This window comes from Neltuma alba, unplaced genomic scaffold (assembly GCF_004799145.2).
Source record: "Neltuma alba isolate B1F8T4 unplaced genomic scaffold, ASM479914v2 tig00011485_pilon, whole genome shotgun sequence".
Taxonomy (NCBI): domain Eukaryota; kingdom Viridiplantae; phylum Streptophyta; class Magnoliopsida; order Fabales; family Fabaceae; genus Neltuma; species Neltuma alba.
The window spans coordinates 78,690-220,377 of NW_021636154.1; the positions used below are offsets into that span (position 1 = coordinate 78,690).

General features: G+C 34.5%; 17 protein-coding genes and 7 pseudogenes across 22 annotated transcripts in view; 6 read left to right on the forward strand and 18 right to left on the reverse strand.

Moving 5' to 3' along the window:
• Window positions 1–1,467: 1,467 nt before the first annotated feature.
• LOC114714076 (probable mannitol dehydrogenase) lies at window positions 1,468–3,168 on the reverse strand. Its single transcript, XM_028898768.1, has 5 exons — window positions 3,065–3,168; window positions 2,827–2,943; window positions 2,198–2,711; window positions 1,957–2,110; window positions 1,468–1,858 (listed from the first exon to the last, which is right to left on the reverse strand). Exons 1-5 carry the CDS (start codon window positions 3,166–3,168, stop codon window positions 1,644–1,646), a joined length of 1,104 nt encoding a protein of 367 aa, XP_028754601.1. The 3' UTR covers window positions 1,468–1,643.
• Window positions 3,169–4,186: 1,018 nt separating this feature from the next.
• LOC114714052 (probable mannitol dehydrogenase) lies at window positions 4,187–5,700 on the forward strand. Its single transcript, XM_028898744.1, has 5 exons — window positions 4,187–4,290; window positions 4,394–4,507; window positions 4,627–5,140; window positions 5,241–5,394; window positions 5,483–5,700. The coding sequence occupies exons 1-5, from the start codon at window positions 4,187–4,189 to the stop codon at window positions 5,698–5,700; spliced, it is 1,104 nt and encodes a 367-aa protein (XP_028754577.1).
• Window positions 5,701–6,740: 1,040 nt separating this feature from the next.
• On the reverse strand, window positions 6,741–9,454 carry LOC114714045 (probable mannitol dehydrogenase). The gene is made up of 5 exons (XM_028898740.1): window positions 9,283–9,454; window positions 8,892–9,005; window positions 7,581–8,094; window positions 7,328–7,481; window positions 6,741–7,186 (listed from the first exon to the last, which is right to left on the reverse strand). Exons 1-5 carry the CDS (start codon window positions 9,378–9,380, stop codon window positions 6,981–6,983), a joined length of 1,086 nt encoding a protein of 361 aa, XP_028754573.1. The 5' UTR covers window positions 9,381–9,454; the 3' UTR covers window positions 6,741–6,980.
• A 4,271-nt stretch (window positions 9,455–13,725) lies between these two features.
• On the forward strand, window positions 13,726–15,417 carry LOC114714053 (uncharacterized). Its single transcript, XM_028898745.1, has 2 exons — window positions 13,726–13,920; window positions 14,017–15,417. The coding sequence occupies exons 1-2, from the start codon at window positions 13,726–13,728 to the stop codon at window positions 15,415–15,417; spliced, it is 1,596 nt and encodes a 531-aa protein (XP_028754578.1).
• Window positions 15,418–15,927: 510 nt separating this feature from the next.
• LOC114714054 (uncharacterized) lies at window positions 15,928–16,233 on the forward strand. The gene has a single exon (XM_028898746.1). It carries the CDS (start codon window positions 15,928–15,930, stop codon window positions 16,231–16,233), a length of 306 nt encoding a protein of 101 aa, XP_028754579.1.
• A 2,091-nt stretch (window positions 16,234–18,324) lies between these two features.
• Window positions 18,325–19,530, forward strand: LOC114714055 (uncharacterized). The gene is made up of 2 exons (XM_028898747.1): window positions 18,325–18,369; window positions 18,802–19,530. Exons 1-2 carry the CDS (start codon window positions 18,325–18,327, stop codon window positions 19,528–19,530), a joined length of 774 nt encoding a protein of 257 aa, XP_028754580.1.
• A 6,603-nt stretch (window positions 19,531–26,133) lies between these two features.
• On the reverse strand, window positions 26,134–27,802 carry LOC114714056 (probable mannitol dehydrogenase; annotated as a pseudogene).
• Window positions 27,803–29,494: 1,692 nt separating this feature from the next.
• LOC114714047 (probable mannitol dehydrogenase) lies at window positions 29,495–31,274 on the forward strand (annotated as a pseudogene).
• A 5-nt stretch (window positions 31,275–31,279) lies between these two features.
• LOC114714046 (probable mannitol dehydrogenase) lies at window positions 31,280–34,046 on the reverse strand. The gene is made up of 5 exons (XM_028898741.1): window positions 33,862–34,046; window positions 33,476–33,589; window positions 32,159–32,672; window positions 31,906–32,059; window positions 31,280–31,763 (listed from the first exon to the last, which is right to left on the reverse strand). The coding sequence occupies exons 1-5, from the start codon at window positions 33,957–33,959 to the stop codon at window positions 31,558–31,560; spliced, it is 1,086 nt and encodes a 361-aa protein (XP_028754574.1). The 5' UTR covers window positions 33,960–34,046; the 3' UTR covers window positions 31,280–31,557.
• Window positions 34,047–39,735: 5,689 nt separating this feature from the next.
• On the reverse strand, window positions 39,736–41,902 carry LOC114714044 (probable mannitol dehydrogenase). Of its 2 annotated transcripts, XM_028898739.1 has the most exons (5): window positions 41,771–41,902; window positions 41,525–41,638; window positions 40,379–40,892; window positions 40,136–40,289; window positions 39,736–40,002 (listed from the first exon to the last, which is right to left on the reverse strand). In XM_028898739.1, the coding sequence occupies exons 1-5, from the start codon at window positions 41,866–41,868 to the stop codon at window positions 39,797–39,799; spliced, it is 1,086 nt and encodes a 361-aa protein (XP_028754572.1). In that variant the 5' UTR covers window positions 41,869–41,902; the 3' UTR covers window positions 39,736–39,796. The 2 variants fall into 2 exon arrangements, with proteins under 2 accessions (XP_028754572.1, XP_028754571.1); XM_028898738.1 differs by having other exon boundaries at window positions 41,525–41,902.
• A 3,013-nt stretch (window positions 41,903–44,915) lies between these two features.
• Window positions 44,916–55,395, reverse strand: LOC114714070 (rhamnogalacturonate lyase-like). 2 transcript variants are annotated; one of them, XM_028898756.1, is made up of 16 exons: window positions 55,384–55,395; window positions 50,884–51,037; window positions 50,615–50,675; window positions 50,385–50,506; window positions 49,160–49,210; window positions 48,826–48,945; window positions 48,054–48,173; window positions 47,765–47,900; window positions 47,282–47,464; window positions 46,935–47,093; window positions 46,746–46,849; window positions 46,561–46,654; window positions 46,322–46,463; window positions 45,928–46,204; window positions 45,557–45,680; window positions 44,916–45,395 (listed from the first exon to the last, which is right to left on the reverse strand). In XM_028898756.1, exons 2-16 carry the CDS (start codon window positions 51,018–51,020, stop codon window positions 45,138–45,140), a joined length of 2,088 nt encoding a protein of 695 aa, XP_028754589.1. In that variant the 5' UTR covers window positions 51,021–51,037; window positions 55,384–55,395; the 3' UTR covers window positions 44,916–45,137. The 2 variants fall into 2 exon arrangements, with proteins under 2 accessions (XP_028754589.1, XP_028754590.1); XM_028898757.1 differs by lacking the exons at window positions 49,160–49,210; window positions 50,385–50,506; window positions 50,615–50,675; window positions 50,884–51,037; window positions 55,384–55,395 and adding an exon at window positions 53,315–53,324.
• Window positions 52,614–56,068, reverse strand: LOC114714057 (probable rhamnogalacturonate lyase B). Its single transcript, XM_028898748.1, has 13 exons — window positions 55,872–56,068; window positions 55,715–55,768; window positions 55,484–55,603; window positions 55,264–55,383; window positions 55,037–55,172; window positions 54,745–54,921; window positions 54,495–54,650; window positions 54,207–54,407; window positions 53,986–54,127; window positions 53,728–53,887; window positions 53,529–53,645; window positions 53,301–53,430; window positions 52,614–52,859 (listed from the first exon to the last, which is right to left on the reverse strand). Exons 1-13 carry the CDS (start codon window positions 56,066–56,068, stop codon window positions 52,614–52,616), a joined length of 1,956 nt encoding a protein of 651 aa, XP_028754581.1.
• A 2,403-nt stretch (window positions 56,069–58,471) lies between these two features.
• Window positions 58,472–63,489, reverse strand: LOC114714071 (probable rhamnogalacturonate lyase B). 4 transcript variants are annotated; one of them, XM_028898759.1, is made up of 14 exons: window positions 63,352–63,489; window positions 63,044–63,200; window positions 61,878–62,081; window positions 61,730–61,780; window positions 61,505–61,624; window positions 61,289–61,408; window positions 61,075–61,210; window positions 60,816–60,992; window positions 60,062–60,217; window positions 59,770–59,970; window positions 59,542–59,683; window positions 59,177–59,453; window positions 58,829–58,955; window positions 58,472–58,734 (listed from the first exon to the last, which is right to left on the reverse strand). In XM_028898759.1, the coding sequence occupies exons 2-14, from the start codon at window positions 63,163–63,165 to the stop codon at window positions 58,489–58,491; spliced, it is 2,079 nt and encodes a 692-aa protein (XP_028754592.1). In that variant the 5' UTR covers window positions 63,166–63,200; window positions 63,352–63,489; the 3' UTR covers window positions 58,472–58,488. The 4 variants fall into 4 exon arrangements, with proteins under 4 accessions (XP_028754592.1, XP_028754591.1, XP_028754593.1 ...); XM_028898758.1 differs by having other exon boundaries at window positions 61,878–62,084; XM_028898760.1 differs by lacking the exons at window positions 63,044–63,200; window positions 63,352–63,489 and adding an exon at window positions 62,164–62,192 and having other exon boundaries at window positions 61,878–62,084.
• A 4,410-nt stretch (window positions 63,490–67,899) lies between these two features.
• LOC114714072 (L-type lectin-domain containing receptor kinase IX.1-like) lies at window positions 67,900–69,843 on the reverse strand. The gene has a single exon (XM_028898762.1). The coding sequence runs from the start codon at window positions 69,820–69,822 to the stop codon at window positions 67,912–67,914; it is 1,911 nt and encodes a 636-aa protein (XP_028754595.1). The 5' UTR covers window positions 69,823–69,843; the 3' UTR covers window positions 67,900–67,911.
• Window positions 69,844–73,150: 3,307 nt separating this feature from the next.
• Window positions 73,151–73,919, reverse strand: LOC114714058 (agglutinin-2-like; annotated as a pseudogene).
• Window positions 73,920–76,564: 2,645 nt separating this feature from the next.
• Window positions 76,565–78,316, reverse strand: LOC114714091 (UDP-glycosyltransferase 91A1-like; annotated as a pseudogene).
• A 4,828-nt stretch (window positions 78,317–83,144) lies between these two features.
• Window positions 83,145–84,937, reverse strand: LOC114714089 (UDP-glycosyltransferase 91A1-like; annotated as a pseudogene).
• Window positions 84,938–85,176: 239 nt separating this feature from the next.
• Window positions 85,177–86,377, reverse strand: LOC114714059 (seed lectin-like; annotated as a pseudogene).
• A 3,479-nt stretch (window positions 86,378–89,856) lies between these two features.
• LOC114714060 (uncharacterized) lies at window positions 89,857–91,474 on the reverse strand. The gene is made up of 3 exons (XM_028898749.1): window positions 91,450–91,474; window positions 90,630–90,805; window positions 89,857–90,540 (listed from the first exon to the last, which is right to left on the reverse strand). Exons 1-3 carry the CDS (start codon window positions 91,472–91,474, stop codon window positions 89,857–89,859), a joined length of 885 nt encoding a protein of 294 aa, XP_028754582.1.
• A 1,173-nt stretch (window positions 91,475–92,647) lies between these two features.
• On the reverse strand, window positions 92,648–94,821 carry LOC114714061 (L-type lectin-domain containing receptor kinase IX.1-like; annotated as a pseudogene).
• Window positions 94,822–97,702: 2,881 nt separating this feature from the next.
• LOC114714087 (L-type lectin-domain containing receptor kinase IX.1-like) lies at window positions 97,703–99,848 on the reverse strand. The gene has a single exon (XM_028898779.1). The coding sequence runs from the start codon at window positions 99,846–99,848 to the stop codon at window positions 97,896–97,898; it is 1,953 nt and encodes a 650-aa protein (XP_028754612.1). The 3' UTR covers window positions 97,703–97,895.
• A 6,999-nt stretch (window positions 99,849–106,847) lies between these two features.
• On the reverse strand, window positions 106,848–108,959 carry LOC114714086 (L-type lectin-domain containing receptor kinase IX.1-like). The gene has a single exon (XM_028898778.1). It carries the CDS (start codon window positions 108,957–108,959, stop codon window positions 107,007–107,009), a length of 1,953 nt encoding a protein of 650 aa, XP_028754611.1. The 3' UTR covers window positions 106,848–107,006.
• An 18,105-nt stretch (window positions 108,960–127,064) lies between these two features.
• LOC114714062 (L-type lectin-domain containing receptor kinase IX.1-like) lies at window positions 127,065–129,071 on the reverse strand. Its single transcript, XM_028898750.1, has one exon. It carries the CDS (start codon window positions 129,069–129,071, stop codon window positions 127,065–127,067), a length of 2,007 nt encoding a protein of 668 aa, XP_028754583.1.
• Window positions 129,072–140,883: 11,812 nt separating this feature from the next.
• LOC114714063 (MADS-box transcription factor 23-like) overlaps window positions 140,884–141,688 on the forward strand; it is a 6,695-nt gene continuing 5,890 nt past the window's right edge. Inside the window, exon 1 of the mRNA XM_028898751.1 lies at window positions 140,884–141,065. Within this exon, the coding sequence (XP_028754584.1) occupies window positions 140,884–141,065 (182 nt within the window). The remainder of the gene's footprint in view (window positions 141,066–141,688) is intronic.

Consider the following 141,688-nt stretch of genomic DNA (forward strand, 5'->3'; position numbering starts at 1 on the left):
CTTGGATGTAATTTATAAAAGTCCCAAACAATCCAAATTAAAAATAAAATAGAAGAGGTCTTCACACACGCACACACATCCAACCAATAATGAGGAAACGGAAGCGTACGTGCATGAAGTTTTCTGTTTCGATATGCATATTTTTCTTGCAGTTCGTATAATCTTCAATATCAACATATACTCCTCCGGTTCTTAATGCAAGATATAATTATTAAGTTGATTTTAATTCTAAATGTAAGATCTATTTCTCATGTTTTTTATTTTTTTCTAAATTACCCCTATTGATACTCATTCAACCATAATAAAGTAAGTGAGGGAGAGAGGATATTAAGAAAGATGATTATGGTATTTTTAAAAATATATATTATATTTCTTATAATTAACTAATTTACTTAACTTTCTTAATCTAATCAAATTAGTTAAATACTCTTCCGGTCCTTAATATAAGACCCATTTAACTAATTTGATTAGATTAAAGGAGTTGGGTAAGTTAGTTAATTATAAGAAATGTGACACGTTTTTCCTAAAATACCATAATAATTTATCTTAATACCCCTATTCCTTTTCTACTTGATTATGGTTGAAGGAATATCCATAGAGGTAATTTAGAGAAAATCGATAAATATGAGAAATGAGTCTTATATTTAGGATTAAAATCAACTCAATAATTAGGTCATATATTAAGGATCAGAGGAGTACATCTTACATTATAGAGTGGAGGAGTACTAGTAGAAGTGGTATTCCTTGTTGCATATCATAAAAAAAGGGATACCGTTCATAAATTATAAGTAAAAGCAAAGGTAAAATATCGCCCAGTGCACTGCGGACGCCATAAATTATAATTATGTATAAATTCGAGACAGAGAGGACAAAACCCTTTGCACGTCCCTTTGCCTCCTAAGCCCCAAAACATTGAAGGCCCAAAGTGCTTCAATGGGATGGATTTAACGCCAACCACTTCAGCCTTCCGGAGTTAAGATGGGCCAGAAATGGCGGATGATGGGCCCCACGTATTTTTCCCCCTTTAATGTTCACGGTTGTAACTGGACCGCGCCACAGACTCCAAAAAAAAAAAATTTATGTATGTCATAAAAAAAGATTATTTAACTTTCAGCTTAATTTATTAGTATTTAAGAATATTCTGTCAGTACTTAGAAGAATGAAAAAGAACTTTATAAAATTAAAAAATTAAAATAAAATATCATATAAGCTTAAAGGATCAAGATTGCAAGCCGTGTTACCTTTGTTGTTTGCAGTGTATTTAGAAATAAAAATATCCGACGACAAATAGTATTGTCAGAAAAAAAAACAACTAATATAAATAATTAAGAAATAATATCACACTTTATAAAACTGGTACAGCCTCATTATTTAAAACATCACAAATACAGCAATATATTATGGATATTAAAATACAGCCATGCAACTTTGGCCCAAAAAAAAAACAGAAAAATACAGCCATGCAACCACACTCAGTCACAGAAACAAGAGTTGAAGCATCAGATGCTCTCTAACAGGAGAGTAACAGAAAGAAATGATAAAACACAACATTTGTGTCTCTCTTATTAAATGAAATCCAACGTTGGAATCGATTTTTCTTCGCAAGTGCTTGGATAGAGAAGATTTTGTTTCTCTGTCAATTTCTAGGCAGCGAGAGAGAGCTTATGAAGAGTGTTGGCCACATCAATCACAAAACGATACTTGACATCGTTTTTGGCAACTCGTTCTAAAGCAGTGTTCACGTAATCCATAGGAATAACTTCAATATCTGCTGTGATATTATGCTTCGCTGCTAAATCTATCATCTCTTGGGTCTCTTCCATTCCTCCAGCAGCACTTCCAGCAACCATCTTCCTCCCTGTATACATATACATATATACAATCATCTTCATCAAAGTCTTGAAAAATTTATAAGGAATTAACTAAGATAGATGTATGAGAGATGAAATTAATTACCCATCCTCAAAGGCCTAGCGGGTAACTCAGGAGGAGTTTTTGATACCCCAACTGTGATCAATCTTCCTCCTGTCTTCAACAACTCAACCAATGGGTAAAGAGAGTGAGGTCCTGCAACTGTATCAATAATCCCGTCCAACGTATCCTTCCCCTCCTATATATATTCAACAACCAATTCATTTGACGACTATAATTCAGGTTGACGAACTTATTATAAAGCAACGAATTGAACTGTGATTACCTGCAATTGCTTCGGATCGTTACTGAGCAAGAAAGAGTCAGCTCCAAGCCTTTCCAAGGCTTCCTTCTTCTTTCCAGGAGAAGTACTTATTACTGTCACCTTCATGTTCAGGGCCTTGGCAAACTTGACGGCCACGTGGCCGAGTCCACCCAACCCGACCACACCCAGATGCTGACCCGGATGACACAGTCCATGGAACTTCATCGGGCTATAAACTGTGATTCCGGCGCACAACAGCGGAGCTGCACCATCGAGCGGCAAGCCATTTGGGATTTTGATGGCAAAATGCTCATCAACCACTGTTTTATCAGAATATCCACCTTGAGTCATTGATCCATCATGGTCGTATGCATTATAGGTGAAAATGCTTTTGGGGCAGTAACTTTCCCAGCCCTGATCGCAGTTAGAGCAAGAGCGGCATGAACCACAGAATGGCCCCACGCCAGCAATATCACCAATTTTGAATTTCGTCACATTGCGGCCCACCTTTATCACTTCTCCGATAATCTCGTGCCTAAAGTGGTCCGATTCAGACTAATGAGTGTTAAGCTATGAGCTTATACATTTATAGTTGAATGTGAATGGTTTATTTGAAGGGGAAAGACTGATCAAGAGAACATATATATTACCCGGCAACCATGGGATACATGCTGTTTTGGCCCAGTTCATTCCTGAGCTGATGAACATCACCGTGGCAAATCCCACAATACAGGATTTTTAAGGTGACATCATGATCACCGTTTGCCCTGTATATCAATGAAGACAACAATGTTAAGTCTTGTGTATATAAAAACCGGATGTAGAGTTGCAGTAATTTGAGGCTTTTGTGTGTGTGTGTGTGTGTTGAGGAGAAGAAGAAGAAGATGCCTTCTGGAGAAGTGAAAAGGGGAGACAATTCCTGAGGAGTCTGTGGCAGCTAAGCCAAAGGCAGGTGTTTTCTCATTTTCTTGTGCTGAGATGGTGTTTGCCATATTGTTGGAATGGGTATATGTGGAGAAGTGTGATCTTTGGAGAATGTGACTATGGCAAACTGAAGAAGTTGAGAATATATTTATAGCGTATGATGAAGGAGACAGAGCGGAAACAGTAACGCAGTCTGGTTTGAAAGAACACAAGAATATTCAACTTCTTCTTCTTCTTTTTTGGTACCACAACTTCTTCTTTAAATACACATGTTAGTGTGTGCGGGAGTGAAAGTAAAATTTGGCAGTTACAAATTCACAATTAGTATGTTCGTAATAGATGACGAAAAATGGAGTATATAAAGCTAATCGCCTGCGTCACCAGTTTAATGTGCTCGTTTAATAGTCAGTTAAAAAAGCGTCTTATGTTGAAAAATCGTCATATTCATAATCTGCACTGAATCCGTCCTGCTTTTAAAGCCGCCTTGGGGACCGGTAACTATTTGTTGCATTAGAAGTCAGGTAGTGGCGGATCTAGCAGAGCGTGGCGAGGGATTGAACTTTCATGAGATTAAGCAGTCCACGAACAAAAAGAACAGAAGAATATTTAATTAATTTGGTTTGAAAGTGACAGGCTCGCATAAAGTTGTAGTGCAGTCTACGGAGAAGTAACGGAAGAATATTTATATCACCCTCCTCGTAACATTTGGAACGAATCGTTTGATTTCCTTTGACTTTTCTTTCTTCCTTTTTCTTTTTTGGGCCTGAGCATCGATCTTGGAACGGATGATGTCATCTATATATACTCATAACATCATCCAGTATGTCAGCATAGCATATAGCCTGTCCTCACCTCATTTAGAGGGAGCGTGAAAATGCCAAGTCTTTGTCAATTTGGTATTTTGTTCTTGTGAAAGCTGAAAGGTATGCAAGGAGGAAAAAAAATCTATAACTCGCGGGTAAAGACAGTACATAATATGTATATATAGGACTTTCATCAACACATCACTTCATTCCACAACGCAAGTATCTGTTTATCCAACCCCTAGATATAACCTATTTCACTCCGATACAGAAGAGCACTTCCATGTCGAACGTTATGGCTGCAGAAGAAAAGGGAAAAGTAGAGGCCTATGGATGGGCAGCTAGAGACGCCTCAGGAATCCTCTCACCCTTTCACTTTACTAGAAGGTAAGAGCATGTGTTCTTCAGATTGAATCGCCATCTTCGCCTATCAAAACCTTCATGCATGCATCAGTACTGAATAATTTTCTTGCTGCTCAACGAACAACAGGGCAAATGGCGAAAATGACATCACCGTCAAGATTCTCTATTGTGGGATTTGCCATAGCGACCTTCATTTTCTCAAGGATGACTTCGGCATGACCCTGTATCCTGTTGTTCCCGGGTACTCCACCAGCTCTCATATCCTTGCTACTTGTTCATTTTTGAGTTTTATATAACTATACTCCTTAATTTCTAATGTCTATATGCTGCATATTATCTCTTTCTTTGGTTCAAGTTCAGGCACGAGATCGTGGGCGAAGTGACAAAAGTGGGTCGTGGTGTCTCAAAATTTAGGGTGGGTGACATAGCTGGTGTGCCTGGCCTATGTGGCTCGTGTGGGTCGTGCTCTGAGTGCAACCAGGGTCTTGAAGTGTATTGCCCAAAAATGATATTAACCTTCAGTGCACGAGACCATGACGGATCAGTAACCCAAGGCGGCTACTCCGATAAGATTGTGGTGGACGAGCACTTTGCCGTGGTGATTCCAAGAACTCTGCCACTGGACGGAGCTGCCCCGTTGCTGTGTGCTGGAATCTCAGTATACAGCCCCATGACGAGCCATGGACTGGCTCGTCCTGGTTTGCATTTGGGCGTGGTAGGGCTTGGGGGGCTCGGCCACGTGGCAGTCAAGTTCGCCAAAGCTTTTGAAATGAAAGTGACGGTGATAAGTACTTCTCCCAGCAAGAAGAAGGAAGCATTGGAACGTCTTGGTGCCGATGCCTTCTTAATCAGCAAAGACCAACAACAATTGCAGGTAAAACTAATTAATATATCAAACAACTAGCCACGTCGATTAATTTATCAGCAATTAAAATGCATTATTTATATGTTTGGTTGGGGCTGTACGTATGTAGGATGCTGTGGGCACGATGGACGGAATAATCGACACAGTTTCGGGGCCTCACTCGATCTCGCCATTGATCGGTTTGCTGAAGACTCATGGAAAGTTGATTCTGGTGGGCGCACCATCGACGCCACTCGAGTTCTCGGCCATGTCTTTACTTATAGGTAAGTACAGTAGAAGGTTTAGGAAGAAGGTGTTTGATTAGAGTGAAAATAATGAATGAATGCAATTTGGTGACGTTTATGGATGTAGGGGGGAAGACAATTACAGGGAGCGCGGGAGGAGGGATGAAGGTGGTGCAAGAGATGGTGGATTTTGCAGCGAAGCACAGGATCAGTGCCGAAGTAGAGGTGATACCGATGGAGTATGTGAACACAGCCTTAGAGCGACTCGCAAACAATGATGTCAAGTACCGTTTCGTCCTCGACGTGGCAAATACCATCAACTCTCCCACCATGGCTGCACTTTGATGCACGCCACCATTGTTTTACTATACTTTTGTATAACAGTTTTAGAACTCAGGGCTTTGTTCTTCTATCTTGTATTCACCTAATAAACAACGTCATCCTTCATATTTTAGGGTTGTGTTTTTCTTGGCCTGAGGGGTTGTGTTGCCTTTCTGTATCTTTGACAACATCCTCTTCCACACGTCACGCCAACAGCGGGCAGAGGTTGGTGGGTCGGATTCGTTTAATTGCAAAATACTTGGAGAGGTTAAAAAGAATTAAATAAATTATTTTAAAATATTATTATTATTTTCAAACTGATTTGCCTATTTTATAAACCGATAATTAATATAATGATACACATAAATATTTTAAAAAGATTATGTAATATATGCCATAGTTAAATAATCTTTTAATTTTTTTAATTTTCTTAAATTAATCAACTATTTTTATATTAAGTACAAGAGATAATGGTAAGTAGTGAAGTGAGGGGGAAGGGAAGATTAATTATTAAATTAATTAAGGCAGCAGTTAATTGGACAGCCAACGCATGTAACTCTCTCTAGTCTGTAGTCTTTCCTAATAGCACTGTGAATTCAGCTTGCTGACTTCCTAGCCCGTCTCCCCATTTCAAATAAAAAAGTACAAGCCCGATTTCAGTGTTGGGCCGACCAATTTGATCGCCCATCTTGCTCATTCCATTACGGCCTTTTCTCAGGCTCTTTCTTGGGGCATATTAGTTATTATTATTACTACTCTATGAATAAATGGATTCTTTCTAAAATCTGGCATTTTGGGCTTTTGGCTCCAAGTGCTTGATCGGGGACAAGACTCGCATGTACATGGCGATGCAGACACCTGGACAGAAACCATCCATTCTTTCACGCTATTTCGGGGACCTTCTAGAGCTTCAGCGAAATTGATCGGAGCAGAAAGGGACAAGAAAGTCGGTTAGCACCGCTTATTCTCCGATCAAATTTTCTTCTTTTGGCCCCACAAAGACTTCCCTCTTTCTTTTCTATTCTAGAAAAAGGCCTTTTTCCATTTTACAGGGATTTAACTCATCGTTCAACTAGAACGTGGCGTTAATGGGAGAACTCTTGATAGCCAACATCATATATGGTTGTCCAATATACTGACCAACTACAAAATATTGCTACCCCGAATCCAGAATCACTCTAAACCACCGTAGCTAAACCACACAAATCAAATGGGCAGTATAGTAATGTCAAACCCAAAAATAACCCACTCTTAATTGCTCATACTCCCCTCCCTTTATTCACAGAAATCTGGATGGTGCAAAACTAGGCGCTTGGCTTCAGTGTTTCTCCAATGTTAATGACAAATCGATACTTGACATCTGCTTTCGCGAGACGCTCCATTGCCTTGTTCACATAGTCAATTGGAACCACCTCTATTTCTGGCTTAACATTGTGCTTAGCAGCAAAATCAACCATTTCTTGTGTCTCCTTCATTCCTCCAAAGGCACTCCCAGCCACCAACTTTCTCCCTGCACAGAAGTGACCAATAATACTGGTTAGAATCATGTTCCTATTTCAATCATGGACTGGCTTCTCCATGATGCTTATTAACATGAGGTTATTAACATAAGCCGCGTGAAAATCAGAAGATGGACTTTTCATGTGCATACCCAAAAGTAAAGGAAAGACTGGGAGTTCAAGAGGTTTCTCTGGGGCACCGACCATAACGAGTTTCCCGTGAGATTTCAACAGACCAATCAAAGGCAAGAGAGGATGGACAGCAGAAACAGTGTCAATGATACCATCAAAGGTACCCATTACAGCCTACATTAATCAGAATAATATTAGAAGCTGATCGTGACAAATTATCAGATGCAGGCACAACAATATATTCAAGCTAGAGAAACAAATTCTGACAGGTACCTGCATCTGATCTTGCTCCCGGCTGACCACAAAGGAGTCAGCTCCCAGATTTTTTAATGCTTCCTCCTTCTTATTAGGTGATGTACTTATTACTGTCACCTTAGCACCGAAGGCCTTGGCAAACTTCACAGCCAAATGGCCTAAACCACCAAGACCAACCACACCGATATGCAGACCAGGCTTGTCCAGTCCAAAATACTTCAAAGGACTATACACAGTGATCCCAGCACAAAGCAGAGGAGCGGCAGCATCAGGAGGAAGGCTGTCTGGAATGCGAACCACAAAGTGCTCATCTGCAACCATCGAGTCAGAGTAGCCTCCATATGTGATGGTATCATCCACATACTTGGCGGCATATGTGAGGATCATTTTTGGGCAGTAATTTTCAAGATTTTCAGTACAGCTTTGGCATGAGCCGCATGAACCAACCATGCATCCCACACCTACCCTGTCCCCAACTTTGAACTTCTCAACCTTGCTTCCCACCTCTGTTACTTCACCAACAATTTCATGCCTGAATTTGATAGACAAGTAAGAATCATATGCCGCTATTATCAACCAGTACACTAGGGATGGAGATTGCACAAATCATCAGAATCTTTTAAAGCAGTATCAAGCCCAGAAAAGATGATAAAATGAAGCAAATCAATAATCACATCAATAGAGTAAAATAACAGTGATTGCCGATCTAGTTTTATAATATATCGATTGACAATTAACCTCTATATACCTCCAACGCATCTTTAACAACTTTATAACGACAGATAAAGCACATCAGTGACCAAACTACAGGACTTAAATAGAGTATTCAGATCCTCATTGAGACAGCATTTTCTAATAAGAAAACAGAACTTTTTGCGAAACAGAGCTGTCCCGATTCCCTGCTAGCATCGAAACAGTAATTTTTTAAAAAAAATTAACCCCAAAACAAAATATTACCAAGGCTGACTATGCCACAATATCAGTCATGTTTGTCGATGAAAGATTTTGGCAAGACTCGATACAGCAAGCCTTGCATATGTCAGATTCATAACCTGTGCCAGCGCTATTTTCTTGATTCTCAATGAAGAGGATGGAAGACGCAAAGAATTCCTTACCGACTTCTCCGGTCAAATTTGTTTATAAATTATTCTTTTGTTGGCGACCAGACAATATCCAATCAAACTAATTACATTAAAATATAGTCCGTCATCTTTTTTAGCTATTAAAATAATCAAAAATGCATGGAAAGCAAATCATAACTATATAGGACCACAACCATAAGCCGCAACAACACTTAAAAAAATAATTCCGACGCGGGCCGAAAGATACCCGGGTACAAGTGGATAGATGGAATTGCCCCACTCGTTCTTTATCATGTGGAGATCCGAGTGGCAAATCCCGCAGTACAACACTTTGAACCTCACATCTTTCTCTCCTGTTTCCCTGCAAAAACAATCCGGTACCCGATTTATATTAATCAGAAAACCAGCGAGGTACATTTTATATTTAACATCCATGACAAGAGCCAACGGTCCCTAATTTTCAAAGGATCTGGTCCATCTTGATCTTATATCGTCCAAAAGAGGGGGAAATGAAAGATATGAAGAATCCTTGTAAGAGCACCCATATTCTACAGAAACCAAAAGAATCAAGAGGAATGCGCCATGGAATGACTAGAATGCAAATACAGGAAAGCGAGGGAGAAAAGGAGGCCAGGAACCTTCTAGAGAACTTGAAGGGAGAGAGAACCCCGGACGTATCCCGAGCAGCCCATCCAAAAGCCTTCCGTGGATGCTCCGTCTCCGGCTGTGCAGCCATTTGAATCTGGTGGAAGTGACTCACAAGAAAATGGAATGTAAGAATGGAGGGACTGAGCACAAATGATGCAGAGAGCGCAGTACGTTTCGCAAGAGAGCCGGGATGCATCCACGTTTTATAAGGTCTCGCCTTCCAGGTGATTCCTGAACGTGGAAAGCACGCGAGTGCGCGTCCGTCACGGTATTAAAAATGAGAGTCTAATTACAAAATCCCTTATAATTCATTTTTACATGTTAAGAATATATTACTATGCCCATCTTTAATATTAAAAATTAGTTGATTATTTTGAGTAGATTAAAAAAATTAATTAAGTTTAATAAATATGTATTTTTTTAAAAATATCCTTACTAATCAAGCATATTAGTAAGAATTACTATTATTATAATGACTATCTTAAAAAAATAGATAAATACAAAAACAAAATAAATTGGGGTCTTATATTTAAGACAAATAAAAATTAAAAGAGCTCTTATATTAAAAATTAGATGTAGTAAAATGATACATCATATTTTTTAAATTTATCCTTATTAAATTTCTTCTATCTTTATTTTTACAAATTAAAAATTAAAAATATCATTACATACCTCTCGAATGATCGAATTATATTTAGATGTCAAAGATTTTTAACTTTCACAGGAAAATCATCATTTGAAACAAATGGATTATGCAGGTGAAGAAGTACCCCTTCTGATCCTTTTTATCAGATTCTTTTGATTAAGTTATGCGGTTAGTAAAAAAAAGCCCCTTCTAGTCCTTTTTAGTTTTTATAAGATTCTTTTAGTTAAATACAATAAATATGTAAAAATTTAACCTCTTTTAAGTGTATTCTTATTTAATAAAAAACAAATAAAAGAGAAAAATACAAGTAAAAAGATAAAAATATAGAATAGGAGAGAACGTGGCATCCAAAAAAGATGAGGAGAGATAATAAAAAATTAATTAGGGACAAAATGATAAAAATATACTCCTCCGGTCCTTAATATAGGACCCAATTGTTGAGTTGGTTTTGGTCCTAAATATAAGACCCATTTATCATATTTATCAATTTTCTCTAAATTACTCCTATAGATAGTCCCTCAACTATAATCAAGTAAAAGAAGGAAAGGAGGTATTAAGAAAGATGATTATGGTGTTTTAGGAAAGATGTGTTACATTTTTTATAATTAACTATCTTATCTAACTTCCTTAATCTAATCAAATTAGTTAAATGGGTCTTATATTAAGAACCAGAGGAGTATTTAGTGTTCAAACACCTCTAAACAACATCTTCTAAAAAAATCAAATTAATTCAAAATTTGGATTCTTATAAAAAATGCTCATAGGATCTTATTACAATAATCACAGGAAGGAATACTTTATATTTGGAGGGGGGGGAGGCTTCAGTACTGAATGTCCGGTTCAAACTAGGGGTCATAATTTTGCGTATTCACATGAAATTGTGGCAAAAAAAAGAGAGAGATGAAATTGTGGGAACAGAAATAAATTCAATATTTCAAGTTGGTTTTTGCATGGAAGGCGGGTGGGCGGGCTCAAATTCGGGAGAAATCATTTTCAGTGCAAATATTTTAAAACGAGGATATTTTATTTTTTTGGCATATGGAAAACATTAATAAGTAGCTCCAAAAAACAAAAGACCAGAATAAATTGGGTGATTAAGGGAGATAGAAACACCATTTTTTTTTCCATAATTTGGTTAAAAGGAGGTGTTCCTGTTTCACATTTACAAAATTAAAGACTGAGGACGGTGAATGGATTCAGGGGGTTGATGAGATTAAAAGATTCACAGTTTCATATTTCAAAAGAATTTATTCGTGTGAGGGGGAATTGTCAAAGGAAGAAATCCTGTCTTATTTGGGCAACCTACCCATCCCACAATTAACACTATCACACAAGGTTTTGTTGATGCAACATATTTCAGATGAATAAATTGATCTAGCTATTTGACAAATGAATTCAGATAGAGCTCCTGGTTTTGATGGTTTCAATGCTAGATTTTTCCAAAGCTTTTGGGGTGAGATTGGAAGGGATGTAAGGAATATGGTTAGGAGTTTTTTCCAGACTGGTTCCTTTCCTCGGGCTTTGGGAACAACTTATATTGCTTTAATTCCAAAAACAAATTCACTCCAATCCTTAGAGGATTTCCGTCCAAGCAGTCTGTGTAGCGTGTTATACAAAATTCTGGCAAAGACTTTATGTAACAGGCTCCAGTTGATTTTGGATGATCTTATTTCTCCTTTTCAAAATGCTTTTATTAAGGGTAGACTTGTAAATGATAATATTTTGGTGGTTTCAGAAGCCGTTGCTAAACTTAAATCTTTGGGAAGAAATAAAAAGGGTTGGTGTGCCATTAAACTTGATATTCGGAAAGCATATGATAGTATGTCGTGGAATTTCATTTATGCTTTGTTAATGCACATGGGTTTCCCTTCAATGTGGAAAAAAAATATTGATGTGTTGTATCTCTTCAGTGACTTATCAAGTTTTGGTTAATGGTTCTTTGTCTACCTCTTTTGTGCCTTCTTGTGGGCTGCGTTAAGTGATCCACTTTCGTCATATTTGTTCATTCTAGGGGCCAATGTACTTTCAGCTATGATCTCGTTGGAAGAGAGTCGAGGATTATGGAAGGGGTTGACTATTTGTAAAGGTTCTCTGCCTCTAACTCATGTGATGTATGCGGATGATACTATACTATTTGCACCAGCTGAAGAGGCTTCTTTTCAAGGGGTTGCTCAAGTAATCCAACATTACTAGATAATTACAGGGCAGAAAATAAATAAGAGAAAGTTTTGTTTAATGTTTAGTCCTAATGTTTCTTACAATATGAAAGATAGATTATCTAAGGTGCTTGGAATGAAATTCCATTCTTCTATTGGTAAGTACCTGGGAGTTTATATTGATCTTGGCTGTGATAGAAAGCATCTTTGGAAAGAGATTGTTGACAGAATAGACAACAAACTTCTAGCAAGGAAGGCAGCTTCACTCTCTCAAGTAGCTCAGATTACTTTGATTAAATCTGTTTTGTCTTATCCCTTATTTATTGGTTGTTTGTACATAACCTGCCAAAATCAGTTTGTCACAAGCTTGATATGAAATTTGCATATTTCTTTTGGGGTATAGGGGCCAATGGTAAAAAGATGCATATGATATCATGGGAAAGGATCTATGCCCCAAGTAAGGAAGGGAGGCTTGGAATTCGAAAGATCGAACCATTTAATCAAGTTTTACTGGCCAAAATGGTGGCTAGACTATTTAAGATTTCAGGAAATTCTTTTCTAGCACAAGTAGTTAAACCAAAGTATGTTTCCGTTTTAGGTGATGGTATTATTATTAACCATGCTCTAGAGTCCCCTATTTGGAAAGGAATGAAAACTACAACGCATTTGGTCACAGATAGATTACAATAGCAGGTTGGCAATGGGAAGTCTATTAGCTTGTTTAGCAGCCTATGGTGGCCAATGCAGATGATCTCTCCAGTCTCCTTATCAACTGTGGGAGATCTTATTCTGCAAAATGTTTCTTAGGATTTTTCCTTATTAACGTTACTGTATTCTCCTGAAGTATCTCATCAGATCTCCTCTACTCCGGTATCTATTTGTGATCAACCAAATGTTTTGGTTTGGCTTGGTAATACAGAGGGTAGGTATACCATGGCTGACAGTTATAAGTTAAGTTTACAGAATGGTCCCTCCTCTGTTTGTTTTAACGGGCCTCTCAAGACATTGTTGAACAAATTGCCTCTCCTTCCTAGGATAAAGTTATTTGGCTGGAAGTTTTGGTCAGAAGCATTGCTAGTTAAATGGTTGCTTGTCCAACAAAATGTGGGCATTGATTCGGAGTGTGTTTTTTGTGGAGAAGTAGAAAATATTGAGCATATTTTTTTCAAATGTCAATGGGCAAGGGCGGTCAGACATTTGGATGAGTAAAAAGTTGCGATTAGGGAGCTCTAAAGTGGGTTTTGACTTTCTCTCTCTTGGGAAAAGTGCAACAAAGCTTCACCATGGCAAATACTGGGCATCGGAAGGTCCCACCGGACCGACCAAAGCCTGACGAACACGAAGATAGGAAGAAAAAAATGAAGATAACCGATCCTCTAAACGAGATTATGGATGATCAGATGAGTGATCAGGATGAAAATGTGTATGGCAAAGAGCAATCACCAACTGAAGAAAGGGAAGAACCAAAGAAGACCAACCCTCCTCCAAAGTTCTCGTCATATCGAGCCTCGCTTATGGGGTTCAATGGAGTTGCACACAGGGATAGTCCTATGGAGGAGGATGACCTGTTTAATGCTGATAAGGAGATGTTCTAGAAAATACCAGAGGAGACCGAGGAAGTGAAAAAGCTAATGGAAATCTACCCGGTGGTGCCGGTAATGCAAGAGGAGTTCAATGACTGGTGTGAACCTTGGAACTACGCTCTTATCCTAACGGTTCTAGGGCGAAGATTTAACCTATACTTCCTAAAGGATGAACTTAAAAGAATCTGGAGCCTTCAAGAGTACGACTTTGAAGTCATTGATCTCCCCAATAACTATTTCATTGTAAGATTCAAGAACGAAGAGTTTTGGCGACAGCACTATAAGAAGGTTCTCTGTGATGGTCCATGGGTTATTAAGTAGCATTGCATACTAGTGCAGTGCTGGTCACCATACTTCAATGCGTATCACAACCCATTGGGACGAGTAGCTACTTGGGTTCGAATTCTAGACATCCCCATACACTACTATAATAGTCACTATATCTCCAGGTCGGGTGACAGAATAGGGAGGACTCTGAAGGTTGATATGAAGACGCTGGATGACTTTCAAAATAAAAACTCGAAGATCGAGCGTGGAAAATATGCACAAATTTGTGTGGAGTTGAACCTCCAGAAAAAACTTGTGCCAAAGGTAATCTCTACTGGATCTGTTTTCAACGTGGAATATGAAGGCCTAGGATTGATCTGTTTTGCCTGTGGGAGGTTCGGACATAGACGAGAAGCTTGCCCTTACAAATGCAGTGCTGGTGCTCAGACCAGTGAAACAAATAGCGCACCACCGCCGGTGGTTGCACCTACCGGAACGCAGGATAGAACAACAGCCAAAACACCAAAAGCGACAGAGGATCAGTTTGGTCCTTGGATGATTAACCAGCAGGAAAACAAAGCTCGGTTTCCTAGGAAAGGAGAGCAGAAGAATAACCAGAGGGGCTATGCAGGGTTTGATGATAGTACAAAGAAAGATACAACTTTCGCCCAGAAATCTCGCTTTGCAGTGTTTGATGATCTAGAGGAGGAGATTGACGGAAGAATGGAAGTGATCTCGGGAAAACAAATAGAAACTGGTCAGAACAATGGACAAGGAAAAGCTCTGATGATACGCGAAAATGGAAAAGTACAACAGACTAGGGGCGATAGGGTAGGCTCATCCAAGTTTGAAGCAGGGAAGCTGAAAGGAATAAAGTCAAAAGTAGAATATCGGGCTATGGGGAAGGAAAACAGAAGGCCACAGCATAAGCCCAATAACGACATCAGCCCAGGTTTAAGGATTCCAAATGACCCAAAAAAGAATAGACCGGATATGATGTTGTTAGAAGATCCAAGCCAAGCCCAAGGTAGTAGCCGAAGCAATAATGGACCAGATAACGACCAGGGAACTTGGATCAATAACGAGAAGGCCATAGTGCTGGATCAAAGCGGTAACGCGAGGAGAAGGCTGAAAGGTCAGAGGGCTCATGTAGTAGTCCAGGGAGACATTAACACAATGGAAGTTGACACAGGTGTCAGGAAATCAGAGAAATCTCCAAGTTGTAGAGAAGTGCAATTGACTCCCAATCGAAACGCTCTCCTCCCCAGTGAATTGGAGTGTACGACACAAATGGAAGATAAGCATGGTACCCAACATAATCGTCACCCTAAACCTCCTGACCCGACGGGAATGGGGATAGAAGACTCCCAAGAACCAATGACCAACCACGAAATAGTGGGTACAGAGACCCAAGTGGAGGAGACCCAACAAGAGGCGATTGATGGACCTCGAAGGGAAGAATCTATTAATTAAGGTAGTTTCTGTTTCTTTTCCCCTCAAGTGTCCAATGATTGTTGCTTCCTGGAACTGTAGGGGAGCAGGTAGCCGTGCATTCCCTATCATAATAAAAGATATTGTGTCTAGATATAACATTGACATTCTATGCTTGCTGGAACCTCGAATCAGTGGACCCAAAGCACACAAGACATGTAGAAAGCTGGGTTTTAGTAATTGGATAAGAGTAGAAGCTAGTGGTTTTGCTGGCGGTATTTGGTTATTGTGGAATAAACAGGATTTTATGGTGGACTACACGGAATCAAACACACAACTGTTACACTGTAGAGTAAGAGACTCTAGAACCAACTCCTCTTACAGCATCTCTGTGATTTATGGTGAAACAAAGTTGCTGGCAAGGAAGCAAATGTGGGAGTCGATTAGGACCCTAGCTTCAGGCAGTACTGATCCTTGGGTGGTTATTGGTGATTTCAACACGTACTTGAGTCCAGAAGATAAACTAGGGGGACTGAACCAACTTGGACCTCAATGAAACAATTCAAGGATTGTATTGATGATACGGGACTCATGGAAGTGAGCTTCCAGGGAGATCGCTTTACCTGGGAGCGTACAGGATTGAAAGAACGCCTTGACTGGGTCTTCTGCAATTTTGCTTGGTTTGCTCAGTTCCCCAACGCAAAAGTTTCCCATGAGTTAAAATTCAAGTCAGATCACAGAGTAGTAATTCTTAATACAGATCCTATAGTAGACAAACAGAGGAACAAGAGAAATTTCAGATATCAAGCGGCTTGGTGCATGGAAGAAAGTTTTAGTGATGTTGTTGCTGGAGCGTGAGAAGATAAAAACTGGTTAGAGGGCCTGGCGTCTTTCACGAATTCAGCAAGAGACTGGAGTGAGATGCAAGTTGGGAATTTCTCGAAGAAGAAAAAGGAGATTATCCGGAGATTGACAGGGATTGATAGGAAAAGGAAAACGGATCTCAAAACTAGGCTCTTTAGGCTTGAAAAAAAGCTATGGAGCGAGTATCATAAAGTGGTAGCTCAAGAAGAACTAGTTTGGTTCCAGAAGGCTAGATGTAAATGGCTCCAATGGGGGGATAAAAATACCCGCTTTTTTCATGCTTCAGCTATGGTGAAACGTAAGAAACAACAAATCCTAGCCTTGAAGAATGAGGAGGGCATTTGGATAGATGATCACGCTGTCCTGAAGCAAATCACGTGTGATTTCTTCCAGAAACTCTATACCAAGGAACCTCCTTTGTTGGGTCGATCAGATTGGTTCTCCAATTTCCCAAGACTTGAGGAACGGGATCTACAGTTGTTATCTAGAGAAGTGGAGAAAGTGGAGATCAGGGATGGGCTTTTTGATATGGGCGCCTTGAAAGCCCCGGGACCAGATGGAATTCAAGCCCATTTCTTCCAGTCAAATTGGGCTCTGGTAGGAGATAAAATCACCAGATTTATTGAAGAGTGCTTCGAAGACCCTGCACGGTTAAAGGACATTAATCATGCTAAAATTGTCCTTATCCTTAAAGTTGACAACCCGAGCGTAATGAAGGACCTGAGACCAATTTCACTCTGTAATGTCAGCTTTAAGGTGGTAACCAAAATTCTCGCGACTCGTTTCAAGGAGATCATGGAAAAGTTGGTTAGTCAGGAACAATGTAGCTTTATCAAGGGCCGGTCCAGCTGTGATAATATAATAATTGCACAAGAAGCAATTCATACAATGCGACTGAGTGGGAGAAGGAAGAGTTTTGTTGCAGTAAAGGTGGATATGGAAAAGGCTTATGACAGACTTGATTGGGACTTTATAAGGGATACGCTCTCAAGCTTAAGGTTAGATGATAAGTTGATTAACCTTATAATGAATTGTCTCACATCGACATCTATGTCTGTCCTATGGAATGGGGAGGAGGGACCTACTTTTACACCATCAAGGGGAGTCCGCCAAGGTGACCCACTAAGCCCGTATATTTTTGTACTTTGCATGGAAAGATTAGGACAGCTAATAAAGGCTGAATGTGCAAAAAAGAAGTGGAAACCGTTTAGATTTAAGAGGAATGGACCAATCCTTTCTCACCTTTTCTTCGCTGATGATCTAATCCTATTTGCAGAAGCTAGCTTAAGCCAGATGGAGGAAATCAAATCAGTGATGCATAGTTTCTGTGTGACATCAGGCCACAAGATCAACCTTGAAAAATCCAAAATGTTCTGCTCTAAAAACGTGCACTTTACCAGAGCTATGGAGTTAAGCCATGCTCTTGGAATTGGTTTGACTGCGGATCTGGGGAAATATTTGGGAGTACCTCTAATCCATAATAGAGTTACAACCTCCACGTTCTCGCCCCTAGTGCAAAAAGCTCGGAAAAAACTATCTATCTGGAAGTGCAAATTCCTGAATATGGCTGGGAGATCCGTATTAATTAAGTCTGTGCTATCAGCCTTACCAAATTATCAGATGCAAACTGCCCTGCTTCCAATGGGGACCTTAAAAGAAATAGACAGAATCAGTAGGAGATTCCTGTGGACTCAAGATGCAGAAGCCAAAAAAATGCACCTTATAGCGTGGGATAAAATCACCAAAGATAAAAAGTATGGCGGCTTGGGGATTAAAGATCTTCGACTTCAAAATAAAGCGTTCATCTTGAAGCTTTGCTGGGGTCTAATTACTAAGCCTGAGGCATTTTGGGTTCAATGTATCAAGACCAAGTACGATTGTGGTGAGGGGAAAGTACCAAATGTTGTCAAGAAAAGCAACTCATCACTGGCTTAGAGATCAATTTGTGAAGTTTGGGATCGGTTCCTTGAAGGGTTGGGGAGAAAAATTAATAATGGTACATCCACAAGCTTCTGGTGGGACAAATGGACACCCCTTGATCGTCCCCTAATATACTTCGTGCAGAATCGGGTGACATTGAATAACATGGCAACTGTACGGGACTATGTCTTGGGGACTGATCAGTGGAATGTTAGTATGTGGAGAAATATTCTCCCGAGGTAGGTAATCAATATTATACTCAAGATACGACCACCAACAGGGGAGGCTTCGGATATTTTTACTTGGAGAACAGCAAAGGATGGTGTTTTCAGTGTTAAAGCAGCATATGAATTCCTTGCGTTGGATGAAAGGGCGAGTCATAATCAGATGTGGGGTAAATTGTGGAAATGGTAGATACCCGAGAAAATAAAATTATTCATGTGGCAAGTGTTCCATGAGAGATTAGTCACAAACTCACTTAGAGCTAAAAGAGGTTTATCTACCACAAATGAGTGTCCGTATGTATGTCAACGTGAGGAGAGTGTGTTGCATATTTTGAGGGACTGTGAGAAGGCAAGAGAGGTGTGGAAGCAAATTTTAAAACCTAACCTTTTGTCTAGTTTTTATTTTGGTAACTTGCAGGAATGGTTGACTTGGAACACCAGACATAAACCGGGACGTGGCAGATTCGGAAGCTTTGAGTGGATGCAAGTTTTGAGCTGGATATGCTGGCTACTATGGAATGCGCGATGCAAATACCTGTTTGATGGAGCGACTACTACTCACAAGGATATATTGCAGAGATGCCTTCACCATTTGATGGAGTACACCTCACACCAAAAGCTAAAACATAAAATCTTTTGCCTGGATCTAGAAGAGGAAGAATACTGGACACCACCACCTTCGAACTCAGTGCGGATAGACGTGGACGGCTCAGTAAAGACGAACTCTCAAGCGGCTTGTGGGGGCACTATTAGAAACAATGGAGGGGAATGGATAACGGGCTTCACACGCTATATTGGAGTAGGATCTGTGATTGAGGCGGAGTTAGAAGCAATAAAAACGGGCTTGGAAATTGGAAGAGGTCTAGGATATGGCAAGATACAGCTCTACATAGACTCTATTGAAGCCTTTAATATCCTGATGAGAGATGGTATGAATGGACACCCCCTACAAAGTCTAGTTAATGAGGTAAGAGAACTAATATATGCTAACTGGGACGTGGAAATCTCATACACTAGCAGGGAGACCATCAGATGTGCGGATTATATGGCGAAGATGGGTCATCAGACTACGTACCAAACGATGCTGGTTCCGTCGACTCCTCACTTTTGCAGGCAGATAATTGCTGAAGATGAGAAACACTACTGATTATTTTGTTTTATGCATGATGTTAACTAGGACCGATTGTACCTAGCTTTTTCTCTTTCAAGCTGTAGCTTGCCTTTGTTACTCAAAAAAAAAAAATGGGCAAGGGCGGTCTGGTTTGGATCTCCTTTGAGCTTTCGAACTTCTGAGCATGATTTTACTAACTTGAGGGGATGGTTGTATCAGGTTTTAATGGATTTGCCTCTTCAGTCTCAAGTTCTTATGTGCACTATTTTGTGTAGTCTTTGGTATTTTAGAAATCTAAAGGTATTTGAGAATAGATCATGCTGCCCAGCCCAAGTTTTAAATCATGGTAGATGGCTGATGCATCAGAGCAGTATTATTCAAGCTCATAGTATGAGGCTGAATGAAGCAAAGGAAACAAACATGGTCTCAATCCCTTCTGGTTTTCATCATGGTTGGGTTTTGTTGCTGAGGTTGGGTTGGTTAAAACAATTTGGGCGCACTGTTCATCAAGTTTGGGTTCAAATTTTCTTTCAGAAAAGTCTACTCTGTTCTAAAGTTAGTATGTTTCCCAAAAATAAAAGTCCCACTCAAACAATGTTAGAAGACTTGTGCAAGAGGCTCTACTTTGTATGCCATTAGTCTCTCATACTGGCTCCGCGTGCCTATAATCCATCAATAATGTTGAATAGACCAAGCATGGTGAGACTGTTGAACGGGCAGACTTCATATAATCAGAAATGCGAGGTCATCGTGCGGGATATTAGGTGCTTATGTGCTAGGTTTCCTAATGTATCCTTCGTATCTTGTTAGTTTGTACTCATTATTAAAAAAAAAAAAAAGTAGCTCCAAAAAGTTTTGAACAATACACATTACAACCATTGAGATAGGGATGAGCGAATAAACCAATAAATAGTTACTCAGGAAACGAGGTCATTCTTGTGTGTGGCGTAAAACGTGAGAATATAAAATATTGTTAGTATTAATTTTAGGGAAAATTTTGTTTTTTGACCACTGTATTGAATTAATATCAATCGACCCTCAAAACATTTCAAAATTTGAGTCAATCCTCTGAATGAAAATGAAATTAAAATTTAAGAGTAAAACTACAATAATACTCCTTTTTTTTTCTTAAAAATAAATATTAATTGTTCCTGGAGCTCCATTGACCCGATCATGGGCGCTCAGGTGACCAGTGCCGGAGGTTAGAACTCTAATAGTAGTCTAGTGACTGGAGAATTCTTTTTAAAAAAATAAGATGGCTAAGGAAAAGTTTGAACCTATGACCCTTTAACACATCAAAATAATATGACCACCAAGCTAACCAAACTATTTAATCATATGATGCAAATATATATATATATATATATATAAAACAAAACAAATGTAAGTGCCTAAGTGTAAATAAACAAGTGAAATCTATCAATTTACAACAAAAATTCAGCTATTTACAAGTAATAAAATAGAATTCATAACTCCAAATACAAGTATTTAGGTGAAAATGAGCAAGTAAAATTAAAATTTGCAACAAAAATTCAGTAATTTGCAATCCAAATTCGACAATTTACAAGAAAAATAAGAAAATTCATAACTCTAAATATAAATATTTAAGTGTAAATGAATAAGTGAGATTTAGTGATTTATAACAAAAATTCAACAATTTACAACCTAAATTCGGCAATTCATAAGAAACATGAACATCACGAAACTTATAAGAAAATTCAGAACATCAAATACAAGTGTTCATTATAAGTCTTGTGATGTTCATGTTTCTTGTGAATTGCCGAATTTGGGTTGTAAATCGTTGAATTTCACTAGTTTATTCACACTTAAAAAATTTTATTTGAGGTTGTGAATTTTTTTATGTTTCTTATGAATAACTAAATTTGGATTATAAATCTATGAATTTTCAAATTTCACTTGCTTATTCACACCTACACACTTGTATTTTGGGTTATGAATTTTATTATGTTACTTTTAAATCACCAAATTTTTGTCATAAATTACTGAATTTCACTTATAAATTATTGATTTTCATTTTTTTTTACACTTAGACACTTCCATTTTGTTTTGTTATATACACACACACACATATTTTTCTTTGTATTATATGATTAAATAACTTAGTTGGCTTAGTATTTATATTATTTTCAGTATGCCAATGAGTCATGGGTTCAAATCTCCTTAGCCACCTTATTAAAAAAACAAAACAACCCTCTAGTCACTGGAGGTTTGACCTTCAATCTCGACCACCTAAGCTTTGATGGCTAACATCAACAATTAATATTTATATTTAAAAAAATAAAAAAAGGGTATCATTATAATTTTATTCTTAAATTTTAATTTCATTTTGACCAGTTGACTGAAATTTTAAAATATTTTAAGGGTTGGCTGATACTCCTTTAGTCCTTAATATAGGACCCATTTGTTGAATTAGTTTTGGTCCTAAATATAAGACCTATTTCTCATATTTATCAATTTTCTCTAAATTACCCATATGGATACTCCCTCAAGAAAGATGATTATGGTATTTTAAAAAAAACATGTCACATTTCTTATAATTAACTAATTTATCTAACTCTCTTAATATAATCAAATTAGTTAAATATGTTTTATATTAAGGACTAGTATTAACTAGTTACAGTGTCTTAAAGCGAAAATTTTCCTTAATTTTATGGCCGAAAACAGCTCCTCCGCGTTTTTTTTTTTTGACCAGCCCTCCGATTAGACATTAAAGTTCGCTCTGTGTATATTTAAATATATAGAATAAACTGTATTAATTTGATGGCATGAGACAAATCGGCTGCTTTTATTTATTGGGAGAAAATATATAAAGAACCTCTCAAGCCACACATTAGTTTGAAAGGATCAAAAGAACGGGAATAACAATTCGATACAGTCCCCGGCCATAAATATAAAAACTAGTTGATTAATTTAAATATATTAAAAAATAAATTAATTAGTTATTTATAATAAATAGGTATTGTTTTTCTTAAAATATTCTTACTAATCAAATTTATTGGTCTGAAATATTATTATTAGAATGACTATTTAAAAAACAAAGTATAAGATATAAAGTGGAATGGGTTTTCTATTTATAGTCAAAATAAGAATTAAATAATATTTTATATTAAGAATTTGAGATAGTATTAGAATAGCAATATAATTATTCCGACAAAAAAATTTATAAAAATGGTTTTAAAGGTCTTTTATTGATGTTCTCGCTTCTCGTCTTTTTTATGGTTTATAACAGAACCACGCCAGCAGGTATCCTGTGTCTGTGTCATAATTACTATTCTCCACATTCGACAATTGTGCTTGAAAAATTGAATTGGAAGGGGAAAAAAATTATTTTTCACAGCCGTAAGTCGATACCATATAATAAGAAGCATTATTCATAACTTATGAAATACAATACTTTTCATATAAGATCTATTTTATAATATAAATTACACTATAGAATAGGTGTTATGTTTAGGAATAAAGAAATACTTCATATTTATTTATATTATTTCTTTATATTGTTACATCAAATATTAACAAATTATAAAATATCCCACCAATCTATTTTATTACATTGTAATATTTAACTCTCCTGAAGGTGGTCGTTCTCTCCACAGGCGCGCACACACACAGACATAATTTTTGTGAAAAGCCACATAATCTAATAATGATCAACAAAGAGTGTGAGTAAAGATTTTAGATTTAAATTCCTTTTATGTAATACAAAATAGTATATATAAGAAAATTTATAATAAACTGAATTATTTATATGGATCAGTTATGAGTTAAAATCCGGCATAATTCAGAAGAAAAATTGGGTAATTGAATTGAAATAATTTATTGAGTTTCGGTGAACAGTGTTTTCCCTGGTGGAACCATTCTAATTAGATCAAATATTGTACGGGCAAGCAGGTCGCTACCCCATCGAAGGCCCGGCCTAGCTTGATCCTCCGGTGGGCTCCCTGCTTTTATGCAGGCCCTAAAATCATGACTACGGGGTGTTTGGATAAAATCAAACCATAGTTTGGAGAATAACTTCTGGAGAATAAATTTTAGGAAGAATATAATTTGTGAAGAATAGATTTTGTGAAAAAGTGATTCTAAGAAGTAAAAGTGTTTGGATAATTATTATCAGAAACACTTTTTACATGTGCAAATTACTAAAAAAGGCATAAGTTAATATGATAATTATATAAGGGATAGATTTTATAATATATTTTAATTTGAAGGAATAATATTGTTAATAAAATAATTTTTACCAACATAATTAATAATATATAAGATAATATAATTAATAATTAATTAATATGTGTATATATATTTATAAATTATAAGATTAAATATGTTTATAGAAAAATAATTATTTTTTTCTAACAGAAAAATATTAATTTGCTTTAAATATTGGGAAAATGACAATAAAATACCACTTGAATTCCAAAAAGACAAATAAGGGACATGAATAAGCAAAATGACAAAGAAGGCATCAGGTACCAATATGGGATTTTGATTTTGAATTTTACAAAACACATAGTGGGATTTACAACTTTCATAGTGAGAGTTACTACTTCGTCAATGGGTTTTACAACCTGTTTTGAAGGGCCGAGCAAGTTTTGCCTAATTTTACAAACACATAGTGGGATTTACAACTTTCATAATGAGAATTACTACTTGGTCAATGGCTTTTGCAACCTGTTTTGAGGGGTTAGGCAACTTTTCTATAAAAAACAATACAATTCCACGCTGAATTTTACAAAACACATAGTGAGATTTACAACTTTCATAGTGAGAGTTACTACTTTGTCAATGGGTTTTGCAACATGTTTTGACATCAAAAATCAAAATTCCAGATTGGTACCAGTGCCCTATTTGTCATTTTGCTTATTCAGGTCCCTTATTTGTCTTTTTGGAATTCAAGTGGTATTTTATTATCATTTTTCTTTAAATATTTTCTAGTAAAAAAAACTGAAAAAACAATAAATAACAATGTACTACCTCTTTTTTGGTCCAAAAAAAAAACAACATACTCCCTTTGAACAGTGAAGGACAGAAAGGGTATACACGCCTAGTCAAAATCCTTCTCCTTAAAACCAGCTGACACTCTCCTTTTCTTTTTCTTTTTTCCAGAAGCAAATGCAAAATGCTTCTCACAAAACCATGGTTTTTGGCCCAAAACTATAGTTATTGATTTTTGATGGGTGTTTGAGCAAATTTTTCCCATGGTTTGGGATGATACCCAAACACCCCCTACATCAATCATTAAATACGTCTAGATTCCTTTGAAATAAAGTTGATTTTCAATTTTAATTCAAATAATAATATTTTTTATATCAGTATCATGGAGGAACAAAATCTTGTAAAGCACACATGATTAAAACTTGAAATTTAAAATGTTCAGATGTAATAATAATCTAATCTAACCAAGTCAAAAAGAGATGAATAATATTATCCTATAATTAAGTACTACCATCATTCTTAATATAAGATCTTGTTTGACTTTATTTTGATCTTAAATATAAGACCCCCAATTCATTTTGTCTCTCACATTTATATATTTTTTCCTAAGGTAATTCTTTTAACAATGATAGTTCTAGGCCACACACCTGATGTAATGATATTTTAGAAAAAATAACACATATTTATTACAAATAATTAATTTAACTTATTTTCTTAATTTACTCAAACTAATCAACTAGCTCTTATATTTAGAACCAGAGGTAGTATAATGTAATGACTCAACGGGGGGATATGATTAAAAATAATCACATGCCAAGTACTACCTCTGGTATTTAATATAAAAGCTTGTTGACTAATTTGAATATATTAAGAAAATTAATTTAGTTATTTGTAATAAATAAATATTATCTTTCCTAAAATATCTTTATTAATTAAGTGTATTAGTTACAATAACTACCTTAAAAAATGATAAATATAAAAGACATAATAAATTAAAATATTATATTTAAGATCAAATTAAAAATTAAATTAATTTTTATGTTAAACATTGGAGGTGGTAAATGAAGAAGAGAATCATGAAGTCATTGCATGATCCTCTCTCTCTCTGGTGCATTCTTGTCCTATTATTTTTTATCTCTTCTTTTCATTTTTTTTCCTGTTCCTGTCAAAGATTATTTGAATGTATTTTAATTATATCAACTAAATATGCCTCCCTCATTACGGGGATAAAATCTTGAACCAAGAGGGGAAAAGAACACAAACCCGTTCTATTAATTCTGTCAGTTCTTCCTGTCCTATTATCGATGAGACCAGATATGGATAACTATAAAAAAAATTAAATATAATTAATGGTTCGCAGAAATCCTTAAACAGCCACTATACCGCGGAATAAAATCAAATCTGATCAGTAATATGATAATTATTGTGGAATAGACACGGAAAATTTTATCAGCCTAATTATAGGAAGTTACCCAATTTATAAATGTATCTATATGCTTTGTGTCAGGGTTAATATAATAACGAAGTTTCACATACAAAAACATTAAATAAGAGTTAATTAAAGAAAACTTTTGTTAATTATCTGCCAATGATGATTATTGATTAAAATGCGACAGGAACATGAACGTACATCAAATTTTGAATTCTTATTGTCTGGGTCATCTATCAGCTGATCGCAATTCTTAATTAACTAGTAATAGTAGAGATAACCTTAATTGTGTTGGCCACATCGATGACAAATGTGTATGAACGAGATATCCAGCAACAAAAAGAAGGAAAATGATTGAATAGAGGAACTTATGAACATTTAGCTATCTCAAATGTGTCGATATCAATGATGACTCATTATTTCGATGAATAATTTCTTCAGACAAAAAAAAAATTATGTAAACACTTACTCGAAATCTCACTTGTCAGATTCCATTGTGGAAGACGATATTTAACATCATTTTTGGCTACTCCCTCTAAGGCTGTGTTCACGTAATCCATTAAAATAGCCTCAACATCTGCTGCGATATATTACGCTTCACTGCAAAATCAATCATCTCTTGTCTGTCTTCTGTTTCTTCCTATGTGTACATTTCCATCACCGTATTATCAATCAGAACATGTGTTTTAAAATATATAACACATAATTAAAATAAAGAGACTGAGAAATCAACTTACGTACCCATTATTAAAGGCAAAGTTGGTACCCCAGGCATTTTCTTTGATACTCCAACCAGAACCAATTTTCCTCCTGTCTTCAACAGATCAACCAATAATGGATGGAGAGAGTGAGGTCCAGCAACTGTGTCTATAATTCCATCCATTCTGTTCTTTGCGTCCTATATTCAGAATCCCAATGATCATTAAGAAGGATCTGATTTATTAACAAAACTATTGGCATGAAACATTATGACATGAAAGAACAAGAAACATTTAGATACCTGCAATTGTTGTTGGTCGGTCACCGTGGCTTCCCATTGCTTTTTTCTTCTTCCCAGGAGAAGTACTTATCAAAGCGACCTTCATGTTCATAGCTTTAGCAAACTTGACAGCCAGGTGACCAAGTCCTCCTAACCCCAAAGCACCCAAATGCTGACCAGCCTGACACAACCATAGTATTTCATGGGACTGTACACTGTGAGTCCAGCACATAATAATGGCGTTGCTCCATCAAGGGGCAAGCTATTGGGCATTTTGACAGCAAAATGTTCATCAATCACAGTTTTGTCAGAATACCCACCATAGCTGCCTGATCCATCTCGATCAAGTGAATTATAAGTCCCAATTTTGCTGGGGCAATATGCTTCACAACCTTGGTTGCAGCTAGAACAGGAACGACACGAACCAAAAAGTGGACCTATACTTGCGATGTCACCGATTTTGGATTTCTTTGCACTACGACCCACTTTCATCACTTCCCCCACAAGATAGAAGGCGTCGCCTCCCAGTTCATTCCTGAGACAATTAAAATCGGCGTGGCAAATCCCACAGTACAGTATCTTGACCGTGATATCATGATCACCGTTGGCCCTGTACATATAGATGTATATTCAAGAACAAATAAAATGGTTAAGTTAGTGTGCGAGCGCGCGCACACATATATATTTCCATTTGTAACTATACAATAAGCAACATGTGAATGTGCTATGTATATATACCTTTTGGAGAAGTGGAAAGGCGAGACAATTCCCGAAGATTCTCTCGCGGCTAATCCAAAGATTGGTATTCTCTCATTTTTCTTGTGCTGAGATAATGTTTGCCATATTAATTGCTGGGAATGGATAAGGGGAACGGCTTCTCTCCTTTTCTTTTTCTCTCTGCTGCTGTCCGCTGCTCCGCAGGGAAGGTTAATTATTGGGGAAATCATCACCCATAAATCTTAGGCAAAAATACCTAAATACATGGTTGAATTCTCAGAGAATTGAGCAAATGAAAGGAATTATATTGAAGGTAAATATTTATCTGTACAATCGCGTAGCTTCTCTATGGGCACTAGAAAGTCAACAAGGGAAAAAATATAATCAGGATATCAGAGACAACAAACTTGGCCCAACAATCAGCCGGCTCAATGTACACTAATATTCTCTGCACACATGTAGGTCCCTCCCATTTTATTTAACACTAGTACGTCTCAAGCAATTTAATATTTATGAATTTAAGTTATGAATGACATAACTCAATTTATAAATATTAATTACTTGTTTCTGGCAAAAAAAAACCATATAAATATTAAAGGTTTACATTAAATCTTGAATTGTTCAGTTTTACTTATATATTGTAGTGACTCCCAAAGCATAGTGTAGTCTATAAGCTTAAAGGGCTTTTCCTCTCAATAGTTAGTTTTTTTGGGGATTAGGCTCAATCAAACTAGAAACAACTAATACAAACACACAGAGGGGTCATTTTCCTACAATCCCATATCAGAAAAGCCCCTTTCACAAAAAAAGAAAAGAAAACCCCCTCCTATATATGGTGATCCGAAGAGGAAGAGGTAGGTCGTTGTCCAGCTCAATTAGCTATGCCAAGAGAGGCTGAAGGCCATAAACATATGAACCAAGTCAAGTGAGGAAGCATGCAGGCAGGACCATTGTTAGCGACTGTAACATGAAGTGCAATGCAAGTTTAAGTGGATTAATTAGGCGGTCGGCTTAATTAGGCGAGAGGTCGCTTTTGAGTTGATCTTTGATTAGGGCCAGTTGTGGATAGAAGTATATTCCTCCGCTTTTAAATGCATGAGCTGGTTAAGAAATCTATTCTGGGTCTAAATAAAAAAACTTTAAATCTATTTTAACTCTTATATTTCAGTTTTTCTCAAACTAATTTATTTAACCTATAAACTGGTATATATAATATTATATAATATAACATAACGTTACATGAAAGTACTTTAAAGAGACCATGTTAATTTTGTTAGAATTAAATAACTTATTTAGCTTTATTAGTTTATCCAAATTAATTAAGTTTTTATTATATTAAGAACATCCCGGGATGAGTAACCAAACACTCATGTGTTAGCTCCAAATCGACAATTCAAAACACTCCGCGGGGAAAATGAAATTGAAACGCTAATTTGATTTATGTGTGTCATTAATTAGAACCAGCTCTGTGAAACGTGATCTTAACTGGGGAAGAGGCAGAAAGCATAGAACACGTTATTGTATATATTTGGTGTCTTCTTGTCACTTTGTGTAGTGAAAGAAAGAAAGGCATGAACAAGCAATGTCGACTCCTTGAGTCCATTCGGCCTTTCGCCCACCAACGTCATTTCTCTTATCGTCCACCGTCGACCCAGTCAATTTGCTCTAACTTGTACTTCCAAAATCTGACACTGGGACATGACATTTTGCAACTTAGCTTGTACTTCAAGATTTGACTTACGATATATTTAAAAAACTTATTCAGTTAGATAACTCGCCTTGTCAATTTCGACCATAGGGTGAGAGGATTCACAATTCATGATCCCAATTTTTTCATGAAAGATTACAAGTCTTCTTGTATTGCAATTGTGCAATGTCTTGGTCTCAAAATCTACTTCACTCTGATACAGAAGAGCACATCCATGTCGAACGTTATGGCGGCAGAAGAAAAGGGAAAAGTAGAGGCCTATGGATGGGCAGCTAGAGACGCCTCAGGAATCGTCTCACCCTTTCACTTTACTAGAAGGTAAGAGCGTGTGTTCTTCAGATTGAATCACCATCTTCGCCTATCAAAACCTTCATGCATGCATCAGTACTGAATAATTTTCTTGCTGCTCAACGAACAACAGGGCAAATGGCGAAAATGACATAAACGTCAAGATTCTCTATTGTGGGATTTGCCATAGCGACCTTCATTTTCTCAAGGATGACTTCGGCATGACCCTATATCCTGTTGTTCCCGGGTACTCCACCAACTCTCATATCTTTGCTACTTGTTCATTTTTGAGTTTTATATAACTATACTCTTTAATTTCTAATGTCTATATGCTGCCTAGTATCTCTCTCTTTGGTTCGAGTTCAGGCACGAGATCGTGGGCGAAGTGATACAAGTGGGTCGTCGTGTCTCAAAATTTAGGGTTGGTGACATGGCTGGTGTAACTGGCGTATGTGGTTCGTGTGGGTCGTGTCTGAGTGCAACCAGGTTCTTGAAATGTATTGCCTAAAAATGATATTAACCTTCAGTGCACGAGATCACGACGGATCAGTAACCCAAGGTGGCTAAGATTGTGGTGGGCGAGCACTTCGCCGTGGTGATTCCAAGAACTCTGCCACTGGACGGAGCTGCCCCGTTGCTGTGTGCTGGAATCTCAGTGTACAGCCCCATGACGAGCCATGAACTGGCTCGCCCTGGTTTGCATTTGGGCGTGGTAGGGCTTGGGGGGCTCGGCCACGTGGCAGTCAAGTTCGCTAAAGCTTCTGAAATGAAAGTGACCGTGGTAAGTACTTCTCCCAGAAAGAAGAAGGAAGCATTGGAACGTCTTGGTGCTGATGCCTTCCCAGTGGCCGTTTGGATTAGCGATTGAAAAAGTAGCTTATTAAAAAAGTAGCTTATGGATAAATGAAGTTGGGTAAAAGCTAAATTGAATAAGTTGAATTGTGTTTGGATTGGAGTTTAAAAAAACTAGTTTACAAAAGTAAGATTGATAAAAAGTTGTTTGGATTATGGATGAATAAAAGTAAGTCTAGTTGTAAAATGACCAAAATGAGTATGAGTTTTAATAAATAACGAAACATGATAAAAAAATTTGTATAATATAATGAATTTAAATTAATTTAATATGAAGAAGTGAAATTTAACAGGTGATTTAAAATTTAAAATTTTAAAAATAAAAAAAAAATATTTTAAAAATGAAGCTCCTTGGGCGGCAAAATAATGAGCCTTTACGTTAATCTGAGAAGGGTCATGGGTGATGAAAGCTTGATAAAAAAAAAGAAGAAGTAAATAGGGAATAATGATAGAAGTGGGAGAACAACAAAGGAGGAAATAAAAAAAAAAAAAAAAAGGACCCTCTGACAGCAACGAAATTGTGGGAGAGCTGAGGTGAAAAAAACGAAGAAAGTTGAAATGAGAAAATATGGCAAAAGTGAGAGAAAAGAAGCTCTGGTAGAAAATAAACTCTTCAATAAGCTATAAAATTCAGCTTGAGAGACAACGTACGTTTGCCGGCTTAAATTTCATAAGCTCCTTTTTTTTTTAAGCCCAACCAAACAGTATGATTTTTCCAATCGGGCTTACACTACGAATAAGCTACTTTTAAGCCCCTCAAAAGCCCTGCCAAACAAACCCTTAATCAGCAAAGACCAACAACATTTGCAGGTAAAACTAATTAATATATCAAACAACTAGCTAAGTCCATTAATTTATCAGCAATTAAATGCATTAATTTTACAGGGATTTAAATCATCGTTCAACTAGAACGTGGCGTTAATTGGAGAACTCTTGATAGCCAACATCATATATGATTGTCCAATATACTGACCAACTACAAAATATTGCTACCCCGAATCCAGAATCACTCTAAACCACCATAGCTAAACCACACAAACCAAACGGGCGGTATGGTAATGTTGAGCCCAAAAGTAACCCAGTCTTAATTGCTCATACTCCCCTCCCTTTATTCACAGAAACCTGGATAGTGCAAAATTAAGAGCTTGGCTTCAGTGTTTCTCCAATGTTAATGACAAATCGATACTTGACATCTGCTTTCGCGAGACGCTCCATTGCCTTGTTCACATAGTCAATTGGAACCACCTCTATTTCTGGATTAACATTGTGCTTAGCAGCAAAATCAACCATTTCTTGTGTCTCCTTCATTCCTCCAAAGGCACTCCCAGCCACCAACTTTCTCCCTGCACAGAAGGTACCAATAATACTGGTTAGCATCATTTTCCTATTTCAATCATGGAATGGCTTCTCGATGATGCTTATTCAACATGAGGTTATTAACATAACCAGCGTGAACTAGAGAAGATGGACTTTTTATGTGCATACCCAAAAGCAAAGGAAAGACTGGGAGTTCAAGAGGCTTCGCTGGGGCACCGACCATAACGAGTTTCCCGTGAGATTTCAACAGACCAATCAAAGGCAAGAGAGGATGGACAGCAGAAACAGTGTCAATGATACCATCAAAGGTACCCATTACAGCCTAAATTAATCAGAATAATATTAGAAGCTGATCGTGACAAATTATCTGATGCAGGCACAACAATATATTCAAGCTAGAGAAACAAATTCTGACAGGTACCTGCATCTGATCTTGCTCCCGGCTGATCACAAAGGAGTCAGCTCCCAGATTTTTTAATGCTTCCTCCTTCTTATTAGGTGATGTACTTATTACTGTCACCTTAGCACCGAAGGCCTTGGCAAACTTCACAGCCAAATGGCCTAAACCACCAAGACCAACCACACCGATATGCAGACCAGGCTTGTCCAGTCCAAAATACTTCAAAGGACTATACACAGTGATCCCAGCACAAAGCAGAGGAGCAGCAGCATCAAGAGGAAGGCTGTCTGGAATGCGAACCACAAAGTGCTCATCTGCAACCATCGAGTCAGAGTAGCCTCCATATGTGATGGTATCATCCACATACTTGGCAGCATATGTGAGGATCATTTTTGGGCAGTAATTTTCAAGATTTTCAGTACAGCTCTGGCATGAGCCGCATGAACCAACCATGCATCCCACACCTACCCTGTCTCCAACTTTGAACTTCTCAACCTTGCTTCCCACCTCTGTTACTTCACCAACAATTTCATGCCTGAATTTGATAGACAAGTAAGAATCATATGCTGCTATTATCAACCAGTACACTTCGGATGAAGATTGCACAAATCATCAGAATCTTTTAAAGCAGTATCAAGCCCAGAAAAGATGATAAAATGAAGCAAATCAATAATCACATCAATAGAGTAAAATAACAGTGTTTGCCGATCCAGTTTTATAACATATCGATTGACGATTAACCTCTATATACCTCTAACGCATCTTTAACCACTTTATAATGACAGATAAAGCACATAAGTGACCAAACTACAGGCCTTAAATAGAGTATTCAGATCCTCATTGAGACAGCATTTTCTAATAAGAAAACAGAACGTTTTGCGAAACAGAGGTGTTCCGATTCCCTGCTAGCATCGAAACAGTAATTAAAAAAAAAATTTAACCCCAAAACAAAATATTACCAAGACAGACTATGCCACAATATCAGTCATGTTCGTCGATGAAAGATTTTGGCAAGAGTGGATACAGTAAGCCTTGCATATGTCAGATTTATAACCTGTGTCAGCGCTATTTTCTTGATTCTCAATGAAGAGAATGGACGACACAAAGAATTCCTTACCGACTTCTCCGGTCACATTGGTTTGTAAATTATTCATTTGTTGGCGACCAGACAATATCCAATCAAACTAATTATATTAAAATATAGTCCGTCATCTTTTTTAGCTATTAAAATAATCAAACGTGCATGGAAAGCAAACGATAACAATATACTATATAGGATCACAACCATAAGCCGCAACAACAATAAAAAAAATAATTCCGACGTGGGCCGAAAGATACCCGGGTACAAGTGGATAGATGGAATTGCTCCACTCGTTCTTTATCATGTGGAGGTCCGTGTGGCAAATCCCGCAGTACAACACTTTGAACCTCACATCTTTTTCTCCTGTTTCCCTGCGAAAACACCCGATTTATATTAATCAGAAAAGCAGCGAGCTACATTTTATATTTAACACCCATGACAAGAGCCAGCTACCCCTAATTTTCAAAGGATCTGGTCCATCTTGATCTTATATTGTCCAAAAGAGGGAAGAAATGAAAAATATGAATAATCCTTGTAAGAGCACCCATATTCTACAGAAACCGAAAGAATCAAGAGGAATGTGGCACGGAATGACTAGAATGCAAATACAGGAAAGCGTGGAGAAAAGAAGGAAGCTAGGAACCTTCTAGAGAACTTGAGGGGTGAGAGAACCCCGGTTGTATCCCTAGCAGCCCATCCGAAAGCCTTCCGTGGATGCTCCGTCTCTGGCGGTGCAGCCATTTGAATCTGATGGAAGTGACTCGCGAAGAAATGGAAATGGAGGGACCGCGAACAAATGAAGAAGAGAGTGCAGTACGTTTCGCAATGGAGCCGTGATGCATCTGCCTTTTATAAGGTTCTCGCCCTCTAGGTGACTCCTGAACGGGGAAAGCACGCATGCGCGTGCTATAATTTACTATCACAATATTAAAAATAACAGTGAAAGCTGAAGTCTCGTCTGGTCCTTAACTCCTCACGGGAATGACTTTTTTTTTTGGTTAAAATACATCCAACACCTTAAAATATTTTTTCAGATATACTCCTCCGGTCTTAATTATAAGACCCAATTGACTTATTTGAGGAGATTAAGGAAGTAAGTTAAGTTGGTTATTTATAATAAATAAGTGTTGTTATTCCTAAAATATCCTTGCTAATTAAGTATATTGGCTAAAACTATCATTATTAGAAGGATTATCTTGGAAAAAAATGCATAAATATAAGAGAGAAAATGGATTGGGTCTTATAATTAGGACCAAATAAAAAGTCAAATTGGATCTTATAATAAGGACCGGAGGAGTATCTAATACCCCAAAGTATTTTGTTATATATTCAGCACTCCAAAGTATTTTTTAGGAGTGTCTATCACCTTAAAGTATGTTTTTTTGTCTTGTTGCTGGATGCACTAAAAAATATTTTTAGGTGCTGGACGCAACTAAAAAAAAAAACTTTGAGATGTTGAATGTATCAAAAAATATTTTACGATGCTGGACGTATCTAAAAAAAATTTCAGGGTGCTAGATGCACTACAAAATATTTTAGAGTGCTGGATACACCCGAGAAAATACTTCAAGATGTTGAATGCAGCTTAACTTTTTTTTTGTTCAGAAGTTTGGACAAGGTGTAATTGGATATTTAAAAGGATAAAACCTTTAAGATAATTGACAATCAGCATATTTTTCCAACAAAAATTAAATTAAGATAAAATTAAAAAATAATTATTAAATACCTTACAAATTATAGAATGCTGTATTTAGATGTAAATTTTTTTTAACTTTCACAGGAGAATTATCATTTGAAACAAATGGATTATGTAAGTAAAAAAGATACCCCTTCTCTTTACCAAAAAAAAAAAAAGGAAATTGTGGGAACACAAGTAGATTGAATATTTGGAAGTGGTTTTTGCATGGAAGGCAAGTGGGTGGATTAAAATTCAGGAGAAATCATTTTCAGTGCAAACAATTGAAAGTGTGGCCTGCAGCCCCAAAAATGTCATGACCACGGGAAATTTCATCCGCATAATTTTTCTATCTCTTTCCATATTACTCCTTTCTCACCCATAAAGTCACGCACAATAATTGAAGAAAGTGGATATTTTATTTTTTGCCATATGGAAAACATTAAGCAGCTCCAAAAAGTTTTCAACAGTACACATTACGAACATTAAAGGGGTGTTTGGGTAAGATTAAGGTTGTGTTTGGGTGATACCCCAAACCATAGTTTGGGGAATAAATCACCTAAACACTCACCCAAAAACCAAAACCATGGTTTTGGAAAAAATAAAATTTTTTTGTTTTTGGAGAAAAAAGGGAGAGTGTAAGAGCCTATAGGATATGTATCTTGTTATTTTTTTTATAAACATAATTTTTTATAAACATATTTAATCTTATATTTTATAAATATATATACATATTAATTAATTATTAATTATATTATCTTATGTATTACTCCCTCCGTTCCTTATTATAAGAGACAAATAACCAAATTACGTCGATCAAAAAAACAGTTAAAATTAGTTGAGGACAATTAATATGTAAAAAGTATAATGTTTTTTTCCAACAATGCCCTCATTAATAAGGAGAGAGAGTATGAGAGAGAACAATTAAATTATTAAAAGAAAGAAAAGTGGAAGGGAGAGTATGAGTTGGAGTCAAAATAAATAGGGGTAAAATAGGAAATCAATACAAAAAAATAGAGACAACTTTTAAGTGTCTCTTATATATGGGAACATGTTATAAGTATCAAATGTCTCTTATAATAAGGAACGGAGGGAGTATTAATTATGTTAATAAAAAATATATTATTAACAATTTTATTCCTTCAAATTAAAATATATCATAAAATCTATTTTTTCTGTAATTATCATATTAACTTATGTCTTTTTTTAGTAATTTGTATATATAAAAAGTGCTTCTGATAACAACTATCCAAACACTCTCACTTCTCAAAATTACTTTTTCATAAAATCTATTTTTTCCAGAATCTATTCTCCAGAATCACTTTTCCAAACCACGGTTTGGTTTCATCCAAACACACCCTAAAACTATGGTTTTAGAAGTGTTTTTACGGTATACGAAGTAAATATGTGGAAGAGTTTATCTCGATTTACAAAAAAATATTTCTGAAAAGTGATTCTTAAGGTACCTAAACACCCCTTAAGATAGAGATGAACGAATAAAACAATCAATAATTATTCAGGAAATTAGTTCATTCTTATGTGCGTGCGTGCGTGTATACATGGATGGCGTAAAACGCGGGAATATAAATTTTTGTAAGTAGTTATTACGCAGTAAAGTCAGCCCTGCATATATTTAAATATATGGATTTTTTTTGGTATTGATTTGATGGCATACGCATAAAATAAATCGGTGTGCTTTTATTTATTGGAAGAATATACATAAAGCACCTCTCAAGCCACGCATACGAAAGGATCAAAAGAAGGGAGAATAACTGTTAGATATTAAAATAGCAATATAATTATTCCGATAAATTTTTTTATAAAAATGTTTTTAGAACTAAACCGCGCCTGGTATCCTAAGCATGTCTTATAGTTACTAAAGAATTCATCAGAATTTAAAAGGTGTTTGAGTAAAATTTAAATCATGATTTTAAAAATAATTTTACGGTATACGAAAAAAATATGTGATAAAAATTATCTCAATTTGCGTAAAAATACATTTGAAAAGTGCTTATAAGGAACGCCAAATATCTTGTCAGAAAAATATTTTTAAAAAACACTTTTTGTAAGTGGAAACAAATTACTTCATATATTTATTTTGTATATTCTAAAATTATTTTAAAAACCATAACCACATTCTATCTAAACATCCTCTTAAACTAATAAGAATCCAGTGGGATGAAAGTTCTTTCTTGTGGCAAGTTTCATCTCTCGTGTCACATTCTTAGCGTTGGTCCGCATTTGATGCTCATTAAGTAATGAGCAATCTGAGCCATCCATATCTAATCTGGACGATCCAGATTTCATATTTTCAAATAATTATTTTAAAATAAAAAATTAATTTTTAAAGTATGATATTTGAAAGATTATTTTTATTTTTTATCTTATACCTATCAACATAATTATTTTTAAAAATAAAAATTAAATTAAATTCTAACCGTCCAAATCAGATGTAAATAAGTGCTGGGCCTCGGAGCATCCAACGCAAACCTTGTGGGTGCTGAACTTAAAATCTCTTCATCAAACTCGTACAACTCCCTTTCAAGTCTCTTTTCATTTTTTTCAGCCATAGCCTTATCAGTGGCTGATAATGATAATATGTGTCGGGTTGGGTGTGGCTTCACGTCGTTGTCATCCTGCCTTACACTTAATAGCGAACAAGTAGTCTCACGCCATATTCTCGAGATTCGACAATAATGGTGTTTGAAAAATTGAATTGGAAGATATTTTTATGCCCCTGCTTTTTGTTTTTTTTTAATAAATTGTGCCACTGTTTCTAAACGTACACATAAAATGAATTTCTTTAATACAAATATTTTTTTAATTTTATTCGACACTGTCAGCTCTTAAATATACACATTTTTTATTAAAAATTTAAATATCAATTTATCACATTATAAGATATTAGCTATTTCGTAAAACCCAACCCTATTAATATACATGAAAAGAATTTAAACCCATGCATGAACAACTTTTGGCCTGAAAAGTGTTGGTTATACTACTTCCAGTTTTTAATAAAAAAATTAGTTGATTAATTTGAGTTGACTAATAAAATTCGTTAAGCTAGTTATTTGTAATAAATATGTATTGTCTTTCTTAAAATATCTTTACTAATCAAATGTTATTTGATGAGACATTTAACATATGTAACTATTGTAAGGGTTATCTTTAAAAAATAAATAAATTTTAAAAATAAAATAAATTAAAATCTCATATTTAGAATCAAATTAAAAATTAAACTAACTCTATATTACATACTGAGAGTAGTACTTTTTCTAAATGAAAATTGCATTTTTCGGGCTCTTATTGTTATTGATCGGGAAAAAAAAAGAAAAAGAAAAAGAAAAAGAAAAACGATGGTGGGCCTCCAATAGCCACTGACGATGATTCCAGCACCTATACCAATAGCCATGATGAAATGATATTATTTTTCTATCGGAACTTTTTTTTTTTTGCAAGGCATTAAAAATTAATCTTGTATATTCTTATGCTAAAAAAATCGAAATTTATAGGAGTATTGTCCGAGTATTTAAGGAGAGGAGGATGGGGACGTACTAAAAAAAGAGAAGCAACCACCAGGAATTTGTCAGCTTTGGCAAATTTGTATTGTTGCAAACTAATTATTGGATTTGAACAGTGTTGTGTTCAGTGACGTGTAAGTCACTTTTCCTGTTTTCAAAAATTAAAACGTGATCCATATGTGCAGTGGATAAAAGTATTTGGCACAGTGAAAGTCGAGGCGTAGTGTACTAACACGAAATGAAGCAATGAACGTATATTTGAATTGACGTTATAGGAGTGATGAATCACATCCATTTCGGCCCACAAGATGGACCTTAGCATAGAAGAGGGCAACTGCCACAGACATTGGGATCAAAACGGCAAGAGCAATCAACGGGAGTTTGATCTAGTAAAAAAGATTAGTCTCTCACAACGTAGTGAATTAAGATTCGAATTCCCACTAGAAAAAGTGTTTACATTTATCATCTGACAATACCTCGAATAGAATTGTGTCTAATAAGAAGATACTCATGCTTTAACAAACAAAAAAACGACAAGAACAGAAAACGGAATTGGATAAAAACAAACACAAAGAAGAAGAATCTTTCATGACTCTAATCAATAGGGATATTTTAATTAAGACGGATGGGGGCTTTATATTTATAATTAAATTCAATTTTAAATTAACTTTTATATTGAAAACTGTGGATAGTTATTCTCAAACTTCTTTGCCCTTGTCACCCAATATCTTCATCATTGATCTTTCTAAAATATCTTCTTCTACAAATACCACGAGAGCCATTTTATGAGTGGGAGGTCACAAATTGGATCTCATTTATGAAAAATCCACTTCATATACTTTAAGGAGCAAAGTTAGTTAATTATATCTGACCGTAATTTTTTTTAAAAAAATACTCCTACATTAATAACGATGATAATTCATAGCAAAAATTTCAGCGGCTCATCTCATGCTACAGCTACACTTTTTTTTTTTCGGGGTACAAATACAGCTACACTTGTTGAATGCCCTGGTCCCTCCTTTCATTTATAACACAATGGGCCCCTTGGTTCACATGGGCTTCCTTAGATTTGGGTATTTATCATCGTGGACCATGACGCAGATCTCTGCGGTTAGGACCGGTTTCATCTTTTTTTCCCCCACTCCACATGCGTGTCTCCGAGTTCTTATTTGATTTAATCAATGCAACAAATTCAACATTTACATAAACTAGAAAGCAAATCAGATTCTATTACCAAGTTCACAGGTTCCAACTTCATTCCTTTCATGTTGCCAACTACTCCAACCTTGTACATGATATATATATATATATATATATATATATATGATTGTCCAGTATATATACTGACAAACTCAAATATTGCAGAATCTGGATAGTGCAAATTAAGAGCTTGGTTTCAGTGTCTCCCCAATATTGATAACAAATCGATACTTGACATCTGATTTCTCGAGACGCTTCATTGCCTTGTTCACGTAGTCAATTGGAACAACCTCAATGTCAGGCTTCACGTTGTGCTTAGCAGCAAAATCAATCATTTCTTGTGTCTCCTCCATCCCTCCAATGGCACTCCCAGCCACCAACTTCCTCCCTGCATAGAAGTGACCAATACTACTGGTTAGCAACTAAGCATCATTTTCCTGTTTCAATCATGAAAATGACTTCTCAGTGATGCTTATTAGACACAACCTGCTTTAACTAGCTAGAGAAGATAATGGACTTACCCATGAGTAGAGGAAAGACTGGGAGTTCTAAAGGCTTCTCTGGGGCACCGACCATAACGAGTTTCCCATGAGATTTCAACAGATCAATCAAAGGCAAGAGAGGATGAACAGCAGAAACAGTGTCAATGATACCATCGAAGGTACCCGTTAAAGCCTACATTAATAAGCATGTTATTAATTAGAATCTGATCCTGACAATTTATAAGATGCAGGAACAATAAAGAAACAAATTCTGACGGTAACCTGCATCTGATCTTGCTCCCGACTGACCACAAAGGAATCAGCTCCTAGATTTCTTAATGCTTCCTCTTTCTTATTAGGTGATGTACTTATTACTGTCACTTTAGCGCCAAAGGCCTTGGCAAACTTCACAGCCATATGGCCTAAACCACCAATACCAACCACACCAACATGTAAACCAGGCTTGTCCAGTCCAAAGTACCTCAAAGGACTGTACACAGTGATCCCAGCACAAAGCAGAGGAGCAGCAGAATCAAGAGGAAAGCCGTCTGGAATGCGAACCACAAACTGTTCATCTGCAACCATCAAGTCAGAGTAGCCTCCATATGTGATAGTTCCATCCACATACTTGACACCATATGTGAGAATCATTTTTGGGCAGTAATTTTCAAGATTTTCAGTACAGTTTTTGCACGAGCCGCAAGAACCAACCATGCATCCCACACCTACCTTGTCTCCAACTTTGAACTTCTCAACCTTGCTTCCCACCTCTGTTACTTCACCAACAATTTCATGCCTGAATTTGATACAACAGTCAGAATCATATGCAAGCAGAAATCATCTTTAAGTGCTTAAACCATCTTATGGATTATTGGGCCGGGTTTTATGGAGCTACATTCAAACCAAGAAATATTTTATCGGTTTGAAAGCTGCTTTAGAGTCGAAAACTACATTTAAACCACAAACTGGAACGGGTTTTAAGGAGCAAGAAACCATAAAACCCTCAAGCCAGTGTATTGAGGCCGATGGTGGGAGAGAGAGAATAAGGAGGAAGAAGAAGAAAAAGAAAGAAACGGAAAATATAAATCACAAGCAGTGACATGTCCGGAGATCTTTTGATATTTATATTCTTTCTTGGGACGATTCTTCAAATTAAGCAGGATCGTATACAGTGAGCCTTAATGTCATATTCATAACATGTGCCAGCGGCGCTCTTTTCTTCACTCTCAAAGAAGAGAAAGGAAGACACAAGGAAATTCGATACCGCCTGTTCCGGTGAAATTGGCTTAAAAACTATTATGCTTTATTATTGGCGACCGGTCAAATTGGTTTTATGCATTAAAATAATCAAACATATATGCATGGAAAGCAAATGATAACTACATAGGATGACAAATCATAATTAAAATAATAATTGGGAAAAGATACCCGGGTACTAGTGGATAGATGGAAGTGCCCCACTCATTCTTAAGCATGTGGAGATCCGAGTGGCAAATCCCGCAGTACATCACTTTGAACACCACATCTTTCTCTCCGGTTTTCCTGCAACAACATTTAGATTGATCAGAAGAAGGATCTCTCGTCCCCAGTAATTTTGATACATCCAAGGTAATGAAACATATTCTACAGAACCTAATCAAAGAATCAAATACATGAAAGAAGGAAGCGAGGGACCTTCTAGAGAAGTGGAAGGGAGAGAGAACTCCGGACGTGTCCCTAGCAGCCCATCCGAAAGCCTTCAGGGGATGCTCCATCTCTGTTTGTGAACCCATTTCAATCTGATGCAATTCAGAATGGAGAGAGACTGAGCACAATTGAAGAAGAGAGTGCTCTTAAATAAGTGTGTTTTTGCCAACCCTTAATTTTTTTTTTTTTTGCCAGCTGCCAACCCTTAAAATTTAAATAAACTATATCATAGCTATAATGGAATAGTTGAAGCGTCACGTTCGTTCAAGTTTTTTAATCCTCAACTGAAGGCCGCAATCATTTGATATTTTTGTTACTTCCATGCATCCTTAAATACTTTTATACTCCTCCGATTCTAAATATAAAATCCTTTTATACACTATATAAGGATCTTATATTTAGGACGGGAAGAGTTAATTATAACTATAAGACGATGAAAATCAGATTGTACTATTACTGAGTTCAGTGATTCAAATTTCTTCATTACTTCATGTTGCCATCTATGGTTAATTAACTTAGCTTGCTGGAATATTCTATCTGTGCGGCGCTCCTATCTGTCACAACTTACATCTTTGTATATGAACAGATGCTTGGACAAAACGCAATTTGACGGGAATTTTGGGGCTGCTGCACTGTTCATAAGAGTTAAATCATTGGCGCAAAGCACCCAATGATTGCTTAGTTAATTAAATCATTACTTTAAAGCAGGAATAATTAAGGACAAGTGGGCAACCAAAGTGCGCATTTAATTTTATTTTAAAGAAATTATTGTTCTGCCGACCATCTACCTAAATTTAAAAAGTAAAGTCGTCACTAAATCTACGCAGTCAAGATTTATTTTTAATAACCAGGTGAATAACCTTTCTAAAGGCCGGATATATAATGTCTTGACTCCGTGAATGACCTTATTTTTTGTTTTTGTTTTGGTCAGATAATGACTTTAGGCTTGTTTGAGGAAATTAGGGGATGAAGAACCATACACACACACGTAGTACGGATACATCCTAGTTTAATTTTCCTGCATTTAAATACGATTGGACATGATTTTTTCTGTAATTTGCAGTGATAATGACTGGTGAATGGTTTAACTGTTTATAATTTATATTATACATGCGAGTCTATTGAATAAATTAAATTCGAATATTATTGCTAAATTAATATTGATTGATGTATAGTCTTATTGGGAAAATGGGCTAGGCCGTCACTAGCTCGGGCCTAAATGGGTTAGCCCATTTAAGCTCGAGTCCCAAAAATAAATGATTTTATCAGGCTCAACCCTTGAGATGACTGGCTCAGGACTAGCCTGCTGTAGCCCATTTAACTAAAATGCAATTTTTTAATTTTTTTGTATATTTTATCAAAATAATAAAAATAAAACAATAAAATTACTAATAAAAGGTATAAATATAAATAAAATTAAGTCACAAACATAAACATTATCATATCTAAGCATTTATCATAGTGCAATAGAGTCTATTGAATAAACAAACTAAATAGAAGACAGATATAAGTGACTAAATAAGCACTAAGTTCAGTAAATAATTACAATGGGGATGATCTGGTTTAATTATAAATAATTAATAAAAAAGTTTAACTAACAAACATAGTATACATAAAGAATTATCATTAGTCTTGCTGGCAAAAAAAAAAAAAAGGAGTCAATCGTCCCTAGTTCTAAATTCATTTCTAACTATAAAAATGATATAGATCTTTATTTTAATTCAAAAGATTCTTTAATTAATCCTATTTCAAGCATAAAAAATATGGAAGAATAACAAATAAAGACCGTAAAAATCATACATACAATATTTTAATAGGTTTTGACAACTTATAAATAACAATACATTTTTGTGAATATACCTAATTTTAAATTTTGTAATTTCTAATTTTTTTTTATTTTTCCAACAATTATAGTGATTTTTTTTTTTTTGGTGAATGCTATCTATGTGAGTTGCTGGGGTGAGTGAAACGTGTTATGTGTAAAATGTTAGGGTTTTTTTTAAGTTAAGAAAAAAATATAAAATTTTTTTAAAAAAATTATTGACAGATTTAAATGGGCCGGCCGCTTATTTTTCGGTCCTACTGGGCTAGCCCTTTTAAGTCCAACTTTTCTTTCAAATCTTTAAAATATAAGCTTGGCCCTTGACTTAAACAGGTTAGCCCGAAGGGGTCAACTTGTTTTCCGAGCTCTAGTCTTGTTTCACTTCAAAGGTGTTTGGGTAGAACCAAACCATGATTTGAAAAATGGTTCCTGGAGAATAGATTTTGAAAATAAATTTTAAAAGAATAGATTTTGTGAAAAAGTAATTCTAATAAAGAGAGAGTGTTTGGATAATTGTTATCAAAAATATTTTTTTAGGTGTAAATTACTAAAAAGGACATATGTTAATATGATAATTATATAAAAATATATATTTTAATTTATATTTTTATTTGAAGTTCTTCTATTGTCCTTAATGTAAGATCTAATTAATTAACTTGAGTAGATTAAGAATATTAGTTAAATTAATTAATATGATTTTTTAAGACACCCTAAGTATTTTTTTTAATTTTCTTCCTCTCTCACCTACTTGGTTATTGTTGAGTGAACACCAATTAGGTTTTACATTAAGGACCAGAATAATAAATTTGTTAATGGTTTTTTTTGCCAACATAATAAATAATGTATAAAAAATATATTAATTAATTGTTAATATGTGTATATATATTTATAAAATATAAGATTAAATATGTTTTTAGAAAAATGAAAAAAAATTCAACAGAAAATATTATTTTAAGTGGGGGAGGAGAACTGGTAAAAAAAAGAAGGATCAGGGAGGAGAAAGAAGGAGAAATATGAAGGCGTGAAGATGGCAGTGATGGGGCAAAACATTTCGCTAACAACAACATCCATATTGGTTCCAAAAGCAACAAAATTTCGCTTATGATAAAACCATGATTTTGATGGGCAAACCATGGTTTCATGACAAAACCACAGTTTCAAAAAATTAAAGGATGTTTGGATATTTTTGAGACCAAACCTTAGTTTGGGTTCTAAAAGTACTTCGTCAAGGTTTGCCAAACACTCCTTTTATCTAACTCGGGCCCTTTAGAAAGGGGGAAAAAACTAATTTATCTCATCTACCTCTTGCCCGCATAAACTGCGTACTTTTATAATTTGACCAATGCAACCATTAAAAGATTTACATAAAAATTATAATATGTTCATGAGTCATGAACAGTACAACTCATTTTTCACCCAACCGATGGAATAAAAATCAAAGATTTTGGAAAAAAAAAAAACATGCAATCAACACAGATACACACATCCTGGCTCATTATTAATAGCTCGCTCGATCTATAAGCTAGAAAATAATTAATTATGATTAGGAGAGCCAAAAAGCGTGGGGCTTTCAAAACGGATATAGTCATACATAATTCCTTGAAGAGGAGATTTAGCCTTAGGTTGTGTGAGGTAAATGGAGTTGGTTCCTGTGACAAGTAGAGAGCTTGGTACTTGAAAGTTGTATCTCCAATACAATCCATGGATGCCATGCCTTGCTATCGCATTGTCCTCTCCTCTTAATCCTGTATTGAACCTCAGGTGACGATTCCCGCCTTTATTGACCCAAACCTAATTAATCCCCCCACCAACCAAACATGTTGTTAATTATTACCTTAAAATCATCAACTTCAAAAGTTCTCTGACCCACGTACTTCGAAGGTTGAAGTATAGAAAGAGATAGAGAGAGCTAGTAATTGATGAAGATGAGCATCAATGATGAATATACTTACGATTAAGCGAGAACTAGTGGTTGATGCTAAGGCAATATGTAGTGTGTAACTTCCTCTAATGACAAATGGGAGTTCAAATCTTATCTCCCATGTTGTTGCACTGTATGTGCTGTTTCCTAGGTCCCTGCGTGTCACAAAATCACATTTTCTAAAAAAACTAAAAATAAAAACAATTATCACCTCACTTTCAAAATAAACGTTATGTTATATTACCTCCGTTTCTTGATTATATAGGATCTAGTTTACAATTCAATTTCAACTACAAACTACATGTTGTATTAAGAACAGGAGGTGGTATATGTTTTTTTTCATATAAATGAATTCTGAATTTACTTGGGTCTAAGAAATGTCAAGACCAATTCATTGATTACCTGGGAACCTGAGCGTAGAACCAATCTTTGGAATAATCACTAACACCCACATGGTAAACGAGGTCGTTAGTTGGATATAATTCAGTATAACGTTTCCACAAGCCGTACTGTCTAAACCTGTCATTGGGCTTTCCTAGGTATAAGTTGTTAACGAGACTAGGATATGGGTCGGGCACATAAAACTCTTGAGCTGATCGATCAGGAATTCCAATTTCCCAAACCGTAGGACCAGTTCTTGGAGGCCAATAGTATAATTGACCTAATTGGATGTCATCTCCTGTAAAACCAACGTCAGTTAAATTAATAGTTAAAACTATGCAAATGCTTTTACTTAGATCATACTGATCGATGAACCTTTCAAAACACGTATCAAGTAAGTTCGTAGAGAATATACCTGATTTGATGGTAATGTCATACTCATATTTGTAATCACCAAGAATGCCAGGGACCCAACCATACAAGTTGTAGTCCCCGGGCACAACATTTTGTATAGTGAAGAAGCCGCTACTATCAGTTTGGGTCCAAAATTGATAACCCTGCAAATAAATTTATATATATAATCTTAATTAGTTTCTTGCTTACTGACTAGGGTTGAAGAAACTAAATTTCAATGGCAGGAGAAGAAACATGTACCTTGCTTTCTGTTTGCCATGATCCTTCATCTCCTGGGAGGGCTAGACCAACGTAAGCATTACTAACGTTAAATAATGTAACACCTGTAGGGTACCTAGAAAATCAAGGAAATTAAGATCATTATTTAATGTTTTAATGACAAGGAATTGTGGCTTACTAATGAGAGGGACAACAGATATATATACCATCTGATTAGCAATTGTCCAGACACTTTTCCCCGTTGATTGGATGGAATGAAATCTTTTGATTGAGGAAAATCATACGGCCAGCTTCCAACTTCCTTTTGCATCTGCCGGAAAGGGAAAAAAGGACATTAAAAGGAGAATAATGAAGAATTTGAAGGGTAATTACTGATTAATTAATAAATTAATTACCTGGTTTTTAGCATCGTCCCAGAGAGTTTGAGAATCACGGGGGTTGGCAACAGTGTTGAGGTACAGAAAAGTGGGGCCGAATACCTTCTTGTAGGTCTCTCCTTCTTTGAATATCATGGATATGTCCTTCGACCCAGCATAGTGCGGGCTCACGAAAGACTGCAAATCATAAATCAAATTCAGCAAACAACATATGACTTATGACCTAACAGTTTCATCAGTCTAACAACTCCTTTAGGAACAGACAAACTGTATACTAATTAATATATCCTGATATATCGCAGTTCATGATGATGCAGATAATTAATTAAAACATAACACCAGAATTAATGAAATTACGTACGTACGTTGAGGGTGACAGGACCAACATGACAGGTGAGACTTTGCTTGGTAGGTCCACCATTTCGGAATTCGTTGCTAGGTGTAATCATCCAGAACCCCATTGATGAAGAATTGGTACTGTTAAAAGCGACCCATCCGCTAACTTTGTTGTCTTTGTTCTCAACCGAGTACATGTACTTATCATCCACCTGATTCCTCAACACCACCATAATCAATAACATAGAAATTATGGTAAAAGAAAATTTCAAGTTTTCTGTAATCCATATTGACCACATGTAATACTGTAATTTAATTATTATCGCCCTCGTAAAGTTTTCTTCAAACTAGCCGTCATTTTTATAGTGTCTCGCGGTTTAGATCAGAAATTACAGGATGCGCCTGATAGATTACGGTGTTCACTGTTCAAGCAATCCAATTGAACTCAAGCTATAGGTATAGTAGTTTTACTCTCTTTCAAACATATGGAATTAAAATTAATGAAGGGTTACCTCTCCGAAGAATTCAGGGTTGCTAGGATGGGTTAAGAGGACAGCTTCAGGATAATCAAGGGTTTGGCCTTTGGATCTATCTTGAGCAGTGGGCATTTCTCTCTGCCTTTCGTCTGTTATAGCCATGTAGTGGAACCTGTAGGGTTATCATCGTATTCACATAGTCAATGGTGAATATATATATATTACTCATCGTTCTTTCATTAAACACAGAAGTAACTCTAAAAAGAATCTGATTAACAAAACAGAGAGCAGGATGAATGTTGTGCTAGTTTAATTTTCCACTTACAGGCCTTGGCTGAGCTTGTAAGCGAGCCTAAAGACATCCACCCGAATTGCAGGAAAATCTTCTGAACGCTCAAATATGGCATATGAATATAACCCTGAGCTGCCTCTCCGTAAAATATACCTGCCAACATTGATTTTATCTCATAATTAACTGTGTTTATGGATCAAAGAATAAATAATACTCTTCTTGTCCTTAACATAAGACTCATTTAACTAATTTGATTATATTAAGAAAGTTAGTAAGTTAGTTAATTATAACAAATGTAACATATTTTTCTTAAAACACTCTAATTATCTTCTTTAATATCCTCTCTTGTTCTCCATGATTGAAAGAGTAGTCATAAGGGTAATTTAGAAAAAACTGATAAATAATTTTTATATTTAGGACTAAAATTAACTTAAAAATTAAGTTTTATATTAAAGATCGAAAGAGTATTATAGTAAATCATAGAGATCTCATTTTGATTATATTAAATTATTTATTCATATCTTTCATATTTCCTCCTATCTTTAATATAGGGGTTATCCCTATTAAATGTATATGAAATATATGGGTAACCAACACACATTATTTATTACAAATAACTAATGTATAAACTAATTTTATAAACATTCATAAATTAGTCATATATAAATTTATGTTTAGAACAAGAGGGAGTATATTGTTAATATTACGTGTATTTATATCCTTAATTTGTGAAAGAAAAATTACTCAAATATATTTGCTTCCTTCAGACTTTTCAAAATTGAATTGAATTATAAAAGACGCCCACCTTATATCTATATTCATTGGGATGTTTCCTGAAGGCAAGGAAGAATTCCATGTGTATAAGAAAGAAACTTCAACTTGATCTTCGTTCTCCATTATAACAGAAAACTTTGTCCCTTTGAATCTGCATAACAAATATAAATTTATAAGCTGTTCATTAATTTGTAAATAATTCGACAAATAATAATAAATAATGTATATATTCACATGTCTAATGTCAATATCATCAATATAAAATATAAAAGTTTTAGCAAGATCACTATTTATACATAAATCAGGAATTAACTGTACATAAGATAATATGCAATGTCTAATTAAACGGGGGAAAAAAAATCTACCTGTAATAGTTACTGCGGCCACTAAGTGGGTTCCAAGAAAAGTCCCAATAACTGCAAATATTATCTTGTGTCAATAAAAGTTATATTTGTGGCTATATCTGAGATTCTCGGGAGAGAAAAGGTGAGAGCTAAAATAGAAATAATGAAAAATAATTTCCCCTTACTTTCATGTTTTCATTTCGAACATTTAAAATTCGTAAGTTCAGAAAGAGGATTTCGTAATACGTACAGATGGTTTATAATGCATATTCACATAAGTTTCATAATTCATTTTATTGATTTTGTAATTGGACCCAACAATTAATGAATACTACTAATATTTAAAAATTAGTTTTATGTTAATTGATGCTAATTGAGTTGGCGAAAAGGTTAGATACGGACTACAATCGCCAAACCGAAAAGAAAACAGGTATAACTTTCTATCTGTTTTCATTTTTCAATAGAGATTCGAATTCATATTATTTTCTGAAATAAAAAAAATGTTAACAGTTTCAGAAATATTGATACAATTTATTTTTAAGAAATGTGTATGTAGTACTAAAAATATATAGGAGATCATTTACGTCATTTCACTAAAATTTAAGGGATATTATAATATTAGTTACTTTTGAAATTTTCAATAGAATATACAAAATTCAATCATAATATATATCTAATCAAGAAAGAGATCGTAATCCCTGCAGAGATTTCTTTTCATCTTGAATCTTTTTCCACGATTTAGGGAAACACTAAAATTAAAGCACATAGATACAAATTTTCTTAATTTTTCATAAGAGGTCCCATTCTTCTACTTTTCACCAGAAGTCGATGACTATTTATAACTATTATCTTGACATCAAATAAGAGTTTGACTCCATGCTTAATCGATTCTGATTCGATATTAGAAGTATATTAATTTTTTCCAAATAACCGAATACTTTTGTTTGTAAATACTGCATATTTGATTCCATTCATAAATCTATCTTTTCCTTATGAGCTAGTCTCAATAAAAACGCTAGTTCTTTTTTTTTTTTTTGTTAATAAAAATGCTAGTTCTTACTATTTATAGGTTATGATATGAATATACTCCACCAATTTGTTATTAAGAAAAGAGGAAATGAACTGCCATGGTATTGTTATTAGAGATCGACATTGATAATTCATGAGATCATGTCTCTAATGATAGTTTTTGAAGAATGAAATAAATAAAAAAGAAAAGTTGGAAGTGAAAGAGTAATCAGGTTACCCTCTATTATCAGCACGAGTAAGAGGTTCAAGAAGGTTATCAATGCCATTATATGATAATCCTATCAAATTGCCGTCTGGCCGCGACACCGTAGCGCTAACGATCCCATTATACATCACCACCTGTAAATTCCATTACAATTTTTTTTAACTACGTAAAATGACATGAATTTTCTTAATTAAAATAACTCAATTAAATATAGGGGAAGCCAAAATATACAGATCCATCACCTTGTCATCACTTTGCTGTAGCGTGACAGGTTGATGAGAGTCTTCCATCTTACGCACAACACTTTCGTATCCGAATGATGGAAATGTTAATTCATGGAAAATAAATGTGATGCAGCAACTGGTTAAACTTAAATACGAAGAGATAAAATTCGAACTTTCTTATTGATCAATCGTATATAATCTATGAAAGAGAAACCTAGCTAATAAACAGAAAAAGTAAAACCCTAATAACTCTCAAACGAAAACGAGATGAACAAGTAAGTACCTACCTAGATTTGGTGATCTCAGAACAACCAGCGAGCAAGAAGAAGAAGAAGAACACTTGCAGCACACTCATTGTTTTCCGACACTGAAGGAATAAGAAGCTTGGTGGTTTCTGCAACTGAACACCCAATTTCTCCATCATTCAACGAATTTGCAAATCTTCAGATTGATAAATGAATCATCAGATGTACCTTAACTCAATCTCCTTAGGTCTCACACACACACATATATAAGAGAGCTGTGAGGGGGCAGTGTAATTTTCTTAAAGCTCCATACAACCAAGGTGAGATTATCTTCCAAAGTTTAAATTTTAAAGTTTCCTATAAATTGTTGTTAAGAAGTATATTCAAAAGTTAACATTTTAAAAAAAATCTAGGAAAAAAAGTAAAGTGGTCATCTCAATTTGAATGTCAAGTATTGCCGCCATAAGTGAAGTTTAAGGCAAAAAAAAAAAAAAGGGTGAGATGTGATGGCAAAATCGCGAAAGAATTTTGCTTAATAAAATACCTTTTTCAATGATATCGTCTATATGCGTGTTACAATTATGGGTGGAAATTACAAAATCACGACATTATATTATGTTGATGCTAACTGCTTATTGAAATTCGATTTTCCTTAAAATGATTGAACATAACTTCATCAAAATTAAATTGTTTTGTGTTAAAAAATTATTTATCTTATTTGATTTTATAACCAAAAAGACCAATATTTTGTCGGGTTCAATTTCAAACTGAAAAGGTTCATAAGTTTCATCAAAGTCATGATCTTACTAGCCAACCAAAAAAAAAAAATTATGATCTTCAGCATTTGGCTTTGTTTTTCTTGAGTGATATTTAAGAAATTGGAACTCATTTGGGTAGCATGCTAAATTCGACCTTCATTTCATGTAACCAAGAAAATAACTTACAATATTTTTAGAAGATTGATTTCTTTTCAAAATTTAAACCTGTTAAAATGTGTAAAAACTTACTAAATTAAGGAATAATAGAGTTGCATATGGAGCCTACATATGGATTTTATATTTTATATTGAATATTGAAAAGGACTTTAATTTCTAGTACTTCTTAGGGTAAAAATAGAATTTGTTGTGGAGCACGTGGTAGTACTTGACGGATCCTTTTCAATTAACTCTGCTTATAAAATCCCAGTGAAACATCATGATTTTACTGAGATCCGCATGGTCATTATACTAATTTGTTGCAGCGTAACAGGTTGATGAGAGCCTTCAATCTCACATAAAACACTTTTGGATCCGAATGATATGGAAGTGTTCAACATGAATTCATAATTGTGATGATGCAGCTGCTTAAACTTATATATGGACAAGTTAAATTCGAACTGTCTTGAAAATTATAAAGTATTGTTGATCAATCACATGTCAAGCAGAAAGATAGTGCTTATTAAAAAAAAGCCTAACTGTCTTAAAGGTTATATAGTATTGTTGTTCAATCATATGTCCAAAAGAAACAAAGTACTTACCTCAAAAAAAAAAAAAAAACACTAACCGTGTTAATAGTTATGAAGTATTGTTGATCAATCATAGATCAAGCAACAAACATATAATTTCTAGAAGATATTAAACTTTTTTAACATACGTACACTTAATTAAACCCTGTTAAGATGTGTGAAAAAGTTATCAAAGGGGACTGAAAAAGGTTCGAAATGAATGAAAGAACTAATTATTTGTTGACAGATAAATTAATTAAATACACATGTAATTGGCATATGAACCGAATCAAATTCTTAGATTGGAAGGTCTCTCTAGACGGATATAGTCATACATAAGTCCTTGGAAAGGACTAATGGCAAGTGGCTGTTTCAAATAGATAGTATTGTTGCCTTCTACTAAACGATCGCTTGGAACATCGATGCTGAACAACCAATACAGTCCATGGATTCCATGCCTTGCTATGGCATTGTCTCCTCTTAACAATCCAGTTTGAAATAGGGGACGCTTCTCACCTTGCTCATTGATCCAAACCTGCAATAAACAGCCCCAAATTAATCACCTTCATTCTTAACAAATCTGTATCTGCAGCAACAGCAAAGCTGATTTAATTCTTTCTAGTTGTGTATTCTATGTGATTGAAAAGATATAGACGCAAGCTGAGCCTTCCATCACTGCGCATATGTTTGGATTTAGGTGAGTTAACGTGGAAAATAAGTATATAAGTGGGTTGGCACTATACTTTAACCCAAAATCTCATAGCCTTTGAGTACAGTTTAGCGAACCTGCAATTCAGTTTAACACTGCATGTCCAGGACCTTACTTCTTTTCACATTAACTCACCCATGAATACTAACACTATCTCTATTTATTATCTTCTATACTATACCAACCACACAAAATGGGAAGGATCTCATTAGAGAGCCAAATCCCCCCCCCCCCAAAAAAAAAAAAGCCTTCGTTGTTTTAGCGAACCTGCAATTTAGAACTAGTGGCTGATGCTAAAGCCAGTCGTAGGGTGTAATTTCCTACTAACAGATTCCGTCTTCGAAGTTCAAATTTAATCTTCCATGTAGTTGGCTGATATCTGCTATCTCCTATGTTCCTGTACACACAAAATTTACCCTAGAGTCAAAAAGAACAGAATTTTATCGATCAATATTGCTACGCATCAGATCATTAATGACATTTTATAAAGACTACCTTGTAACATGAGCAAAGAACCAATCCTTATCATGAGAGTCAACACCAACAGTGTAAACCAGATCATTTTTTGGATACAATTCAGCATAGCGTTCCCACAATCCATATTGTCTAAACCTGTCGAAACAATGATTGTTGCCTAAGTGGAAAGGAAAGGAAAGTGAACATACTGTTAACAACTATATATGGTTGGTCTAACTTTTCTTCGGGACGATTGTTGTATAATTTGTTCAGGAGTTCATGATTTGCGTCCGGGATATAGAATTCTGCTGCTGACCGATCTGGCACTCCAATTTCCCAAACGGTAAGACCATTTCTTGGAGGACTATATACAAGAAAACCTAATTTGATCCGACACGCTACACGCACAGAATATTATACTTGTTATGTGAATGAGCAGGTTAACATTAATTAGGGTTTACATCAAACCAGAAGGATATTGAAGAAAATGCTATACCTGGCGTGATGGTGATTGTTGTATTATATTTATAATCACCAATAAAGCCTGGAACCCAAGCAAACAAATTATACTTTCCTGGGATAACATTCTTTATCGCGAAATAGCCCTCTTTGTCAGCTTGAGTCCAGAACTGATAACCCTATATGAGATGCTATAGGATTTGAGTTCAGAATTAATGATCCTAGTTTCGAATGATACTTCGTAATAACAAGGAATACCTTGCTTTCTGTTTGCCATGATCCTGCATCACCAGGCAAAGCTAAACCAACATAAGCCGAGTTAGCATTTTGGAACCTGCCTCCTTCGATATACCGATCTTGAACCAGTAATCTTCCAGTCACACTTCCACGTTTGGTGGGTGGAATGTAATCTTGTGACTTTGGGAAATCGTAAGGCCAGCTTTGGACTTCCTTCGACATCTAATTGAATCAACGAAATGCAATATATAATTCTTTACTTTTTTGGGACAGATCAGCCTGAGCAGAGGGACATTAGTATTCAATTACTTGTTGTACAGCATCTCGCCAGAGCGTTTGTGCATTGGCATTGCTCGAAATGGAGTTAAGATACACAAAAACAGGGCCAAAAACCTTCTTATAGGTCTCCCCTTCTTGAAATTCCATGGCTGCCTCCTTCCCAGCCAAGTGCATGCTCATAAACATCTACAAATCACTCAAATTTTGGAGAATTTTAAAGGGGAAAACGAAAAGCTACTCTGTTATTAGAAATGATTTGCTTTTGAAGTTGGAGACTTACGGAGAGAGTAAAGGGGCCCACATGAGAAGTAAGATCCTGCTTGATGGGCCCGCCATTGCGAAACTCGTTGCTGGGTGTTATTAACCAGAACCCCATGGCTGCATTAGAATTGATGCTAATCCAACCATGTACTCTGCTGTCCTTATTCTCACAAGCGTACTGGTATTTGTCGTCCACCTAATCCAACATCACGACTCAATCAATTCATTCATGCCAATTTTATAATCAAACCAGAACAAACAGACACATTCAAATACTATAATGTTTGCGAGAGAGAGGGGAAAATATGTACCTCTCCTTTAAAGATTTCGTTGGATGGGTTGGTTAAGAGAACAGCTTCAGGATAAGCTAAAGTTTTCCCTCTTTTTCTATCTTCCATTGTTGGCATGTATCTTTGCCTAGTGTCTGAGATAGCCATATAATGGAACCTGCCCAGTATGTGATCATTTTCATTCGTTTCAGGAAAAAAAAACAAGTTCTTACAATTACTGATTAATTTCCATTTTTTCTGGTAATTACCTGTCTTCCTGAAGCTTGTAAACAGTCCTGATTTGCTCAACCTGGACTGCTGGAAATCCTTCTGGACGATCGAATATAACGTAAGAGTAAAATCCAGAACTTCCTCGTCGCAATATATACCTGAAGATTTAATCTTTATCTGATAGTTAATGAACATGCAACATATATAAGGCCTCTGTTTGTTCTTTAAATATATTTAAAAACCGAACTTTGAATCCACCTTCGGTCTACGTTGATGGGGACACTTTTGCCTTCCATGGAAGATGTCCATGTTGTGGTGAACGAAACCTCCACTTGATTTTTTTCTTCTGCTACGATTGTAAACTTTGTCCCCTCGATTCTGCAGTGTTTTATACGTGGATACGATAATATATTAAATCAGTCCGATCGGTGCAAGAAGCCAGCATTACCTGTAATAACCGGACAAACTTGTGTGATTAAATTACTATACCTCTGGTGATAATTATTGTCTTTTCCTTGTTTATTCCAAACTACATCGAAATACCTGCGAAACAAGAGCAAATGGAAATCCTTTCAGCTTTCATGAGAAGTTGAAACTGGTATTAGATTCATTTCATGAACAACAGAACAAGTCTGAAGCAGGGTACCCTCTGTCTTGTTCATCGTTGCGAGATTCTAGTACATTTTCGATTCCCTCATATGATATTCCCACAACATTCCCCTCTGGTCTTGACAGGGTGACATGGATTATGCCATTGTCCATCATCACTTTCCCGTGATGTTCTGTGTTCAGCTTAACTGCAGAACTGGGTTTTGGAATACTGTTTATACTTCTCCACAACATTTTTCTGCTACTGGAAACATGCATGGAAAGGGGAAAAAAGATCATACTGATAATGAATAAAATTATAAGCATCATGCATATAACTAAAATTACTTTATATTCCTGTCTAAGTTTCAGTTTATTAACTAAAATACCTTTCTAAGATCCTGCTGTCAGAACAACCACAGTGCAGAAAGAAAAGCTGCATATTCAATCCAAACCACCACAACAAGAAAACTCGTTTCCTTTTCTCTCCTACCTTCATCTTTCACAGCTATATATGAAACCTGCAAATCCAAAACTAGCAACTTCATTTCAGAAGAAGAACGCTACGACATTTTGATCATGAATCATGCTAACGCTGTCGAGATGCTACTAACACAATTAACCATGAAGACCTCGAATGAAAATATTAAAGGACCAACTTTAATCATTACCAATGCAGGCCCTTGTTCTGGGATGTGCTGAAAACCGTAGGAGATGAGGGACCAAGGTTTTGTCTGATCACGAGGTTCTAATTTTCCTTGGATCTTTATAAATACATTAATATAACCCCAGGGCAACTCCGGCTTCCTTTTTAGTAATGTTAACATTATTAATTTTTTTCCCTTTTTTGTGGTGGGGATAATGTTTTCTCTGAAATTGTGTTTGCATTAGGGGGGAAAAAAACTTTTTGTGATCTGTAATTGCATTAAGTATGCTGGGAAACATCCAAGTAGATCTCGATATTACTGCGCAGATGTCAATTAGTGGATCTCTGTTTCTCTCTGACCCTTCCTTTTCCTGCTTCTTTGTGTCTCTCCAAATGACCAGGTCTGTTTAGACACTAAATAAGTAAATATAGATAACCCATTTTGGGAAGGAGTTGGAAAATAAATTTACGTATAAATATAATTTCAAAGATTTGGGCGAAGGAAAGTTTCTTCCTTATTCACAGGGTTGTTTCACTGATAGTTTACCAGACAAATTTAGAAAAAGAAACGCTCAAAAACCAAAATATCCGCAGGATCTACCGAGTGAGGAAAGTCTGAACAAATTTTACAGTAGGCACTTTTTTTTTTTTTTGAGTGCTTACAGTAGGCACTTTAAAGTTTGAGCAACACGTACATAAATTTCAACGAAAGTAATTTATCTATATAAAATTATCGGTTATGGATAATTCCTTGTCCTCGCTAGACAGTTGGTACACAACCAAAAAAAAAGAAAAAGTAATGGCTCACGATAGGAGGGAATGAGGAGAGATAATAATAAAATAAGAGAGCATGACCCTCAGAATCATTTTAAAAAAGCAATTTTAAGTAAATATATAAGAAATTTAATCTTAATTTGCGTGCAATTATTTTTTAATATGTATAACGTTTATGATGAAATCAAATATATTCATTGTTTATACGTGCAAGGCTCACGATTCTTTATCACCGAGGATGAAGACACTCTTCCAAGTAACTTTTGAACTTTGAGATATTTTTCAAAAAGTACTTTTATTTGTAAGGATATATCAAAAAATGTTTGTTTGATCCCCAAGAGGGGGTCTCGCACAATCCCATAATCGATACATATATTACGAGAATATACTGGAAAACCGCGCAAAAATTATTAATAAGCGAAAGTAAGATGGTTTTGTATGTGAAGAATAACCTTCAGATTCTTATTTTAAAAAAAAACAGCAATAAACAAATATCATTGACTAATAAAAAAATAAAAAATATTAAAAAATAAATGGAAATTGATCCCGAATCATTCCATCCGAAAGAATCTTTACGTTTTTTCATTATCTTTAGATAAAAAGTATCTTTATAATATTTTGCATTTATGAAAAGAATGACAATAATTTCATGAAGCGGCCCAAACCCTGCACGCCTATAAGGTGTGGGCTAGGCCCATAGGCCACATGGTCCATGGGCCTAGCCCACTCCATGTAGGCATGCAAATCTGTGCTTCATTTTGCCTATTTATTTATTAATATAAACTCACTACTTACCAATGGAGATTGGGTCTAGTGGAAGGAGTTAATCTTTTATAATGTGGCGAACTAAGGTTCAAATCCTCACTAGGAGAGATGTCCACATTTAGTGCCTGACGTGCCTCGAATAAGAATGCTTCTGTCAGAGTAACGATTTAACCCACATCTTATATTAACATATCGGAGCAGAAGAGACTAATTTTACTAAAAAAAACCAACAAAGAATTGATTTTATTATTATTTTTAATAAAATAGTTACAGAAGAATATACTCACACATCACCCCTGTTTCTGGCATAAAACCCCCACCATTCCTAAGGCATGAATATAAGGACTTATCTTTTACTTTATGAGCCTATAATCTAGTTTAAGAATGAAGGCACCACATTCAATTCTTAATCTAGAAAAACCAATATTGCCTTGAAAAGAATCACACACGACATGAACTAATTACACACCTAATTAGCATATCAACACGATCAGGTCCTTAGAGTTGGTGGTCTTTCTAAACGTATATAGTCATACATAACTCCTTGAAAAGGACTTATGGCAAATGACTGTTGCAAATAGATGGTATTATTCCCTTTCATTAAAACATCGCTGGGAACATCAATGCTGAACAACCAGTACAGTCCATGGATTCCGTGCCTTGCTATGGCACTGTCCCCTCCAAATTTTCCGGTTTCAAACAGTGCAGGAGCGTTACCTTGCCCGTTGATCCAAATCTGCAGAAAAAAAGACCTCCAGATTACACCGATTCATAGTGAAATAATCTATCTAAACCAGTAAGAAAACTTCAAGTAATGTGTTTTAGTATACCTTTAGGTCAGAATTAGCGGCTGCGGCTAAGGCTAGTTGGAGGGTGTAATTTCCTTTGAATGGGCCATATGGAAGATTAAACCTAATCTGCCATGTCGTTGCCTGGTAAGTCGTATTGCCAGTGCTCCTGCTCAAAATTCATCATGGAGTCAAAAATAACAATTGTACAAACCAATAGTCAAATTACATCATTATATGATTTAATTTTATTTTACTTACAGACTTGGATCCTGTCCAAGTCACTAAAGAGAACAGTGAAGGAAGAAAAAAGAATAAAGCTCATACATCAGAATGAATCCTCTATATATGTGTGTATGCATATTTAACCCCAGAGGGCATCCAACTCACCTTGTAACATGAGCATAGAACCAGTCTTGATCATATGAACTAACACCAACGGTGTAGACTAGATCATTGTTTGGATATAAATCAGCATAGTGTTCCCATAAACCATATTGTCTATACTTGTCTTTGGGTTGTTCATTGTACAATTTGTTCATGAGTGTAGGGTAAGGGTCCGGGATATAGAATTCTGCAGCTGAGCGATCTGGGATTCCAATTTCCCAAACAGTGGATCCACTTCTTGGCGGATTATATACAAGTGAGTCCAATTGGACTACACTACCTACAGGATTCAAAACAACTGAATATGAACCACCTTTCAAATATGGATATGAAGCAAAACCAGAAGGATTTTGAAGAAAATGATGTACCTGGGCTAATGGTTATTGTAGCATTGTATCTGTAATCACCAATAAAGCCAGGAACCCATGCAAACAAGTTATACTCACCGGGAACAACATTGTTTATCACAAAATAGCCCTTCTTGTTCGCTTGGGTCCAAAATTGATAACCCTGTAAGTTACCATAAGAATTGAGAATTTGAGTTTTAGACTGAATAAACTCTGTTTCAACTAACCCTCTTCATGTAGAAGAAATACCTTGCTTTCTCTTTGCCATGATCCTGCAGCACCAGGAAGAGCCAGACCAACATATGCAGAGTCAGCATATAGAAATCTGCCTCCTCTGATATACCAATCTTGAACCAGTAATCTTCCAGCCACGCTTCCACGTTGGGTAGGTGGAATGTAAGCTTGTGATCTTGGGAAATCATAAGGCCAACTTTTGACTTCCTTAGACATCTAATCCAAACAAACAATACGTCATAATATTGTTTAATTTATGAAAAATTAAATTTGAATAGAAACCAAGAAAGAAATGTTTCATGGTTACTTGTTGTGTGGCATCTGTCCAGAGTGTTAGTGGATTCTCAGAGCTTGAAACAGAGTTCAGATACACAAAAATGGGGCCGAAAACCTTCCTGTAAGTCTCTCCTTCTTGAAATTCCATAGTTACCTCCTTCCCAGCATAGTGAGTGCTCACAAACATCTAGAGAACTCCCAAATTTAGTAAATTAACAAATAGGAAATCTTAAAGCTACTTTGTTTCTTAGTGTGTGGGGGGACCTATGACTTCTCACTTCTTCTTCTTCTTCCCTTTTTTTTTTTTTGGGGTAAAATGATCAAAATATGACTTCCTATCCTCATCCAGCAACATCAATTATATGACTTTTCTTTTCACCACGCATGTACTTTTTCCTTCCTTTTTTCTTTTCCTTTTCTTTTTAGGCAAAACCACATATGTACTTAAGTTCATTTTTGTTTGGACTCAAATAGCCAATGAATTAATAGACCATGATTGCATACCAATTTAATATAAGAACTTTTTTTGGGCCTACAAGTGATTATGTAACATTGTAAACATAGGTGAAATGATTGTTTGCTATTAAAAACGCAACATACATAATAAATATTCTACGTTTTCATTTTTTTAGGAAAAAATTATTCATCTCAAAATTTTTGGCCAAAAAAATATGAAAATAAACAATAAAAATTCACCAAAAAAGCATCAATGATCAAGGTAGATAAGCCATGACCATCAAAGTGTAAGGAAAAAAGTCTGGTGTTGGGTGGAAGAGACAACTCACAGAGAGGGCAAATGGGCCCACGTGAGAGGTAAGGTCTTGCTTGATGGGCCCAGCATTGCGAAACTCGTTACTGGGTGTTATTACCCAAAAGCCCACGGGTGCTTCAGCATCAACGCTAATCCAACCATGCACTTTGTTGTCTTTATTCTCACAAGAGTATTGATATTTGTCGTCCACCTGAACCATTTCAACCATCAACATCAATCAACAATAATTAGACTGATTAATATATTTGATAAAGATAGAGAGAAGGAGGCACCTCTCCTCTAAAGTTTTCATTAGATGGATTGGTTAAGAGAACTGCTTCAGGATAAGCCAGAGGTTGTCCTGTTTCTCTGTCTTTCATGGTTGGCATGTATCTTTGCCTAGTGTCTGATATAGCCATGTAGACGAACCTGTACAGTTATGTAATCTTGCTCATTCGTTTCAGGGACTGAAAAGTTCCTTAAATTTACTTTATTCCTGGGAATTACCTTTCTTCCTGGAGCTTGAAAACATTCCTGATTTGATCAACCTCCACTGCAGGAAATCCTTCTGGGCGTTCAAATATTGTGTAAGAGTAAAACCCAGAATCGCCTCTTCGCAATACATACCTGAAAGGAATTCAATTTTAATCTCACGATTAGTCCGTTAATGTATGACTCTCTTTGGTCTTGAGTTGTGTTGAAAACAAAAAACTTGGAATCCACCTTTGGTCTATGTTTATGGGGACATTCGAGCCTTCCAGGGAGGGCGTCCATGTTCTTACAAAGGAAATCTCCACTTGGTTTTCGTCCAATGATACAACTGAAAATTCGGTCCCATGGATTCTGCAGTGTGTGTAATAATCTGTCAGATCATAATTTGGGGCAACCAACACGCTTGCATGACTTTATTTGTAATGAAATAACGTGTCGAACATCATTATATCATACCTCTGAAAAGTGCTGCTGTTCCCAGGCTTATTCCAGACCACATCAAAATACCTGGGAAACATGAACATGGGAATTTGTTTCAAATTTTATAATAAACTTTTGCAGGGATTAAGTCGTTTAAATTAATGAGAAAGTCTGAAGCCGATACCCTCTGTCTTGTTCTTCGTTTCGAGATTCTAGTACATTGTCGATTCCATCATATGATATGCCAAGAATATACCCCTCGGGGCTGGACAGAGTGATTTGAACAATGCCATTCTCAATCACCACGTGGCCATGATCTTCTGTATTAAGCTTAACTGCAGAAATTGAAGGTCTGGGTTTTGAAGTGTTTATCCCCTTCAACTCTCTTCTGCTATTATTAGAAACATGGAAAATAAGGAAATTAAAACGTCATAATTAAATCAAGAATAAAATTATGGAAGTAGCATTACGTCATCAGGTCCATTATTTCAAAGCAATGAAAGCAGACGCGTGACATCAGATTGAATGCATATAAATGTGCACGGTTACATTGGCCCAAAGTGGTTGTTAAATCTGGGTTTCTTCTCCTGTTTGTTGAGGAAGTCCTTATTCGAAGTAAAGTAAGAGATGTAAATCCCCAATCAGAGAGAGAGAGAGAGAGAGAGAGAGAGTGAAATGTGATGTCAAGGCAAAGACCTTTGTTGGTATTGTGAAGCAGAAAGTGGGACACAGAATGTGATTAGTTTGCCGGGACTAAGTTCACGGAGTTTGGTTATTTTGGCAAAAGCATACAAAAAATGGGACCATATACCCTACAGGTTAAGACTATGCAACAATAAGACAGAAGACATGTGAAGGGTAAAGAGTCAGATGTTACAGGGAAAGACGTAAATATATGCACAGAAAGGCTAACTTGCCATGTCTTTTCTTTACCATAAAGGTAGACAAGTGAAAAGTAAGTAGCTTCCCAATTTCCTCTTGCCTAATCCAACCATCCCATAAAAACATTATTATAAAGCACTTCGATTTTTAAAAAGTTCGTGAAGAAACAGGAATGCATAGGACAAGTTATAAAGTAACCGTGAGCGTGACCAGCCCCCTCTTTCCTCTTCCTTTTCTTTTCTCTTTTTTATTATGAGTAACTTGTGGTGGAATGGAAAGAATAAAACCAGTAACATCTAAGTAGAATGTCCTGGTTTTTACTTGTTAATCCTTACTCTCTCTCTCTCTCTTCCCTTTCTTTCTAACCTTTTTGTTATTTCTCTGTGTCACGTAAAGATAACCAAAAAGCAAAAGCATGGAGGAGAAGATATAATTAAAAAAGAAGAAACAGAAGGCGAGAGGGAGGACCTGAATGAGGTGGTGTCATAAGAGAGAGAAGCACCCAACAAGAAGCAGAACTGCACAGTCATTCCAAACCACCACAGCAAGAAAACTTGTTTCCTTACGATCTCACCTACCCTCCTCTTCATCTTCTTCTTCCAAAACCAAACCTGCAAAACAAAAGCTGCCAGAGGAAGAAGAGAAGAAGAAAAGCATGGCATTATGATTATGGGCACTGATATTAATTAATACTGTCAAATAACCAAAAGAAAGGGACTAAACAAACAAGACCCGGCAGGAGAATCCCAGTTATTTTCTGACGAGCATCCACTAACCTTGATAATTATCAATGCAGACAAGGTTTCTGCTGGGAGATACAGCTAAACATAGAAGACGAAAGACCAATAGTGTCCTTTTACGATCTCTCCCTCTCTCCCCCTCTCTCTCTCTCTCTCTCGGTTTCTCTTCGTTACTACTAAATTCTCTTGGAAATCTTAATGGGTAGGTACCTTCAGAAAACGTGCACGCATTTGCATAATGCTAAGCGAATGGGCTTTATATATAACAGCAATAACCACCCCAGCTTCTTTTCGAGGTTACCACTTTTCAAAAGTTTTACTTTCCTCATTCTTTAATTATTTGTTAATTACAGTGCTTTTTTTTAAAAAAATTTCTGTGATATTTTGACATAGCTGCTCAATAATGAATGTGCTGGAAAACATCATCCCCTCGGTTTTCATGATTTCACGTTCACACGACAATAATTTTTCCTTCGGCTTGGGACAAGGTCCATACTCACTCTTAATTTGAATCTTTTCATGCTTTCTCTCGACACATAATTTTCATAGGCAATTATCCCATCCCCTATTTAATTATATGTGCATTTATTATTATCACTTAAATGTTTTAGGAAAAAAGAAGATAATCATGCCTCTTTATATGATAATAATTAAATGAATAGTTATGTAATTTATAATCAAAATTAGCTATGTCACGCTCTTAAATTAAAAGTCGGGATTGGATCCATATTGAGAAAAAGTACGAAGAGATTATCCTACTTGAAGGGTATAATAGTCATATTAGCGCAAAACTCAGGGGCAGAATTGGGAAAGAGCAAGTATCACGTGACCAAATAATAAGATTTGCAATTGAAAAAATTATGATTTTATTTTTTATTTTTTTGACGAGATTTTGTGGGATAAGGCCAAAATTTGACAATATTCAGATTAACAAAATATTGACTTAATAACAAAGAGAAATCCGTTCGGTTAATGAAGTAGTTTGTGCTGTTATACCAAAGGTTGACAAAATCCAAGACCATATATATATATATATATATATATATATATATAGATCTATAATACTTGCCCCTTTGAGGACTTTGAAATACTAATCAGTAATCATTATGACTTAATCCTAAAATGGATGTGTTCGGTATTCACATTATCTGCGGCGTTAGGAATTCATACTCATAAATTTACATGCTCTGTTGAATTTGAATAGTCTATCTATATATATGTGAAACACAAATCATTATTTTATATTGAAAATTCAAACTAGTCTACGAGCAAGCTCAGATCTTTAGGTTGTGCCCGCGGTTTAGACAGATATAAGTTTTTGTTCGGTACGTTTGGCCTGCAATATATTAAAAGAGGAAAAGAATAGGTGGGACGGTATAGGAAATAGAAAAAAGGCAATAATACTTATATGTGCTGAAAAGTATAGTATAATTAAAAGAAATCAATATTTATTAAATAATAATAATATGTTTGGGCCTATAAATAATAAATCCAATAATTCTCTTCTGACCAACATGGTCTCAATTCTCAAACGCAAAGTTAAAAAAGGAATCCTGTGCATGTCATTAATAGCTTGACCGGTGATATTAGAATAATTTATCTTTGTTATTTTAAAAGTCAAAAGAAGAAAATTCGTCAGTTTCTTTTATTATTAGAATATAGATTTTTTTGACCAGGATTATTATTAGACTAAAGAAAGTCAATAGCTAAGTTCGATAGATGAACAAAATTTTAGGTATTAGTCGTTTGTTCTCATTAAAGTTAAGATAACTCTCATGATTCAAAAAATAATTACAACGATAATTACAAATTATCACTCTTTTTCCATTACATTACGAATTATCACTCTCATCCGATTTATAAGGGAGATCGTAGAATATTTTTCTTGTTGCTTTTTTATATAAGGCATGTCATTAATTTTTTATCGCTAGTTTCCTTTTTGTCGGTAATTAAATGTTGGTATATGCTATCTAATTTTAAAAGCATATATATATATTTAATAGTGACGAGATTAAAAAAATAAAAGTACTAATGAATTTTAAGTTTTTTTTTTGTTAGTTTTGATGAAATATGTTAAAAGTAACTTATAATAAGAATTAGGAGTAGTAATATGTTATTTGTTCTAATCATATTTTTTGTAATGCTAAGTGCATGATATATATTTCAAGTGAGTCAGAGTTTCTAAAATATTAAACAAGATTAAGCTAGCTAGATTTACTCCCCCCACCCCTCCTTCATCAATAACTAGAGAAATATAAATTTTGCTTCATGGACTTTTTCTCAATTATCAATCCAATTAATCCTTCTCAAAATAATGATTTAGTTTCTATAATTTTTTGTTATACCAAACTAGAAAGACTTAGTTATTTTGAGTCAGAATTTAAAGATTGAATTGATAAATTTTTTTATAAAAAAAAAAAAGTCCCTACGTGCACACACACAGGCCCCCCGGGAAAATAATTGTTTGAAGCTTGAACATTCAGAAAAATTAACTGATGGTGGAACCGCCCCATACAAAGTTGGCAACCGAAACCACGGCCAGTTTTATTGATTATTGATAATTGAGGCAACATCCACGACATTCATAGGTGGACATTGTTTACCAACAAATTAAATAGATTAATAGGACCCCACCCCCTGACATATACTACCTCTAGTCTTTAATGTAAGAATTAATTGACTAATTTAAGGAGATTAAAAAATTTTATTAAGTTAGTTATTTCTAATAATTAGATGTTGTTTTCTTTAAAATACTCTTAATAATCATATGTATTAGCTAGAAACACAATTTGATAGAACATTTAACATGTGCAATCACTATAAGAATTATTTTTAAAAAATAAATAAATATAGGAGATAAAGTAAATTGAAGTCTTATATTTAGGATTAAAATTGAAAGTCAAGCTAGTTCTTATATTAAAGATAGAAGGCAGTACTTTGTCAACATCATTTCTCTACTCTTGAACCACTACTTTCTGCTCTCCCTTTTTCTATTATTGTTGTTTTTCTTCACCTAGGAGCCTGCGTGCCCTTCCTCTATTTTTATTATTATTATTATTATACTACATTATTCACCAGAGTCTCTAGGGAGCTGGACCACATGTACACAAAAGTTGGACACCAGCTTTGCATTTTCCTTTTCCATGATTTTTTTAGTTCATTTGGGAACTTAATCGGCTCAAGCATTTAATTTGTTGTTCAGAAGAACATTTGTTATTCCGCTAGATTCGATGTGGTTGACATGTGCTCAGCATTTAAAAAAACCTCTCGCCATTTTAGAGTTAACCCATACGTCAGAGTTTTAATTTTTGTTTCAGATAATGGATAAGGTCCTCTTCTTAATTAGGCCACCCCCACATTGTCAAAAAGTTGTCTCTTTTTATTTATTTGTTGCTGTGATTCCATGTTGTTTCTGATTGTTTTTTGTACGTTTCTACTAATGCGTAGCTTGGAATATTCTGGTAAATGGCAGAGAGCTCGTGTCTGTTTTCTAGTAAGATGGAAATGGATGAAGGAAAAAAAGAATCATTCTTTGATGTTTAATGTGACTCGAGAGAGATAATATTAACAGACCTGTCACAGTCTTTAAAAAAAAATTGAAGATTCGTAAGTAATTAAACGAGTTAATGACAATTCGTTTACATTTGGCCTAACATATCATGCAACTTGCATTGCTGCAAAATGAAGGAACAAAAGCCCGTACGTCAAGCAACTTTGGCCAACGATAAAAGTAGTGTTCTTTTAGTTCCATCCCCATTTTTCGGAGAATTTTTTGTTTGAAAAAAAAATATTCAAATGCAATCTCAGGCTAGATTCTTAACTTAATTTCCAAATCATAACTAATCCACTCATAGGTTAAGTTATTCAATTCATTAGGCAAAAGAGTGAGAATTTTTACATATGATCAGGTTTTAGACTACTTGTGAGAGCCATACTCTTTTCACCGTTCATTAATTAGTAATAATATTGTATGCTTGAGGCGTATGCCAAAGTATCTGAAAAGCACTAATTAGCATATTTGTGAACTTGGACTTCAAATTCCCCGAAAGTCTACGAGAAGAGTGTTAAAAGGGGTAGAGAATATTTATAAATTTCATATCATAACTGGAACTTCTAAAATTGATATTATGTTCCACTGACTTCTTTTCATCAATGAACAATAACTGAAATTTGTTTAATTGAAACTGAATTCCAATGTTGTTGGCGGCCCATATGTCGACTGTTGAGCCCAGGTCCATTATGCATTGTGCCTTGAATTCATCGTCTCTTTAACTGTTCCATTCCTTTTCTTAATTAATCATGATTGTCAAGATAATCATCAATATTTAATACTGCTCCGCTCCTAAATATGAGACTTTTTTTGTAGTATAAATTACACTATAAAAAGAGTCTTATATTTAGAATCGGAGAAATATCATTTTTTTGGGAAAAAAATTACGGGGAGCCACACTAATTACAAACTCTTTCGCTTTTGAAAACGAAAATTTACAGTGTTCCATATGGAGAAGTAGAAGAGTTCCAACCAACCATTCAAAGGTATTATGGAGGTTAGATATAAACAGTATAAATCTTAAGTACAAGAGTTATCATCAGTCATCATTGTGCTAGCAAGAGGGACTTTCTGGATCCTCCTGATACTGTTGAGTACGAGGATGATCCTTTGGTTGATGCAGTGGGCCCAGACGATGTGTATGAGAATCTGCACATTTCCATGGGAGGAGCATAATACATAGCAACTGGAAGCTTGGGAGGAAGACTTGGAAAAGCACCTTCAAAATTGAGCACATTTATGACTTGTCTTATGGAAGGTCTCATCCTTTGATCAGGATGGCAACACCATAACCCTACAATCATCAAGCACTCCATTTGTCTCTCATCATATTCCATGTTTAGATTCTTATCAGCAGCTTCTAGAAGCGTCCCTTTTCCGTATAGGTCCCACACCCACTCCACCATTCTTACCTTGCCTGGTTCTTCAGCTCTTATTTCAATGGGTCTTCTTCCACATGCGATCTCTAGGGCCACTACCCCAAAGCTATAAAGATCAGATTCCTTACTTGCTTTTCCTGTGGTTACACATTCTGGGGCTAGGTACCCCATTGTGCCTGCTAGAACTGTAGTTTGAGACCCAAGTTCATGGTCAACTAGCCTTGCAAGACCAAAATCACCTAGTTTTGCATTGAAATTTGCGTCTAACATGACATTACTTGACTTAATATCTCTGTGGACTACACATTGTTCCCATTCTTCATGAAGATACAGGAGAGAAGAAGCCAGACCCAAGGCTATCTTGTACCTTACTGTCCAAGTAAGCGGGGTTTTGTTTCCAAACAGGTGGGAATCCAGACTTCCATTAGGCATGAATTCATAAACAAGAAGGAACTCACCTTGTTCATGGCACCACCCAAAGAGTTGGACTAAGTTTCTGTGTCTCAACCTGCTGATGATTCTCACTTCTGATACGTATTCTTTTTTCCCCTGTTTTGATCCTTTTGAAACTCTCTTCACAGCCACTTGTAGGTTTTCGTTTGTGAGAAGACCTTTGTAAACACCTCCAAATCCTCCTTCTCCTAGCTTTCCTGCTTCAGAAAAATCATTTGTTGCTTGACTCAGTTGCTGGTAGGTGAATCTCTTCGGTCCTGTTCCTTTCTCAAATTCATCATCAATGGAAGCTTCCAAGCCTTTACCTTCTACTTCCTTCTTCCTGTAATGTTTCTTTCTCCAAATGGCGAACCATAACAATCCAGCAGCACAAATAAGAGAACCAAGACCGACACCTAAACTAGCCCCCAAAACAACCTTGTTGTTTTTCCCAACCTTATCATCACCTTCCAAGCTTGAATTGAATGACCAAGACAGGATTTTGTGTAATTCAACCCAATAACCTGTAGAAGCAGAAAATCCAACACAGACCCATTCTGGCAAAACTTCCCTCAAATCAATGATGTACCAAACGCTAGAATTACCCATATAAACTGGATCATCAGCATAAGTAAGGAACACACTCAGATTTTTTGTGGTAGAATTATATTCTATCCAAGCATTAGCTTTTCTCCCCTGCTTCATGCTACTCCTCCAGGAAACATTCGCAACTGATACAATGGAATTCACATTGATTCCGACATGGTCCGAGCTTGGATCCCACGTGTTGTTAAAGCTGTCGAACTCAACCGCAACTATGGAATTATTGGTATCATCGAATGCAGATTCTGGACTGAAGAGACCAAGGTACCCACCAGTTGAATTGTGTGGGATTTCAGATTGGAAAGGCGAAAGGAAGAAGGATATCCCATCACCGAATTGTGTGGGAGCAACGGCTTTCATGATAAAGGTAAAATGGGTGGTGAAGTCTGTGAGCTTCCCAGTTGTTCGATCCCAAACACGAACCGGTTCAGCATATGAAGCCCGACCAACACTGCTTGTGATGGGGCCATCGAGTCGGTTCTTTGTGAGCTGAAGAGCATCATCCGACGAGAAGGCATCACCTTGGAAGTGTATTAGGTTCATGTTGGGTTGGAATTTGGTGAAGTTAAAGAAAGCTGAGTGCACAGTGCCCAGGACTGACAAGAACAACACGAAGAACATGAAGAAGACAGAAGCGGAGGATGCCATTGCTGAAAGCACAGAGGAGGAAAGTAGTAATAATGGACGAAGTGGCCAAGGAATGGCTCAGCTATATGCGACGAATTATGATTCAGAGATTGATGATTAAATTAATGAGATTGATCATCTTTTATATTGGGAGGTCCACCAAATTAAGAAATGTGGTTACTTTCACTATGCCGCCTTCGAGCAGTGACATAGGATGCACATAAAGAAACGGAGAATTGCCAGTGGGAGAAGTTTCATTATGTCATGAACCTTTGACCTGATATGTTCGAGATTATGAAATCTATTAAAGTTGTTTCGTTTTCATCTTCTCCACTTGGGGGTTTACGAGTAAGCTCGCCAGAGGATACGGGAAAGGACAAACACCTGAAGTGATCGTAATTCGACATGTTAACTCGTCATTTGCTACGCTTTCAAAGTTAGCCTCGTGTTTTGCTTTCAGAATTTTCTATCCTTTTCTTTTGACCTGCCCTTGTTACGAGGGATCTAATCATCTAATACATTTGTTTCTTGGTCGAATGATCTGAGACAAATCAAGTTGTAAAAAGATTTCTCCAAAATGAATAATTGAATACTATATGTATGTGTGTGTGTGTATATATATATATTTATGATATTGATCAATTGATTTGTTCACTCCACCAAAATTACACCTTCTTACATTTTAGTAATTGATTTGTTGAATCCTCTTTTTATACTATTATTTTTGAGGAAAAATTGCCCATAAATACCTGTTTGAGGGTTAATTTCCCATCCATATTGAAATCTTAAAAAAGTATTAGGTTTTTCAGAACATCGGTCCAAAAACGTATAATGTTCAATTCAAGAACCATCGGGTAATTAATTCTCCAAATAAGTATTTGTGTAAATTTTTAATGTTTTTTTAATTCTAATGAATTATATTTGAGTATTTTTAAATTCAGTTGAAAATAGTTCTTCTAATATGATTTAAATTCTTACATTCACAAAGTTTAAACCTTAATGAACTTTAGTAAAAGAAAATCAATTTCCTCCTGCTAACCTCAATCATCATTTAATAATAAGTAGATTTAAATTTAAATTACTACTGATGTAGGGCAGTGACTAAATCATTTTTGTCTTTCTCTAACAAAGCTACCAAAATTTTGTTAAGTTTTTGATTTGTTCATGAATGAAATTGATATTATTCTTCAGATATTTTGATAACTTTAAATTTAAATTTACATATCTTTATATCATAAACGCAAAACCATCTGATTAATTCGGACATATTTTATATGTAGGAGAAAATATTAATTTATGTTGATATAATATAAGAGTCTTGAGTTAGTTGGTTTGGCCAATTCAAACGGCCGGCCGGCACCTTTATCTTTTGCATAGGATTTTATATATATTAGACAGATAATTATAATCGTATATGCGAGAAGAAAACATAAGTAGACAGGAATATAGGACAATAATAACGGGTCAAAACTATCCCCTGCGTCGAAAAAACAAATAGGTTGAGACAGACACAAGCCATGCAAGAAAGAACACCAGTGCCGGCTTTCTTCTTGGAACAATCCTTGTACCATCCTACTTCCAGTTCTAAATATAATATAAAAGCTAGTTAAACATTTAATTACATACTAAATATAACACTTCGATCTACTTTATTTATTATATTTATCTTTTGTAAAAATAACTAGGAAAAATGGCAAAAAAAGACCGCCGAAATAGAAAAATTGCATACAGGGACTGGTTTGTAAAAATTGTTATCAAAACCCATACAAATGTTGTCAGGAGTTCTTATTTGCAATTTTTCTATTTTGACTGTCTTTTTTTGCCATTTTTTCAAATAGTTACATATGTTAAAGTGTTTTCATTCTAATGCACATGATTAATAAAGGTATTTAAGACAAATTAATTTGAAGAGATTAATGAAGTTACTAAATTATTTTAAACTATTTATGTTTATTATTTTTTATTTCTTCAAACTAATTTACCTCATTTATAAATTGACACATAATCTAATGATACACATAAGTATTGTAGAGAAATCATGTAACATATGCTATAATTAAATAATTTAATAACTTTTTAATCTCTCCAAATTAGTTAAATGAGTTTTATATTAAATACTAAAAGTAGTATTTATTACAAATAACTAATTTAGTTAATTTTTTTAATCGTCACAAATTAATTATTTAACTCTTATGTCAAGCATTGGAGGTACTAATTCATAGTTATCAGGCTATGAGCAAGTTGACGGTGCAATTAGCGTCATTCTGCATATGGACTTTTCACATGGTACAATGAAGTCTACTTTTTTGGCCACCGATAGAACAATAATTAAAGTCTACATATACAATATACATTACGTAAACATATTCTAACGTTTCTTTATTGGCATATACTAATATTTTGTATAATGAAGGGCTACGGATTGGCTTTCAATTTTCATACGCACAAGGCTCAGATTGAATCATTACTTGAAAGCTCGCGCTGAGATTCAATTTGAGCAGTCAATTATATATACAAACCCTGAAGGATTCATAGGGTGTGTGTGTGGAATCCTACAGGAGTCCTTGGTATGTTATGGAGTATATAGCTATATAAGAAAGAGGATTCTATATATCTCTCAAAAGATTCAGCTCCTCCATACGATAAAGGGTGCCTTAGGACGGCGGCTAGCCTAAGAGTAAAAGACAAAAATAATAACCAGTGCCCCTTTCTCGATCGGCAGTTCTGTGCAAGTACTTAAGATTTAAGAAGGAAGATTGGAAGTTCAAACGAATAATTAACTCGAGAGGCTGTGAGAACACTTTCTTGGCGATGTTGGCAGCTTTTTCCCAGGATAATTGTCGAGGATAAATGCTACATTATAGTAAGATTATAGGAGGATTGATAGGACAGCCCATTTTAGTCCCATGCGCATCTAAGTGAAAATTCCTTCCAACTTAATTTAATTCCATGTTTTGGGTTTTAATTTTCATGTTTATATTGATTATTTTGAGTATGAATTACTAGATTCTCAAATTATGGATATTAATGTTTTAACTGGAAAAGAATTTAGTTATGACTTCTACATTTTGCTTAACACGTAAGCACGAAGACAGATCCCAATGCTAATTTGAATCAACACCTAATTGATTTATTGAAGATGAAAATACTCAAAAAGAGTCTTCTTGAGACACTACGCCCATCTTAAAAGGAATCACAAACAAGACTATAGAACCCAATATATGTCAAACACATGACGCATTTTCTAACTGAAGCTAGAACTGAAACTCCATGTAAGAATCTTGTGTACGTAGTTCCACAACCCGTCCGGTGGAAGCAGAGAATCCAACCCTAACCCATTCAGGAAGAACAGTTCTCAAATCGACCGTAAAAGAGAGGCTAGTGGTTGTCACATTCACTTTGCTTTGCGGGTAAGCCAGAGTCACACTCAAATTCTTGGCATTAGGCTCATAGTTCACTGTGGCAAATCCTGTTAATCCGCTCTGAACATTAACACTAGGCAATGCCACGGTTGACACGGAAGCAATGGAGTTTATATCAATCCCAATATGCTGAAAGACTGGGTCCCACGAGTTCCCAAAGGTATCAAACGCGACAGCAACAATCTGATTCTTAAAGGTATTCAGAGCAGTCTCAGGACTGAAGAGTCCGAGATATCCGGCATTTGAGTTCTGTGGAATGTTGGAAGTGAATGGAGCTAAGAAGAAGGCGAATCCATCACCAAACGGTCCAGGGCTTGTAGGTCCCAAGACAAAGGAGAAAGTAGTGGTGAACCAAGCTAGCTTTCCTGTTTTAGCATCCCAAATCCGCACTGGTGCTGAGTAGGAGGCTCTCCCGGCTCTATATGGAAGAGAGCTTGTGAGTTGCAGAGAGTTGTTTGATGTAAAGGAATCGCCTTGGAAGATTATGTCATTGGGCGTGGAAGGAGAGAAATTGTCGAACTTGAAGGTAGCTGAATTCACATTGTGAGCCAGAACCAGGAAGGAGACGAAGATCATCACGAGAGCAGACATGGCGATTTGAGGCTTTGAGTTTGAGATGGCCACGTTTCTGATTTACTCACTTCAGTGGGCTGTGATTGTGAAGAGAAGATCTCAAAACTATATATGTGCAGAAAGTGTATCGATCTTTGATCCGTTTAAGGCCAGCAAGGAAAATAAAATAATAATGAAACTATACGAAGAAGCCAAATGACTTGCATTGTACAGTATGATATTACAACGATACAGGATGCTTGGAGTTAGTAGGGGTGATTTAAACGATGAAATTATGTCACCAGCCAAGTCAGCACATGAAATTTTCAGAAGCTTCTTGGAGGGCAGATCTATGTCATGGAGAGTTTAAAACAGCATATATGGGCTGTGCAATTGAATATGTGCCTATATTCGTCGATCTATTCGAATATACCGCGAGATTCTGAGCGCTTGTACTTCATCCAATAAAAAGGGAGCATATAGTATGTACGCAAATTGATCAATTCCATGGACTCGTATTTTATATCTTGGTAAACGCTGAGATTTAAAAGGGGCTTTCTTTTATTAGTTAGATTTCTCTTATCTCAGTTCTTAATATAAGAGTTAATTTTATTTTTAATTTTGTCTTAAATATAAGACCCCAATATATTTTGTCTTAGTTTTATTTTTAATTTTGTCTTAAATATAAGACCATAATTTATTTTGTCTCTTATATTTATCTATTTTTCCTAAGATAGTCCTTGTAATAATTGCTTATGTTAAACATTTCATTAAATGGTAATTCTAGCTAATACATGATTAGTAAGGGTATTTTAAGAAAAACAACGCATATTTATTACAAATAACTAACTTAACAAACTTTTTTAATCTAATCAAATTAATCAATTAACTCTTATATTAAGGATAAGAGATAGTAATTAATATCCTTCATAAGTGGATAATCGTTGGAACTGTAAAACTAAAAACTAGGGGGAAATACAGAGAGAGAAACCCAATGGGTGCGAGGGAAAAATGTTTTTCTTTTTCATGGGTAACTGCGAGGGAAAATGTTGAACAACTCAAACATTTGATTTAGACCGGTCTAGACCCATTAATTTGGGTTAAGCCCAATGAATGACTTCGTCATCACATAAACTGGGCTTAATTTGACAGCAAAGGGAACTACGGAAACGAGGATAGGCCCAGCGCCAAGTGCCCAATAACTCCAAGTAGAAGTGAAGATTTTAGGGCTAGGGTCTCGTGATACGACAAATACGACAAATTAAAGTCGGAATTCTAGCCAAAAATAAGTAGTGGATTTTTTTTCTTCAAAAAAAGAAAAAGATTTGTAGTACAGCCTTCAAGAGGATAAAAAAGAGAGCCTACGTAGCTGCTAAGTGTGATGTGAGTGTTACGTTTGAATTAATTTTTTTACATGGACTTTGAATTTATAAAATCAACCGAATTACAAATTATTTATAAATGTAAGCAGCTAATTATAAGTATAAAATATTTTATTTGTTTATATAAATAAAATTTTAGGTAAGTTGGGACTTAAGAGCATACTAAACTAGGCATGCTTACAAACTTCACAAGAACTTATAAATAGTTGCCCATTAACAAAGTTTTTACATTGAAAGTAAAATTTGAATTTATAATCTTATGAGTTGCCCATTAACAAAATCTTTATATTGACAGTAAGATTCAAACTTACAATCTTGTAAATTATAAGTTGATTACTCACCAACTGAATTAAATTTTATTAATAATAATTTTTATTTTTATGTTGACAACAAAAAAATTTTATTTCATCATTTTAAAAAATATGTATTAGTTTTCTTAAAATACCTTATTTAATTATCTTGTAATGAAGATTACTCTTACATAAAAACTTTGTTAATACTTGCAGAAAAATAATAGATTGGATTTTATATTTTAAAAAAAATTTAAGAGGAAAAGAATAGATTGAACTAAACCAACATCCCAACTATCTCTAGTTTGAGAGGGAGCAGCTTTTTAAAAGGCAATTAATTTTCTACGGTGGTGCCTCGTGTCATTTTTCCAGGTACAGTAGGTCTTCCGTCAATTATATGTGGTGGATCATCTACCTCATGTTACGCGTTGGAAAAAAAATTGTATATCGGAGCAGTTTTGATGCTCACCCCCTCAACGGTTGAGATTTAAATTTTTTTTTTTGAAAAATATTTTTTAATAAATATATAATTAATAATAAAAGTATTTTTTTAACTATAATTTTTTTTATAAAAAATAAGTTTTTATTTAAAAATTATTAATTCAAAAATTTAAATCTAGATTATTAAAATTAAAATTATATCTAAATGATGCAATTTTCAGCGTGATGATTATTATGATGCTCACAATATTTTGACTATTTAAAACAGCTACTATGTGTGTATTCTTGAAATATCTCCTCAAAAAATAAAAAAATGCATTAATTCTCTTGAATGTTCTAACTATTTGAAATAGTTACCGTATATGTGCATTCGAAATATACCCTCAAGACATAATTTGAGTGTGATGAGCACTCAAAACTCAATAACCGTTAAGATTTATACTTAAAATTTTTAATTAAGTATTGTTAAATAGAAGAATTATTTTTTTATTTTTTTTAAAATGATAGTTAAGATATATTACCAAGATATACTACTGCAACAAATTAAGGCAAGTGAAGTTGGAGAGGGAGGGGGAAAAGACGAACATCCAGACTCGATGATAAGCTTTACAAGCGCCTGATTGGCCAGTCTTGAGATTTCTTGTAGTCCCTCAGACAGGACAACAAATTATTCACATATTTTTCCTGTCTTTCTCTATTTACAAACACGTCTTTCATCTCTTTCATCTTTTCCCTGTAGATCCTTCCCCTTTCCTCCACCACAACCATCCTCAGAGCATCGGCCACCGATTCACTCGTAAACGACCCGTCTCTCTCATCCCTTGGAATCGAACATCCCATGTTCTTCTCCTCCAACACTCTTGAGATCAATCCTTGGTCCGCCAGAAACGTCAGAAATACAAGCGGTTTTTCGTTCTGGATCGCCTCCACCACCGACGTCCAACCAGAGTGAGAAAGAAACCCACCCACTGAGTCGTGGCCTAGAATCTTCAGCTGCGGTACCCAACCGGTGCACACGAGGCCACGTCCTCGTGTCCGCTCTTCGAATCCTTCCGGCAAATGCAGGACCTCCGGGTCGGTGGGACCGCGTTGGATCCTCAACGCCAATAAAAATGGTAGCTCCGACTTCTCCAAACCCAGAGCTATCTCCCTCAAATCTTCTTGGCTCGGCTTTGCTTCGCTCCCGAATGCCACATACACCACCGTGCCTCGGCTTTGCTTGTCCAGCCAATCTTTTATCCACCGCCACGTCTCGTTTTCATTCCCATCATCATAGGCCGTGCTGGGAAGTTGGCCAACAGGCAGAACTGGTTTCTTGTAAAGGTTTTCAAGGAGTTGAATCCACTCGCCTTCAAATTCAAAGCAGCTTCTGATCAATACTATGTCGCAGTTTTGGATAGACGCGCCGAACCGGTACGTGTCTGAAACACCTGAGTCGTTGTCGGAGAAACTGTCTGCAATCCTCATGATCTCAAAGTATCGGAAGGCTACGGTGGTTGGAAATGGAACCCACGGGGCGGGAACCAAATAGTCTTCGATTGTTTTGCGGCTGTTGTCAGTACCCATTAAACTTGAAGCCGATCCCATGAAACCCATAGAGGTGGCCATAAATATGCTGAAGAAGGCACTCTTGATTCCCAGTTTGGAAGCAATGGAGCAAAGTCGTAGATGATCCAGTCTGGCTTGGAAGATTCAAGAAACCGACTCATGGGTTGTTGGAGTTCATCGTAGGCTTTCTTGAGGAACTGCACAACGTTGTAGGGAACATCGATGGTGGCCTCTGCGTCTTGAGGAAGGTTCTGGACTGTGGGTAAGGGAATCTTAACGAGTCTGATAAGTGGAGACAAGTGAGGAGGCAGTTTTGGAAGACGATGGATGTTTCTTGGGGTAGACACGAAGCTGACAAGGTGACCCTTCTCAGCTATGAGCTTGGCGAGCTCAAGGTTAGGGATGATGTGGCCAAAGGCCAACCATGGGAACATGGCTATGTGAAGCTTGGCGTCTCCTTCCATGGTTTGGGGTATCAGGTATGAGCAGTGTGCCTGTGGATACAATTACCTTCGCCTCTTCCTGATACCAACTACTGCATTTATCGTCATGTGTCGGCGTCAAAGTTTTCGGGCCCCATCATTCTCTTTTTCAGGAAGTATTGGCTGGTCGATCGAAAGTGAACCCTGCTTTAATCTGGTGTCTTTGATCGTACTAGTATTCAGTATTTGAGGGGGTGGGTTTTCGGGTAATATAATGTAATGATTATGGGAGGCAACTCCTAGTTTTGCTAATATAGCACATTGGCCCTCTGGTACTAGAATATGCACAGAGGTTATTGCTAATAAGCCTCCTTTTTATGCCGCAATAAAGTGGTCACTTCAGTCAGCATTTGGCAATGGAAAATTTAACTTGGTGACGAATTTAAAAGTTCTCCAAATTGGTTAATGATAATTGTAACAAATTTAACATTAGAGACTAAGAAATTCTTAAAATTCTGATTGAATCTGAAATAATCGGTATTATATAGCATAAACATTGAAAGAGAAAAAAGATTAATCAAGGAATTCCCTTTCGATCTGGCAGAAACCTACAGACAAAACTTTGCCTTTTAATTTCTGCAAGAAAAACTGAATAACAGGTTACATGCTAACAAGGCTCTAATGTGTCCTTCAGTCCTTAGTATAAAATCTAATTAATTAATTTTAATATATTAATAATGTTAGTTAAATTAATTAGTTAATATGATATGTTTTTTTAAAATATCATAAACATCTTTATACAAAGTAATTTCCCCTACGCCTACTCCCTCCTGTTCATAAAAATTCTTGTATTTGTCCGAATGAGCACTTGAAAATTGTAACAAAATCTTAGTTAATTTTTACTATTTAAACTATTGCTAATATGAAAAAGTATTTAAAGGTTATATCTAAGTGTAATAAATTTAGTAGGATGGAGAAAAAAGAAGGAAATGTGGTGAGCCCACTGTGCCTGTTACGGATCTATAATTTTGAACGCTAGGAGTGTACCTGCACGCGCGTACATGGTGGTTTTAATACAAAGGTGAAGTGGAGGGGCCCATGACGAACCCCGGGGGGGGGGGGGCTCTCTCCGCCCGCTTGAAGCTCGCCGTTTTCGCAGAGAGCGACGATAGGTATTCGGCGACAATTGTTGTATGGAAACCGTCCAGTGTAACAATAATAATAAAAAAACATCCAGCCATATATTCCTCTAATCCTATTTATAAAACAAAAAAAAAATTAACCTTATTTATAAGTCGTTTTATTAAATTTTTATCTTGAATGTATCATATTGGCTTTTATTTATTGTAGTATTGATAGTTTTTTTTAAATGAGTATATACTCTTTCGGTCCTTAATATAAGACCCATTTAACTAATTTGATTATATTAAGAAAGTTAGGTAAGTTAGTTAATTATAAAAAATGTGACATGTTTTTCCTAAAACACCATAATAATCTTTTTTAATACCCGTTCTTTCTTTTCTACTTGATTTTGGTTGATGGAGTATTTATAGGGGTACTTTAGAAAAATTGATAAATATGATAAATGGGTCTTATATTTAGGATCAAAACCAAATCAATAATCGGGTCCTATATTAAGGACCGGAGGAGTATTAAATAGGGATAAAGTTATAAAGTTATTATATTCTAATGAACATTTAATGCAATTTAAGATTTTTTTTGTTTGTATAAAACATGTTGGAAGTGTTTTATAAATAGGACCAGAGGAGTACAGTTTTCGTGCTTGTCATTTTAATGAGCACCTTAAACTTATTTGATCTGAACCATCTATATCTCATTTTGATAGTTTTGATTTGATTTTTTTTATTTTTATTTGTTCAAAATAATTATTCTAATATATATAGAATATAAAATAGAAATAATCTCTTGATCATCATTCTTTAAAAAATATTTTTTCTATTTAAAAATAATTAATTAAAGATTTTAAATATGAACTATTCAAATCAGATATAGATGGTTCATATATGATAAGTTTAGAGTGCTTATCAAGATAATAAGCACTGAAACTGGTCCCCATACAAAATGGAACTAACATAAATATTGGGGTTAAAAAAGTGGACTCAGCATTTTATATATTTCTTTTTATTTCTATATATAACTTTTCTATCCAAATTAAAAATATCAAATATTACCTTCATATTTAATATATATATTTTCAGTGAACTAAAGTATCCATTTGATCCCTTGATTTTATATAAGATTTTAGTTAGTTTTTTAACTTTAAAAAATATATTTTTAGTCTTTTACTTCTAAAATCTTTAATCTTAAACAACAATTTTTTTTGTAATAATAATAATTTTTTAAAAATTAAACTTCATACGTTAATATTTTAAAATGTTTTGTTAACATTCATGACCTTAATATTCTCATTTTTTGTTAACAACTATAGAATTAAAGGACGAAAAATATATTTTGTAAGGTTAAGGAATTAAACTGAAACATTAACATTATGTAAAGTTAAATGATTTTTACCGCATTAGTTACATAAAATTTTAAAAAATATAAAATCTGCATATTTTTGCATTTTTTTATTTTTAGATTTGATGCATATTAAAATAATTTTTTAAAAGATATAAAATACCAAAAAAAACTCAAACATTCAAATTAGATCTGATCTGGATGCTCACTCCAAAAAAGAGTGGGAAAAGATACAAGTATAAATGGGAAGAAAAAGAGATGAGAGATATATGTAACTAATTCAAATAAAAATGAAAAAAATACATTCATAAATTTTTGAAGTGTAACTTATAAAGGGCATTAGACCTGTTTAAAAAAAAATTGTAACGTAAAAAAAAAGACCTGAGGTGGTATTTAATATTTTTATTTTTGATAGCAAAGTTATATTTAGAGACAAAAAGAATATATATAACCAATTTTTTCAACCCCAATATATGCATATTAGTTCCACTTTTGTAATGTGTCGCTGGGCGTTTTTAACGCCGGATTGTTTCCGCACAACATTATTATTGAATCCCCACTGTCATTTCCCACAGAAACGGTGCCCTTCAAGCACCGGAGAGAACCCACTCCCGAGGGAACCGACTAAACCCCAAATTGTCTTTTTTAACGCGGGGTGTGCTTAGATGAAATTAAACTATGGTTTGAAAAATAGTTTTTAGAGAATAGATTCTGAGAGGAATAGATTTTGTGAAAAAATAATTCTGAAAAATGAGAGTATTTGGATAGTTGTTATCAGAAATACTTTTTATATATACAAATTACTAAAAAAGGTATAAGTTAATATGATAATTACATAAAAGATGGATTTTATGATATATTTTAATTTGAAGAAATAAATTTATTAATAATATATTTTTTACTAACATAATTAATAATATATAAGAAAATATAATTAATAAATAATTAATATGTGTATATATATTTATAAAAAATAAGATTAAATTTGTTTATAGAAAAATGAAAAAAAAAGTGTTGTAATAATTAAGATGTTGTATTGATATAGAGCATTTGTAATAGGTTTTTTTTAACTACATATTACTAGTCTGGTCAAAACTTTCTTTCAATGAAAGTTTAAAACCTTGTCTACATATTAACTCTTTAATTAGATTCTATATTAAGGACTAGAGTAATAATCTTATATTTAAAATCAATATTAACTCTCCAATTAGATCCTATATTAAGGATAAGAATAATAAATTTAGGACTAAAATAAAAATTAAATGAAGTCTGATATTAAAATATGAAGGTTGTAATTATTAATATATATATAATATAAGATTATGTTTTTTGGAAAAATGAATAATTTTTTTCAACAGAGAAATATTATTTCAGGGGGAAGGAGAATCGGTCAAAGATAAAAGAATCAGGGAGGAGGGGAAGGCGTGATGATGACACTGATGGAGCAAACAATTTCGCTGACAACATTGGTTCAAAAAGCGGAAAAATTTCACTTACCACAAAACCATGGTTTTCACGGGCAAACCATGGTTTTATAATAAAATCGTAGTTTTAAAAAATTAAAAGATGTTTGGATATTTTTAAAATCAAATATTAGTTTGGGTTGTAAAAGTACTATTTTCATGTAAGCCAAACACCTGTAGATGAGTTTCTAAAACTGCTTAAACCAGATGTTCTTCGATCATTCCAATCTTGAATCGTCGCCGTTCGCCTAAATATGTGACGCCTTTTGAAAGGGGTGTTTGGATGAAGCAAAACTATAATTTGAAAAATAGCTTCTAGAAAATAGATTTTGAAGAGAATAGATTTTGAAAGAATAGATTTTCTAAAAAAATAATTCTAATAAAGTGAGAGTGTTTGGATAGTTATTATCAGAAGTGCTTTTTATATGTGTAAATTATTAAAAAGGGTATAAATTAATATGATAATTACATAAAAAATAAATTTTATAATATAATTTAATTTCAAGAAATAAATTTGTTAATAATATATTTTTTACCAACATAATTAATAATATATAAAAAAATATAATTAAAAATAATTAATATTTATATATATTTATAAAACATAAGATTAAATATGTTTTTTTATAAAAATAATTATTTTCTTGCCAAAAGAAAAACACCTCACCAGCGCCTCTTCTTACTAGCTGAGGATATAAATTGCACCACCACCACGACGTCTATTGAACGAGCAAGGAGGGGAAAAAGAAAAAAGAAAAAAAGGATTTGATTTCAATAGAGGGTCATTCTTGTCTGGACCGTTGCTTTCTTCTGACACTCATAATAATTATATCAGCACCCACAATTAGAGCCTCGTAAGGGAAATGTTTTAGTTTTTCCCCGGACCATGGTTTCGGAAACTGAAACCATGGTTTCAATCTAAATCATGGTTTTTGAAAATATAGAGTGTTTGGCTGATTTTTTTCTAGACTATGATTTGGGTTTTCAAATCAGATAGCTAAAGCTAAACAGTCCCTTCTTGTCCATCATTTGAAATTTGCGGCCAATATTGGTTCTTCATAACTATCCAAGCATAAACGCTTGGACCCCATATTTTTAATTAATTAGTTGACCTGATGATCGACCATCTCTTGCTTATCGCCATCTTTTTTCAATGGCTGCCAGCCTTGATAAAGGCGCGTCTTTTCATGACTTTTTAAAGTTGATGCCCGGCAAAATACACACTTGGAGAGACCAATCCAAGTTGGAAATATTGCAGCGAAAAGTTACAAACTTGAGATTCCACGCTCAGAAAATCAAATCATAACATACAAGCTAGCCCTGAGGATCAGGCCAAAAAAAAGCTAGCCCTGAGGAAAAATACGAACTAAGGCAGAAGTTGGAGAGGAAGGAAGAAAAGACGAATATCCAGATTGATGGATCAGCTTTGCAAGCTGATTGGCTACTCTTGAGATTTCTTGTGGTCCCTCAACAGGACAACAAATTATTCAAATATTTTCCTTTCTTTCTCTATTTACAAACACGTCCTTCATCTCTTTTATCTTTTCCTTCTAGATTCTTCCCTCTTCTTTCACCATAACCAGCCTCAGCGACTCAGCCACCGACTCACTCGTAAAGGACCCGTCTTGCTCATCCCTCGGTATCGGATACCCCATCTTCTTCTCCTCCAACACCCTCGCGTTCAATCCTTGGTCTGCCAAAAAAGTCAGAAGGACAAGGGGCTTCTCATTCTGGATCGCCTCCACCACCGACGTCCAACCAGAATGAGTTAAGAACCCACCGACGGACTCGTGGCCCAATATCTTCAGCTGTGGTGCCCAACCGGTGCACACCATACCGCGACCATGCATCCGTTCCTCGAACCCTCCCGGCAGCTGCAAAACCTCCGGGTCGTACGGCCCACGTTGAGTCCTCAGCACCCACAGAAATGGGAGCTCCGAATTCTCTAAACCCAGAGCAATTTCCATCACTTCTTCTTGACTCGGTTTCGCTTCGCTCCCGAATGCCACGTACACTACTGTGCCTCTGCTTTACTTGTCCAGCCAATCTTTCATCCACCGCCACGTCTCGTTTTCATTCCCATCATCATAGGCCGTGCTGGGAAGTTGGCCGACAGGCAGAACTGGTTTCTTGTAAAGGTTTTCGAGGAGTTGAATCCATTCGCCTTCAAATTCAAAGCAGCTTCTGATCAATACTATGTCGCAGTTTTGGAGACACATACCGGCCCGATATGTATCAGAAACGCTGGAGTCGTTGTCGGAGAAAGTGTCTGCGATCCTCATGATCTCAAAGTGACGAAATGCTACGGTGGTTGGAAACGGAACCCACGGGGGCGGAACCAAATAGTCTTCAAGTGTTTTGCGGCTGCTGTCAGTACCCATCAAACTTGAAGCCGATCCCATGAAACCCACAGAAGGCGGCAATCCATATACTGAAGAAGGCACTCTTGATTCCCAGTTTGGAAGCAATGGACCCGATCCAATGAGGAGCAAAGTCGTAGAGGATCCAGTCTGGCTTGGAAGATTCAAGAAACCGAGTCATGGGTTGTTGGAGCTCATCGTAGGCTTTCTTAAGGAACTGCACGACGTTGTAGGGAACATCGGTTGTGGCCTCTGCGTCTTGAGGAAGGTTCTGGACCTTGCTTAAGGGAAGCTTGACGAGTTTGATAAGAGGAGACAAGTGAGGAGGTAGTTTTGGAAGACGATGGATGTTTCTTGGGGTAGACACGAAGCTGACAAGGTGCCCCTTCTCAGCTATGAGCTTGGCGAGCTCAAGGTAAGGGATGATGTGGCCAAAGGCCAGCCATGGGAACATGGCTATGTGAAGCTTCTTGTCTCCTGCCATGGTTTGGGCTCAGCTTGTGTTGCATATGTTGAAGCTCAAGGTTATTGTTGAATTGTAATCAAAGATGGTGACTATTGGAAAAGAAGCAAAACTTATTATTGCCTCTCTGGGGACACATATGGTGGAGCAAAATGCCCCGCTCATCTTAATCTTTTTCATGGAAGTCAAGGAGGACCACTAACTTCTCTTTCGAAATTGTAAAAAAAAAAAAAAAATTGTTTCACAAACTTAGTTTAGATTAAGTTGACTGACTCATATTGCAATTAAATAATTAAATATAATTACGATATGATGAGACACGGTGAGATTCAATCAGATAATTAAAGATATATGAGATGTTTTAGAATAATTCGAGATATTAAAATATCTTGGTCCTTATTAAGCCGTATTAATCAGATGCATTATAAAATAGACCTGTCCGGAGGTAGTATATTCACCTTTAAATGCCTAGTTTGAACCGCATAGTCTAAAGTAATCTTGAAAGTGAACATTTATCCAAACCCGAAACCCTTTGACATACTAAAAATCCTTCATAGATATCAGAATTAAACAAACATCGCACTTTACATTATTAAAACATTAAACCTTTTGCATTCATGCATGACTCTCTTGAGCCTTGATTATTCTCAGCAGCACTCCGAAATGCTGCCTGATCTAAAGGTTTGAAGTGAAAGACCAGGAAAGAATGTCCTGTGTTTTAACCGAGTCACCACTTGCAGCAGAAAAACCAATGAGAACCCTTTCTGGAATAACGGCCCTCAAATCTATGTTATACTTCAAACTACAATCCCCTGACAAACTATGTTGGTTATCATCATCATCAGGGTATGCTACAGATACACTCAATCGCAGGTTCTTAGAGTCAGGGCTTATGGATGCATGTCCCACTATATTGTCGGGTTCAACATCAACAATAAATGCCCTTTTGAAGAACCACGTCACCAGTAGCAGAAGAGAAACCAGTAAGAACTGTTTCTGAAAGAAATGCCCTCAAATCAGTTATGTGTTTCAAAGAAACATCCCCTTTTGAAGAACCATAAGCTTTAGGATATTTCACAGACACGCTCAATTGTTGGGTCTTAGAGTCGTGGCTTATACAAGCATGTCCTTCTACCCCATCGGGTACAAAATCTGTAGGCCAGAGCTCAGTGGCCTGAGACACAACAGAGTTCACATCGATTCCTATGTGAGCTGTCTGAGACACACGTACCAAATGAGTCCCATTCGTTCGAAAAAGTATCAAACTCGACAGCCATAACTTGTGCATTGGAAGGCTTGTGGTTGAAGATTCCGAGGAGTCCGCCTCCTGATTCCTTTGCGTTTGGTAAGTTAAAGTCAGTGGATTTCAAGAAGAAGGTCATTCCATCACGGTGACTACTTCTCCCTTGTGGGTTCACCACTAAAGAGAACTCGGTAGTGAAGTCTGCGACTTTGCCGCTAACTTCATCGTACAAGTGAAATGGTATCGTGAACACTGATTGGCCAGTGTTGGAGTGGATTGCCATGTTGATCCTTCTTTGTGAGTTGTAATACGTTGTTTAAGATCATGACATCATGTACGAGACCTAGGTTTGTTACAGATGGCTGGGTCAAAAGTAGGAAAGTTGAAAGAGAATTCTGATCTAACATTGCTAATCAGGAGGAAGAAGAAGAAGAAGACGTTGAAGAATGTGAAGAAAACTGAGGATTCGGAGAAAGCCAGGTCGTCTTGTGTTGTGTTGTGATTTGTGAATGTTTCATGGAGGGCGGAAGACCACTAGCTTATATAGGCTTTGTGAAAGGCAAGTTTAATTTGTAAATCTGTAAGACCATTTTGTGCTAACAAATGGAATTGCTTATTGCCTAGACCCCAAAGATTATGGCATAACATGGGTGAAAAAATCTGGGATTTGAAAGAGAGAAGATTACGTAAACAGGTAACAGGAACAGTCTAAATTAAAGACGCAAGTCAAATATATAAAGCCAACAAAACGGTTCCTTATTTTAACCAAGAATCTACTGCTCTGTTTTGATTTTCACACAAAGCTCCTTTTTATTTTTATTATTCCTGTTGTTGTTCACAATGGCCGTTATTCAACGGCATCATATTTGTCAAACATCATCCATCTCTCGATCATCATACTGTTGTTGTTCTGTTATTCACTTTCATGTTTCAGCTAGTGGTCTTGATTGAAGTGATCTCATACCAAGATTTCTCTACTGGAATGAAGTCTTGCAAGTCGCAATACCTATGATGAGATTCTTTTATTGTTTGTTTATATCTCATTTCCACTAAAAACCTGAATGGTATGATTAATCTTTGAGCAACTCTTTTATTTGTATTGGATTTTTCTTGATACGCCATGGAAAGATCGGCCAGAAGCATTATGGCATTGGCAGAGTTTAAGGTCGTTATATTCGGCTCCTTCCCCTGTTTTCCTTTCTCTGGGAATCAGAATCTATCAGATATCATTTAAATTTGTATGTCTCCTGCTGGCCAATAATAATAATAATAAATGTCTGCTGCATCAGCACGGGCAACATACTAGTCTTCTTCTTTGAGAGGGGAAAAGAAAAATCAGAGCTCTCTGTCCAGCCCCGTTATTCGTCTTAATCCATATGCTCTAAAAAAGCTTAATTCAAGCGACTTGGGACTTAGGCCTTTTGAAATACTCTCTCAAAATTCCAGCATAATATAATTTAAATAATTCAAGAGTAAGGAAATGGGGGGATGACAATTTGAGACGAAAATATGATTTTGGTTTCACTTTGGGACTAAGAACCCTTGGTCTTTTATTTAAATTTCAAAATCTTTTGACCCTCAATTAAAATAAAGGTCACCCAAAAAAAAAGAATAATGTAAACTAAATTAATAAATTCAAAAGTACCGTTTTTGTTTGAAGAAAAATATACATGAAGATACTATATATACACATAATGATCAGGTTATATTTGATCAGTCTTCTCTGTCATTCATTTTATACCGTGTATATCAGCATATATATGTGTGTGTGTGCGGGCCCCGAACAAAAAGGAATCAAATAGCAGAAACGTGACTAAGGGGGTGTTTGGATGAGGCAAAACCATGGTTTGGAGAATAGCTTCTGGAGAATAGATTTTGGAGAGAATAGATTTTGAGAGAATAGCTTTTCTGAAAAAGTGATTCTGATAAAGTGAGAGTGTTTGGATAATTATTGTCAGAAGTGCTTTTTGATATGTAGAAATTACTAAAAAGGACATAAGTTTAAATGATAATTACATGTAAGATATATTTCATGATATATGCTTATTTGAAGTAATAAATTTGTTAATAATATATATTTTGGCAACAGAATAAATAAGACATAAATAATATAAATAGTAAAAAATTAATGTGTATGTATATTAATAATATAATTAAATATGTTTTGAGGAAAATGATTTATTTTGCCAAAAAAAATATTATTATTTCTTAAAGATGAAATCCCATAATTTTTTTCTCACAAAATTAAATAAGCACAAAAAAAAATTCATATTAATTGTCTTAATAATAAAGGTTGCAACGAAATATATTTGTCCAAGTAGTTTTTTTTAACAACACATTACATTATCTGAAAAGAAAAAAGGAAATAAGAAAGACATGGCTATTCTTGTATATAGTGAACAATTTGATCTCTTATGGAGTCACGAAGTCGAGCCATGTGAGATGAAGATTCTATTGATGAAGGTATATGTGAAGACCCAACTCCATCATCATCATTATTTTTTTCTGCATAAGAACCTTCTGGTTCAAACTGAATGAAACCAGGATCAGAAATGGATGTTGATCTAATGAAGTTATGTATGGCCATCGTTGCACAAACAATTTGAACCTGTGTTGGAAAGTCATAGCTCGGCATGTTTCCTAAAATTGCAAACTTACTCTTCCAAACTCCAAAAGTTCTTTCAATAGTGCTCCGTAGACTTGAGTGCAAATAATTGAACGCCTCATTGTTATTTTCAAATGCAGATGACCTTCAAAAATCAGGGAGATGGTAGCGTTCACGTCTGTAGGGACCAAGATATCCCATGGGTGTCGGGTAGCCAGCATCGACCAAATAATATTTGCCTACATGAAATATATGATTGGTGTTAATAAACTTTGTTTTCTAACAGTTAAGCATAAATAAATTGTAGCAATTTAAAATATACCTTGAGGCGGATGAGGGAAGTTCATGGAAGGAGTTGTGAGGGCGTGGTCAAATATACGAGCATCATGCGCACTACCTTCCCATCCAGCCAATACAAAAGTGAAGCACATGTCCCAATCACAAACCGCCATTACATTTTGCGTCACTCTTCCTTTTCGGTTAATAAATTTTGTTTGCTCAGTTGCATCAACAATGCATAAATATGTGTTCCATCAATTGCTCCAATAGCATGTTTGAAAAAGGGCCAGTATCGACCACCGGGCCGTATTTTTGTATGCAAATGCTGAAATGTTGGATCTTTTGGTTTGATATTGGACATAGCAAGTCTACAACATGCCAATAAGACATTATGGAAATGTCTACTAATTGTCTCCCCTGAATGTTGGAATCTTTCTTGCTGCATCCTACTACTAAGCGCATGGCCAACGGTATTTAAAAACATTGCAACCATTTCATGTATCCCAACATTTCTAGTTTCCGTTAGACCGTGTTGTTGCAATTCTGTGCAAAGACTAAAGAATACTTCCCTTTCCATTCTAAACATGTTATAACAACGATTGGAATGGCCTTGTAAAACATCCCTTACCCATACCTTGCCTGTATAAATACTTGTATGCTGGGGCTCTTTACACAAATGAAGAGAAGCGTATCCACCAACCGCTATTGCAACTTGATTAACTCGTTTGTTCCGTCGTTTACGATACTTTTCCGCAATTTTAATTTCATCAGCCATTTTTTGTCTTGTCCTGTGCACATAGACATAAAATTTAGAAACCCGGATATGAAATTACTAAACATTTAACAAGAAAATAAGTTTTTAATTCCTACAGAAATTTGGAAGTCACATAATACAATAGTGCTGGTTACATAATTCCTAAAAATATACATAAATTATCACAGTCATCTTCTAATCAACACAAAAAGTAGTCAAATACTATAATAAGCAACACAAATGAAGTCTCAATCCTTGATTGCATGCTTCAAGAAGAGCAGGAGTTTTTCCCTCCTGTTCTTCAGAGCCACATACATCTCCCTTGCAGCTGGCTTGTCCATGAGGAGTGTTGTGCACCGGGAAAACAGATCAGGATCATCAGTAACTTCATCAACTTCATTAAGGTGCTCCATGACTCCGGCAATTGACGTCTCATAAGCACGTGCTTCTTCTTCTAGCTTCCTAGCACGTGCTTCTGAAATCTCTTCATGTTCACGCTGAGAATCATTTTCATTTGCCTGAGCTATCCTGCTTAGTGCATCCGCTATTTTCATAGTGGTAGTAGATTTCTTCTTCATGGATTCACCCTTTTTTCTAACTCCTAATGAGCTACTAGGTCGATTGCCACCTGTGCTTCTGCCCCCACGAATGTTTTCCTGTCTCATTCCAGTGTTGCCTCCACTTCCTCCACTATTGTCATTGAATGTGACTGAATTAAACTCCCCGCTTATGCCAGTTGGTGCCCCCAAAATTTCATCACTATCTCCAGATCCTTCTTCCATATCATTTTCAGGAACTCCTTCGCTTGGAAGTGTCATGGAAGAAGGTGCCCATGACTGTGGTCCAGTGGCAGCTACAGACCCAAAGAGTTGAGTCAATTCAGCCCGAAATTGAAGCCCTCTTTCTCTAAATTTCTCATAGCCTGGAACTTCCTGCGCATTCAACACCAAAAATATTATACATTATACAAAAAACGTTAACATGAGAGAAAATACAAGCTCAAATAAAATTAAATGATTACCACTATTTTCTTCTCCCACCAATCATCAGGGGCACTAACAGTATTCCTTTCGGCATCCCACCCTAAACCTGTCTCACGGAGCAGCCTATCCCATAACTGCCACTCCTTTCGCAAGGTATCATATTTGTTCTTTAATTGGATTTTCGTATAAACTCTCCCAGTTTTGCAGCAAAGTTCTCCTCAATACTTGTCCAAGCAGGCTTTGTCAAGCTAGTTCCTCTTCTTCCCCCTTTTCAACTTCTTCAATACACAGGTCAATAAAGACCTTTGTGGCTCTTATATCCTACGAAGCTTTGCTATTTTTTTTATTCATTATGCTATAAACCAATTACAACAGTTCAGTTATCACAAATTTAACCCAAAAAGCATACCATTCAGTTCAGGAGATATGATATAATAGGATAGTATTTAACAAGTATGCCAGCGTGTTTTATAATCCAACAGTATACATACACATTAATAATGACTTTTTTTAATGGGGAATTCTTTTCGGTTAACTGCCCCAATTTGGCTACAACCAACGATCAAGCACAAAAGAGAAAAATTCGAGGACAATTAGTAGACATTGGCCATAACACTATAACACTGCAAAATGTTTATTTCGGTTAACACTAAGACCACTCAAATTTTTGATATGTTAACATGTTTATTTCGGTTAACACTATAACACTGCAAAAGCAACCATCAAGCACAAAAGAGAAAAATTCGAGTGTCCTGTCTCCAAAATAAAATCCACCAAAGGGAAAATAAGATCAAAAAACCCAGATTTGATCAACACACACGAATGCTCTGTCTGTCATGCACACACACGAAGCACAACCAGTCACAACCGAGATATTTCCCATCGTATATACACACGATTACCATCAAATCTGATCGGTGTCAAGAAAGCAACCAAAAAAATCAGCCAGTACAAGAGAACAAAGCATAGGCAACCGGTGAAACCAATATCTGATTCGGAAGAAAAAAACGACGCCGGACGACCTCTGTTTTGGGGAAAAAAATGATGCTCGACGACCTCTGTTTCAGGGAAAACACACGACGCTAGACGGATTCATAATGCACCAGATCTTCCATCTCCAGCCACAACTAACAAGGAAGAAAAGACGGCGACCAGAACAGCCGAGTAACCTCACCTGAAACGTTGGATCTGACCGACAGAAGAAAAGACGGCGACCAGAGCAGCCGAGTAACCTCACCAGCGCCGAAAGTCACGAGCTCAACGACCTCCCCGGTGGCAAGCAGACCCGTCGAGCTTCAGAAGGGGCGACGGCTGGAGAATGATATGCGCTTGTGTTCAGTGAAAATCGTCCGCGCGGAGTGTGTTCTTTCTTACCACCGTCGAGCTTCAGAAGGGGCGACGGTGATTTTTTCTGAATGGGAGGAGGCGATCTCACCGACGGCAACGAATTTTTCGTATAGGAAGCGGCGATCTCACCGTTGGCGACACTAGAAGCAAGCAGACTGGGAGAAGAGAGATCTTTCGGCGAGAGAGAACATTTCTACCGTTGAAGAGAATCTCTGACAGGAGTGATAATTTCCAGCCTTCAGAATCAATAATTTGCCAGCTTATACGAAACTGTGGTTTGGCCGGCCAAAACCAAGGTTTCCACCGAAACCCAGGTTTTGCAAAATTATGGGGTGTTTGGCAATCACCCTTCCCAAACCATGGTTTGGGAGCCAGAAGTGCTTCTAGGGTGATTCCCAAACACCCCCTAAAAGTAGACTATTTCAGGAATTCAAGCATAACGCGGCTGTTGAAGGATTTTAAACGAACACAGTGGACTTACACCAACATTATTTCATGATATTAATTACGAGCACGTAATTAGCAAAATATACAAAGCAACACAATGAAGAACCAAGTTCAACATCTGTCAATGGTATGTATTACCTCCGATTCTATTTATAAGACCTCGTTTATAAATTACAAATGAGGCCTTATAAATAGGACTGCGGGTAGTATTATTGTACATCAACATGTAATAGAATGACCCGTCATAAATATAATCAACGACCTATTTCCAGGGTTGTATCAAGAAAGCAACTTGGGAGATCAATCCTTGTATAGGAACACGATACACGGGAACAGGTTTTTTCGGTAGATGGTCAAGCATGGCAGCCTCAGAACATAACGCCTGAATTGCTTGTCTAATAGTTGGCCTCAAATTCTTATTTGGGTGGGCACACCACAAATCCTACAATCATGGAACACTCCACTTCTCTCTCATTGCAATTCTTTTTCAACTTTTCATCCATGGCCAAAGTTAGCTCTCCTCTCCCATAATGATCCCAAACCCACTCAATCAAACCTTTTTATGCATCTCCATCTTTCATAAGGTCATTTGCCTTTCTTCCTGTAACAATCTTTAGTACAACTACTCCAAAACTATAAACATCTGATTTCTTACTAACCTTACGTGAACTCACACATTCTAGAGTCATATAACCTATTGTGCTTGCTAATCTTGTTGTTTGGGATCCCAGATCGTGATCCACAAGCTTGGCTAACCCAAAGTCTCCAAGTTTTACATTGAAAATAGAATATAACATTACATTGCTTGATTTGATATCTCTATGAACCAATTATTGTTCATGTTCTTCATGAAGGTAGAGTACTCCTAAGGCTAATTCCAAAACTATCTTGTGTCTCACATTCCATTGAAGAGGAGGCTTCTTCCCTGACAAGTGAGCATCAAGGCTACCATTTGACATGAACTTGTAAGCAAGTAGAAACTCACCTTTTTCATGACACCAACCGATGAACTGCACAAAAATCTGGTGCCTTAGTTGACTAATGATCTTAACCTTAGTTATGTACTCTATTTTCCCTTGCTTTGATCCTCTTGATATTTTTTTTCACCACAACTGTTAAATGTATATCAGGAAAATAAGCCCAATAAATAGCTCCAAACCCACCTTGACCCAGTTTCTGATCCTTAGAGAAATCATTGGTAGCTTTTGCAAGCTTTTTATGAGAGAATCTTCTTGGTCCAGCTCCTCTTTTAAGATCATTCATTGATGTTAAGTTCGTGCCTCTTTCCTTTTTGCTTCTCATTTTCTTCTTCCTCAAAAGTAATGCATATACTAAAATTGCTCTTAGTCCAATTATCAAAACAATACCCCCCCAAAACTGTGCTTAGTACTCCACAAGTGTTGTCTTTTTTGTGTTTTGTTCTATGTCATCCAAAATTGAGTTGAACTCTCAAGATAGAAGAGTATTAATTTCTTCATACAATCCTGTTGTTGTAGAAAATCCAACCGTTACCCATTCAGGCAATGCCTTGAATAAGTCAATTAGATAAGAAAGACTATTATTCTCTTGAGGACTTTTGTGTTTTTTGGTATTTCCATGATACACTCAAGTTTTTTGATGCAGAGTTATAGGAAATCCATACATCCGCTACATCATCACTGTGTAGACTAGCATCCCAAAATGTAGACACTGATGAGAGAAGGGAATGATTGTTGATTCCCACATGTTCCATGGTCTCACCCCATTCAGTATTTGCATAAGAGTCAAATGCATATGAGCAATCTGGCTTTGGGATGATAGACCAGTTATCATATTGAATAGCCCCATAAAGCCACCAGTAGAATTTGGAGATATTTCAAAAGCAAAAGGAGCAAGGAAGAAACAAAGTCCATGACCATAAGTAGTTTTACTTTGCATACTTATTGTGAAAATATAATGAGAGGTGAAATCAGTGATGTATCTTGTGTTTGAGTCTTATAATTCAACTCTTTTAGAATAGATGGCCCATCCTGCTTAACAAATATACCCATCATAAATATTGAATTTAACAGTACCAACCTGAGATCCTGTAGATCCTGGGTAAAGGATGTCAGCCTCATTAGAACCAAATCCAAACTTTTGAAGGTAAAGTGAATTAATAAAGAGAGACAAGAAGGAGAAGGAAAATAACAGAGTAAGAAGATGGGAATAGGGTAACGTGTTGGCCATGCCTTTGTGTTTGGAATCAACGCCTTGTAGTGACAAGTAAGGTTAGGGCTCTTGTAAAGTCATATTTATATAAAGATTATGAGTCACTGCCTGCAAGGGTCGGGTCCGACTGGTCGCAAACGGGAACGCAAGGCGCCTTTCCTACCATGTCATGGGCTCGATACCTGCGAGTGCACCTGGGATTAGTCTGGCTGGATAGGTTGGGATACCCTGAGTTAGCGATACCATCCTACTCAAAAAAAAAAAAGATTATGAGTCACTGAAAGGGGAATCCATTTGGAATGAACATACAATAATTGAGAAACGAAAGTTCAGCGCAAAAACTGATTGGTGGGTAGTACGTTTAGAGAGCAGCGGTATTATAAAAGGCAAAGTCCAACTTTGCAAGTGTCGTACATACATCGGGGAAATGTCAGGGCTGTTTACAGTTCACTTGAAACGGTTGACATACGAAGGGGCTTGGTGAACAATTTTATGCATTGTTTTACCGGACAGTTGTTTAAGGAGAAGTACAGTTATTTTCAAATTATTAAAATCTTATACGTCAATATAAATTTTGAAAAAAACATTATTTAAATAAGTAAATACTAAGTAGTGTTAGATATTCCATAATCTTAGTTTTGATTAAATTAAACTTTAAAAATCGAGGCCTCTGAAAAAATATATAAATATGACATATAAAATTAAAATAAATATTTAAAGTTTTTGAAAACTCAGAATATAGTCATTACATGTGTGTGGATATAACCATGATAATTCACAATTTTTATAACTTTTTTTGTGTAACTTCTTTGTACGTCATAGCGTTAAGAGGACTTACCTCCAACATATCTTTATCATTTAAATTCGTTTCGTGGTTTTTTCACATGCTTGAAATAAAAACTTTAATTTTCTGTTTTTAATATTATTTAAATTGCGTTACTTTTTTGCCAACGGAATAAAATTGCTTCGCTATTGCTTAGAAGCACTTTTTTCTAAACAAGTTTAATTAGTTAAAACCTAAAAAAAAAAAATTAAACTCTAATTTTTTAAGCATATTCTTCTCCCAAACAAACTTGGCCGAAAAAAATGTCAATTTACACAATTCTTCGTAAACTATATATTCACAAATATATAACACCTTTCTAGGATTTTGTTTTTGGGGTAATCTTATGAATGTCAGTCGTACATAAATCAAAACCAATGGACATCAGACCCTGCTCCAGCTGAAGTAGTCGACGTGCGTGAAGGGAATCATATAAGATATTAGTACCTCCCATATTTGATATAAAAGCTTGTTTAATTTTTATTTTGATCTTACATATAAGATTCTAATCCACTTTATTTTTTATATTTATCTATTTTTCTCAAAATAGTCATTATAATAATAGTAGTTCTAACTATACTTGATTAACAAAGATATTTTAGGAAAAATAACACATTTATTACAAATAACTAACTTAACTAGTTTTCTTAATCTACTTAAATTAGTCAATTAGTTTTTATATTAAGAACAAGAGAAAGTATTAAATATAAATATTGCTAGCAGACAAGAAAATCGGTGGGCACGAAACAATATTATCCGTACCCTTGGATGCTCTTCATAATCAATTTTGTTGGCCAAAATGGTGATTCCTAAGAATATCTCTAAACATCATTATGAATTCAAAGCCAAAACACCTCTATATATATGTGTATTAAAATTAATTATGAATCGAAAACCAGGATTATACATATGATGGGATGGGATTTTGAAAGCATTGTCGAGGGTTCGATCCTCGCCTTGGGCATGGAAAAGCTTTAAAACTCCGGGCCAGCTGTCCCACCCATCGAGGTGCCTATAAGCCAGCGAAGGGATTAGTCACTGGGTTCGCCGGTGGATACCCTGATGTTTCATTAAAAAAAAAAAAAAGTTCCACTCGGAGAGAATCATAATTCTCCTATAGTTTCACCTTGAGAATGAGGATCGTTAATTATCAAGATATACGCTGATGCAGAGTGAAATTAAGCCTAGTATTTGCAGGGGAATTATGATTTAGAAATGTTAAATTAGCAAAAAAATTATTCGTGGCTAGCCGAGCAAATTCTCTATCTATGAGTTTCGTTTATTGTTTGCTCATACCCTTTCCCTGTTTTCCTTTCTATATAATCTGACATCTGGAAATGAAGACTACCATGTGGCATGAACTTGTATACAAGTAGAAACTTACCTCCCTCAAGTTAATTGTAGCCGATGCAAGCTCCTTTTTCCAGGTCATCAGAACCTGACACTGAAGGCCTAAATTCAAGCAATGAGGAACTTGGATTTCGTAACCTTCTTTATTTAAAAAAGATTCACACAAAAATATTAATATATACATGTTGAGATGTCTATTTAGTCTTTACAATCATTCATTTCCCACTATGGATATGCAGAACAAAAAGGAACCACATAGGAAAAAGAGGTGACTAAAAATGAATTAACTCTATGAATTGAAACATAATTAACCACATAGGAACCACATAGCAAGTCAAGGATTCTAAAAGCAACCTTAGTGACAGCCTTGCCAAAACAGATATGGTTTTTTCTTGTGCTTTTTTCAATTCAGTTTGTTTCGGATATTTATAAAATATTCGAAAGCACAGCATGACATACAGAGCTGCTCGGTTATTATATACAATACTAGGCAGGAAAATGCCAATACTCCAAACTTGCTCCTAAACAACTTCAAGGCACAATATTATCTTCTGCCAATACTCCTCAGTCTAATTCATGTGATCTCGCCTTCGCTGTCATCGGATGAAATATACGTTTTCCCATGTGGGCGGTGTTTTAGTAGCTCAAATCGATTAAGAAAGTTTCTCAGAGGTCAGGAGCTAACCTTCCAGTTGTAGCTAAAAGATCAAGCCCTCTTACTTTAAGCCCAGATCCTAATTTTAATACTACATGTACCCCACTTTCTGATGCACTAACGTCCTAATTATTTTAGTGATATTTGGACTCGGCATGGAGAAAGAGTATGAAGTATTTCTGTTTCATAGATCCAAACCAAAAAAAAAAAAAATCACAGTTGCACGATAGTTTTCCAAAGAAACATATTGTTGTCTCAAGTAGCAAAAGTTACATTGTGATCATATCCAGGAATCTTTCTTGTACTGTTTGTCACATAAGTAGAGACAACATAACTTACACCAGCATTCATGACATTAATCACAACATCTTAATTAACAAATATACAGAGCAACAGAATGAAGAATCAAGCTCAAGATTTGTTTATAGAAATTTGCATTGATGTAAATACATAGGTGGTTGAACAAAACACAATTTCATATCCTGAATATAATCAACGACCTGTTTGCAGGGTCGTAGTCAAGAAAGCAGGTTCGGAGATCTCTTTTGTTGAGGGAACATAATATATTGGAACAGGCTTCTTTGGTGGAAGGTCTGGCAGTGCAGCCTCCAAGCATAACACCTGGATTGCTTGCCTAATAGTTGGCCTCAAATTCCTTTCTGGGTGGGCGCACCACAACCCTACAATCATCAAACACTCTACTTCTCTCTCATCATAGTCTTTTCCCAAAATTTTATCCATTGCCAAAGCTAGCTCTCTTCTTCCATAATGATCCCAAACCCACTCGACCAATCCTAATTCTGCACCTCTATCCTGCATAAGGTCATTTGCTTGCCTTCCTGTGGCTATCTCTAAGGCAACTACTCCAAAACTATAAACATCTGATTCCTTACTTGCCCTACCTGTACTCATATATTCGGGAGCCATATAACCCATTGTGCCTGCCAATCCCGTTGTTTGGGGTCCCAAATCATGATCCACAAGTTTGGCCAACCCAAAATCTCCAAGTTTTACATTGAAACTAGAATCTAGCATTATATTACTTGACTTGATATCTCTGTGAACCACGTATTGTTCCCATTCTTCATGAAGGTATAGCACTCCTGAGACTAACCCTCGAACTATCTTGTGCCTCACACTCCATGGAAGAGGAGGTTTCTTTCCTGACAAATGAGCATCAAGGCTACCATTTGGCATAAACTCATAGACAAGTAGAAACTCGCCTTTTTCGTGACACCAACCGATAAGCTGCACAAGATTCCTATGTCTTAGTTGACTAATAATCTTAACCTCAGTTACATACTCTCTTTTTCCTTGTCTTGATCCTGTTGATATTTTCTTCACCGCAACTGTTAAGTCTATTTCAGGAAAATAACCACGATAAACAGCTCCAAACCCACCTTGACCCAATTTTCTGTTCTCAGAGAAATTATTGGTAGCTTTCGCAAGCTCTTTATGAGAGAATCTTCTTGGTCCTGCTCCTCTTTCAAGATCATCATTCATTGTTGTTAAGTTCATACCTTCTTCTTGTGCACTTCTTGTTTTCTTCTTCCTCCAAAGTAACGCATATGCAACAATTGCTCCTCCAACTATCAAAGCAATACCCCCTAAAACTATGCTCAGAATCACCGCAAGTGTTGTCTTGTTTTTGCTTTGTTCTGTATCATCCAAAGTTGAGTTGAACTCCCAAGAGAGAAGAGTATCAATTTCTCCTAATGACCCCGATGCTGTGGAAAATCCAACTGTAATCCATTCAGGCAATGCCTTAGATAAATCAATTATATAAGAAAGACTATTGTTCTCTTGAGGATTGTGCGTTTTCTGGTATTTCCATGATACACTCAAGTTCTTCAATGTAGAGTTGTAGGTAATCCACACATCTGCAACATCATCACTGTGTAGACTAGCATTCCAATATGTAGATACTGATGAGACAAGAGAGTGATTGTTGATTCCCACATGTTGCGTCATCTCACCCCATTCACTATTTGCATAAGAGTCAAACTCCACATGAACAATCTGGCTTTGTGATGATACACCGGTTGTAATATTGAATAGGCCCAAAAAGCCGCTAGCAGAATTTGGAGGGATTTCAAAACCAAAAGGAGCAAGGAAGAAGCAAAGTCCATGACCATAAATAGTTTTACCTTCATTATCTATTGTGAAAGTATAATGAGAGGTGAAGTCAGCGATGCGTCCAGTACTTGAGTCCCAAAGCTTGACCCTTCTAGCATAGATAGCCCATCCAACTTGACAAGTATACTTTTCATAGATGTTGAATCGAACAGTGCCAACTCGAGATCCTGCAGATCCCATGTAGAGGATGTCGGCATCGTTAGTGTCAAATCCAACTTTTTTAAAGTAGAGTGAATTACCAAAGAGAAATAAGGAGAAGAATGAGAATAGTAGAGGAAGAAGATGGGAATAGCAGAAAGTATGGGCCATGTCTTGTGTTTGGAATAAACGTCTTCCAACGATAATCAAGGTTAAGGCTCTTCTAAATTCATTAGTATATATAAAGATCATGGATGAATATACAAGAATCGATAAATTAAAGCTCAGTGCAAAAGATTGGTGGGTACTACCGCACCATAAATAGGGAGAGGTCAACTGTATTACTAAATTAATTAGGATTATATGATAAGGCAGAGTCCAACTTAGCAGGAATCTTACATTGTGGATATGCCAGGGCAGTTTCCTAAGTTGACCTGAAACAGTTGACATTTGAAGGACTTGAAAATTGTTATGCCAGCTATAACCATGCGAGTTTTTGTTTATTTTCAATTTTCAATTAGAATTATTTTTTGAATAGTTTTTCAGCAAAAATGGTTAAAATAGGGGTTTGCTAAACAATTTTATGTACCGTTGCGTTGGACAGTTGTTTAAAGAGACGTTCATGTTATTTTCAAATTATTAAAATCTTACATGTCAATTTAAATTTGAAAATAATATTATTTACATGAATCAATACCGTTAGATATTTTATAATTATAATTTTTTATTAAATTAAAAGTTAAAAATCGATGCCTCTGAAATAATATATAAAAAATGATATCACAACAAGGATATGCAACATTTTAGTCAAAATAAATAGTTAATATGACATGTAAAATTAAAATAAATATTTAAAGTTTTTGAAAAATCAGAAAAGGACGGCAATTAATTACTTTTTTATCAACTTCATTGGAGGAAAGGTTTTATATAATTTACATGTGTATGAATATAACTATGATACTTCATAATTTTCATGACCTAATCTATTGCGAAACTTTTCTATACACGTTAAGAGGGCTTAAAATCTCTACCTGCACCTTATCTCTAGTCTCAAATGTTGGTTTCACTTAAATCAATGGGTATCATCAATCAACAATACATCGTGAGACTCTGGTGATGAAGCTGATGCAGGTGATGGGGACTTTCATATATAATATGTATTATTAAATATATTATGGTTAGCAGACAAGAAAATCGGTGGGCGCAATATATAAGTAATATTATACGATGCTCTCATCACAACAGTTTCTAAACTATATTATAATTAAATTGACCATGAATATATGGTAAATTTGTCACATATCCGTACGTGTGAAGAAACTTTTTAGACTTTTTCTTGAACAAGATCCAATATTGTTGAAATTTCACTTAGCTAGTTTTGAATAATGAATTGTTTATACAATACAGCTTATTTTATATTTTTAATTATGGAACAAAACTTAAATCCATTGCTTATATATATATATATATATATCTATTAGGTCCATTTCCTTAATGAAATTTTGCCATACGCCCAATTTTTTAACATGTGTTTTGATATAGGGTGTAGGGGTTAAACGAGATGGAGCAAAAAAAACGCAATACAAGCATGGGAAACTTGATTGGAAAAATGGATCTAATGAACATAAAGTAGTCGACTTAAATTTTTTCCTTATATTATATATATATGATAATTAAAATGACCATGAATATTTACTAATTGAATTGGTCATTTGTATTCATTACCATGAATGAGATTTTAGGACCTTTCCAACAATCTCTATTTCTTCTTTTACATTTGTAGAACAAATTTGGCTTTGATTTGTTCATAGTATGCATTAGAGACGTAAAGGTTGTGTGGGACATATTTCTCATTCAATCATTTACGTGGTGATGTGCGGATTAATATTATCTGCCTACACTATAATATGAATAAGGATGTTTTAGCGATGATTCAAGTTGCAGAAAAGTCAACAGATCCCAATAGAAACTTGTGGGATAAAATTATCCCTTCTTCTATTTTTCCTTTTTACTTTTGTCTTTACACTATGATGTCCCATTTTGGATCAAATCATATGACACAATAGTAATAGACAGCAAATTAAGATATCCGATAAAAGTTTCTCATTAAATTAAAACACCGGATTCGATTAAATCTAATAACTTGGTTGACAAAAACATATTTTATGAGAACAGATCAGAAAACAGTCAAGTAGCTTAAATTCTTGGTGAATGGGGATGACTACAGATAAACTGTAGGGTTTTGGGCTTCGTGGCTTGACCGACGTTTAGGGCATTGGGCTCAAATTTACTTATATCAAACCATGTCACAGGAAATTAAGATCCTAAAATTATCAACACAATAGACTTTAGTAAGTATATACATATTATCATGGTAGACTACAGTCAATATACATATATGAGACACAGAGAGAGGGTGAAATTAATCTCAGTATTAGCAGGGGAATTCTGATTTTTTTTCTGAGGTTATATATCAGCAGAGAAAATTCGAAGGATACATGCATGGCTAGCCCCAACATAACATGTAAGAGCAGGCTTGTTGAATGAAATATGAGTATTTTATATTTATTATAAGCAAAATATGACTACCTCATACAATATCCCAAATATAATTCCGTGCAGGAAACTGATGAGGCACAGATCAGAATTCAACAGTTTTATTTTCCATCAATTTTAAGTCCAATGATTCATGGAATCATGTGGTAAATCTAGGTATTTAACTCTCAATTATTTGATTATCCTGTTCTTGTCCGCACAAGACTTCTTGCTCCTCTTAACTCTGCCTATTCTAATAGCTCATCATGTACTCCTCCCATAACCTAATTAAAGAGTTGATATTGATTCTATAAGTAAAACTTGTTTCATATGTTTATGATTTTTTTTTTCAAATTAATCTTATTAATATTTCCTAACAATAATTAAGAAGAAGAGGGAGGGAGGGAGGGAGGGAATTAAAGAAGATGTTTAGGATATTTTAGAAAAAAACATATTAACTAATTTAACTAATATCTTTAATCTATTTAAATTAGTTAAATAAGTCTTGCATTAAAGACAGAAGAGTATATTTTTGGAACATAATATTCTTTATATACTCTAAAAAAGATACCGAAGTGATTTGAAGATTAATGTGGAAGAAAACGATTCCCTATTCTACATCAAATGAGGGACTTGACCAAACCAGATTGGCTTTTCTGGGGCTTTTTAAATTTAGGTTGTTCCGGATATTATGCCCAAGTTCTAGTTGTCGCAAAAAATAAGGATTTATAAAATATTCTAGTGCACAGCATGACAGACAGAGCTTCTTAATAATTATACATGCAGGAAACTGCCAATAGTCCAAATTTGCTTCTAAACAACGTCAAGGCACAACTATTATTCTTCATTGATGCTAAACAATTAAAAAACTAGTTGTGGGTGACGCTGTTCTGTCACTTTGATATTTTTTCCTCCATTTCAGATTTCCTTCTTAAACAACATTAAATTTTCTTGAGGTATGTACAGACTACAAAGATTCTGATATTCAACAAAAGCCCAAGCCATGGATTAAATACTTAAAAGAATGCTTTTTTGTGTAACCTCTTTTGGGGAAACGAGTATAGAACTCTCACTCTTAGAGTGAAAAATTGGTTAACCATACTCTCATGGTTCATAATCAAAGTAGACCAAACTTTTGAAAGCCCTTCTTCAAATTAATTAATATTGTTGAGATTCTACCACCTATCAATCATCCAATTACTGATGGAGGACATGTTTTACACTGTTGAAGACACGAAACGCACACACGCGCATGTTTTAAGGAAGTTTCGGATAAGAACTATATTTAGGCATAAGATTGACCTGTGGAAACATTATTTAACAAGTCTACGTGCAGATATCATAAGTTTATGTGTGTCATCGGATGAAACATACGTTTTCCCATGTGGGTGTGGGGTCTTAGTGGCTCAAATTGATTCAAATATTTATTGTAGCATTGAAGAAAAGTTATTGCTATTTATAGATTAAAACATCTTGCAAAGACACTCGCCGAATCACTAAGAAATTTCTTCAGAGGTCAGAAGTTGACCTTCCTATTGTCCGTTCAAATCAAGGCCCCTCATTTTAAGTACACATCCTAATTTTAATACTACATGTAACCAGGTCTGAATTCATGTGATGCCCTAACATCCTAATTATTTTAGTGATGGACTTAATGTGTAGAACCAGTATGAAGTATGTATGAGTCATGGACATGAAAAGATTGAAAAAATAGTTGAGCAATAGTTTTCCACAGAAACAAGTTGGTGTCTCAAGTATTAACTAAAAAACATACATTATGATCTTATCCAAGAATCAAACTTATGAATCAGTCATACGTAAACCAAAATCCCTTAGCCGCGTTAAACACATTATTTTTCTTTGGCCAGGAAAAGTATAATCAATGGTACATCATTGGCCGCTGGCGAAGATGATGGACGTGACAGGGGCTTTGATATATAAGATATTATTGAATAATATTATACGATATTAAAATTGAATTGTTGGCCAAAAAATATTATAATTAAGCTGACCGTGAATATCGGAACTGAAGTGGTCAACGATCCATACCTGTGAAGGAGTGTCTTGGACTTTTCATGGAGGACATCCAAGTTGTTGAAATTCCAGAATTCCTCGCCGGCGGTGTTATCTTTTCAGTTATATTCGTTTTTTCCTCGGAAAAGTGCCCATTGAAAATTTTAGTGGCAAGAAAAACCTGACAAATTTTTAAATATAAAAAGTATTGATATTCTGTACGTACAATTTCTAGGATATCAGTATTTTTTTGTGTTTATAAATCAATCAAATTGTTCTCACCAATAAAATTTTTAATGGAGAACATTTTTTCAATTTTTTCAAAATTATTTGTGGATTGTATGAAATTTGAATGATTAATTGTTAAAAGTAAAGCTGATTTTATATTTAATTATAGGATAAGACTTAAATCCATTACTTTATATCTATTAGGCCCATTTCCTTAATCAAATGTTGCCAACTTGCCATGTGCAAGCAACGGACTTAAGTTTCATTTTTAATTTTATATATTAATAATTAATATGACCATGGCTATATATAGTCATCTGCGTACATAATTATGATTGAAATTTTAGGACCTTGTTAATATCCTATATTGTTGGTGGAAAAAATTATATGGGTAGAGATATTCCTAATTAGAATTAGACACGACAGTATTTAAATTTTTTAAAAAATTATTAAAAAAGATCTTGAAAATTAAAAAATTATATACAGTGACCCATTCACAAAATTGTTGTAATTTGATTATTAAGTTGTCGAAACTCATACTAATATTGCAATGGGTCCCTCTATATAATTTTCCAATTTTTAAGGTCTTTTTTGTGATTTTTCCTTAAATTTAACCTATAATATTTAATATCAAATGATTATTAAGGTCTTATTTTTCAGCCTGAGCCTGGCCTGTATAAAGGCCTGGCCTGGTCTGAAGCCTGTTAAAAAGTCTGTATTTTTAAAAAGTTCAAATTACAGTTATATTTTTTTAAAAAAATTAAGATTAAAAAAAGCATACATAATAATTAATTGTTTAGTCTTGTTTTTTATTTAAATTTTAGTACCACAAGTACTATTTTAAATCTTAATTACAACTTACAAGGATATTATTGAAAACTAGTTGTAATTGTATGTTAAAATTTAGAACAAGACTAGGTTTAAGTACACACAAAAATTAAAATTAAGACAAATAAATAAAGAGAAAAAACTATTAATTTTACAATGAATAAAGAATGTATCATGATTTAATTAACCTAATACATAAGTTAATTGATTTATCATTCATGGAACAAAATTTTTCTTTCCTATTTTATTTATATTTTTAAGATTTAAAGATTATATTATTTATTGACATTATTATTTTAAATTATATTTTAATATTCACTTGTCAGCTAAACTTCAAAATCTAAAGAAGGATTAAGCTATTAACTATATATTAAAATTAAAAAATAAATTAAAAGAGCACATTAACAATAGTATCATTAACTAATTTTTTCATATATTATAATTATAAATTTTTAACAGGCTTAGACTGACCTAACAGGCTTTTTAGAGAGTCTAGGCCTGACCTGTTTAGTTAAACACACCTGAACTTGTCTCTTTGGAAAAATAGGTCAAGTTAGGCCAGGTTATAGGCCCCTAACAGGCCACCTGACCTATTTTCATCTCTAAATATATATCAAGATTATAAATGAAGATGCAAGAATCGATAAATTAAAGCTCAGTGCAAAAGATTGCTGGGCACTACTGCGCCATAAATGGGGAGGGATCAACTGTATTATTAAATTAATTAATTAATTAGGATTATATGATAATAGGGCAGAGTCCAACTTAGCGGGAATCTTACACTGAGGATATGCCAGGGCGGTTTCCTAAGTTGACCTGAAACAGTTGACATGTGAAGGGACTTGAAAATTGCTGTGCCAGCTATAATCATGCCCGTTTTTTTGTTTACTTTTCAATTTTCAATTAGAATTATTTTTTGAATAGTTTTCAGCAAAAATGGTTAAAATAAGGGTTTGCCAAACAATTTTATGTAACGTTGCATTGGACAGTTGTTTAAAGAGACGTTCATCTTATTTTCAAATTATTAAAATCTTACATGTCAATTTAAATTTGAAAATAATATTATTTACATGAATCAGTACTGTTAGATATTTTATAAGTATAATTTGATTAAATTAAACGTTAAAAATCGATGCCTCTGAAATAATATATAAAAAACGATATCACAATAAGGATATACAACATTTTAATCAAAATAAATAGTTAATATGATATATGAAATTAAAATAAATATTTAAAGTTTTTGAAAAATCAGAAAAGGACGGCAATTAATTACTTTTATATCAACTTCATTGGAGGAAAGGTTTTATATAATTTCATGTGTATGAATATAACGATGATAATTCATAATTTTCATAACCCAATTTATTGCGAAACTTTTCTATACACATCAAGAGGGCTTAAAATCTTTACCTCCGCCTTATCTTTAGTCTCAAATGTTGGTTTCACTTAAATCAATGGGTATGGTCAATCAACAATACATCGTGAGCAATAGTTCTCCAAAGAAACAAGTTGGTGTCTCAAGTAATACTCAGGTGATAACTAAAAAACATACATTATGATCTTATCCAAGAATCAAACTTGTACCGTTTGTCACTTAAATAAAGACACTAACTTTCACCAATATGCATGATCATAATAATTTGTATTGTTGTCCAGACACATGTGATTACAAAGAAAAAAGAAGAAGAAGAAGAAGACAATTTCGACCCATCCTGAATGTAGTTAACGACCACTTTGCAGAGTTGTATTTGAGAAAGCAGCTTCAGAGACTACTTTTGGTGTGGGAACATGATACATTGGAACGGGCTTCTTTAGTGGAAGGTCTGGCAGGGCAGCCTCAAAGCATAACACCTGAATTGCTTGCCTAATAGTTGGCCTTAAATTCTTATCTGGGTGGGCACACCATAACCCGACAATCATTAAACACTCCACTTCTCTCTCATCATGGTCCTTCGTCAACTTTTCATCCATGGCCAAAGCTAGATCTCCTCTTCCATAATGATCCCAAATCCACTCAATCAATCCTACTTCTGCATCTCCATCCTTCATAACGTCATTTGCCTTTCTTCCTGTGGCTATTTCCAAAACAACTACTCCAAAACTATAAACATCTGATTCCTTACTGGCCCTACCTGTACTCACATATTCTGGAGCCATATATCCTAATGTTCCTGCCAATCCGGTTGTTTGGGGTCCTAGATCGTGGTCCACGAGTTTGGCCAATCCAAAATCTCCAAGTTTTACATTGAAACTGGAATCTAGCATTATATTGCTTGACTTGATATCTCTGTGAACCACGCATTGTTCCCATTCTTCATGAAGGTACAACATTCCTGAGGCCAACCCTAGAACTATCTTGTGCCTCACACTCCACGGAAGAGGAGGCTTCTTCCCTGACAAATGAGCATCAAGGCTACCATTCGGCATGAACTCATAAACAAGTAGAAACTCGCCTTTTTCATGACACCAACCGATAAGCTGCACAAGATTCCTGTGTCTTAGTTGACTAATAATCTTAACCTCAGTTACATACTCTCTTTTTCCTTGTCTTGATCCTCTTGATATTTTCTTCACTGCAACTGTTAAGTCTATATCAGGAAAATAACCACGATAAACAGCTCCAAACCCACCTTGACCCAATTTCCTGTTCTCAGAGAAATCATTGGTAGCTTTCGCAAGCTCTTTATGAGAGAATCTTCTTGGTCCTGCCCCTCTTTCAAGATCATCATTCATTGATGTTAAGTTCACAGCTTCTTCCTTTTTGCTTCTCATTTTCTTCTTCCTCCGAAATAATGCATATGCTATAATTGCTCCTCCAGCTATCAAACCAATAATCCCTAAAACAATGCTCAGAATCACCGTGAGAGTTGTCTTCTTGTTGTTCTGTTCTGTATCGTCTAAAGTTGAATTGAACTCCCAAGAGAGAAGGGTATGAAGTTCTCCAAACGATCCAGTTGCAGCAGAAAATCCAATTGTAACCCATTCAGGCAATGCGTTAGATAAATCAATTGGATAAGAAAGACTATTGTTCTCTTGAGAACTCTGTGTATTATGGTATTTCCATGATACACTCAAGTTCTTTGAGGTAGAGTTATAGGTAATCCACACATCTGCGGTATCACCACTATGTAGGCTAGCATTCCAAAACGTAGACAATGATGAAACAATAGAATGATTGTTGATTCCCACATGTTGTGTGGTCTCACCCCATTCAGAATTTGGGTAAGTGTCAAACTCCACATGAACAATTTGGCTTTTGGATGAAAGACTCGTTGTGGTATTGAATAAGCCTAGAAAGCCACTAGCAGAATTTGGAGGGATTTCAAAACCAAAAGGAGCAAGGAAGAAGCAAAGCCCATGGCCATAACTAGTTTTACCTTCAGTGTCTATAGTAAAAGTATGATGAGAGGTGAAGTCTGTGATGTGTCCAGTGCTTGAGTCCCAAAGTTTCACCCTTCTAGCATAGATGGCCCATCCTACTTGACAAGTGTACTTGTCATTCATGTTGAATATAATAGTACCAACTTGAGATCCTGCAGATCCCAAGTAGAGGATATCGGTGTCGTCAGAACTAAATCCAGACTTTTGAAAGTAAAGTGAATCAACAAAGAGAGACAAGAAAAAGAAGGAGAATAACAGAGCAAGAAGATTGGAAGAGCAGAACGTATTAGCCATGCCACGTGTTTGGAATGAACGTCTTCCGGGGATGAGTAAGTTTAGGGGCGCTCTTGTTAACTCATATTTATATAAGGATGATGAATCACTTAAAGGGGATTAATCTTTCTGGAACGAAGATACAATAATTGAGAAGTTAAAGTTCAGTGCAAAACAGATTGGTGTGGGCAGCGCATACAGAGGTCAACGATAATTATTTAAATTAATTAGGATTATATGATAAGGCAAAGTCCTGCTTTGCAAGAATAGTACGCCGCATGGAAGATGCTGGGAAAGTTCCCTCAGTTCGTTGACCCGAAACAATTCAACTCTTTTTAAAAAAAATACCAAACAGTTAACCTACATTAAGTAACTTGAAAATCGTCAATGAAAAAAAAGGTAACTTGAGAATTGCTATGTTAAACTTATTCATGAGAGTTTTTGTTTATTTTTCAATTTTCAGTTTCAATTATTTTTTGAATAGATCTTTAGCAAAAACGGTCAAAATAAGGGTTTGGTAAACAATTTTATCTTCTGTTTTTATATTAGTACGATTTCTTTACTGCTTCTCAGAACAACTATTTTTAAACAAGCTTAGTTAAAACCTTACAAAACTAAATTTTCAAATATATTCTTCTCGCAAACTTGGCTGAAAAATATGTCAACTTACAAATTCTTGTAAACTATATATTCACAAATATACGACACCATTTTAGTTTTTTATTATTTAATCTTATGAATCAGTCATACGCAATCCAAAATCCCTTAGCCGCGTTAAACACATTATTTTTCTTTGGCCAGGAAAAGTATAATCAATGGTACATCATTGGCCTCCGGTGAAGATGATGGACGTGACAGGGGCTTTGATATATAAGATATTATTAAATAATATTATACGATATTAAAATTGAATTGTTGGCCAAAAAATATTATAATTAAGCTGACCGTGAATATGGGAACTGAAGTGGTCACCGATCCATAGCTGGGAAGGAGTTTCTTGGACTTTTCATTGAGGACATCCAATGGTGTTGAAATTCCAGAATTCCTGGCCGGCGGTGTTGCCTTTTCAGTTTTTCAGTTTTTCCTGGCAAAAGTGCCCATTGGAAATTTTAGTGGCAAGAAAAACCTGACAAATTTTTAAATATAAAAAGTATTGATATGCTGTCCGTACAATTTGTAAGATATCAATATTTTTGTGTGTTTATAAATCAATCAAATTGTTCTCACCAATAAAATTTTTAATGGAGGACATTTTTTCAATTTTTTCAAAATTATTTGTGGATTGTATGAAATTTGAATGATTAATTGTTAAGCGTAAAGCTGATTTTATATTTAAGTATAGGATAAAACTTAAATCCATTACTTTATATCTATTAGGTCCATTTCCTTAATCAAATATTGCCAACTTGCCATGTGCAAGCAACGGACTTAAGTTTCATTTTTAATTTTATATATTAATAATTAATATGACCATGGCTATATATAGTCATCTGCGTACATAATTATGGTTGAAATTTTAGGACCTTGTTAATATCCTATATTCTTGGTGGAAAAAATTATATGGGTAGAGATATTCCTAATTAGAATTAGACACGACAGTATTTAAAATTTTTTTAAAATTATTAAAAAAGACCTTGAAAATTAAAAAATTATATACAGTGACCCATTCACAAAATTGTTGTAATTTGATTATTAAGTTGTCGAAACTCATACTAATGTTGCAATGGGTCCCTCTATACAATTTTCCAATTTTTAAGGTCTTTTTTGTGATTTTTTCTTAAATTTAACCTATAATATTAAATATCAAATAATCATATAAAAAATGACAACCCAGCAGTGTTTATTTTATAGTCTAGGGGCAGCCAACCTAATGTACAGTAGATAATATATTTTACACGTAACCGCAATTATATTAATCATGATTATGCTTTGCTAAGAGTTAGTGAGTTACCAGAGACAACAACTTCTATTATTTTCTTTTATACGGTATTTCTATCTTTAATATAAGACCCTAATGACTAATTTGAGGAGATTAAAAAGACTATTAAATTACTTTCAAGTATTTATATTTATTATTTTTATCAAAACTAATTTGCGTTACTTATAAATTGACAATAATCTAATGATATATATAAATATTTTTAAAAATTATGTAACATATATAATTAAGCAATTTAGTAATTTTTTTAAATTAGTCAACTATGTCTTATATTAAGAATTAAATGTAGTATGAATGGAACAAATTTATAATTGAATTGTTCTTAGCGTGTATTGTTAGAGACATAAAAGTTATGTCAGATATTTTTTTTGAGAGAATTATAATAAAGTCTCAAGAAAAAAATTATAAAATAAGTATCAGAAGTTGTGATTTCCTATTTTAAAACTTATTATTACATACTATTTATGTTGTTATTGGAATTTTTTAGTAACTATGTTTCTTTTTTGAGACTTGATTGTAATTCTTTCTATTTTTTTTCTCTCATTCAATTCATTTGGTGAAGCATTCTAATACTAGCTGGCTAGCTAAGATATAATATGAATGTGATTAGGGGCGTTTAATGACGAAGCAAGCTCTCCGCATTCAACGTGGAAAAAAACAACAGACCGTTGGAAAAAACTTGGAGTTCAAGGCAAGTTTTTTCTCTCTTTAATTTTGTCTTTATACTATGATGTCCCATTATCCCTGAATAAAACAACTTGTTTTGAAATTTTGACCAAATGATACGACAAATAATAGGCTACAAAAAATATGCGATAAACTTTCCCATTCAGGCGGTTTTTGGTGAACGGATAGCTACAAATAAATGCAGGACTGTGGGCCTCGTCGTGGCTCGACGGACATGGTATAGATGGCTGACCCATATGAGCAGTATTGGGCTCAAATTGGTTTTTCTCCTTTCTTTTCTTTTTCTTTCTTCCTTTTTTTTTTTGCCAGCTCGGATTAACTAATTTCAAACCAAAAGGGAATCGCCGTCCCAGGAAACTGAAGAACGTTAGTAACTTGTAATTTATCGCTGGTAAAAAAAAAAAATGTAATTATTAATGAAATACTATCTCCAACTCTAATTATAAGACCTCGTCTTATAATTAGAAACAGAAGTAGTAGAATTTAGTCAATGCTTGCACATTTTTTTCCCGGAAAGCAAATGTATACGCATTAACATAATAGACTTTAGTCAACACACAAAGATACAGAGTGAAATTAATCCCAGTATATTGGCAGAAGAATTCTGATTTAGAAATGTTAATTAAATAAATGAAAATTCAGGGAATGAATTTTGTATATATAATAATTTTTTTCCCATCAAAATGGGGTTCGGGAAAAAGTTTCTAATCATTAAATAATTAGATTTATAATTTTTTTATGAGACCTCAGACTTTAACACATCCTTTCAGTTTGGGCATAAGCAAGTTTCACAACTTAAAATTAATTGTTGATTTTATATTATGAATTTCTTTTATCAAAAAGACAATGATGACAACAAAAACACCATAGATAGATGAATTTTTATAACTAAAATTATTCTTAAACTGAGTACAACGGGAGACAGTAACATTGTGTTGATTATATTCTGTATTGACAAATTTTAAAATATAAAAAGTATTGATATTCTGTATGTACAATTTATAAGATATCAATATTTTTTGTGTTAATAAAATCAATCAAATTGTTCTGACCGAGAAAATTTTTAATCAAGAACATTTTTTCACATTTTCCAAAATCATTTGTGGACTGTATGAAATTTAGATGATTAATTGTTGAAAGTAAAGCTGATTTTATATTTAATTATAGGATAAAACTTAAATCCATTACTTTATATCTATCAGGTTCATTTCCTTAATCAAATGTCGCCATGCGTAATCAACGGACTTAAGTTTGAGTTTTAATTTTATATATTAATAATTAATATGATCATGACTATATATAGTCATCTGCGTGCATGATTATGATTGAAATTTTAGGACTTTTTTTAATATGCTATATTTTTTATGGAAAAAATTAAGAAAAATTACACTCAGGTCCTATAGAAGATAATTAATTTCCAAAAAGTCTCTATAAATCCCAAAATGATTCTGAAATCCCCAGGGACCTGTGTGTAATTAATTGTAATTATGAAATTACTTATTTATCCTATTAATTTTATTACAACAATTCATTTACAATCTCAACAGTGACTGTTAACTGTGAGATGTCAGGAGCACTACCGAGGTTGTCAACCACCTCTTCTCGGGTTGTCAACAGCCATTGTTGAGGTTGTAAATAAATTACATTAGGTTCAAATTAATGAGAGTAAATAGGTAATTTCACAATTACAATTCATTACACACAGGTCCCTGAGGACTTAAGAATCATTTCGGGATTTTTAAGAATTTTTTTTATATTAATTGTCTTTTATGGGACTTGAGTGTAATTTTTCCAAAAAATTATATGGGTAGAGATATCCCTAATTAGAATTAGACACGACAATATTTAAATTTAACCTATAATATTAAATATCAAATAATCATATAAAAAATGACAACCCAGTAGTGTTTATTTTAGGGTCTACGGGCGGCCAGCCTAATGTCCAGTAGATAATATTTTTTTACTCGTAACCATTAATCATAATTATGCTTTGCTAAGAATACGAGCTACCAGAGACAACGTCCTCTATTATTTTCTTATATACCACATCTGATTTTTAATATAAGAGTATATTGACTAATTTAAAAAGATTAAAAAAATCACTAAATTATTTTAAAATATTTATATTTATCGTTTTTATTTAAACTAATTTACCTTACTTATAAATTAATACAGAATCTAATGAAATATATAAATATTTTAAACAGATAATGTAATTAAGTAATTTAATAATTTTTTAATTTTTTTAAATTAATCAACTAAACCTTATATTAAAAATCAGATATAATATAAACAGAATAAGTTTATAATTGAATTGTTCTGAGCGTGTGTTGTTAGAAACGTAAAAGTTGCGTCAGATATCTTTTTCTCTCACTAAGACACAATGTGAATATGATTAAAGGTGTTTAATGACAAAGCAAGCTCTCCGTACTCAATGTAGAAAAAAACAACAGACAGTCAGAAAGAGTCTTTTTTTTTTCGCTTTAATTTTGTCTTTTTACTATGATGTCCCATTATCCCCGAATAAATTAAACTTCTTGTTTTCAAACTTTGATCAAATGATACGATTTTGGCCAAAAAAAAAAAATTCAAATGATACGACAAGCAATAGACTACAAATTAAAATACACGACAAACTTTCCAATCAATGAGTTTTTGGTGACTGGATAGCTAAAAAATATTGTAGGATTTTGGGCCTCATCGTGGCTCCACCCATATGAGCAGTATTAGGCTCAAATTCACTTTTTTTTCTATTTTTTTTGCCAACTCAGATTGACTTATTTCAAGCCAAACGGGCATCGCCGTCCCAAAAAAATAAAGATCGTTAGTAAACGTAATAGAATTTAGGGGGTGTTTGGATATAACCAAACCATGGTTTGGAGAATAGCTTCTGGAGAATAGATTCTGGGGAGAATAGATTTTTTGAAGAATAGATTTTGTGAAAAAGTGATTATGAGAAGTGAGAATATTTGGATAGTTGTTACCAGAAGCACTTTTTAGTGTACATGTACAGAAAAAATATGTACAAATTACTAAAAAAAGTATAAGTTAATATGATAATTACAGAAAAAATATATTTTATGATATATTTTAATTTGAAGGAATAAAATTGTTAATAATATATTTTTTATTAACATAATTAATAATACATAAGATAATATAATTAATAAATAATTAATATGTATATGTATTTATAAGATATAAGATTAAATATATTTATAAAAAAATATGTTTATAGAAAAAACAACAAGATACATATCCTATAGGCTCTCATACTCTCCCTTTTTTTTTCAAAAGTAAAAATTTTTTGCTTTTCCCAAAACCATGGTTTTGGGTTTTTAAAGGGTGTTTGGGAGATTTTTTCCCAAACCATGGTTTGGGTCCCCAAACCATGGGTTGGGTTGGAACCCAAACACCTCCTTAGGGTGTGTTTGGATGACTTCAAACCGTGGTTTGGAAAAGTGATTCTGGAGAATAGATTCTGTGGAGAATAGATTCTGTGGAGAATAGATTCTGAGAAAAAGTGATTCTGAGAAGTGAGAGTGTTTGGATAGTTATTACCAGAAGTGCTTTTGACATGTGGAAATGACCAAAAAGGGTATAAGTTAATATGATAATTATATAAGGGATAGATTTTATGATTTATTTTGATTTGAAGAAATAAAATTGTAAATGAAATAATTTTTACTAACATAATTAATAATATATAAGATAATATAATTAATACATAATTAATATGTGTACATATATTTATAAAACATAATATTAAATGTTTATAGAAAAATGATTTTTTTTAGAACAGAAAAATATTAATTTTGTTTAAAGATTGTAAACGTGAAATCCCATAACATTTTTTCATAACTACATGTATAATAACCTCTGATGTTTAATACAATTAATTAATTAATTGTCACCACACATATATATTCATAAAATATAAGAGTGAAAAATATTTTTAGAGAAGATGAATTATTTTGTTGCAAAATAGAATAAACACGTCTTAAAATAATTTATTAATTATTCAAGTAAGTAATAATTAGCTTGAGAATATAAGGCATAATATTAATAAGAGAAATATAAATAAAGAAGTGTCATAATCATTAAGATGATGCATCGATACAAAGCATTTGTAATAGGTTTTGTTTTTAACTACATATTACAATCTATGATAAAAGGAAATAAATAAGACATGACTACTATCCTCGTATTGAATTAACAAGTTCGTCTCTTATGCTGTCACGAACCTGAGCCATGTAAGATGAAGATTGAATTGATGAATGTATACGTGAAAATCTAACCCCATCATCATCATCTTCTGCATAAGTACCTTCTTCTTCCAACTGAACGAATCCAGGATCAGTAATAGATGTCATTCTAATAAAATTATGTATAGCCATCGTTGCACAAACGATTTTAACTTGTGTTTCAAAATCATAAGATGGCATGTTTTGTAAGATTGCGAACTTTTTTTTCCAAACTCCGAAAGTTCTTTCAATTGTACTTCTTAAACTTGAATGGAAATAATTAAAGATTTCATTGTCATTTTCAAACCCAGATGTCCTTCGAAAATCAGGCAAATGGTAACGCTCCCGTCTGTATGGGCCGAGATATCCATTCGGTGTTGGGTATCCAGCATCCACCAAATAATATTTTCCTATATAAAAAATGAAATTATTGTAAATTATGTTTCTATTGTTAAGCTAAATATAAAAAAAAAATATAGGAAATAAAAAAATACCTTCAGGTGGATGGGGAAAGTTCATTGAAGGAGTTGTGAGGGCATGATCAAATATCCGAGCATCATGTGCGCTACCTTCCCATCCGGCCAAGACAAAAGTAAAACACATGTCCCAATCACAAACCGCCATGACATTTTGTGACACTGTTCCTTTCCTAGAGATAAATTTAGTTTGATCTGTTGCACTGACAACGCAGGAAACATGTGTGCCATCAATTGCTCCAATAGCATGTTTAAAAAAAGGCCAGTATTTACCAAACCGAATTTTTGTATGAACATGCCGGAATGTTGGATCTTTTGGTTTGATATTAGACATGGCAAGTCTACAGCATGCCATTAGGACATTATGAAAATGTCTGCTAATTGTCTCCCCTGAATGTTGAAATCTTTCTTGCTGCATTCTGCTACTAAGTGCATGCCCAACGGTATGTAAAAACATTGCAACTGATTCATGTATCCCTATATTTTTAGTTTCTTTTAGACCATGTTGTTGCAATTGTTCCACCAGACTTAAGAACACATCCCGTTCCATCCTAAACATGTTATAACAACGACTGGAGTTGCCATCTAAAACATCCCTTACCCATATGCAGCCTGTATAAGCACTTGTATGCTGAGGCTCCTTACACAAGTTCAAAGTAGCGTATGCACCAACCAATGCTGCAACTTTGTTAACTCTTTTTTTCCGTCCCTTAGCATGCTCTTCCACATGTTTAATTTCATCATCCATATTCGTTTTATCCTGTGCACATACACATAAAGTTTAGAATTCCTACGTAGAAATTACGAAACATTTATAAAAGTTACAGAGTTGTCTGATTCATATAACAATCCACTGGTCACATAAAACATACACATATGGAACTGTCTAATATAATAAACAAGTCATAAATCCCTAGTAAAATGCTCTAAAATGAGTAGAAGCTGTTCCTTCTGATCCTTCAGAGCTGCATACATTTCTCGTGCATCCTGCCGTTCCATAAGGAGTTGTGTGCACCGTCTAAAGAAATCAGGATCACTGACAACTTCAGGAACTGTTTTCAGGTGAGACAGGACTCCCCTAATTGAAACCTCATAAGCACGCGCTTCTTCTTCCAACCTTCTAGCTTCTGCTCGTGAAATGACCTCATTTCCACGCTCGGCCTCAGAAGTATTTGTTTCAGCAATCTTGCTAATTGCATCCGCTATTTTCATAGAGGGAGATGTGCGTTTCTTCTTGACTTCACTCTTCCTTCTGACCCCCAGTGAGCTACTAGGTCGACTCCTACCTCTGCTTGTACCCCCACCACTGGTATCCTGCCTCAATTCAGTGTTGCCTCCACTACCTCCACTATTATCATTGAAGTTCACTGTGTTAAATTCCCCACTTATACCAGTTGGTGCACCTAAAATTTCATCACTATCTCCGGACCCTTCTTCCAAATCTTCATTCGGTGTTCCTTCACTTGGAAGTGTCATGGAAGAAGGTGCCCATGCTTGTGGTCCAGTTGCAGCCACACTTCCAAATAGTTGCGTCAATTCATCCCTAAATTGAAGTCCTCTTTCTCTGAATTTTTCGTAGTTTGGAACTTCCTGCACATTAGATACCAATAATATCATAAAATATTCCAAAAACAGTAAATATACACAAAGCATTAACAAGTAGAGAAAATGTAAGATCAAAAGGTTCAATAATTACCCTTATTTTTCTCTCCCACCAATCATCAGTTGCACTGACAGTATTCCTTTCAGTATCCCATCCCAATCCTGTCTCACGAAGCAGCCTATCCCATGTCTGCCACTCCTTTCGTAGGGAATCATATTTATTCTTAAATTGACCTTTTTCATACACTCTTCCAGTTTTGGCAGTAAAGTTATCACTAAGAATATCCCAAGCTTTCTTTGTTAAGCTAGTACCTTTTCTTTCCCCTTGTTGCACAAGTTCAATGCAGAGGTCAATAAACACTTTTGTAGTTCGTAGGTCCCAGGAAGCTTTCACCGTATTCTTACGCATTATGCTATAGCACAATTATAACTCTTCAGTCATCCCAGGTTAATCAACTCAAAATCAATTGAAATAACAAAAATCATATTGTCTACTGTAATAGGTGAAAAAGTTGATCACATTTTAAATCTCAATTCCTTCCTACCAAACCAAGTGTGACAAAAATTAACAAACACAAAAAATTTCTAATTTTACATGGTTGGAAAAAATACACCCCCTCCTTTCTAAACTTCATTATTTGTTTTTACTTCAAAATACTAAAAATTTTAAAACGTCCAAAATAACATGTTAATTAAATAACATTATAAAGCACATTATTGTTTTTACAAAATAACATGTTGCACAAGCCTTTCATAATATTTTTTAAAAATTATATCCTTATCAGATTTGTCAACCGAAAATAAAAAAAACTACCAACATAAACCTTGACCAAAATACAAATCACTTCCTTCAATATATATACATGGATTTCAGTTGTGATTTCATTTTTCCTCACTCTCAAAAGTTGGCCATAAATTTATCAAAATCCTTAATACAACAATACAGAACAATACAATTCTTATCTCATCCCAAATCAGATCAACTCTTAACAAATAATGTTCATTATCACAAGTACTATCCACGGCAAAAAAAAAAAAAAACCAAAGTCTCGACTTCACAGCTTCTTCTCCGGGGGAAATCTGGACTACAGCAGGAAAAACAAATTGCATTGAATTTATATAACAATTGCCAGACTTTCTCATCCATATACGTCCCCTGCCTCCAGAACCAGACATTGATTACCATAATTTGTTCCCTCTTTGTTTCATAAAATCAGAACCAATTTACCAAACGAACATACCATTTATAATCCCCAGCACATGAAGCTCAATTAAAGAAATCCAAAAACACCATAAACCCCGAAACAATCCATGGCAAAAAACGAACAAGATCTTCGGCAATAACCATTGATCAAAATCTGCCGAATGACGCACAGGAAGACCAAGGAATATCCAGACAACAATTATACATCGCTTGGATCCACTAGGCATACAAAGCTGAAATCGAAGGCCACGGTTGAAAAATAGAACCGAGAGGAAGCTTGCAATTGAAGAGGATATACAGCCAAATCATTCCAATTCAACATACCACAATCAATAAACTAATAGCCACGGTTGAAAAAAAATTCATATCACTTCCGGATGACAGACCGAAAATAGAGGAGGGACCGAATCAGAACCACCGAACCAGAATCATAAGCAAGAAGCTGATAGATCAATGAATGGAGGAAATACGAACAGAATTTTGGGCAATCACCAAAGAGAGCTCACCGGCCGAACTGAAGAACGAAGATTGGAGACAGAGGATGGATGGATCGGAGCTTCCTTTGGTTTTGGCGAGCCGAGAAACGCACGACCACCCCTGTTTTCGCGAGGCCAGGACGATCTCACCGGTGTCGAGTTTCAGAGCAGCGACGGCGAACACTCGAGCTGGCGATGAAGCACGGCCGAAGACGCGACCCGATGATGAAGCGGCGAAGAGACGAGCTGATGATAAGGGCCGAAGGGTCGAGCTTCGAGCTGAGTCCGATCGTTCGGCGAAGAGGAGGAGTGTCGGCCAGCGAAGAAGAGAGGGATCTGCGAAATTGCCTACCGGAGTCGTTGCTGAGGGTCGACCTTGAGCTGAGAGCAATGTTCGAGCTGTCGAGCTGAGGAGCTGGTCGAGCTGAGGAGCAAGCGCAGTGTGTCGAGCTGAGGAGCTGGTCGAGCTGAGGAGCTGGTCGGTGTGTCGAGCGGAGGAGCTGGTCGAGCTGAAGAGAAGAGTGTCGGCCAGCGAAGAGAAGAGAAGGATGATTCAAAGTGTCGGCCAGCGAAGAGGAGGTCTGGGGTGTTTTTGGAATCACCAGTAGGCGTGCCCGATTTTTTCCCACAAGTGACAATTTCCAGCTTCTGGTGAAACCATGGTTTCACCGGGTGAAACCATGGTTTCACCTGAAACCATGGTTTACAATTTTTTGGGGCCTGTTTGGGTAGCATTTTCCCCAAACCATGGTTTGGGCCCCCAAACCATGGTTTGGGGTGCTACCCAAACAGGCCCTTAGTCAATGTTTACACAATTTTTTGCTGGAAAATAAATGTATACGCGTCAACATAATAGACTTTAGTCGACACACAGATACAGAGTGAAATTAGTCCTCGTGTATTAGCAGTAGAATTCTGATTTAGGAATGTTAATTAAATGAATGAAAGTTCGGGGAGCTAATTTTGTATTTATGACAATTTTTTTCACATCAAAATTAGATTTGGAAAAAAGTTTCTAATCATTAAATAAGTATATTTGTAATTTTTTTAGGGTGAATTACAATCACGTCCCATAAAAGAGAAATAATTATCAAAAAGTCCCAATAACAACTTTAACAGCGTATAATGACAAGTCCTATAGTAAGAATAACAACTTCTAGAACTTGTTTTTCAATTGTTTGTCTTGCTTGGGACCTTATTATAATTCTTTTTTTTTTTTATGAGACCTCAGACTTTAACGCATCCCTTGATCAGTTTGGGCATAAGAAAGTTTCACAACTTAAATTAATTATTGATTTTATATTATGAATTTCTTTCATCAAAAGGACAATGATGACAAGAAAAACACCATAGATAGATGAATTCTTATAACTAAGATGATTCTTAAACTGAGTGCAACTGGGGACAGTAACATTGTATTGATTATATTCTCCGTGTGTTTAATTAACTAAGTAGTAGCAGCGGATCATTCTGTTTTTGTGGCTTCCCTATGTATTAACACTAATAATGAGTATCTTACATTAAACAATATGGAAACGGCGCATCCCTGATGATTTTGCTTTATTAAAAGGAACAATACAAGCCCCCCCCCCCGGGGGGGTGTAGCACAGGAGAATTAGTCTATATATGTTACAACTTGTTATCAATAACAAATAAATCCTGAACTCATGGAATAGAAGTATCAAAGTTGAAATTTCCTTCCATTATGCTGGGCATAACGACACATATTGTGGGAAGTAAAGAATTTTTGTGATCGATTATCAAAAATCTTTTTCACAACAAAAGGAGATTCTGTACTGTAGTACACATGTAGTCCCTAACAAACCTTATATAACAAAAAGGGAATTTGTCATATATCCGTACGTGTGAAGAAACTTTTTAGACTTTTTCTTGAACAAGATCCAATATTGTTGAAATTTCACTTAGCTAGTTTTGAATAATGAATTGTTAATATAGTACAGCTTATTTTCTATGTTTAATTATAGAACAAAACTTAAATCCATTGCTTTATATATTCAGTAGGTCCATTTCCTTGATCAAATTTTGCCGTATGCCCAATTTTTTAACTTGTGTTTTGATATATAGGGTGTAGGGGTTAAACGAGAAGCAGTATAAAAACACGCAATACGCATGGCAAGTTTTGATTGGAAAATGGATCTAATGAACATAAAGTAGTGGACTTAACTTTTTTCCGTAATATTATATATATACTGATGATTAAAATGACCATGAATATTTAGTAATTGGATTGGTCATTTGTATTCATTACTATCAACGAAATTTTAGGACCTTTCCAACAACCTCTTTTTTCTTTTATATTTGTAGAACAAATTTAGCTTTGATTTGTTCATAGCATGCACCAGAGACATAAAGGTTGCGTGGGACATATTTCTCATTCAATCAGTTACGTGGTGATGTGCGGATTAATATTATCTGCCTACACTATAATATGATTAAAGATGTTTTAGCGATGATTCAAGTTGCAGAAAAATCAACAGACCAATAGAAACTTGTGGGATAAGACAAATGCTCGATGTCAAGTTCCCTCTTCTATTTTTCCTTTTTGCTTTTGTCTTTATACTATGATGTCCCATTTTGTATCAAATCATATGACACAATAATAATAGACAGCAAATTAAGATATCCGATAAAAGTTTCTTATTAAATTAAAACACTCGGATTCGATTAAATCTAATAACTTGGATGGCCAAAACATATTTTATCAGTACAGATCAGAAACCAATCAAGTAGCTTAAATTTTTGGTGAATGGATGAGTACAAATAAATTGTAGGGTTTTGAGCCTACTCGACTGGCTTGACCAACGTATGGGTTAGATAGTTGGCTTTATGATAGGTATTGGGCTCAAATTTACTTATATCAAATGATGTCACAGGAAATAAAGATCCTTATAATTAATTATCAACGCAATAGACTTTAGTAACTATAAACAAATTAACATGGTAGACTTCAGTCAATATACATATATACTCCTCTAGTCTTTAATATAAGACCTATTTAACTAATTTGATTAGGTTAAAGAAGTTGGGTAAGTTAGTTAATTATAAGAAACGATATGTTTTTCCTAAAACACCATAATCATCTTTCTCAACATCCTTCTTCCTTCATTTACTTAATTATGGTTGAGGGAGTATCCATAAGGGCAATTTAAAAAAAGATAGGGTGAAATTAATCTCAGTATTAGCAGGGGAATTTTTTTTTTCCTGAGGTTATATATCAGCGGAGAAAATTCGGAGGATACATGCATGGCTATCTCCATATTAAAGACCAAAAGAGTACTTTATATTTATTATAAGCAAAATATGACTACCTCATATAATATCTCAAATATAATTCCGTGCAGGAAACTGATGAGGCACAAATCAGAATTCAACAGTTTTATTTTCCATCAATTTTAAGTCCAATGATTCATGGAATCATGTGGTAAATCTAAGTAACTAACTCTCAATTATTTGATTACCTTGTTCTTGTACACACCATACTTCTTGCTCCTCTTAACTCTGCCTATTCTAATAGCTCATCATATACTCCTCCAGTCTTTAATGTAGAGTCTAATCAGAGAGTTGATACTGGTCCTATATGTAATATCTATTTCATATGTTTATCAATTTTTTTCAAATTAATCTTATCAATATTCTTCAACAATAATTAAGTAAAAGAATGAGGGAGGAAATTAAGGAAGATACTTATGGTATTTTAGAAAAAAAACATATCATATTAACTATTAACTAATTTAACTAATATCTTTGATCTACTTAAATCAGTTAAACAGGTTTTATATAACATAATACTCTTTATGTACTCTAATAAAGGCCTAATGATGATGGGGAATCAAAACAAGAAAGAAAAAGACACCGAAGCGATCTGAAGACTAATGTGGAAGAACAAGGTTCCCCATTCTGCATCAAATGAGGGACTTGACCAAAACAGATTGGCATTTCTGGGGCTTTTTTAAATTTAGTTTGTTCCGGATATGGTGCTCGAGTTCTAGTTGTCGCAAAAAATAAGGATTTATAAAATATTCTAGTGCACAGCATGACGGCAGAGCTTCTTAATAATTATACACGCAGGAAACTGCCAATAGTCCAAACTTGCCTCCAAACTTGCGGGTAATGCTGTTCTGTCACTTTTGATATTTTTTCCTCCATCTCAGATTTCCCTCTTAAACAGCATTAAAATTTTCGAGGTACGTATAGACTACAACGATTCTAATATTCAACAAAGACCCAAGCCATGGATTAAATACTAAAAAGAGTGCCTTTTTAGTAACCTCTTTTGGGGAAACAAGTATAGAACTCTCACTCTTAGAGTGAAAAATTGGTTAACCATACTCTCATGGTTCATAATCAAAGTAGACCAAACTTCTGAAAGCCCTCCAAATTGCTTAATACTAATGAGATTCTACCACCTAATCAGTCATGCAATTACTGATGGAGGACATGTTTTATACCGTTGAAGAGAGGAAACGCACGCGCGCATGTTGTAACATACTTTTTTTTATATAAAAAAATGTAATATATATATATAATAATATTTTATTATTATTAAAAAAAAACCCACCCCTTTTACCGACAGTGGAAAGGTGGGGGGTGGTGTAATTGAGAGTTGAAAAAGGGGAAGAGTATTAATTGTAGAGGGAAAAAGAGTAAAGGGCGGATGGTGGTGGAAAAAAATAGGAGGAGTAGTAAAGAAAGTTGAAAAAATGGAGAGGTAATTAATTGAAGAATGAAGAAAGAAGGGGATGGATAGTTAGATGCTGAGAGGAAATAGAATAAAAAGGAGAGGGGAGACGAAAGAGGAAGAGAGAGGGAGAGAAGAGAAGGAGAGAGTGAGAAGAGCTGCAATACGTAATCTAAAAATTAGGATAAGTTTTGGGGATCACTTAGATACACAAAACTACTTCTTTTTGTCAAATTTTTTTGTGAATATTTTCTATATATTTATAGCTTTATATTATTAGTTTCATTATAATGCTTAGAGAAAATTTTACCATTTGAGTATGGAGTAAATGTAGAGTTTTGACAATATATGACTATAGAAATTTAAAGTTACATTATTGAGGAATTTTGATCAATTTCTATTTGTTTAATAATTGTTTTGAGAATTTTAAATGAAGATTTTAGCTGAAAACTTTGTTATTAAAAGATATGGAATGTTTTTACTAATTAAATTTAAGTTAAATAATTTATTTGAGTTATTTAATATATTGTTGAGATTTTAATTGGTTTGAATATTGAATAAGTTAAAGATCTATTGTTGGAATGGTTTTTGAAAGCTTGAAAAATTGTAATTTCAGAATTTTATGAAATTAAATAGAGTTTAGGTTTGTTTATAATTCAAAAAAGTTGTTTGGTTTGAGAAAATTTTTTAAAGGAGACTATAATAAATAATCAAGAATTTTAATGTAAAATAGTTAAATTTTGGGTAATAAAAATATATTTACTTAATTTATTAATTTTAAATAGTCTATGTAAATTATATTTTCAAAATAATATTGTATCTATTATAAATAGCTAGATCTGGGAGAGTTAATATATTTTTGTAATTTTAGCTTAGAGGGTGGTCTTAGAATTTTAGAGTAGTTTTAAGTTTTATATTAATAAATATTTATGTGTAATTTTGTATACTCTTGAGAATTTTAGAATAATCTTTGTGTGAATATTTGTAAGTTAAAGAGTACTAGGCAACTCTGAAAATTTTTTCATATACATGTGAATTGTGTATGATTGTATTATGGATTTACTATTTTTATATCATATTGAAACATATATATATTATGATTTTTTTCCAAATAAATGTTTTGATATGTTACTTGATTTTGTTAAGATTTATTGCTATTAATTTTGATCAACATTTACATATATTGATAGCTATAGAATTATCATGAGTTGCTGTTAAATGGTATAGAAATTTTATTGCTATCTTATTTTTGATAATATATTTGATGACGTATTTATGATGTAACATTATTTGCATATGACATATGTATTCTTGGGCTAATGATAGAAAGAGATTTACATGGATATAAAATTACCACGCAGTATGCCATCACTCGGTGCATAGTGGATGACACTTGTCAGGGCTCCTCCTTCCATGTTTTCCTTTGGTCGGGAATTTACTGGAGCTGTGGGACATGTGACACCTTTTTATTTTATTTGCAAAGGAGAGAAGCTATTGTCCGAGCTTAAGCTCTATATCTTTGGTTGGATATATCTCTAGTATCGATGAGTTTGGAATACTTTAGTAAAATGGATTAGTTCCTATTGAATTATGTGTTAGCCTATGGCTCCAATCAGCAGTATAAAGGTGGATGATGATATAAGGCAGCCTACATATTGCATTTTTTTTGGATATATTGGAAAAATGATGTTGGTATATTATTGAATCAAAACAGAAATTAAATTGAATGTATAAAATCTGTGATTTTCATATACAAATATATGTACACATATAAATAAATTTTTGTTTATCATATATAATTTGCTTGTATAGGTTAGAATTTTAGTAGTTACTAAGATGTTTGATCTCATCCCTTATATTAACATTTTCAGGCAAAGGATCTAGTAGAAATTAATGGAAGGCTCCGATAGAGTAAACCATGAAGGCTTCTGTACTCCTCGAGCACATACTATGTTATATTTTTAATTGCCATGACTACAAGACTTTAATAGTTTATTTTGTTATGTCTGGAAAATATTTTGAAACTATGACCTGTTTAGAATGTTAGAAATATGTATGAATTTTTAAATGAAGTATTTTATCACGTATGGGAATATAATTATGTGAGGTGTTACATATGTTTTAAGGAAGTTTCGGATAAGAACTATATTTAGGCATAGGACTGACCTATGGAAACATCATTTAACAAGTCTGCGTGCACCTATCATAAGTTTATGTGATACTCTTCGCTGTCATCGGATGAAACATACGTTTTCCTATGTGGGTGTAGGGTCTTAGTGGCTCAAACCGATTCAAATATTTATTGTAGCATTGAAGAAAAGTTATTGCTACTTATATATTAAAACATATTGCAAAGACACTCGCCAAATCATTAAGAAATTTCTTTAAAGGTTAGAAGTTGACCTTCCTGTTGTCCATTCAGATCGAGCCCCTCATTTTAAGTACATATCCTAATTTTAATACTACATGTACCCAGGTCTTAATTCATGTGGATGCACTAACATCCTAATTATTTTAGTGATGAACTTGGTGTGCAGAACCAGTATGAAGTATTTCTGATTCATGGACATGAAAAGATTGAAAAAAAGCAGTTGAGCAATAGTTTTCCAAAGAAACTAGTTGGTGTCTCAAGTAATAACAAAAAGCATACATTGTGATCATATCCAAGAATCAAACTTGTACTACTTGTCACTTAAATAAAGACACTAACTGTCACCGATTTGCATGATCATAATAAGTTGTATTGCTGTCCGTATATAGGTGATTGTAAAAAACAGTTTTGACCTATCCTGAACATGGTTAACGACCACTTTGTAGGGTTGTAGTCGATAAAACAGCTTGAGAGACTACTTTTGGTGTGGGAACATGATACATTGGAACAGGCTTCTTTGGCGGAAGGTTTGGCAGGGCAGACTCAAAGCATAATACCTGAATTGCTTGCCTAATAGTTGGCCTCAAATTCTTATCCGGGTGGGCACACCACAACCCAACAATCATCAAACACTCCACTTCTCTCTCATCATGGTCCTTTGCCAACTTTTCATCCATGGCCAAAGCTAGCTCTCCTCTTCCGTAATGATCCCAAATCCACTCAATCAATCCTACTTCAGCATCTCCATCCTTCATAAGGTGATTTGCCTTTCTTCCTGTGGCTATTTCCAAAACAACTACTCCAAAACTATAAACATCTGATTCCTTACTGGCCCTACCTGTACTTACATACTCTGGAGCCATATAGCCAAATGTTCCTGCCAATCCAGTTGTTTGGGGTCCTAGATCATGGTCCACGAGTTTTGCCAACCCAAAATCTGCAAGTTTTACATTGAAACTGGAATCTAGCATTATGTTACTTGATTTGATATCTCTGTGAACCACACATTGCTGCCATTCTTCATGAAGGTAGAAGATTCCTGAAGCTAATCCCAAAGCTATCTTGTGCCTCACATTCCATGAAAGAGGAGGCTTATTCCCTGATAAATGAGTATCAAGGCTACCATTTGGCATGAATTCATAAACAAGTAGGAACTCACCTTTTTCATGACACCAACCGATGAGCTGCACAAGATTTCTGTGTCTGAGTTGACTAATGATCTTAACCTCAGTTACATACTCTCTTTTCCCTTGCCTTGATCCCCTTGATATTTTCTTTATTGCAACTGTTAAGTCAATATCAGGAAAATAACCTCGATAAACAGCTCCAAAGCCACCTTGACCTAGTTTCCTATCCTGAGAGAAATTATTGGTAGCTTTAGAAAGCTCTCTATGAGTGAATCTTCTTGGTCCTGCTCCCCTTTCAAGATCATCATTTATTGATGTTAAGTTCATGCCTTCTTCTTTTCTGCTCCTCATTTTCTTCTTCCTCCAAAATAATGCATATGCTGTAATTGCTCCTCCAACTATCAAACTAATACTCCCTAAAACAGTGCTTAGAATCACCGTAAGAGTTGTCTTGTTGTTGTTCTTCTGTTCTGTATCATCCAAAGTTGAATTGAACTCCCAAGAATGAAGGGTATGAAGTTCTCCAACCCGTCCAGTTGCAGCAGAAAATCCAATTGTAACCCATTCAGGCAATGCCTTAGATAAATCAATTGGATAAGAAAGACTATTGTTTTCTTGAGAACTATGTGTGTTATGGTAGTTCCATGATACACTCAAGTTCTTTGAGGTAGAGTTATAGGTAATCCACACATCTACGGTATCACCACTATGTAGGCTACCATTCCAAAACGTAGATAATGATGAAACAATGGAATGATTGTTGATTCCTACATGTTGTGTGGTCTCACCAAATTCAAAATTTGGGTAAGTGTCAAACTCCACATGAACGAGTTGGCTTTGGGATGAAAGACTGGTTGTGGTATTGAATAAGCCTAGAAAGCCGCTAGCAGAATTTGGAGGGATTTCAAAACCAAAAGGAGCAAGGAAGAAGCAAAGCCCGTGGCCGTAGCTAGTTTTACCTTCAGTGTCTATAGTAAAAGTATGATGAGAAGTGAAGTCTGTGATGCGTCCAGTGCTTGAGTCCCAAACTTTCACCCTTCTGGCATAGATGGCCCATCCTACTTGACAAGTATAACCCTTATTTATGTTAAATGTAATAGCACCAGCTTGGGATCCTGCAGATCCCAAGTAGAGGATGTCAGCATCATCAGAGTCAAATCCAGACTTTTGAAAGTAAAGTGAATCAACAAAGAGAAATAAGGGGAAGAAGGAGAATAACAGAGCAAGAAGATTGGAGTAGCAGAATGCATTGGCCATGCCTCGTGTTTGGAAGGAACGGCTTCGAGGGACAAGTATGGTTAGGACCATTGTTAAGTCATATTTATATAAAGATTATGAATCGCTAAAGTCCAGCTTTGCCTGAATAGTATGCCGCGTGGAAGGTGACAGGGTAGTTTCCTTGGTTTGTTGACCCGAGACAGTTGACTCCCCCCTCCCCCTATACACCAAACAGTTAACGTATTAAGTATGGCAAAAAAAGAAAAAAAACTAACTTGAAAATTGTTGCGCCAAACATATTCATGCGAGTTTGTGTTTATTTTTCAATTTTCACTTTCAATTATTTTTTGAATAGATCGTTAGCGAAAACATTCAAAACAGGGGTTTGGTAAACAATTTTATCTTCTGTTTTTTTTTATTAATACAATTTCTTTACTGCTTCTTAGAACTATTGTTAAACAAGCTTAGTTAAAACCTTGAAAAAAAAATTAAGTATATTCTTCTCCCAAACAAACTTGGCTGAAAAATATGTCAACTTACAAATTTTTGTAAACTATATACTCACAAACATGTGACACCATTTTAGTTTTTTATTATTTAATCATATGAATCAGTCATGCCTAAACCAAAACCACTTAGCCACGTAAAGAAAACGTTAATTATTTTTTTAGGACCAGAAAAAGTCTAATCAATGGGTATCAATCAACAATATCGTTAGACCACGGTGAAGATGACGGACATGAGACGGACTTTGATATATAAGATATTATCAAACAATATTATACGATAATATTTCACAATAGTTCCTAAACCATATTAAGAAAAACCTGACAAATTTTAAAATATAAAAAGTATTGATATTCTGTATGTACAATTTATAAGATATCAATATTTTTTGTGTTAATAAAATCAATCAAATTGTTCTGACCGAGAAAATTTTTAATCAAGAACATTTTTTTTCAAATTTTCCAAAATCACTTGTGGACTGTATGAAATTTAGATGATTAATTGTTGAAAGTAAAGCTGATTTTATATTTAATTATAGGATAAAACTTAAATCTATTACTTTATATCTATCAGGTCCATTTCCTTAATCAAATGTCGCCATGCGTAATCAACGGACTTAAGTTTGAGTTTTAATTTTATATATTAATAATTAATATGATCATGACTATATATAGTCATCTGCGTGCATGATTATGATTGAAATTTTAGAACTTTTTTAATATGCTATATTTTTTATGGAAAAAATTAGACACGACAATATCCCTAATTAGAATTAGACACGACAATATTTAAATTTAACCTATAATATTAAATATCAAATAATCATATAAAAAATGACAACCCAGCAGTGTTTATTTTATAGTCTACGGGCGACCAGCCTAATGTACAGTAGATAATATTTTTTTCCTCGGAACCATTAATCATAATTATGCTCTGCTAAGAATACGAGTTACCGGAGACAACATCCTCTATTATTTTCTTATATACCACATTTGATCCTTAATATAAAAACACATTAACTAATTTAGAGAGATTAAAAAAGTTACTAGATTATTTTAAAGTATTTATATTTATCGTTTTTATTTAAACTAATTTGCCTTACTTATAAATTAATATAGAATCTAATAAAATATATAAATATTTTAAAGAGATCACGTAATTAAGTAATTTAATAATTTTTTTATTTTTTTAAATTAATCAACTAAATCTTATATTAAAAAATAGATATAGTATAAACGGAATAAGTTTATAATTGAATTGTTCTGAGCGTGTATTGTGAGAGACGTAAAAGTTGCGTCGGATATCTTTTTCTCTCACTCAATTCATTTGATGAAGCATTTTAAAATTAGTTGGCTAGCTAAGACACAATTTGAATATGATTAAAGGTGTTTAATGACAAAGCAAGCTCTCCGTACTCAATGTCGAAAAAAACAACAGACAGTCAAAAAGAGTCTTTTTTTTTCTCTTTAATTTTGTCTTTGTACTATGATGTCCCATTATCCCGGAATAAATTAAACTTCTTGTTTTCAAACTTTGATCAGATGATACGACAAGTAATAGACTACAAATTAAAATGCACGACAAACTTTCCGATCAATGAGTTTTTGGTGACCGGATAGCTAAAAAGAAAAAACTGTAGGATTTTGGGCCTCGTCATGGCTCGACCCATATGAGCAGGATTGGGCTGAAATTGATTTAGAAATGTTAATTAAATGAATGAAAATTTGGGAAACTAATCTTGTACATATGACAATTTTTGTCACATCAAAATTGGATTCGGAAAAAAGTTTCTAATCATTTTTATTTGATTGACCTGTGGAAACATCATTTAACAAGTATTTATTGTAGCAAGGAAGAAGCAAAGCCCGTGGCCATAGCTAGTTTTACTTTCAATGTCTATAGTAAAAGTATGATGAGAAGTGAAGCCCGTGATGCGTCCAGTGCTTGAGTCCCAAAGTTTCACCCTTCTGGCATAGATGGCCCATCCTACTTGACAATTATAGTCCTCATTTATGTTGAATGCAATAGCACCAACTTGGAATCCTGCAGATCCCATCCTGTAGAACCCAAGTAGAGGATGTCAGTATCATCAGAGTCAAATCCAGATTTTTGAAAGTAAAGTGAATCTACAAAGAGAAATAAGGAGAAAAAGGAGAATCACAGAGCAAGAAGATCGGAATAGTAGAATGTGTTGGCCATGCCTCGTGTTTTGAATGAATGTCTTCTAGGGACAAGTAAGGTTAGTATCCTTGTTAAGTCATATTTATATAAAAATTATGAATTGCTAAAGTCCAACTTTGCCCGAATAGCTTGCCTTGTGGAAGGTGCTAGTAACACCTCTCGTAATTATATCATATATTTGATAAAATATTTCATATAAAAATTCATACGTTACTAATACTCCAAACAAGTCATAATTTCAAAATGTTTCCAACATAACAACAAAATAAACTATTAAAGTCTTATAGTCATGGCAAATAAAAATATAACATAGCATGTGCTTGAGGAGCACAAAAGCCTTCACGGCTTACTCCATTGGTGCCTTCCCTTAATTCCTACTAGATCCTTTGCCTGAAAATTATTAATATAAGGGGTGAGATCAAACGTCCTAGTAGCTACTGAAATTTTAACCTGTACAAACAAACCATATATGATAACCCAAAAATCTGTTCATATGTATGTATATATGTATATATTAAAAATCACGGATTTGATACATTCAATTGAATTTTATTTTTTTTAATATATCCAAAAATAATACAATATGCTGCCTCCCTTATATCACCGTCCACTCTTATACCACTGACTGGAGCCATAGGCTAACACATAGTTTGACAGGAACTAATTCATTTTACTGAATTATTCCAAGCTCACCGATACTAGAGATATATCCGACCAAAGATATAGAGCTCAAGCTCGGACTATGGCTTCCCTCCTTTGTGAATAGAAAGGTGTCACATATCCCACAACTCCAATGAATTTCCGGCTAAAGGAAAACATGGAAGAATGAGCCCTGACAAGTGCCATCCACTGTGCACCGAGTGATGGCATACCACGTGGTAATTTTGTATCCATGCAATCTCCTTCTATCCTTAGCCCAACAATGCATATCAGATGCCAATAATGTTACATCATAAATATGTCCTCAAATATTTTAAAAATAAGATAGCAATAAAACTTTTATACCATTTAATAGCAACTCATGACAATTCCATAGCCATCAATATATTTAAATATTGATCATAATTAATAGCAATAAATCTTAACAAAATCAAATAACATATCAAAACATTTATTTGAAATCATAATACTATTTTTCAGTATGATATAAAAATTAGTAAATTCACAATATAATCATACACAATTCAAATGTACAAGAAAGAATTTTCAAAGTTACCTGGTACTCTTTAGCTTACAAATATTCACACAAAGATTACTCCAAAATTCTCAAGAGTCTACAAAATGGCATATAAATATTTATTAATATAAATTCAGAACTATTTCAAAACTACTCTAAAATTCTAAGACTACCCTTTAAATCAAAATTACATAAATATATTAACTCTCCCAAATCTAGGCATTTATAATAGATATAATATTATTTTGAAAAATATAATTTACATATAAGGCTATTTAAATCTAACAACGTAAGTAAATATATTTTTATTACCCAAAATCTAAATATTTTATATTAAAAATTTGAATTATTTATTATAGTCTCTTTTAAAAAAATTTCTCAAACCAAACAACTTTTTTTTAAATTTTAAACAAACTGTAACTCTATCTCATTTCATAAAATTCTCAATTTACAATTTTTCAAGCTTTCAAAAATTATTTCAAAAATATATCTTTAACTTATTCAATATTTAAACCGATTAAAACTTTAATAATATATTAAATAACTCAAATAAATTATTTAACTTGAATTTAATAGGTAAAAATATTCTATATTTTCGAATAACAAATTTTGCAACTAAAATCTTAATTTAAAATTCTCAAAACAGTCATTGAATAAATATAAACCGATTAAAATTTCTTAATAACGTATCTTTAAATTTATACGGTTATACATTGTCAAAACTCCATATTTACTCTATACTTAAATAGTAAAATTTTCCCTAAATATTATAATGATACTAAAAATATAAAGCTATAAATATATAAGAAATATTCATAAAGAAAATTTGACAAGAAGAAGTAGTTTTGTGTACTTAAATGATTTTCAAAACTGGCAGGTACTCTACAATTTAACTTTCTCCTTTTTTTCCCTCTCCGCTTCTCACTCTCTTTTCTCCTTTCGTTCTCTCTTCCTCTTCCGTCTCCTCTCCCCTCTTTTATCCTATTTTCTTCACCATCTAACTATCCCATCCCCCATTTTTTTCCTTATTCAATTTCTTGCCACCTCCCTTATTTCGTCCTTCAATTAATACTTGCTCCCCTTGTTTTCTTTGTTCTTGACTAACTGCTTAGCCTTTCTACCGAATTCGGTGGAAAGCTGGGTTTTTTTTGTTTTATAAATAATATAATAATATTATATTATTTTAATTAATTATTTTTTTTACTTTTTTTTAACAGTACGTTACAGTGCCAGGGTAGTTTTCTCAGTTCATTGACCCAAAATAGTTAACTTTTTTTTTTCCGTTTTATATACCAAACAGTTAACGTATTAAGTATGGTAAAAAAAAAGAACTAACTTGCAAATTGTTGCGCCAAACATATTCATGCGAGTTTTTGTTTATTTTTCAATTTTCACTTTCAATTATTTTTTGAATAGATCGTTAGCGAAAACGTTCAAAACAGGGGTTTGGTAAACAATTTTATCTTCTGTTTTTTTTTATATATTAATACAATTTCTTTACTGCTTCTTAGAACTATTGTTAAACAAGCTTAGTTAAAACCTTAAAAAAAAATTTTAAATATATTCTTCTCCCAAACAAACTTGGCTGAAAAATATGTCAACTTACAAATTTTTGTAAACTATATACTCACAAACATATGACACCATTTTAGTTTTTTATTATTTAATCTTATGAATCAGTCACACCTAAACCAAAATCACTTAGCCACGTAAAGAAAACGTTAATTATTTTTTTAGGACCAGAAAAAGTCTAATCAATGGGTGTCAATCAACAATAAATCATTAGACCATGGTGAAGATGACGGACATGATAGGGACTTTGATATATAAGATATTATCAAATAATATTATACGATAATATTTCACAATAGTTCCTAAACTATATTAAGAAAAACCTGACAAATTTTAAAATAAAAAAAGTATTGATATTCTGTATGCACAATTTATAAGATATCAATATTTTTTTGTGTTTATAAAATCAACCAAATTGTTCTCACCGATAAAATTTTTAATCAAGAACATTTTTTCAAATTTTCCAAAATTATTTGTGCTGTATGAAATTTAGATGATTAATTGTTAAAAGTAAAGCTGATTTTATATTTAATTATAGGATAAAACTTAAATCCATTACTTTATATCTATCAGGTCCATTTCCTTAATCAAATGTTGCCATGCGCAATTAACGGACTTAAGTTTCAGTTTTAATTTTATATATTAATAATTAATATGATCATGACTATATATAGTCATCTGTGTACATGATTATGATTGAAATTTTAGGACTTCTTCAATATGCTATATTTTTTTATGGAAGAAAATTATATGGGTAGAGATATCCCTAATTAGAATTTGACACGACAATAAATTTAACCTATAATATTAAATATAAAATAATCATATAAAAAATGACAACCCAGCAGACAACCCAGCAGTGTTTATTTTATACTCTACGGGCGGTTAACCTGATGTACAGTAGATAATATTTTTTACACGTAACCATTAATCATAATTATGCTTTGCTAAGAATGCGAGTTGCCAGAGACAACATCCTCTATTGTTTTCTTTTATACTACATTCGATCCCTAATATAACACCACATTAACTAATTTAGGGAGACTAAAAAAGTTACTAAATTATTTTTAAAGTATTTATATTTATAGTTTTTATTTAAACTAATTTGCATTACTTATAAATTAATATAGAATCTAATGAAATATATAAATATTTTAAAGAGATCTTGTAATTAAGTAATTTAATAAATTTTTTTAAATTTTTTAAATTAATCAATTGAATCTTATATTAAAAATCGGATATAGTATGAATGGAATAAGTTTATAATTAGATTGGTCCGAGCGTGTATTGTTAGACACGTAAAAGTTGCGTCGGCTATCTTTTTTCCTCATTCAATTCTTTTGGTGAAGCATTTTAAAATTAGCTGGCTAGCTAAGGTACAATATGAATATGATTAAAGGTGTTTAATGACGAAGCAAGCTCTCCGTATTGGGCTCCTGTCTTGTTTTTGAAACTTTGATCAAATGATACGGCAAGTAATAGACTACAAATTAAAACACACGATAAACTTTCCAGTCACTAAGTTTTTGGTGAGTGGATAGCTACAAAAAGCTTGTAGGATATTGAGCCTCTTCGTGGCCCGACGGACATGGTGTGGATGGCTGACCCATATGAGCAGTATTGGGCTCAAATTGGGCTTTTTTTCCCATCGTTTTGTTTTTGCCAACTCTGACTGTTTTCAAGCTGTTTAGGACTTGATTGTAATTATAAGCTGTTAAGGTTGTTAATGGGACTTTTTGATAATTATTTCTCTTATATAGGACTTCATTGTAATTTTTCTTTTTTTCAAACCAAAAGGGCATCGCCGTCCCAGGAAAATAAAGATCGTTAGTAAACGTAATAGAATTTAGTCAATGTTTACACAATTCTTTGCCGGAAAATAAATGTACACACGTCAACATAATAGACTTTAGTCAACACACACAGATACAGTGTGAAATTTATCCTAGTGTGTTAGCAGTACAATTCTGATTTAGAAATGTTAATTAAATGAATGAAAATTCGGGGAACGAATTTTGTAAATATGATAATTTTTTTTGCATCAAAATTGGATTCGGAAAAAAGTTTCTAATCATTAAATAATTATATTTGTAATTTTTTTTTAAGAGACCTCAGACTTTAACACATCCTTTGATCATTTTGGGCATAAGCAAGTTTCACAACTTAAATTAATCATTGATTTTATATTGTGAATTTCTTTTATCAAAAGGACAATGATTACAAGAAAAACACTATAGATAGATGAATTCTTATAACTAAAATGATTCTTAAACTGAGGACAATTGGGTACAGTAACATTGTATTGATTATATTCTCCGTGTGGTTAGTTAATTAAGAAGTAGTAGTGGATCATTCTGTTTTTGTGGCTTCCTTATGTATTAACACGAATAATGAGTATATTACATTAAACAATATGGAAACGGCGCATCCATGATAATTTTGCTTTATTAAAAAGAACAATACAATTCCATTCACACAAAAAAAAAAAGAGCACAGGAGAATGAGTGTGTGTGTGTTTTACAACTTGTTATCAATAATAATTAAATCCAGAACTCATAGAAGAGGTACGTATCAAAGTTGAAATTTCCTGCTATTATGCTGGGCAAAATGACACACATTGTGGGAAGTGAAGAATTTTTGTGATCGATTATCGAAAATCTTGTTCAGAACAAAAGGAGATTCTGTATTGTAGTACACGTGTAGTCCCTAACAAACCTTATATAAAAAGGGGAAAATTAATATGCATGTCCTTATAGTTTCATTTAATTTTTAATTAGGATTTTATAACTTTTTTATCGGGTCTTCAATTTATAATTTCATCTTTTGATTTCAATCAGGTTCTTGTAGTTTTGTTATCATGCCCTTCTAATTACATTTGATTTTTAGTAAAATCCTTATAATTTTATGTGACTGATAAAAAGAAACAAAACCCTAGGTGCCAGATTTATCCTACAGGCTAAATAATAGATTAAAATGAAACTCCTAAACGCTAAACCACATCTTTTTGGGTCAAATTAAACCATATAATGCTTTGAAAACCCTAAACCTTAAAATCAATTTTATACCATTAAACCCTGCTAACACCTAAAATCCTAAACCCAAAAGCATGTGCTAAATAAAGAAAACGCATCGAGCAAGGAAGGCTGGTCCCTTCAATCCGGATAAACACTGAGCATCATAATTCACCCAAGGGACATGTATCTCCTGCTTCCACTAAAAAGCTACGCCTTCTTTGCCTCTGAGCTATGAACTTGATGGGGAAGTAATAATGACCAACTTCATGTGCAATTTTGATTACTTTAGACCACTATTATTAATCATCCATCAAATACTGAAATGGAATTATCAATATCTGGGCACAGTTAGTTGGAATAATAAAGTAACGTGGAACTTGTCGCAAAGCCTGTGATCTTGCTTGGTTTCTGCACTTATATCATTTACTGATCATTGACACCTGGCTAAGATCCTTGATGGGAGCACCGAATTAAGACTAATTAAGGAATAACTAACATTAATTTAGTCTAAGAGTGCCGTCTTATAAGCTATAGTAGTGTAAAGATAAATCTTATTGGTCGAAGAAATCTTGTTCACATGGGTTCAGCCAATAGAAAGACGGTTTCAGAGACAATCGCCTAAACTTAATATTTGGCCATTTGTACCTTGCTCATCCACTTGCTCTGATATTATAATGCAACCAAACCAAGTATACTTTTTCAGATTCTAACTGATCAGTGGTGGTAATTTCACATTATTATTTCTAATTAGAGAGAGAGAGAGAGAGGTGGGGACTGGGGAGGCTGTGGATTTCCATACCTTTTTAGGGTACGGATTAAGGTTTGTTTAGAATTTGGATTCAGATCGACAAATAGGCGTGGTAAGGCTTCCCTCGATTGTCGGACGAGATGTTGTGTTAATTAAAAAAAACAAAATCTTTACATATGGATATTGGATCTCATATATAATAACATATTAACCATTCACTCTGTAATGAACTCGGGTTGGAGATTTAAAAAATTACAAATAGGTCCTAAATAAAAAACTTATGGGAAAATTAATCTTTTAGTCCCTATAGTTTTCACTCATTTGTAATTCAGTCCTTATACTTTGACTTGGTGCAACTCAGTCCTTCTAATTTTGACTCTATTGTAACTCAGTCCTTGAAGTTTGACTTGTTGCAACTCGGTCCCTATAGGTTTGTCTATTTTATAATTTAGTCCTTGTGTTTTTGAAAAATAAAATTATATATCTAATAAAAGGAGGGACTAAATTATAAAATGGTTAAAACTATAGGGACCGAGTTGTAGCAAGTCAAATTTCAAAGACTGAGTTACAATTGAATCAAAACTAGAGGGACTGAGTTATACCGGGTCAAAGTATAGGGACTGAGTTACAAATGACTGAAAATTATAAGGACTAAAAGATTAATTTTCCCAAAACTTATTTATAAAGAAGTTTCATTAATTATTTACTCTGTACATAATATATATTGGTAACTAATGAGGTACACTTGAATCAGTGTACAATAAGGAACAAACTTGGCCATTTCTCTAGTCAGCAGGCTGCGAAGCCAGCAGCTTGCTTGTAAAGGCTTTCTATATTGAAAATAATTGTCAGTTCAGAGTAATATTTTGAACAGAATTACTTTAATAGAATTGGATAAAGAAAGTTATATTAACTGTCAGATATCAAAATATCAGAATCATTATGGTTTGAGGACTAATTAATTAACATCATAAATACATCACCCTCCAACTTGAGTTGACCTTTGATGTATTAATATATCCATGGGATACCTACATATGAAAGCCAGTTATTCTAGCATATATATGTGTTAAAAAAAAAAACACTTCACTTAATTATATGTATAATAAATTTGCATATTTAAGTAATGAAATTGAGAATAGATGGTCGACATCAAACATTTATTTTAAAACTTTTTAAAATGTGAAATTATTAATTTAAGTCTTCAATTGAAAATATAACGAACTTGTGAAATACGGGGGGAAAAATTCAAGTAGCTAGCTGCAAGGACACACGTTCAACCTTTGAGCAAGATCCAAGATTAAAAAAAAACAAAAGAAAACCTTTGAGCAAGATCTATTATGCATATACCTATTTTTAATTTTCTTTTTACAGTTGTACTAGGATGACGTGTCAGACATTTATACGTGGAAGGTTGTGAAAAAAAATGCTCGATTATTAAACGTACGATGATTTGACTCGATTCTCGGGTAAATAAATGTGAAAAGTACAGTATGAGATTGAGAACAGTAATTATTTTTTAAGACGGAATTCATACACACACACACAAATTGAACAATAATTAACATTATTTATAAGTCATGTTATAATCAGTAGGCTTAATCTATATATTATGATTTATTATCAAATGACACATGAATCATGAACTGTGCAGGGAGCTTGTATTGGATTTTGGGATTTTTTATTTTTATTTTTATGCACTCAGATTATTTGAATCCAAGTTTGATTTTATTAATCAACAAGTCAGCAACATGCAATAACAAATTTTAATGTAAAAAAAGACAATATGTTCATGGTATTTACTTGTTGTAGAGCTTTTGGATTTCTATTAAATTGTTTATATGGGACTGCTCAGTAAATTTTCCAGTAAATTTTTATCTTCAATTTATCTTGTAGAAAGAACCATATTGTTAGAGGAATAAATAGAATCAATAATGGGTGATTTAATGTTATGCTTTATTATTCTTTTCATTTTATTATCTATAAATTTGTTTAATGTAATATTTAAATACCTGCTTATGACTTTTCAATTAAAATTACTTTTGGATCAAGCGTTTACGGCTCTCTAATTTACAAATGCATAAAAAGTTCAGTTATATATACCTATTAATTTTGCAGATCGATATTGAATCTCATCAATAAATGTGTATATTACTATCTCTTATCCTAATTATAAGATTTTGTTTGTAGTCTACAAATAAAATCTTATAAATAGGACCGAAGGTAGTACTAATTAATTGAAATTTTGGGGATCAAATTCGTACGATTATTTTTTTAAGGGTAAGATTAAGAATTAATATTTTAACAAAATAAATTTACAAACTTTAATGTTTCGAAAGAAATAAACTAATGGAGTGTGATTATTCAGGCACTAAATCATTAATTTAATTTATTAATAATCCTTCCCCTCAGGTTGCTTCTCTTTCACCTCAGAATTCCTTTTGGTTTTACTTATAAAGGTCTTGCGAGATAGAAAATAGAGAGGCAAGAAGTTATGCTTGCACTGCCAAAACCACTGATCTAGCATACAAAATCTGGGGCTGTTGCTTTGGAATAAGTGGCTCTACCAAGTAAGAATTCAACTTTACCCCGAACTTTGTTTCGAATATTATCGATGCCTGTGATATGTTCAGTTAATTTCTATTTACAATTCGAGGAATCTTATTTCAGAAACCCTAAGTGCAAATTAGAAGGTGCCAGAGAATGGGAAGAGGGAAGATTTTGATCAAAAGGATTGACGATACTGCAAGCAGGCAAGTGACTTTCTCGAAAAGGAGAAAGGGATTGATGAAGAAGGCGAGAGAGCTGGCCATTCTTTGTGATGTAGAAGTTGGGCTCCTCATATTCTCCAGCACTGGAAGGCTTCATGAATATGCCAGCACCAGGTTCCTTATTTCATCTTCTACTTTCCATCCAAATATGCCCTTTTTTGGTGTGTGTTTAAACTGCTTCAGCGGAAAGTTTCCCTAATTAAATGGCTCATTTCTCTTGAAGCTAAGCTGTCAATAAAACACAAAAACCATAAATCAAATTGTTTATGTACTACCTCCGATTCTATTTATAAGCCCTCGTTTGTAATCTACAAACGAGGTCTTATACTTAAGATTGGAGGTAGTATGTGTGAATTGAGTCAATTCTTGCCTCAAGGAATTACTGATGATCTGATATATAAGTTAATGAAAGCCCATAGTATGCTGTCTTGGAACTTGGGAACTGATAATCATGCTTATGCTGATTTTGGCATTCTTTTTGTTGTGCTAACAGAAGAGGATTAATATTTACTGATGAACATAATTGATGTGCTCTTGATGAACTAGCTAGTGGCCAGAGAAGAACTGCTTAGACGATCTAGCTAGGTGGAAAGAGAGGGGACAAAATTTTTATTTTTTGACAGTATTTAATTTACATCTGGGGAAAAATCTTCTGTTCATCATCCATTCTTTCCCACGCATTTAGACTTAGCTTGTTCAAAAGATCAGAATATGATATTGATATTAAATTTAGAGAG

Excerpts from the sequence above, each read along its gene's own strand:
- LOC114714044 (XM_028898738.1), bottom strand. The coding sequence starts at position 41,868 with ATGGGTTCACAAACAGAGATGGAGCATCCCCTGAAGGCTTTCGGATGG. Across the intron at positions 40,290-40,378 it reads GGGAGCAAGATCAGATGCAG|GCTTTAACGGGTACCTTCGA; the intron begins GTTACCGTCAGA and ends TTATTAATGTAG. Across the intron at positions 40,003-40,135 it reads AGTCTTTCCTCTACTCATGG|GGAGGAAGTTGGTGGCTGGG; the intron begins GTAAGTCCATTA and ends ACTTCTATGCAG.
- LOC114714052 (XM_028898744.1), top strand. The coding sequence starts at position 4,187 with ATGTCGAACGTTATGGCTGCAGAAGAAAAGGGAAAAGTAGAGGCCTAT. Across the intron at positions 4,291-4,393 it reads CCCTTTCACTTTACTAGAAG|GGCAAATGGCGAAAATGACA; the intron begins GTAAGAGCATGT and ends AACGAACAACAG. Across the intron at positions 4,508-4,626 it reads CTGTATCCTGTTGTTCCCGG|GCACGAGATCGTGGGCGAAG; the intron begins GTACTCCACCAG and ends GTTCAAGTTCAG.
- LOC114714060 (XM_028898749.1), bottom strand. The coding sequence starts at position 91,474 with ATGGGAAATATCTCGGTTGTGACTG. Across the intron at positions 90,806-91,449 it reads AAATATCTCGGTTGTGACTG|AACTTTGCTGCAAAACTGGG; the intron begins GTTGTGCTTCGT and ends AGTATTGAGGAG. Across the intron at positions 90,541-90,629 it reads GGTGGGAGAAGAAAATAGTG|GAAGTTCCAGGCTATGAGAA; the intron begins GTAATCATTTAA and ends TTGAATGCGCAG.
- LOC114714053 (XM_028898745.1), top strand. The coding sequence starts at position 13,726 with ATGGAAATCTACCCGGTGGTGCCGGTAATGCAAGAGGAGTTCAATGAC. Across the intron at positions 13,921-14,016 it reads TCCCCAATAACTATTTCATT|TGCTGGTCACCATACTTCAA; the intron begins GTAAGATTCAAG and ends ATACTAGTGCAG.
- LOC114714072 (XM_028898762.1), bottom strand. The coding sequence starts at position 69,822 with ATGAACCTAATACACTTCCAAGGTGATGCCTTCTCGTCGGATGATGCT.
- LOC114714055 (XM_028898747.1), top strand. The coding sequence starts at position 18,325 with ATGGCAACTGTACGGGACTATGTCTTGGGGACTGATCAGTGGAAT. Across the intron at positions 18,370-18,801 it reads TGGGGACTGATCAGTGGAAT|GAATGGTTGACTTGGAACAC; the intron begins GTTAGTATGTGG and ends GGTAACTTGCAG.
- LOC114714057 (XM_028898748.1), bottom strand. The coding sequence starts at position 56,068 with ATGTTGTGGAGAAGTATAAACAGTATTCCAAAACCCAGTTCTGCAGTT. Across the intron at positions 54,128-54,206 it reads CATGGCAAACAGAAAGCAAG|GGTTATCAGTTCTGGACTCA; the intron begins GTATTCCTTGTT and ends CATCTCATATAG. Across the intron at positions 53,646-53,727 it reads AACAATCGTCCCGAAGAAAA|GTTTAGACAATATGGATTGT; the intron begins GTTAGACCAACC and ends TTGTTTCGACAG.
- LOC114714071 (XM_028898758.1), bottom strand. The coding sequence starts at position 63,165 with ATGAAGAGGAGGGTAGGTGAGATCGTAAGGAAACAAGTTTTCTTGCTG. Across the intron at positions 61,781-61,877 it reads AACGAAGAACAAGACAGAGG|GTATTTTGATGTGGTCTGGA; the intron begins GTATCGGCTTCA and ends CATGTTTCCCAG. Across the intron at positions 58,956-59,176 it reads TTCTATGCTCATGTTACAAG|GAGCACTGGCAATACGACTT; the intron begins GTGAGTTGGATG and ends AATTTTGAGCAG.
- LOC114714054 (XM_028898746.1), top strand. The coding sequence starts at position 15,928 with ATGAAACAATTCAAGGATTGTATTGATGATACGGGACTCATGGAAGTG.
- LOC114714045 (XM_028898740.1), bottom strand. The coding sequence starts at position 9,380 with ATGGCTGCACAGCCGGAGACGGAGCATCCACGGAAGGCTTTTGGATGG. Across the intron at positions 9,006-9,282 it reads CCCTTCAAGTTCTCTAGAAG|GGAAACAGGAGAGAAAGATG; the intron begins GTTCCTGGCCTC and ends TTGTTTTTGCAG. Across the intron at positions 7,187-7,327 it reads AGTCTTTCCTTTACTTTTGG|GGAGAAAGTTGGTGGCTGGG; the intron begins GTATGCACATGA and ends ACTTCTGTGCAG.
- LOC114714087 (XM_028898779.1), bottom strand. The coding sequence starts at position 99,848 with ATGGCCCATACTTTCTGCTATTCCCATCTTCTTCCTCTACTATTCTCA.
- LOC114714086 (XM_028898778.1), bottom strand. The coding sequence starts at position 108,959 with ATGGCTAATACGTTCTGCTCTTCCAATCTTCTTGCTCTGTTATTCTCC.
- LOC114714070 (XM_028898756.1), bottom strand. The coding sequence starts at position 51,020 with ATGATGGAGAAATTGGGTGTTCAGTTGCAGAAACCACCAAGCTTCTTA. Across the intron at positions 46,850-46,934 it reads GGGACGATGCTAAAAACCAG|ATGCAAAAGGAAGTTGGAAG; the intron begins GTAATTAATTTA and ends CCTTTCCGGCAG. Across the intron at positions 45,681-45,927 it reads TTCTACGCTCAGGTTCCCAG|GGACCTAGGAAACAGCACAT; the intron begins GTAATCAATGAA and ends TGTGACACGCAG.
- LOC114714046 (XM_028898741.1), bottom strand. The coding sequence starts at position 33,959 with ATGGCTGCACCGCCAGAGACGGAGCATCCACGGAAGGCTTTCGGATGG. Across the intron at positions 32,673-33,475 it reads ATCTATCCACTTGTACCCGG|GCATGAAATTGTTGGTGAAG; the intron begins GTATCTTTCGGC and ends TATCAAATTCAG. Across the intron at positions 32,060-32,158 it reads GGGAGCAAGATCAGATGCAG|GCTGTAATGGGTACCTTTGA; the intron begins GTACCTGTCAGA and ends TGATTAATTTAG.
- LOC114714076 (XM_028898768.1), bottom strand. The coding sequence starts at position 3,168 with ATGGCAAACACCATCTCAGCACAAGAAAATGAGAAAACACCTGCCTTT. Across the intron at positions 2,111-2,197 it reads ACGATCCGAAGCAATTGCAG|GAGGGGAAGGATACGTTGGA; the intron begins GTAATCACAGTT and ends GAATATATATAG. Across the intron at positions 1,859-1,956 it reads CGCTAGGCCTTTGAGGATGG|GGAGGAAGATGGTTGCTGGA; the intron begins GTAATTAATTTC and ends ATATGTATACAG.
- LOC114714062 (XM_028898750.1), bottom strand. The coding sequence starts at position 129,071 with ATGGTCCTAACCATACTTGTCCCTCGAAGCCGTTCCTTCCAAACACGA.